This window comes from Anopheles ziemanni, chromosome 3 (assembly GCF_943734765.1).
Source record: "Anopheles ziemanni chromosome 3, idAnoZiCoDA_A2_x.2, whole genome shotgun sequence".
NCBI lineage: Eukaryota > Metazoa > Arthropoda > Insecta > Diptera > Culicidae > Anopheles > Anopheles ziemanni.
The window spans coordinates 10,900,275-11,042,780 of NC_080706.1; the positions used below are offsets into that span (position 1 = coordinate 10,900,275).

Genomic DNA, 142,506 nt, shown 5'->3' on the forward strand with positions numbered 1-142,506 from the left:
CAAACAAAATCAACAACAAACAAATAACACAATTGTGTTACAATCGCGTTTTTGACCCTTCACGACGGTGAATACTGTTATCCGTAGACTGGAAGCGGCCCGTAAAAGTGGGAAAAGTAAAACTGTGCTGTCTAAAGTCTGTGCTCATCGATAGTGTGTGGTCAGGAAAATTGGTTTCGGCCAACAAACCCAAGGGAAAAAGAAAAAAACCCGCCCGTACACACGGCGTACGACGTTGCGGTGTTAGCTGTGTGGGTGTTTGTAAGTGCGTCGGCTGTGGCCACCCTTGGCGTCATTTGCGGCCGGCTGAGGTGCCGATCACCAAGTGTCCAGCAAGCAAAAGAGGAAGGGTTGTGCTTGCGGGAAAACGGCTCTCGTTGCGTTGTTTACCTTCTTGTGAAACCATCATCCCTTAACTCAAGCTCCGGTGGCTGCGAGTGAGTGATAACGCGACGTTTCGAACGTTAACGTGTCCGGAACGGAACCGATAATTGGTGGAGAAAAAAAAATCTGAAGTGCATTTGAACGTAAATTTAAACCACCACCACAAACACACATACAAAACAAAGAAAAAAAAAAGGATCGTCCTGCAGTAGCTCTCAGGAGGCGCCACGTTTGGTGTTTGGTGTGTGCGTGTTACACGTGTGTTAGTGTTCTAGTGTGTTTGTGCGCGCAGCGTTGTTGGTGACCGGTGGAAGTGAGAGGGGGTGTTCATGAAAGAGACCGCAGCAATACAAACTTCAGCAACTATGACAACAAACATGTATCGTGTCGGAGGTAAGTGTTGCAGAATTTAGGAAAGTTATGAAAATGCTCAATGAAATTAAGGAATGGTCCCTCCATCCATTTTTGACTCATCACTTTTCCACACTAGATGTTTCTTTGGGATTCATGAATCTCTAAAACGCGAAGAATCATTCAGATTCATGAATCTGAATCTGAATTACACAACTCTTGGGTTGTGACTAAAAATCTTGGTTATATTCCCTGTTTCATGTGTCTACATAATTCACTTTATAATAAGTACATCGTAAGCGTTTCATAGTTTGAGCGAGTACTAAATCATCTGCAAATCATATTTGACATGTAACATTGATTATTTTGAGATCAAATCGCAGGAAGTTACTGGCCGTGGCGGAGGATGCTTTCGTTTATGAGCTGGGGCTTTTCTAATCCATGAATCTCCGAGCTAGTGCGGCTCCTAAACGGTTAAATTTGGAGTAAAAAGTCTTCCTGAGCTTCATTCCTTTGAACATACTCCAGAGGGACATGTCTCTCAGAATTTCGGATGACTTCTAATGAATTAATCAATGATCACCACAGGTGATTATTTCAGTGTTTGCATAAAATCGAAACCTTATAACAATGACATTCCTTTTCACGGAACAGTAATTCACTTCTCAATCCAACGGATCGACGACGCAATCTTATCATACGCCCCGAAGAAGGAACCCGTCCTCCGTCTTTCATCCGTTCTGATGCATCACTTACGCTCACTCTTTAGTTGCATCTTACGCCGAGTGGGAATTGATTGCCTTTCGCCGATCGAAGCGTTAGACGACGGGGAACTAAAAATAGATACCGTATTTCGCGAGCTCCCTCGCCAACATCATCATCATCCTCCACGCGCTCCCTTTTGAATGTTTGGTACGTGTGTCTCGCATTCACGCATCGTTATCGCTACTCCCTGCCCAACCTTCCGCCTGGTGGTATCGAAACTTCCTGGCAATAAAGTTGCCTCCTAGCGGGCCATCTCCATTTTGTTCTTCTCGCGTGAGATCGTGCAAACTGCATCGTTGTGAAGGCTCAAAACGCAAACCAGTAGTATCGCTCCAAGGCACACCACACATCACACCCCGCGCAATTGGCGCTAAGTGATTGTGTGAGAAAATATTTGCCATCGTTTAATTTTAGCTCTATAAAACCGATGGAAGGACGAAGTGCGGCATTTGAAAGAAGTGAGTGTGCCGTTTCAGAAAACGTGACGTTAACTTTCCGAAAGTCTATGTTTCTTACTTCCTTAATTGATAGCTTTTGGCAACCCTGTGAATGGTCCAGTAAACATTTGTTGGATTGTGAATTCCTTAGGCTTTAACTTGTAACGCCAAGCAGTTCAGCAATATCCTATGGTTTGTTCAACAAAACTAAGGAAGTGGTATAGAAATTAGCCATTAGAAGCAAGATCTAAGTTCTATTACCTCTTCCGTGGTTCCCGCGAGTTGGCGTAACCGTGACAGAGCAAAAGTTTCGTCGAAAGATTGGCGATTATTGATGGTTTCTCATTAGAGCGAAAAGCAAATGGCGTAAGCACCGCCTGGACAGGCTGCGATGGTAGTTAGGCACCGGTAGTCAAACCCAGATCTCATCCAGAATAGTAAGTTCTCCGTCCCTTAAGTCTCTTATCCTTCTCTGTTTTCCATATCCACCTCGACCTCCAATGGTAAAGAAGTTTTTACAACAGTCTAGGTCGACGACGGGCTCGGCAGGGGAGGCTAAGACCGGCTATTCCCGGACACACAGAGCCATTCATCTTAAATGGATCGCGGGCTAGGTTCCTTCGCCAGGCACGCACACACACACACCAATACTTTCGCGAATCGAAACGAATCGCGCGTGATACCTGCTGAAGACATTGGCGAGAAAGCAGCGCCAGCAACTCATACCACCAACCCTCTTCTCCTCTCGTTTGCGGCTTTTCACGCGGGATCTTCCGTGTCCAACATCCCAACAACTGATTCGCAATTTCAGTCCACCACCACTACCTCCCTTGGAACTCGTTCCGGCGAGATGTGTATGCCATCTTAGAATTGGTCGTGAATTCGAATTTCGAAGCATTTCGTTACTACGGTTGTTCCGTTTTGCTCCGTTTTCGACGAGGGTTGCGAAAGAACTTTTCCTCCGTCACCGAACCCGTTGCGTTGCTGCGGCATTGGCCGTCCCATTCTTGGAGGGGCTAGGATGGGTTTCTTTCTTATTTCTCTGTTCTTCCTCCCCATTCCAACCGGTGCCACCGCTTCTTGCGCACGGTGAATCCGGTATTCTTCTGCTGCGTGACTTGCTGCTGGCTGGGACCACTTCTTATTCGGTTCAGGGTCAACAACTTTCCAACGTGCGCAGACTGTGTGCTGATGATGATATGGACCAGTAGGGCCGGCCGGCGTGTACGTACTGAAGGAAGAAAGGAGGAACGGGAAAGGAGATGGAGACCAAGAAAATGAAAGAAAGGAATGATAGGTGAGTGCGGTAGAGGGAGAGAGAGAGAAAGAGGGAAGGCGAGAATGAATAAGAAATTAGGTGAAGAGGAATGTGAGGAGCTCGAAGAAGAAAATAAAAGAAATGAGAAGATTATGGTCATTGAGGGACATGGGCATGGGAGTTGTTTGTGTGTGTAAGTCCGCGTATCTTGCCGCTCTAGGCACCTCGGTGTGTCTACCGGAAGAACAGAAAAGAAGATGGTGGAGGATGGTTAACGTTGTTTCGCAACACGAACCGGCGATATTGGCATTATGTCCCAAATAATGTTTAACCAAAGTGGATGATAAGAATTGGTGGATTTTGCAACCAAGTTGTTCAAACATTCACACGTCATCTGCCGTCTTCCGGTGCGGCTCCGAGCAAACCTTTCGAAAGGCAAACTAGGTCAAATTAACGCAGAAATGATGTTAGATACCTACGAGATAAGATACCAACTCATTAGCGCTGCCCCGGATCTCCAGCCGGAGTTCATTGTCCAGCAGTCTTACGTCCAACAGCTAGTCTTATTGGCGTGCGGCCTGTTCTTCTAACATTTACCCTATGAATTGGCCAGGCCTCCCTTTGCAAGTCGCCTTTGGTCTTTGGTTTTGACGAGCCAGAAATTGGTGAGAATCGCTTTGTCTTTGGCCGGTACTCGGTTTAGCTCTCCGCGGGTCGCCGTTACAACGGTTTTTAATGTTGCAGGTTCACCATTTTACCGGCTTTCTTTCCATTTCAATGGCTCCGAACGCGCATTCCAAACGAGTGGATATGTGAAAATGGCCACCACAACAGCGGTAAGGTTAACGATGGCCGAAAAGGGAAGTCACTGCAAAGACAGATCGACCCAAGGGAATTTGCAGGCAAAACGGTGCTTATAGTTGTTCGCTCCGAAATCTTATGGGTACTGTAAAATACATTTATTCAATAGTTTGTTTATTTTTAACTGTTTGCAAACCAGCAACCAGTGGAGTATAATTTTTCTTTTCGATGTTCGGTCGGTACTCCCTAGCCATTTCCTACGCGGTAGGACAATTGATGTCGTTGGTAAGCATGAATTTCCTGTCCTGCCAAGACGCGGCTAGTTTTTCGTACCGTGGCGTTTAAAAGGCGCATGATCCATGCACGTTGGTTTTTTTTTTGTTATTGACTTTCCTCGGTTCGGTGTGTCGCGATGATGTCGGTTTTATACCCGCTCTCCAGCAGAATGGCTGCAAACGGGTCACCCAATGCTTTGGACCGATTGGAAATGGGTCGGTTTGAAAGTAACACCAAACCCCCGGGGCGGGGGAAAGTAAAGGTGGATGCGGGTTGTGTGTGTGTGTGTGTGTGGGGTGGTTACTTATTGCGCAAACGGTTTTCCTCCACCTCCTCACCCAACACTCACCCTCCGCCATTCCGTCGTCTTTTTCATGTTTTCATAAAACTTGTTTTGCTTATGTAGCAAATTTTTGCTTCGACATTTACTGCCAACACATTGGTCGTTTGGTCAGGCGTTTTAGTTTCTGTTCCCGCTTGTCTTGCATCATCAGTCAGTGCCTGTGATTTTGGTTTGGAAACCACCTTACGGTTGACCCTTGCGTAAAAATTGCTAGCCATTTTTGCGACCGTTCGTTTGTTTCATTCTCACGGGCTGGAGCCCTTTATGTGGCGCGCGGACAATAGGAAAAATCATGGTTGACCTTTTAATCGTATTTTAGTGCGCTTACTTTTCAAATCTGTTTGCTATGTTTATGAAACTAAATGTTTTCAGTTTTTGGCGTATAGTTCATTCCCTTTGACTCGTTGTTTAGTCATGAGATTAATACGTTAAATGAATATTTCAACTAGGGGAACCATACCGGGATAAAGGGGATCAATTAAAAAAACCATAGGCATTTCGTTGTGGTCGCAAAACATTTTCAAACAAAAGCTTAACACTCACGAATCCCAAAAATCTGCTTACGACGTGCCAAATCCAACAACGATTGGGAAAAACGGAAATCTTTCATCCTTTCGGAGCCGGAAGAATGCGGCTGCTTCATCCCAAAAGTCAAGCTCGTCGTTCTAGCTCGGAAAACGGCGGCGGTCGTTGCCCAGCGAACGCGCGCAGACACGAGAAAAGTTCATTGTCATATTGATTTTCTTACCGCCAAACGCACATACACACGTTGCAAAATTGGCTTTTGCTTCTTTTGATCCGGGGGAAGTGCAATAAAATTCCTTTGGATGTTGTGGAAATGAGATGGTTAATTATTTTTCAAAAGAAATTTATCAAGTTATGCATCGCAAACGAGCATAAATAAATGTTAGCAAATGTATACTATTTGGGAAAAAGTATTTCAATACGTACCTACCATTTTTCTGTGGCCCCCCTTGCTCCTGGCTCTACCATTTGGACTGAAAACACACCAAATCGGTCGTTATTCGTTGTGTGGCCGTCAGCAAAACAACGGGAAAACATGGTAATGAGCCTGCTCTTGGGGCCCTGGTGGTTTTGGCGTTATTCGTTGGATGGTTTAAATTTCCATAATTTAACAATTAGCAGAGCGTTAACCTTAAGCAGCACCAACTTGGCAAGGGAAAAAGGTTATTATTCTCATTATTATCTTCTTTCATTATATTTATGGCTTAGTTGTATCGTCAAACTCGTTCGCAAAATGTTAGATCCCCGGAACCATTAGTTTTGTCTAGCGATAAAGGAACCAATGATCGATTACAACGCTGTACAATGAAATTCCTTCTTTATAGTGTCTACTTTATGATAGGCAATTTTTCGGTATGTAAAAAAAACTCCATAATCAATTAAATTCATTCTCAAAATGCTCAAATTAGGAACTCTTTAAATTGAACCAAACGTTTATCTGGTGATGATCGAAAAATGAATATATCGTTGTTCAATTGAAATCAATTCGGTTGTCATTGGCCGTGAAAAACACCGCATTGTCATGTAAAATTATGTAATCGGTTGGTGTGTTTATCTTTTTTTTTTTTAATATATCGCGCTGTTCCCTTTAACATCGCCACAGCTTCCGTGGAATCGGCGAATATGGTTTTCCCCTGTGGTGTGTCGGAGGACAACACCGGCTGGAAATGTGGACACATATTTTATATATATTTAATTAGCCTCATTTCTGCCCCTGACGCCAAGTCCTTCGGTTCAGTCCATTGATGAATCATATGACGGTTAGTCAGTACCAGGAAAGAGCGGGTGGGTTTCCCCTCTCCTACCGCTTGTCCTGCAGATGTCCAATGCACCAGATGCATCTCATATGCCCAGCTGCAAGAAGCAGGCGTTCTCTGCCTGTTGCACGTTATCTCCGTTTTTTAACCACTGCCAAGTGAACGATGCCCATAATTCGGGAAAACTGGTTGGAGTTTTTCCGCTATCGATTCCGTGGTTTCGCTATCGGAATGGAGCGAATTGCGGAATTGCTGCTGTGCTGCGCGTTTAATCATCCTCGGCGCTTTTGTGTTGTCCCAGGGAAAACCGGTGGTTATTTTCCTACGCCACCTTTGCTTCCCGTTCGTTTTGACCGTCCATTTGCCACATTTCTTCCATCCAGTTCACTGCGTGGAACGTGCGTGCGTGGTTACTTCGCTTTTTTTCGCTTTTTTTGTTTTGCTTATCTGCAGTGCATCAGGATTTTAAAGGTGGCAAGGCTGCGGTGGAAAACTGCACTTCGCTGGTGGTGCCATAACTGCGGTTTATGTTTGTGGTTTTCATGAATCGCTTTTACAACCGGTTTTTTCTTTCTTTCAAATGTTTAATGTTGCTTAAATGCTGGTGGCTAACGAGGAGACTTCCGCGTTGAAAATGAATGGACGCGAAACGCTGCCTTTTCCAACACCGAATGGATTGTGCTTCAATCCAGCCATCTTTTTCCCGTATAGAGTGTGGAGAAATTCGGATTTTCCCGACCATGTCATTTAACTTTATTTTAACGATTTTCAAATTTCTTGCTGAACTCTCCGGACTTCTTTTAGTTTTGTTTACCCTTGCCTAATTTGCTCCAACTTACCTACGCTTTTGTGTGTGCGTGTAGAACAAAATCATTATCATTCGTTTGGGTGAAGTGTGTCGTAAAGTGTACATCATCAACGCGCGCATTGTGCTTTCCCTTCTATCGCACAGCGCGCGGAGATTTATGTTTCCTGCTTGGATCGCATTTAATATATTGGGAGCGTCAGCGTTTGGCGAGGTGTGAGGTGGTAGTGGGGGTGGAGGAGATCGTTTGTGGCACGACCTGTCAAGTGCCATTATCCCGTGCTTACATTTTATCACCTACCCATGATCTGATTTTCGTTCCCATCATCCCGGTGTCCCTGCGAAAGGGTGGAAGTAATAACAATTAGTAGTTCAATGTCAAACTCTTCTCGCCGGTAGTTTTTCGTGGGTTGGTGGTGTTTTAATTGACGTAACACTCAGACGATAAGCGACGGGATCATTAAACGCTCCTCGAAGTCTCTGACATGTAAAAAGTAAAAAAAAAACAGATACATTGAACACTGATTTCTATTGTAAGCATTTAATATATCAAACGCGTTGAAAGAACACCGCTACAAAACATGCAACATACACTTCAGACTTTTTTTGATGCTATGCGTTTAAGATTAAGTTTTTCGTGTTGACGTGATCGACAATATTGAGTAGAATCAAAAGTATTTACATAATCAGCAGAACATAAAACACGTGAAGAGTGTAGGCCTGATCAAATGTTACGTCATTGTAGGTTTTTTCTTCGTGTGGTTCTTAAAACGATACTGAAGGTAGCGCGCATGATGCTAAAGTAACACCGCCCGTTTGGATCCAGATCTATTGAACCCGAAAAAAAGTACATAAACACACACACACTCTAGCCCGGAAGCATAACTTTGCTAGGATATATTTTTCTCATTATAACATTGTGCTTCACTTGGCGGAAAGCGCCCTACAGGAAGTAGGGTGTAATGGCTGGTGCGTGCATACCTGACTTCGATGCTGCTGCACCTGACAGTTTTCGAGATTGAATTTTGGCTAGAGTGATTTTACAACCTTTCCAACGAACGCCGTATGCGCAGGAGGTTTTCCAAAAGAACACACAAGGATAGTTTTGATATTGACTGCACGAAATACTTTTCGACAACCACATTAAACGGTTGATTCAATTAATGATTAACCTATATGTTTGATTTATGCTATTTTTTGAAATACACTAGAACTTTCAGCAGTTTCTTCGATTGGCACACAATCGTGTAACTGCGACATTAACTGACTTTTAATCATTCTTTGTTTTTCGTCCCCTTTTCAGACTATGTCTACGTGGAGACATCGTCGACGACACCGTACCAAATCCGGCGCATCGACGAGCTCAACAAGACGCCGAACGGCAACGTCGAGGCCAAAGTGATGTGCTTCTACAGGCGAAGGGATCTTCCGACACCGCTCGTGCAATTAGCTGATAAGCACCAAAGTAAGTAGAGTTTGGAAGTTTTCCACTAAGTAAGTGAGAGTATTCACGAAAGTCCTGTAGGTGTCTCCGCTTGTTGTTGGCTTTTCAGTAACCTTTTAGGCTGGTTTATTACACAAACTGAACGAGAAGAAATTTGTTTTAAAATAAAATAGCAAAGAACAGCCAAACAACCAAAAACCTTTGAACAGTGATGCTTCCCAATTCGTCAAGCAGATAGACTTCTCGAGCCCACGCCGAAGCTCGGCTAATTAGTTAATTAGGAAAATTCCGCCGTTCCGTCATTGAGTCGTTCCTTCTTGGTGACCATTTTCCTCGGAACTCCTCGGAACATCGATACACACTCCTTCCTCTCGCACCGCACGAGATACACTTCGGTTGATTTGGTTGTACCGGAGCTGGGAGGAACATTTCCGAAGGAGTAAAACGAACGAAGGAAACAATCGTTCATCGTTTTCTTCAAGACTGTTGCCAACTGCTAGCATGTTTGAAGCGGTGGGTGGAAATTTGGATCCAAAATTGTTATTTGACGCATGCGATACTAGCGACGGTGTCGATAACGACGCCTCGCAACGTGCCATCGCCAGGCAACGGGGCCGATTTTGATTATTTTTCCGCAACCGTTATGTCGTTGGTATTGGAAAAACAAATTTTAGGACATCATCACACCAGTTTGGAAAGGTTGTATGTGTTGGATCCAAATGATATATTTTTGTTTCTTTTTTTATGTGGCACAACATTCCCTAGTGGAACAAGGCCTCTCTCTCCAAAGAGAATTACAGTGACCGAAATACGGTATATTATAAATTATGTTAAGAATAACATTGCCACAACCAACTATAAATCGTTTTTAACAATTTTACATACTAAAGATAATTTTCATAAAGCTTGGGGAAAAGGCAATGTTTACTTAGTATGTAGGATAATAAAATAATTACTTCAATTTCTACTTTTTAATGCAACTAGTAAAACACAGCAAGCAAAATGTAAGGGTAGAGCTTTGAAGGATAGTACTTGGTTTTGTTGGTTCTTCGAAAAACAACAATTGAGAAACAATTTTGATAAAAGCACCTCCGAAGTGCAATGGCAAGAAGTGGTGTATAATTTTGTGTGCATATTACGCCCTCGGCAGCGTAGCATCGTATCCCGACGCCATCCGTCTTGACAAACGAAGCCATGGCGGCGACGGTGGAAAATGTGAAAAGCTCAAGAGAGAGGACCCAACGTCAAGGCATCACGAGCGAAGTGAAATTGGATCGGGTGCACGCGACTGCCTGATACGGTGCAACGTTGGCAACACTGATACCGAAGAAAGGAGCAAGATCCCTACTTCCGCCCCGTTCTGTTTGCCCGTCTCAACCCCTTCCCTTCCGACCCGTTGGGACGCTTTTCTCGAAGCTCGTTGCGGTGGTGATGCTGCCCTGGGGCAAAGCTGCCGAAGTTTGGCAAACCGAGTCGCGCGGTATGTTGATTTACCAGCCGAGCCAACCAACTCGCAACTTCCCGGACTTTCCGGCTAAACGGAACCGATTGGGGCGACCGGGGAGGGTGAAAATCTGATGATAAAGGATCTGCTCGACTTTTCCTCCACTGACTTTCGTTGCCAAGGGCCGGAGAAGGATGGGCGGTTTGTGTGTTTTTCCCGACTAAGCGATGGGCGAACGGGGGAAAATTGAGATGGGAAGCAGGTGCACGAGGCAGGTTTACTCGTTTTCGTTTTCTTTGCTGATCGTTGCCGGTTCCGCCTCATCCCACACCACCGCTTTCTTTCCCATTTTGAGCTACTTCGTCCTCGAAAAGAGGGGAGTACCGCGGAAGGTGGATTGCGATCCGCCGAGTTTGAAGTTTTCTTTCGCAATATATACATATATTAAAGTACACTTTTCTTCCTTAAAAAAAAAGGATGAAATCATCGTTGTTTAAGAAAGAATTTCATGAATTTGATGGGGAATGTATATAACATTGCACATTTTTTCTTCCAGAGGTTTTCTGGTTTATTTGTCTGTTGCTCATATTTGTCGTACCGTTCATACATCAGGGCATCTACAACGTTATTTAGCGAAGAGGTTTCTGTTCATAAACAAAGTTTCCACGCAAGAATACCAATTGTACTTTAGACAACGTGTCCTTGGCAAGACCATCTAAGGCGTAGTGCGTTTAGAGGAGTACATACAGCATAGGTAAAGATTCGAAAGGCGTCGAACGCTTGACTCTTACAAGAGATGAAAGCAGTCCGGGGTTTAACTCACACCGAATCACAAAATAATAACGATGCACAATGGTACGATCATTTGTTTTTAAAGAACCCATTTCTTGTCCGCCTTTCGATGTTGTGCCGGTCAAGGAGATTATGCTATTCTGTTGCGGGAGCAATTGGGAGTTGGAACTTTGATCTTTTCCACTTGACCTTTGGGAGGGGTGTCGAAGGAAACGGAACAAAGTCATACCAAAAATATGAAAGTCACAGCTGCCCAACGGTTGGGAAAATAGACATATTGCCTCGTGCTGCTGCTGTAACAGCATATATCTGAACGACATCTGTGCGCCGCCATTTGGTGGTTTTGGGCGAAGGTCGCAAGGTCTTTGTTCGGTTGATAGTACTGTGCGGGTTTTTCCAGATTTTCGCAAGCAAATTGTTGAATTATATATTTTGGCCAGCTGGCAAAATGAACTTAATTTCGATCGTTAGTTTTCCAGAGTTTTAGTGCAGTTCTTCATTGTGGTTTTCTTTTAAACCTATTACAAAAGCTTCGAAGTGATTTTTGGGGAAAATGTTGTCTTTTGTGTCCGCATTTCAATTCCCTAAAAAAAGCTAATCTGTTTCAGGCATTGCGTTTTTCTTTTTCGCATTTTACTAAAAATATCAGATGAACCCACCGGTCGAGAACTACATCAAACTCTCGAAGGCTTTCCAGGATGACGCCTATATCCTTACGCAATAGACCCAGCCGAGATAGTTCCCTCATGTTGTTTGTGTGCGTATCTGGCCGTTGGTTTGTTTTAATTAATTATTACCCATGTAGCTTACGGCGGTCTTCCGTGTCCAGAGCGAACTTCCTGGAAACAGCTCCCGGGAGCTGACCGCATCCAACCGGACGCATTTTTCGAAGGCTTCTTAATGATGTGCTGCAGATGCACCGAAGCAGTGCTGATGCACCAGCTCAAAGAGAGTGCCGTACTGGTTCTCTCTGCTCGTTCGCTCGTTGGTGAACGTTCTTACCAAAAGCGTTCACTAGTTCGATACCTTTTTTTATTCTATTTCCTTTTTGCTTGGGCAAGTTTCACCCCGTTTCCATATCGATGGGAAGAATTGGAGTATCAGCCTTGGTGGTTGCCCGGGAAAGATACGCACATGGGGATGTTGCTCAAGTGTGTGTGTGTGTGTGTCTGTGATCTGGACGGATCCGGCACCGGGTTTTTGCGTTTAGGCTCCGGTTCTACATTATTAAACGCACCTTGCCTCCAATGTTGGTGCGCACCTGCGATTTTTCAACGGACCACGATGCGTGTGCGTAGGCCCCGGGAAAATATATAAACCTGTAAAATCACCCACCCCCCCCACCCCACGCTCTCCCAGAGATGGATCGAATTTGTTTCGAAACTTGGTCGACCGCTGAAGAGGAGCCGGTTCAGGTCCAGGCGGAACGGTTAAAAGCAACCGACACACATGCGTCGTTGTCGTCTAGTTTTCCCTGGAATTTTGGAGGTGCTTCCGCCGCCCATCGACCGGGCTCGCACAAATACATGCACGCCACGCACCTTCGGCGTGCGGCGGAACCCATTTGCATCGACGGCAAGCGACGGCCAGGACAACCGAGCTCTCGACCGAGAGTGTCTGAAGTAGAGTTGTGTAAATCGGATTCAGATTCATGAATCTGAATGAATCTCTGCCTTATAAGGGATTCATGAATCTTTCGCCGCGAGATTCATGAATCCCAAAGACACACCAAATGATGTAAAGTCACCAACCAAAAGTCGGTTGAGGGACCACCTTTTTTTTTTTTTTTTTGGTCTCATTGTCCACGCCTATGACAGAATCGGGGAGATTCATGACAGAACCATGAAAGATTCATGAAGATTCATTAAGGTTTCGAAAAATTCATTAAGCTTTGAATATTCGAATCCGCAAAGATTCATGAATCCATCTGAATGAATCTTAGGTAAAAGATTCATATGAATGAATCTCGCCAAAAGATTCATTAAGCACAACACTAGTCTGAAGCTGTTTCGTAGCAGCACCTCCCCAAGTGTAGCGCGCAACGACAACGATGGCCACCGTGTAGGGCGCTATATTATAGAGATTTAGTGCAAATATGTGTTTCAAATATTACTTCCTACCACACCCCATTCCGCCCACCAGCAATCCCCAGTGGCACAACCATTTCCGTTTCCGTCGAACCGCAAATGGTCGAAAATTCTCGTTAGCTTTCCATGCTCGTCCGCGATGCACGTCCTTAGCTTGTCTAACTGTTCTTCACCGTCCGCTTCCGGCGCTGCTCCTTACCTACCCCCGCGTCTCTCGTGTAGCTGTGTGTTTGTGTGCACCTTTGATCGATCGCACTCCGGCCACCGAGGAAATGCATTTTCGCGTTCATAGAACGTCCCCCGACGGGGGTGCACGGAATACTCGGTGAGTTGATCATTTCGTGGAAAATTTTCAGACAAAACTGTAACCATTTTTCACCTGTTGTTTTAGTTAACTGAATCGGACGGTGATTCAAATCCTGCCAGCTCGTTTCGGATATCATCTTTACAAGGGACATTTGATAAGTTTTTACATTTTGGATTTTGGTAGAAATAGGGCCGTTTCATTTCTCCATCTTTACAAACATTTAAAACTTTTCTATAAGTTCTTCCTAGTCTCTAGACATTGCATTTTTGTATTAACAGTTTTGTCGAAACTGTCGAAAATATTGCATACATCATTTTCATCATCAATGCTTACTTCATATCTCTGATTTAGAAAACACACCTGTTTTAACACGTTGACTGCCAAAGGCACTGCCGTTGACCCAAAAGTGGGTGACAGCAGTAACTAGTTCTAAAAAGTTTTTGTCCCATAAATAAATGAAAATGGAACATAAAAAAACTATAGTATTATTAAAACAAGTTCTTTGGGAAGCTGTCTTCGTTTTGCTTTCGAAAACCGTCAGTTTAATAAATCTTAAACACATTTTACAAACACAACAATTGTACACAACACACACTTAAACACACTTTTTTTTGTTGATAAAATTTGTTTATAACATTTATTAAACGAATATTTGAAGGCTAAGCAAAAACTTAGCTTCCTAAAGAATATTAAATATTACCTCAATTTTTATGTTGCATTTTCATTTATTTAATGGTCAAAAACTTTTTAGAACCGATTTTTGGTGTCACCCACTTTTGGGTGACATGGCAGTCAACGTGTTAAAGAACCTAGCTTTACAAAGGGTTGGAAATGATGCGGTATCGGCAATGAATAGTACTTTTGCGATCTTGAACAAAATATTAAGTGTTTCACCATAAAATAACTAGAATGACTTATTTAGATTAAAAATTTAGTAAGATCTATGTTCTTGTAACAGGTAAAATTCAATTTGCTCTAGTAAAGATTTCCGATTTCTTTTGAAAGCGTTAAATGGTTCGTACTCTCTTGTTGTTTGTTGGAAAACTCTCAAGTTTGAGCTCAATTCCGTTGAATAAACACGACGTTTGTGCTGGTAAACGAGGTTGTTGTGATGTAGTCATAGCACGCTGCACTTCTAATAGCCATTTTCGGCTGGCTTGCGAAACATATCAATCCATTTTGCAAGCCCCTCACCTTGGAGCGGAATGTGGAAAGGATACAGCTCGCTTTCCTCCCAACCCAAGGGTGACTGCTGTTCCGTCTGCACAATGGAATGGCTTTGGTACTCCCGACATCGACGTATCCACCACCATCCCACCCTCTTTTCGGCCCGATTTGTCATCCGCGCGTTGCAGGTCGCTTTTCCACTGCGGCTGCCGCTGCAGCTGCAATTGCATCCGTTTTCGCACCGCAGTGGGGCTCGTTTGTTGGGTGTTCTCGTATGTGTGTGTGTGCGTGTGTGCGCAGGATTTAAACGTCTGCGAGGTGATATGGAGCCTTTTGCTTCGGATATTCCCGGGGCTCACGGACGTCGACGTCGTCGTCGTTGTCGGCTGGTTTTGACGCCGATCTGCTGCCGAACCGGGGAAATGGGTTGCTGCAAACGCCGTTTTCCCGAAAGAAGCCACTTGGGAAGCCCCCTTTCCTTTCCATCCCCTGGCCGTGTGTCTGTCTGCGTTCGCGTAGGCGAAAGCGTGTTTCGCGACCGTATGTGTGTCCACTTACCCTTGCCTCCCCATCCCCACGCTCCATGTCCGTTTCACTGGGTTCGCGGGCCGGCTGCACATATAATTCGGAAGCAGGAGCAAGCCCAAACCCGTCCCAACTATATGTTTATATAAAAGCGCAATCTCCGCTCGCACACCGCCCGCCTTTGCCTCCCTTCAACCGGATGCGGGAGGTGCACATGGGACAAGGGATCGAAACTAACTAAACTTTCTCTCGCCAGAACCTCCACCACCACCAACGTCGGGGGGGTTGGGTTGTGGGTTGGTCGGGATGGAAATGGATTGAATTCTATTCATCGTTGGATGGACGCGGCACGTTCTCTCCCGGCAGCGCTTTTCTTCTCTCGGTGCACCCGGATGCACCCGGATACAATAAGCTACGCACGCGTGCTTGTGTATTTGTGTGTGTGTGTGTGTGCATACATCTGGTTGCGTCAACGTGTCCCGGAAGTGGGAGGTTAGGAGTCTGCTCGCATATAAACTATTCTCCTCCTTCGTCGGTTTCTCACCTCGGCCAACTGCTGCACGGACTGCTCCATTGTGTGCTCCGTTGGTCCGCCGCCATGTAGCCTTGGCAAAACTTCACTTTACGCACCCGGGATTGCGTTGGGCGGATCGGGTTACGGGAGGAAGGAATCGGGCAGCATGGTTCGTCTGCATAGAATATACAAAAGCCCTCCCGAAAGTCCACCACCTCTGTCCTGGTACTCTGAGGAACGGCTCGCTTCGGATTTTGGAATTGATTTCGCGGAATGATGCCTCGGGATGGGATGGGGGAGGGTTCTGCTAAACCCTGTTGGGTGGGGTGGGTCACGGTAGAGGGTGCATGTGAGATGTGATTGCGTGTGGGTTGCTTCACACAAAGGCTGCACAGGAAGATGCGTTTTTGCCCCAGAAGTGCTGGTGGACGATGCTGGAGGAATATGGAGGGTGTGAAGTCGCTTCTGCATACAACCTCACAGCAAGAACGGCCTTGAGTTGAGGGTGGAGGATGCGAATTTCATTGGGAATGCATATAATTGTACGCTTCGAACGAAAGCACACCAACAACAGACGCACATACACGCAAAAAGCCTGGCAAAAAAGGGGACCAACGCATCGTTGGAGCTGATGCAGCTCTGGCGCGTACTCCCAACTATTCCGTTTCTTCGGGCAGGTATCGGTTCATCGATGAGGATCAGAGCGAGAACGGGATCTGAACTTTGCGATAACAAGCAGCGACAGGGATGGAAGGGAATCGCATTTAGTTGCTGACAATTTGCGTCAAACCGTGAGGTAATGGCTTGTCGGATGGCGGTGGTTATACGCTGGAGAGGCTGTTGGAGCCTTGCTAATTGGAGACTGAGGTATAACGGATGAAGTTTGGGGTTTTGTAGCGCCGACCGTAGGTTCCATCAGTATTTAGGAGTCTCATTTCATTAGATGTATGCCTTAAAAGCGTATGTGCGCTCTCATTTCTGTACTTAGGTCGTTTTGGGCCTAAAAGGAGGACAATGACAAAAACCTCAGATTTGAAAGGAAAAACACACTCCTATCTAGCAAAAAATGTAGAAAAATATGCTTCGAACAGCTTAGACTCCCAAGAAGAATGTTTTTCATTGAAGTATTAAATAAATCACCTTGGAATGCTTCATTTTGTTGTTTTTCTGTCCATTTGGGTCATTTTGGCTAGACAGTAGTTCTAACTTATTAATGTTTATATTATTTTTGTCTCTATCCTAAAGAACAACAGAGAAAAGAGAAATTGTGGTTATTCTAGGTTATTAAAGCTGTCAAGCATTAAGCTTTGACGCAACATTTTGTTTATTCTCGTTTTTTTTTACAGATTTACAATGTACATTTTTATCTACGTACTTTTTTTTGCTGACAATGATAATCCGGCCGTATATTTTCAATTGTTTCTACTATGAAGAATTGGAATTTTAACGAAAAAACTGTGTGCCTTAGAAACAAAAATGGATGCGTTGGAAACAGATATGGTTGTCTTACGGACAAACATTGACATGCAGATCAAAAACAGATGTCGTGGAGATAAAAGTTAATGCGCTATTTCAATAATGTGTGCGTTAGAGAAAAATAATAGCGAAAACGGTTGATGTACGGAAACATAATAAGCAAGACCCTTTGTTTCAGGGGACGAGAGTAATACTTTTACATTTTTGGGTGAAAGCTGTCCGCCTTTCTACGTATGTTGGTTTTTATTTTCCCTCATGAACTCAGTATGTCATCCTTAGTTGTAGGAAATTTTCATAAGTATTCGGTAGCCAATAGCAATCGCAGTATCAAATAAGTGAAACACTTTTTTTTTCTATCTCCGGTTTTCCCGCGGAAGTTTCCACCCACCGAAGGACAACTTAGTTGTCTACTTTGTGCGGCTCGGTGTGCGGCGTGCCGTGTGTTATTTTCAATCAAACTTTGCTTAGACACCCGAAATGAAGTTCCAGAAACGCTGTACCCGAGCGCGAGCGCCGTCGGGCTCTTGACTTGGGCCAAACTGGAGATGGCGTCGTGCGATTCGTTATCTGCTTGACTTGGAGTTCCATAAAGAGAAGACAACAAAACTGAAAGAACGATAGAAACCTGTAGAAAGTTTCTACTGTTTGTGCGGGTTTTTTTTCTTTCTCTCTCCTGTGTTCTTACTAGTCCCCTCGGGCAAATTTGTGGAACCGGCATTCGGGTCCGTAACTCGGCGCAGCGGGCGATACACGGGATCACGTCGAGAACTGCGCCCGGCTTCAGCATTGGTCTCCCTGTTTCTTATCGCGCACCTATCGTTTCCTTTCTCTTTTCCAGTGGCAACATCCGAGGACTCCCCGGCGGCGATGAAGCTGAAGAAGATGTGGCTCAAGACACCAGTCAGCGAAGAGCAGGCCGCTCAGGCCGTCCTGGATCCTGCCCTAGGTTAGTTCCTCGCTTTGCTTGTCTTATTTTCTTTCCCACATTTTAGGGCGCACTCTCTTCCGGGCATTCGGTGGTATGCAAAATTTTAATCTCAACGTTTTAGCGCATCGGCGAAAAAGAAACGAAAAGGCGAAATAGCTATTTTTGTTTCTAGTTCCGGAATAAGTACGATATTAAAAATTGCTCGACATGGAGGAGCAATACCGGCAAGGCACCGTTGCCCGTCCTTTGCGAACGTTAAATCTTTAAAGCCGGCGACGACGGGTTTTTGAAAGTGCTCTAGAGCTTCTTATCGTGCTTTGGCCCGGGGGGCAATCATTTTGCCATCAGATGGTCTCATTATTTTCAGGTGGCTGCGACTACCGGCTCGAGTACCTTACTCTTTCGCTTTCGTTCTTTCCCAGAAACCGTGCGCGAGATCGAGATGTTGGTCCGGTTGGAAAAGTTCTTCGTTTGATTGCAGACATTAGAAGCGACCAATGTAGAGAGGGAAGGGAATGCTGCCGATCGGTCCGTTGCTTTTTACTGCACCCAAAGCGGAGCCGCACCTTCCCTTCCGACGGTCGGAACACTATAATTATAGTTTAGGAACCGCGTATAGACGGATGGCCAAATTCATCTTTTACTCCTGCCTGAACATCTACCTCCGGCATCCAGTTGGGAGTTTTCTTTATCCACCGATAATGGACGCGGGTCCCTCGGGTAGGAGATTCAAGCAGTATTTCTTGCAAACCAGTGCGGGCTCCAGCCTTTTTCGGTGGGAACTACTAGAGTTCGCCACCGCCGCCGCCGAGCCTTTGGGCGTGGTTGGAATGTTCATTCGAAGCCCGCCGTTCGCTTTGATTCTCCCTTTTCTTCCCTTTTTTCCGAATCCGATCGGTTTAATTTGCATGCGCACACACCGGGGCGAGCCAAGTGCTGGTAGCAATTAGGGTATTATCGTGTTTTACTTTGCGACCCAACTCGACGGTGGCCATCGTTGTTGTTGCCGCAGCCGCGCAGAACCCTGGAATTTTGCAAATGATTATCGTTAAGAAGGTTGGATGAAATACGATGCAACGATTAAACGATACGAGTTGGGTTGGGTGTAGATTTTTCGAACCTCAAGCAAATACTTTGTTGCATTTGTCTGATGAAGCTCATTTTACAGATAAGATAGAGCAAACATTAGCCTTAGTTCGTCTGAGTTAAGACATTTATATTAGGAATTTAGGACATATTTAGTAAAATATCTAAATAAACAATAAGCAGAATGTGTGCAGCAAAAAGAGATAGCAACTGAAGAAAAAAAGTAAATATCAGTAGCGAATTTCCACAGGTTCTAAGTTTTCGTTATGTAAAATGTGTTCACTTCAACTAAACAAAACTTATCCTACGGTGTGCCGCTTAATCAAAAGTTTAGTTCAATTCAGATGCCCACTTTCCAAGTGTTGTGGCCCGTAAAGTATTTGACTATCCGCACTTTTATTTGATCCGACGAAGACACCTCCGGAGCTAAAACAAAACGTGTTAGCGAGGGTGGAAAAAGTAAACCCCTTGAGTGGCGTGCAACAGGAATTGAATTTGAAACATTTACCAAACAAAATGGGGGTAACTTGTAAACAAAAAAAAAAATAGGAAATGTCACCGAAAAACACTTCTCTCTCGGCTCGTCTCTTCAATGGTGTCGCGCTTCATGCGGTTGGCTAGAGCTGCTGGCTAGCTGTGGAAGATGAAAAGTGTGAAAACTGTGTGGCAAAAGGGCCCAAAAAAGGGCTCACAATTGGTTTGGCTGGTGTTACGGGGACAACAGTTTTTTTTAAGCCCGAAACGATTCGAGACACACGCCAACGAGACGCGAGGGCCTGAAGGGGGAAAAGGAGTGAATATTATTAACTTTCCCATTCCTAGGGTGGGTGGGCGAAAGGAAAAAGGTAAAGGAAAAAAAAAGATGAAATTGCCACCGAATGCGTGAAACTTGTCGGGTGGGAAATTGGTGGTAGAGTCCATGGCTGCTTTACGGAGAGAACGATCGTGAGAGAAAATTCTAAAGCGTGTGCGAGAGGTATAAGGACAATTGAGGAGTTGTCTGCCTTTTTCCTCCCTTACGGCTTTAGCACGGTTCCGTTTTCCCACCGGAACCACCCTCGCCGAGGGGCGCAGCGTTTGCCACGGCGGGGCCAGAAGGGCGAAGTGTGTTTCGGTATGATTTTTCTTTTTCCCTCCCAGCATCCAGCCGGTTAGGAGGAATATACTTCTGCTCTCATTTTCCCCGTACCATCGCGCGTCTCATTTTAAAACCGATCCTTTTCCCTCGTTGTTGTGGGTAGTGTTTTTCTATCCTTCCTGCACAAATCTACCCACTCCCTCTCCGCTTGTAGAACAAACGAATTTCCCGGACGATGAAGAAGAGACAAGTTTTGGACGAGCATTTCCCATAATGCTGCTGCGCCTTGGTGTTTTCCTTTCCGTCTAGTTTTATATCCTTTTTCTTTTTTTTCTGCATCATGGTCATCATCTCGAGAAGGGTTGGAAAGCATACCCTCTCCCACCCCGTGAAGAGATGGTTTTGATTTGGAAACGGATCTGTCGGATGGGATTTCACCTTCACCTAAGGTGCGGGAAAAGTATTCATAGTAGTTGACCGGTTTTTAAATTATGCGCAGGATTCTCCCGACGAGTAAGTGAAATGAAGTCAGTAAAGTTACAGGTGAAGATGAGAACCTACTTTAACCTGTGATAGAGAATCACATGTTTTAGTTTAGTCTCAACATGTAATAAATTATTATGTACAGTAGATTTGTGATTTCCCTCATCCCTAATAAGCAACCCGATATTGTTATATTTAACTCAACTCAAAACGAGTTTGTTTAAAACTAAAATACACAGAAAAATACAATCTTTGCTAAACAGAAAGCAAACATTCTTTACTCCACAAGTTGCTTGCTATGCTTGACCCCGTTTTTTTAACGAGTTGTTCCACGGGCGAACGATGATCACTTGAGAAGCTAAAAAATATGCCTTTCATGCAGTCCTTTCGATGGGTAATTAAAGGAACCACTACCATGAAACGCTGCTGTGTAGAGGGAATCTCATGCAACAGGACGCAAGCCACTCAAAAAGTTTGCCAGCTTGGGTAAGGTTTGAACACTATTAAAAGGCACAAAGCATGGTATTTTTTGTTTAATTTAATGATGTACTTGGCAAATTGCGTATTCCAGTGTGTATCATAATCAACCAAGAGGCACGATGATGATGTGTGAGCTTTTTGTTTTGCAACTTGAGCTGTTTTGTTTGGGCTCTCAAAAGATGTTTTCCTTTTTTAGTTTGATTCATTTTTATAAATTAAAACGTATTTTTCTCAACCACTGTAGTTTTCATACCGAACCAAAAACAGTAGTGATTGGAATTGTTTTTAACGTTTGAATTTCTCGGAATCTGTTGAACAGCCGACGATAATCAGTGTGCGTTGTGTGGCGTCTAATGAAAATTCCCGCACTCTACCATCCTTTGTCCCCCCATCACATGTGCGCGAATGTTTGAGAAGAATTTAAAATTAAAGGCAACATCCACCCCTCCGCCGGGGAGGAAGAGGGGGAGACAAACGATGGCTCTAGTTTGCTTTGTTAGCATAAAAGCAAAATCCATTCTTTACCTCCCCTTCACCTTCATCTCCCCTTAGGTTTTCCGCGCTCTTTCGTGTTCATATGCAAACCTTTTCCACGAGGTGGCCCCGACCCTGGATGCGGGTGCTCGAGTGGAAGGAAAGGAAGAGTGGAGCAGGTTAGAACTCCGCACGGAGAAAGGCCACGATGTATCGTTCGCCGTAGGATTGGTGTTGGTGGAAGCGCGGCAGGGTGTGAGGGTGGTTTATGCATTGACAGAAGGATGTGGATCGTATTGGGTTTGGGTGGAAGGTGGATGGAAGGCAACTGTCGTCTGCTCAATGCGAAAACCGCCAAACTAACCGAAACGATGCCCTTTCCTCCCTTCTCGACCGAACGTGGGTCAGTTCCGGATCTCTCTCTCTCTCTCCCTTTCTCTCTCTTTCCGGCTCTCGGCGAATTCTCTCTTTAGAAAACAAATGCTCCCAGTCGTTGTCCGGTGGAACCACGCCGCTAAAGTGGAACGGCCGTTGGAGGAAAACCGGAAATCCCGGGCTTCCACCGCTGTGCGGTGAATGTACCGGTCGCGGACAATCCGGGTGGCGCACTCGCGACGCGTTTTCCGGGGGCAGTTCTTCCTTTTTAGTCCTTGTTGTCTTCTCCCATGCCTTTGTATTTCTACTACCTCCTCCTCTCGGTGGTGGCGGCATGAAGTGTGGAGAAAGGGAGAGGGGGGGGGGGGGGGGGGGGTGGGTACCATTGCAACCCGTTAGGAGGAAGTACTATCAACCACCAAACCGAAACCGAACCAACCGAACGAGCCACTCCATCGTCACCTTCACCATCTTCCATCACCAATCGTGGGGGGGTTGGGGACGAAAGAAGGGCCTAACAATTCCGGTCCTAACACCGCTTGCTCCATCCCTTTCGAGGGCGGCCTCTGGCAAGAACAGAACGCGGGCTCGGTTTTGTGCAGTTCGCACCAACACAGAGAACGCTGCCAACACACCATCATCATTATCGAAAGGACGACGACGGCGGCGTATGCGGCTCCGACGTTGCTCTCTTCTTCTGCCGTCCACGCGAAGTGGTACCGGGTGGATTGATAAGTTTCCGCAACACCGCGTGACGGGAGCATAATTTCAATTTGAACATTTTCATTTCCGACGGAAGGTCTCCACCGAATATTTATGGGTATCATCATGTGGGTTAGGGCATTCCATCTTCTGTTAGCAATTCCAACGTTTACTCCAATTAATCGATCCGCCATCAGAACAAACTAAGTCGAAAAGTACAGTAGATGCTTTCAGTGTCATCGAGCTTATTAAATATTTAAATCTATTTATTTGAAAACACTCTTTTACATTTTTCAATTTATTTTTCGTTTTGTTTTCAAAGTCCGTTTTCAATGCAATAAAACAATATTACATTTTCAAATATTTAAGCCCCACACAAAAATTATATGTAAAACAATAAAACTCATTTGTGTTTTGGGAACCGGTTGAGTGGTGTGTTGGAATGTTCTGCACGTTTCCCTTTTTTGTGTAGCTCGCGTATGTATTAACACGTTGATTGTCTCGCTTAGTTTGGTCGTGGTTACCTGCAGGCCCAGCTGTTTCTTCATACAATATCGCGAGCTATCATCAAATATATAAAAAAAAGCTTATAAAATGTTTCATACCGCAGTTTTTTTTAAACCAACCACAAATCAAGCTATACAAAAGATGAAACTTTGTAACTACCAAAGGATTTGTCGTAGGAGTTTTCATTTGAAAGATATATAGGCATGGCCCCCCAACATCACTGGCTATTAAAAATAATATGAATGAAATCAATGTTGTTACCGTTCAATTTTCCTGTGTAAAATATTTAGAAATCTGCAGTTTTATCAGGCATTTACAAAAGTCTAGAAAATTGGAAAAATCCTAAAACGATTTGAAATCCGTAAACATTATCTACATTCTTGTGGAAACTTATCAATCCTTGTGTAGCTCCAACGAAAGGATGGATACACACACAGACGACGCAACATCATCCCCGTCTCGTGCTGCATCGGAAGGACGCGCTGGGTGGCTCTCAAACATTGACCCTTCTACACTGTCTCCCATATCCTCCCCTCCATCCTCTCGCCAATCTTATCCCGGTCCACAACACACCCCCCTCCCTCTAGCGGCGTCTTCTACTCGTTCGTGTTCAGATCGGCCCTCTCGCAGCCTCGCCGATGCAATGCTGCGTGGAGCAGGTGGCGAAGCAGGAGAGACGATTGGGGGGAGCGGGAGGCAAAACTGTCCAGATGATGTTGGTGGGGTGGGTCTGGGGGAAAATAGTGGGGGTATGAAGGCGCGACGATAAATATATATATCGCCAGTGTTGGTTGGTTTTTCCTCTTCCGCGCCATCCTTCCGAATCCGTCCCCGAAAATCTCATCAACCTCCCTAACCCCCACCTAGCTTCTCCCTCATGTCCCCCTCCACCCAACGTTTGGATCCTTCGTTATCCTCCCTCCCCACCTTGCCTCACAAACCTCTCCCCTTTCTGCTTCCGACGACAGCGTTGAGCCAAACTCCCCAACGTGCCCGGTTCGGTTCTGTTGTCGCTGGCGGAATCCTTTTCCCATGACCGGTGCACACACACACATAGACACATAAACAGGTACAGTTTCAATGAAATACCGTTAACCGAACCGAGTGCGATTGCACACCGCGTCCAGCCGCGTATGTAGAGTTCTTTCGGGGGAAAAGGATTTTCCACAACGAAGCTGGGCGTTTGCTAATGTGTGTCGCTTCGACCGTTCGCTTTCATTAGGAGTTGTTGAGTTGTTGTTTTTTCATTCCTTTTTTTTTAATTCAACAGCCACCAAACTCCATCATCCCCGCAAGGAGAAAGAATCCGCGCATTTCGAGTGCCGTCTTCTTTTTAACAACAAATCCCAGCCTCCCCATTTTTCAACCAACGGCGCATACAAATTTTACCAATTTCCACCGGAGCTCCTGCGTACTGGTATATCCAAAATGCCCCCCTCCCTACCTTCTCTCGGCAGAGGGAAAGCGAGTGAAGGGATAAAAGAGGAGGCACCCTCCCCTAGCTTTCCACTTTCGTGCCCCTCCTCCCCAACCGCCAAAGGACCTTGGGATTCGATTTTCGGTCCATCCCTGGCTCCATCCGCCCCGATGTATGCAGAAAATAATATAAACTCTCAACCACCCGATGGTGGTGGTGGTGGTGTGTACCCCCGCCACTTCCTACCGCTTTCTCTCTCCACTCCCCTCCCTCACCTCAAGGCATCTACTATTTTCTTCCTTCTCGCATCCTTCGATGAGCTTCCAACAATCTCGCTTCGCTCGTTCTGAACCTTTTTCGTTTTCCTTTTTTTTTCCACCATCCCATTGCTTACTTCCCTTCCTTCCCTTTCCTGCTGCAAATGCTGAACATCGAATGAATTTTCACTACCCTCCCACACCCTTCCCGCCGTCACACTGAGCTTCCGCCAACATCTACTTAACGGCCATCCCCATTCTCTACCCATCGCTTTTCGTCGCTGACTTACATGAACCAACCCAACCCCCCTCTCCCAGACCTCGCACACACCCTCTCCATCGTGCTTCTTTTAACGAAGTTTTTCCCAACCCCCCCGAAATGGGTGGGAAAGTGGATGATGCCTAGAACGCCGCGCGCGCTCAATACTTTTTGCCAACGGTCGCCGGCCGGAGTGTCGGATCTGTTGGGACTTTACCAACGAAGGGACGTTTGAAGCGACGAGAGAGAGGGAGAGAGAGGGGCTATTTGCGGGTTAGGGTAATGCTGCTGCTGCCTACCTTTTCACCGCGCCGTATCGCTCGCCAACATAGAAAACAACCGTCGGGCGGTGGCACACGGTGGCCACCTAATAATTCTCCGCTCTGCCCCCAACCCCGGCCTTCGCCACCCATCTTCCCGTTCGTTCTCTGTCGGCTCCGGTTCTCCCCTCATCCGCGCCCCCCTTTCCACCCTGCGCCGTATGCACATCTTAGAGGCGCCTCTCCCAGTTTGCTTTTTTCCTCCCATTGTTGGGTGGTTTATGCGCTTTCTCCCGCTGCCCGGAAATGCTTCCGCATTCCCTATTTGGTGTTTGTGTATGTGTGTTTGTTGAAACTTTTTTGGAGTTTTTTTTTCCTCTTTCGGGAACGAGATTTAAGAGGAAATGGTTGTTAGTGACGGGTTGGAAGGAATGTTGGGTGGGGGATTGCGGGGTATGATTTGTGGGGCGGCGTTGTCAAAACGAAAAGCCAAAAGTAAAATATAGAAAACGGTGTACACGCATTGATAAAATGGAATAAAATTACGCACTTTAGTATGTTTTCGTTGCTCTTCGGTTTATCTATCTTTGAGTGTTTTGATTTATTATTTTTAAGTGGTAATTTTTCAAAATTTCATTTTCAAAGCTACGATTCATGCAAAAAAGATCTCTCGAACATGGTAGAATGTACCGGGCTCAGTTATTGCAATAGCACATTTAAAATCACAATGAAAATTAGTTAGCAAATTGGAGATTTATTGGATTAAGCACAACTTACTATGCTTGTTAAAAATGATTAATGAAAATCATAAAAATGTGCTCTGTTTACCACAGATACACTAATTAAGATCGACAAGGTTCGAAGGCTTTTCAAAGAAGATTTTGGTAATACACACCTGTGCATGTAACACTCGAAGTCAATTCCGATGTTTCAGAAATGTCTACAAATGTTGTGCCCAAGAATGCACATTATAATATTCACCATACAGACTATTTTAAATATTGTCGTCATATTTAAATTACTACAACCTAGTGATCGATAATTTTCAGCACTTTAATGTGTATTTCAGCACACGCCATTTTTCCATCCAAAAATCCCATTCACTCAATCGATTGTGTGTTGGTGTGTGTTGTGAGTGATCCGATTAATGGTGGAACGTCATTTGGGTGTCAGCTGGGGCAAGGCCGCCTCGGTCAGAAAACTGACCATTGTCACATACCCCGGTGCGGGGAGGAAAATAAAACCACTCGGAAAAATCCGTCCACCAAAATGGACCGATAATGAGCGGGGGATGAAAGTGCGACAATGAGTGCAGCATGCGAGCGTCATGCTGGGTTTGGTTGGGAACCAGGTGGGGACAGGTATGCTTCATCATATGGTTCTGCTTTTCAGGGGTTCGCTGGAAAATTTAACAATCAATTCATACTTCGAGCGAGGAAAAAAAAGCACACATCCGATGGTTTCGATAAATAACTCGCACAATCAAAAACCACGATGGATGACAGTGGAACAGCATGGGGAGCACAATAATTATGTTTCGGGTGACGTGTGTGTGCTTGTTTTGCTGTCGGTGTGTCATGTTTTGTGTTACGTTTTCTCTCTGGTTGGCATATTTTCACACCACCTCATCGTCACTTGTTGATAGAATGGTTGCCATCGACTGATCGGGTTCTGCGGTTGACCACTGGCAGTGTGTGGTTCCCTTTTTTTAAGTGCAATCGTCCTTGCTTTTTTTTATCCCCGAGGCTTCGCCGATTATCTTTTATCCATTCACTACTATCAACGTGCCATTTGCGGAGATTCGGGGACTTTAAATGGTTTAAAGAACAAGCACATTAAGCTTCATCAACGGTCGAAAGGAAGGTCATTGTAATTTTGAATGTTTCATTTGTTTCTTCTCAGCGCCTTTTCTTCCTGTTCATTCTATAATATAACTCCTGCCGGCCTCTCAAGTTTTCCGATCGCTTACGAAGTGGAGAGTACTGTTTCGCATCCCGGGATGAGAAACCGCGAACTGACACCGGTTGGCGACATTAGCGAAAGACGTTGCCCTCCGTGACCGTTATTATCGGGCCAATTTACGGGACCCGGGACAGGTTTATGCCGTTCCAGGCGACTCTCTCTCTCCCTCCCAGTTCCGCCATCGAGAACCTGTTTCGAGCCCCATTCAAAGGGTTTTCGTTTTATGCAGCGACTTTGGATAAAGATGTATCGGTATTTAGTTTTAAGTTAAAGAAAAAATAATTTTGGAACCCTTTCGACTAAGATATTTCGTTCGCGTGTTATCAAATGGATTGCATTTTCGTGGGCTTTTCTTCGCGTGTTTATCTCGTCGCTAATAATTGTTCATGTTTGCTTGCGAACTGATCAAGGAAAACGGCCCGAACGCAACATTTTTTCACTCGACACGCGTCACGATTCCGCCATCAGGAGACGGTATTGATCGGGAAGGATGGCTGAGCGTATAATTAATGCGCGAAAGTGCTATTTGCGGCGGCCCGGGCTTTTGTATGCGGGTCGTGAATATTTAATGGATTTTTTTTCTTCTGCGATGGAATCACAACGTTTCTTTCCACGGAATTTCTGGCTATTCGAAGGGTATAAGCAAGACCACACTTACTGAAAAGGCGTGCTTGTTAAAGTAAACAATTCATTTTACTTTATTTATACATATGAGTAAAGACGATGAAAAGTTAAAACAAAGTTATATGGCGTTGAATGGTTATATTACTGTTAAGCAATAGGATACTACTCAAAACTGTATTTTAATTTGAAACATATTCACCTAAAATGGACAAACGAAAGTAAAGCCATTAGATTGAGTTAAAAATATGTCCTTTCTGTGGATTTAATATCGCCTATAACAAGGAAGATGAATCGTTAAACGAGAGAACAATTTTCGCGTGTCTGTTATTCAGTCTATTAACATTATCGTTTATATCCATAGACATGATAATCCTTGCTTGACTTCTTTCCAATACAGATATGAATTAATCGTCTATTAAAATCCTTTTTGGATCATGCAGTATATGGTATTATCCTTCCTTCTTTAACATCTTGTCGTTCCGGTGAATCCAACATTTTACAACGTTTTACGATTTTATCTTTTTTTCTGCCAATTTGCGTGCTGTTTCTTCATGCTCTTTTCCCCATTCGTGGACGAGCGAAAAATCCCTATTTATCTAATCTAATGTGCTGATACTTATCTTATCTAATGAGCTGATTAGATTCAAGCAATTACTAAAATTTAAACTTTGCAATAAAAAACGCATGGAAACCAAAACAAACTGTGCTCGTTTACATAGAACTATAATCTCTAAAACATGATATGGTTAGTAGTCGATAAGTACGTTTTTAGCATCTCCACTGCGGAGACTCCGGACGGCAAGGTATTAATAACACTCGCGGGAGTTTAATCAAACTTTCCAAGCGCCCAATGTCCACGTAGGCGTGCGGTCGGTTAAAGGCAATCGTTGATGAAGAGCGTACCCTTTGGGTGCTTTGGATAAAATATGCATGCGTTCGGTGAAAGAAAAAACCATAGAGATGCTCCACCGTAACGCACTCGGACGGCTCTACCAGGGCGCCCTCTATCGGGCGATTGATGGCATTCACGCGCAGCAGCGGCAGGAATTTCCGCCGGACCGCTGGCTGGACGGATGGGTTCGCGCGCTCCCAAACTCCGGCGGGACCCATCGAGCTCCTTTGCATCCGTTCGTGCGGAAACCCGGCCCGAACCAGGGCGCTACCTTTCTAATGAAAGCGTGTGTGCACACAGGGTTTTGCGGTAGTGTCTGTGTGTGCTGCTGCTGCTGCTGCCCTCGTAGTGTGTATGTGCGCGCGCGAGGAGTTGGTGGGTCGGCTGGGGCTGGTATGTAAATCCTTCGCCCGTGGGCCGAAGCCGGGTTTCGGTCGGTGGACCGCGACCGGGTGGGGGGGAGTAAGGGCAAGCACAGTCGTCAGCGCAGGCTGCAGATCCGGATCCTCCGCTTGTCCGTCCTCCTGCTTTCGGTACTCGCGAAAATGGGTTTCCCGCCTTGATGCTTTCCACCCGCTACCCTCGAACCCTAGCGGTCCTAGCGTCCGCGTGGAAAATTTAACCCTGGTGAATTGTGTTTTTGATGCTTAGTTATTTTCCGAGCATGTTTTTTTTTTTCGTTTGGTTTGGTGAGAAAAGCTCCGCGCCGAAACTGCTCCCCAGCGTTGGGTGGGCCTTTAGGGGTGGTAGGGCGGTTGACTAGAGGCGGGGCCGGGTGGTAGATTATACGAAAATTTTCGATACAACCTTCTCTGCTCGGGCCTACCGAAGGGAGCGAGGGAGGGGGACGGGGGAACTGTCCGTCCCGGCGGATGGTGGAGGATGGTTTCGCTTGCGCAATTAGAAAAGTGGGAGAAATTTCATTAAATATTGAGCACCCCGGGTTCGTTCTCATTCAAACCCCCCTCGCCCACTCCTCCCCACCGCGTCGGTTTCTCGTTTCCTCATAAACACACACTGGCGCACACGCACGCACTCACGCACGCACATACCTTAGCCACGGTCACACTGGAGCTCCGGGTTTCCCGTTCCTTTTGGTGCGGGCACAACGACGCCCGGTGGACGTCGTCATCCACCTCCAGAGCTGCCAGCGAGAGAGGACCGGTACATGCAAACGCAAACGCAAACGCAACTGTAGCTAACTGAATCCCCCACAATTTCATCACTACTCCGCCTCGGCGTTCAATCTGTTGTCCCCGTTTGCCGTTTGCCAAAAAACACCACCCCACCCCACACTGGGGGTGGGCGGGAAAATCGACGGTGGTTACTGCTTTCATCATCTCACTGGCGGCGAGGGGTTGAAGGGTGGGTGGACATGGGGTGCGCGGATGGTTTGGGGCTTCGATTGCGACTCTTTTCGCCTCGCAAATGAAAGATGAAAGCGGTGAAAGCTTCTCGAGTACGGTTTTTCGGTGCGTGCAATGTTGTACGTGTGTATGGGATGTAGAAGGTTTTTTTTGTCCCTTCAGTTTTCTCATTCCGTATCCTAGCAGCAAACTCCATCAACCGCACACCAACACACATACCCAACCACCCACGCAAGCCTGAATCCATTACAAAAAAGAAAAATGGCAAAACCATTCCTTGAAGGGGTCGTTTTTCGGTTTGTGTTGCGTAAAACATATAACATAGAGGCAACGTTAATATTAGTGTAGTACCTTATGACTCTTTAGACGAAATTCATTCATCGGAATCTTTCATCGAAGATTTATTCAGATTGATTTGTGAATCTTTCGGGATTCGAATCTCAAAACGTTGATGAATCCTTCGAAACATTAATGAATCTTCATGAACACTAGAACTACCGCAGTCTTAACGCTTGAAACTCTACCGCGATTTATGTTTAATATTAAAAAAAAAATTATTTTTGAACACATCAAAATTAACATTCTATTGGATGTGTGAAAGTTATGCATTAACATTTGGTAGAATTGTTTAACCTTAAGAAAAAAAATGTGATTGAAAAAGTCCTAACCAGTGAAATTGAATGGTTCTAGTGTTAACGAATCTTCATCATTCTTTGATTGGCGTTCATGAAGCGATCAAAACTAAAAAGTGGTCTTCTTTTTGCATTTTTTCTTTGAGATTCTTTTACTGAATCTTTGAGATTCATGTATCTGAATCGGAACTGCACAGCTCTTATTAATATATAAACAAATAGAAGGTCGAAATTGATAAAAGTATGCTCCATTTGCAACACCATTCCAAACAATCGAAGCAAGATATCGTACAACCTATGGAATTCTTGGATTGAGGCATTTGGGTCAATTGCAGGGAAAGCTTTATTAGTCCAGAACAAAATTTGATTGATATGAAAGGTTTAGATTCGTGATTGCTAACTAGTAGCAAAGATGCGTAATGCGTTAAAAGCACGCTCCATATAATTTTCAATTACGATTTGTTATACTGTGTAGCTCAAGCTAAAGTTTAAAGGAAACAGTTCTCTGACACAGTTCAACACAGTTTTCTTCTCTAGCTCATGGGCAATTAGCCTTCAAGCGGGCGAACTAATGTGAAAAGTTATTTTTTTAACTAAGTCACGCCGAAATTCTAATTGGGTGAAGAAGGAGCATATCCTTAATTGGTCAAAAATTTTCTTTTAGTCAAGCGCCTCGCACAAGGGTGAGTCAGTCTCGGTTGGGATTCGAACCCACATCGCCTCATCGGTCATGGGTCAATTTTCTTACCGGCCTAATCGCTCGGCTGTCCAGGACCGCCGATGCAATACGTCAAAAGCGGGTTATGTTAGTTCATTTGTAACTTATAAAAACAAGGACGATAAGCTCTTTCGATTTTGATCGAATATGTTCTATATTTTCATCGGTTTATTGTTGAATTCCAACTGAAATGGAGAGCTTCGCTTTTGGAAACACACCGACACCTACGTGGGAACCTTTCCGTCCCCAAAATGTTTGATTTTCTAGAGCACTAGCACTTGACGCGAACGCAGCTTTGCCGGCGCATTTTCCCTGCTCGAAAGCAAAAACACACACACACACACGCACGCTAGTGCATATTTATGTATCGACCCCCGCCACCGAGAGGCGTCAGAAGTTTCGCTCTCGGCCGGATCTTCTCACTTGCTCGCGTCGGTGAAAAGTCGCCCGACCGGAAGTAGTGGTATTTCCATCTTTGCGCCAATGACCGTTGAGTGGGTGGGGGCTGGTGGTTTGGGTGAGGGCGAAGGTGGGTTCGAAGCACTGCACCGACATTGGTGGCGCATTCGTTGGAGCGTAACAACACAGCCAAGCTTGGCAGGTAGTGTGTTGCCATGGAAATCTGTCAAACGTTTCCCCACCGCCACTACTGGGGGTGATGGTGGGTGGAACAGGGGAGGAAACGGTGGGCGGTGGGTAGTGTTTAAATCGAATTTTGCTGAAACCCTACTCAAGTGCGCGTGGCCTCGCGATTCGAACCCCCCCGGAGGGGGAGGGAGGGTGGCTTTTTTCGTATTCAAATAAGGAGTGAAAAACAAAACAAAACGGAACCAACAAAAACAAAAATCAGCCTCATCAATTCTAACCTCATTCCGCGCGCCTCGGGTCCGCAGACGGAAATCGAACGCAGCGAAGCACCAGTACCGTCCGTAGCGTCATACACGCACACACACACACACCATCACACGGCGCACGTATATTAAATTTCTGATAGAAGTCCTTCGCCCAGAGACGGCTCCTCTTTTTTGCGCCGCTTGTGTGTTCCGCCCGTTAGGGTTAGGATACGTACGGGAAAAGGTTTTCCCCTGCTTCCTTCCTGCTTTACCGTGCTTCCTCTCCCTCCAGGACCGCTTCGTTCACATGTCCTGCGTGCGTGTTTGTTTGCGTACGGGAAATAGGTGGATGATGGAGTGGCGTGTGGGGTGCTGGTGTGGTACCTGATCGGAGAGGAAATTGGTGAACACACCCGGGGATGGGGTGCAGTACAGGAAGAAGGGCGGGGAGGGCCAGTACCGCACAGGATGGGACACCGTTGATTTGTGCTGTGCGGTGGAATCCGAAAGCGGGCAAACGGAAGAAGGACTGCATGCGTAATGGTGTGCGTAAACAAAGCGCAAGTACGACCGCCCCTTTCGCGCCCCATCTCCACCGGCCACTGCCTCTCCAAGGGGGCAAAGGACACGAGACCGAGATAACGCAGATCGTTTCTCCTTGTGTGCGTGTGAAAGAGAAAGAGTGAGGTAGACAGGGGATGGGAAAAGAAGGGAAAAATGGTGGAGCCTTCGGTGGTGTTGTGCCCGAACTAGGTTTTGCCTGCGTTGTCCTTTGGTGAAAATTTCACTGCCTCGTTTTCGACGATGCCGTGGCCAGGGATGGGGAAGAGGGAATAGGGTGGGAAGGATTTATAGAGCAGGGAAGATTGAAAGGACACTTTTCGCGTTGGTGTGCCGGTCCGGGTTTGCTTTAATAAAATTTCCGAATTTTCGCCGAGCGCTGTCCGTCCGCGTTTTTTTTCCCCGTTATTTTGGTGTCGGTTCTATAGCTCCCCCCTGAACAATCGTTCCCTCTTGTTTTCCATTTCCATTGTTGGGGGTGGTTGTTTTTTGTCCCTAAAAGCCAACATTTAATTTCTGGACAACCAGATTCCGTTCTGGTAATCGATATTCGACAGGAGATTTTTGTTTGTGCCGAACCCGTTCCATCCACCACAAGCACGAGAACATTCTCAAGTTAAGCATCGAACGCGTAGTTCTGTTTGCAAAATGACACACGTTGAGCCGTAAGAAAAAAACAAAATGAAACAAAAGTAAGAAAGAAAGAAAGAAAACCCTTTTCGGCAGGGGTTGAGACCATTCGAAGTCTATGATAAGGAACCATCTGCGCTGGCCCTGCCAACAGCTGCCCGATAACGTGAACCAAATGCTTTCTAAAGTGAAAGAGACGAATCAATATGCTAATAAAAAAAATAATGCTACACAGTTCTATGCTACGTTGAGGGTGCTGCTTAGAGATAACACTAATTCTAGCATACAATCACAGCTGCAAACTTTGTTCTGTTAAAAAATAGTTTTTTTTTAAGAAATCGAAGATATAAACACACGCACCCAACGGGCAACGGTGTCCAAAAGTGTGTGCATCCTAGGAGAAATGATAAAAATTCCCAGAAAAGCGTTTACTCATCGACAACCGTGGTTCACAGCTTTACAGCTCGCAAACGTGACGGCGATTGGTGCAAAGTAGCGATGACGATTAACTGATAAGCGGCTGCTAATGCAAATAAGTGCCAAACGGGACGGACCAACGTTGAGACGGGCAAGAACAGTTAAAAACGCTACAGTTTAGCGTGCTTACTCGGCTTCTGTTCTGTTACAGTATTGCTAGCAGATGATGATAAAAATATGGTGCCTACAAGTAATATGAGCGACCTTTATTGGTGTGTGAACAATGGTTATCAGCGTCTCACCGAAAGTGTTCCGCACACGCCGTCGTGTCATTTATAATTGTCTAGTTTAGTGCAAAAAGAAACAACACGGACTTTTGGGACATGCGTAGAGTAACCGCCGGAAGAGTTGACGTCAGCGAGATCAATGGCTAGCGTTAGGCGGAAAATTAATTTCCCTCGCACGAGGCTAGCTGCTGCAATCTGGGGCCTTCTATGGTGGTCCCACTAGCGGTCAACAACTAGTGGTGTATAGCATCGCCCATTCCCACCCACACTCCCATTCTCTCCGTTGTCTCCGACGTTGTAGCCATGAACGCGCTGCTGCTGCCGTCGCCTGTTTCGTGATCCGACAACAGCGACGTGGCCAAGCATGCAATTGATTGCATGCATGCCTAATTAATACGGTCTCCATCCGGTGGCGCTTGCTGTGTTTCCGCCCGCTTTCCGAGATGACACGGAACACCTTTCGGGTGTCCTCTGGGGGGTTAGGAAAGTGGTGCAGTGACAGGGTTATGTATTTTCTGCTGTGTCACCTAACAAAACACCACACAACTTTGCACGACGACCATCGTTGTGTCAGGATGGTGATTTGTTCAAAGAGCAAAAGTATCCGTATTTAGATTTATCTAAGCTAATGAGCATTCTCTTATCGCGCAAATAGGCTTGGAGACATTTTTTATTAAAAGCTCGATAATTTTTACTTAAATATATCACCCTTCAAAATGTGGCAAAGAATACAGTTTTGAACACTTCAATTAAATACATATTGCATACTATTTTATTTGTAACTTACATATGCTGAACACTGAAGAGCATGTTTTATTTTCCCAATTATCTTTAACTAATAATCCTCCCTTTACTCTTGACTTTTTTTCCCCAACAGTTGCCCTGGAGGAGGAACGAAACAGCCCTAACAGTGCCGGCGGAGGAGGAGGAGGTGGCGGGGGTGGTGGTGCCGGTGGAGGCGGTGGCAGTGAGCGGGGCGAACAGCTGAACCCAAAGCAGCGCCACCAGATGAAGCAGCGGGAACTGTTCCTGTCGCGGCAAGTCGAAACCCTGCCGGCCACCCAAATCCGGGGCCGGTGCTCGGTGACGCTGCTGAACGAGGAGGAATCGTTGCTCAGCTACTTGAACAAAGACGTGAGTAGTAGTAAAGGATCGACTTCCAACCCGGCGATTGCGATTTGCAAGGGAAGAAGGAGGGCAGGAGTTGTGCACCCACAGCTGGTGGCGGAAGGATTTGCAGAGTGCTTGTTGTTTTGATTGCGGCAGGGTGAAACCTACTAAACCGGAGGGTTGTTTTTCTTCTTTGTGGATGAACTATTCGCAGGACACGTTCTTCTACTGCCTCGTGTTCGACCCGACCCAGAAGACGCTGCTGGCGGACAAGGGGGAGATCCGGGTCGGTGCCCGCTACCAGACGGACCTGCAGCAGCTGCTGAAGACGGGCGAGAAGGACGAACGTAACCTGGAGGAGCTGGAGACGCTCGTCTGGACGCCCCAGCACTCGCTCACCGACAAGAAGATCGACCAATTCCTGGTGGTGTCCCGGTCGGTCGGGACGTTTGCACGCGCGCTCGACTGTACCAGCTCGGTGAAGCAACCGTCCCTGCACATGTCTGCCGCTGCCGCAAGCCGTGATATTACCTTAGTGAGTTCCACCTAGCTGAATCACCTGTCGTCAAAAAAACCCATGGCCTAACCTAACCTCTGGTCTCCCTGCTTTTTTTCTCATCCCTCCCCCGACAGTTTCATGCAATGGATACACTACACAAACACAACTATTCGATAGAGACTGCTATGTGTTCGCTGGTGCCGTCGAGCGGGCCAGTACTGTGCCGGGACGAGATGGAAGAGTGGAGCGCCTCGGAGGCGAACCTGTTCGAGGACGCGCTCGAAAAGTACGGCAAGGACTTCAACGATATCAGAAACGACTTTGTGAGTAAACGGCAGTAAAGTACCTTTCGAGGATTTTTCTTACTAACCGATAAGTGCTTCGACGAGAGGGAAAGAGGGACCGTGGAATCATCGTATGGTATCGTTCATTTTTCCACTAACCGAATGTTCCCCTTCTATTGCAGCTTCCGTGGAAAACGCTGAAAAGCATAGTGGAATACTACTACATGTGGAAGACGACCGACCGGTACGTGCAACAGAAGCGCGTGAAGGCGGTCGAGGCGGAATCGAAGCTGAAGCAGGTCTACATTCCGAACTACACCAAACCGAGCCCGGCCCTGATCACGAACAACAACAAGAGCATCCTGAATGGTAACTCCAATGGCGGCAGCGTGGACATGATGATGTACAGTAGCAGCAGGGCGTGTGAATCTTGTGCCACCACGGCGTCACCGCAGGTAGGGAACCGGGGTTTCCCTGTGGCTTGTGGAACCTTGTAATAATAAACCATTCGTCCCCTGCTCGATAGTGGTACTCCTGGGGTCCGGTGCACCTCAGCAATCGGCTGTGCCAGAACTGCTGGAACTATTGGAAGCGATACGGAGGCCTTAAAGTTGCGTCCAGGTTAGCGGACAACGGCGAGATCGATCCGGCGGCCACGCTGAACAGCGGCAGCACCGCGTCACCGGTTTCGCTGAAAAAGCGCAACCCCGGCAGTGATATCGATGATGATCTGACGATCGTGGCGAGTTCCGGGCCACTCGCTGTCGCCGCCTCCGTTGGCATCGGGACAACAAACGCCGGTGCACCCGGTGTGGCCGGTGCTGGACTGAACAACCATCGACCGCACAGGTATGTTTAAGTGGCACACAATAAACACCTTCGGCAGTCTTACTTACCCTCACATTGCGTTTTACAGTCCATCCTTCAAATGCTCGATCGTGAACTGTGGCAAAGAGTTCAAGCTGAAAGCTCACCTGGCGCGGCACTACACCCAAGCGCACGGCATCCAGATCCGGTCCGGCTCGCCCCGGCCAATCATGAAGACGCGGACGGCGTTCTACCTACACACGACCCTGACGACGCGTCTCTCGCGGCAGCTGTGTCGGCACATTATCCGCTCGAAAAAGGCTGCCCGTCAACCGTCGTACGCGATCAATATTGCCAGCGTCAAGCAGGAATGTAAGTGAGGCTATTTTAAGATGAAACTACAATCTATTGTCCAACGCTAACGGGAAATTCGTTCGCATTACAGTTGCTCACGCCGAAGCGGGAAAAAGTATAGCTGAGATTCGACGGTTGCTGACCTTCCGCAAGAAAGATCGCGGCAGTGTAACGCACATCGCCAACCGGCTCGGCAATCCGGGCGCCACCGTCGGTGACTGGTTGTTGCTGACGCCGAAGGAGAACATGCCAAAGCCGGACGTGGTGGCTTTCCCGAAGCCTCCGAAAGCTCCGGATGGCACGCTGCTGTACGAGCGGATACCAAATAAGTGTGATGCCGCGGCGGAGGCGGCAAGTAAGCAGCTGAACGCAAGCGTAGCGCTCGGTGGAGTAGCCTCAAACCTCGCCGGAACCGTAGGTAGTGCGCTCAGTGGAAAATTGGCCCCGTTGGTTGGCGCTGGCGGGCTAGCGGTTACACCGATCGTACTCGGTGCGAGCAATAGTAGCAACAGTTCCTCCAGCTCCAGCTGTTCGGCCGTGGCCGGCGGTGCTTCGGCTGTCAGTGGAGGTGGCGGTGCTGTCGCCGGTAGTGGTGGAATGTCGTCGATGAACCTTCACGCGACCTCACTCACAACAAACAGCTCCTCGTCCGGCATGGGCGCGATGGCAGGAGGTGGTGGTGGTGGTGTTGCCTCCTCCGGGGCGACCTCACTCAAACGACGGACGTACGAGGAAGCAAACGGTGTTGACGGTAAGTTGTAGGGTGTTACATCGGAACACGGAGAGAGTGACATGCTTGTCATAATTATTATTTTTTCCATTCGTTATTTGTTTTTCCGTGCAGCTATTGCGCCCCCTGCTAAACGGCCGAACAAGGACCCCATGCCCTCGCATCGGCCTACACCGGAGCAGTACGCGGCGATGATTGCTGCGGCACAATCTGCCGGTCAACCCCTTCCACGACATCATGTAAGATTCAAACCTTTGCTAAAAATATCATGATTTAAAGATGAGCCAATGAAACTATTCTAACAAATGTTCATCAATCGGTCTTCCAGATGAATGGCAAACCAAAAATCGCCCAAATGGCTAGAACAGGTTCTGGACGGAAGCAAGTGATCAGCTGGAACGATGCCCCGGATGATGTGTTTTACCGTTCTACCAAAGCTGGCCGGTAAGTAATCCCGTGCGCTCGGGGTCTATTAAATAAAAGACCTCATTTAACAAAAGAAACATTCATTGACCTATTTTCCGTCCATCCCCAAAAAAGGAAATTGCGGCGAGAGATTCCAATTGTTGAGCTTCGCCGTGCCGCCCGGAAACCATGGCGAAGTCTGCACCCGAAGTACTCGGCGATCGTGGCCGCGCTCTTGCCCGTGGTCACGACAACCCCCGCCAACCTTCCAGCTCAGCTGACAGCCCAGCTGGGTCACGCGGCACAACTGGCCGCCGCCAGTGTTGCCCAGCATCCCACCGCGGCCAACCTTAATCTCAATCTCAATGCAGCGGCTGCTGCGGCTGCCGCGTTGGCCAGCGTTCATCCTCTGGCCGCGGCCTCATCGCTCGCACTCAGCGGGACGCTCGGTGGGAGTGGAGGATCCATTCTTTCGCCCGTCGGTGGTGGACCATCTGCATCTTCGTCGGCGCCTGCGTCGTCCTCCGCCGCCGCCACTGCTGCAGTGCTGTCGAACAGTAGCAGTTCCGCCAACAACAACTCCAGCAACAGCAGCAGCACCGTCACCAACAACAGTAGCAGTAGTGGTGGTGCTAGTGGATCCGCCACCACCGCCACCGATAGCAATAACAGTGATCTACAGGTTGTAATCCTAGACTGACCCGAACCGCCGAAAAATTTGCACCAGCAGCAGCAGCACCACCACAAACAACCACTACACCACCAACAACAAAGCTCTTCCCACCATGCGCAGCAGCAACAACATCGTCAACAACAACAACAACAGGCCACTATCACGGGTCAGCAGCATCGCCAACAGCAGCAGCAGCAGCATCAATACCAATCCCATCTTCACCAGCAGCAAAGCTTGCGCCACTACAACAATCTGCAACAGCAGCAATTACAACAGCAACAACAATTGCACCAACATCAGCAGCAGCAACTTATGCTACAGCAACAGTATCAACAGCAGCAACAGCAGCAGCAGCAACAACAACTTCAGCATCCCACACAACAACTACTGGACCCTTTATCGCACCACAACAACTATCATCAGCACAACCACCTGCTGCATCGGCAACAGAACCAATCGCAACAACAGCCACCGCATCCTTATACCATGGAGGCACTGCTCAATTAATGAAGGAAACTTAAAGCGAAAGAGTGATTTGAGACACACACACTCATATACACACAATAGCTGTAGGTGGCGCGAAGGGGTTGACTGAGGATGGAATGGATGAACTATGGTGGTAGGAAGAACAGACCTGAAATTAGCGCGGCGGGTAACCTCTCTACGTGGTCGATCGTGGGTATCTGTCGATTTGGGCAAACATAGAGTGCAGCACTGCAAATATTGTGTTTAGTTTTCGGTTTACTGTACAAACAAATATGTACCCCTCTCCCCACACGCTCCCTAACATGTAAGAGACGTATGCATTGCACCTTAAAACAAGTAATATCCATCTTCTAATAGGTTTAGTTTTAAAACATTGCGGAGAGAATGAGGAAAAAACAGAAAATGAAAAAAATAAAAACGCATAGGGGGGGAATTGAAAGCAAACATACAAAAAAAAAAAAAGAAATTACATAAACAACCGACAACGCAATAGAAGGGATCATAGGAAGGGGAAGGGGGAAATTGAGAAAACCAGTAGAAACGAGAATCAGGATTAGAGGGGGATTCATAAGAAAAAGAGAAAAACTTGAAAGAGCTAAGAAACCAGATGGATAAATATAGGGAGCGAAATAGGAATGCGATGATATGGTGCAACCGGGAAGAGCCAATGCACCGGTTTTTAGTTAATAGATTCGATGATCGAAATAAGATGAATGCTTAGAGGTAACGGACAAAACGACTAGCGGACGAAGCTAGCGAGTGAGGGAGACAGATAGAGAGTATGGTTATTAGAGGAAATTTGGATAAAACAACTAAACTACAGGCTTAACAAACGACCGATATACTCACAGTGGACACATGGACACAAAGAGACGAAACTATTGTGTGCTCCAACATTGAAGAAAGACGAAAATTGAACTCTTGAACTACTAAATCCCTTTGATACCGGCAAGTAGTAGAAGCACCAGAGGCATCAAAGTATGCAAAACAAACAAATGCATGTTGCAAATTTGCATTCGAGTACGTCAGCTGAGAAATAAAGTAATGTACTATGGAAACAAACCTGTACGTGCGTGAGTGTGTGCTCTTACCCCGACGTGTGGGGAATTGTTGTGCAAACGTAAGCGGACGGGGGGCGAACGGAACGTGTGAGTGAGAGAAGAAAAGTAATTTGATATAGGAGGAAAGCACAGAAAACAACCATTCGCTAATGACAGAGCAAACTGGGATCCTTCAGCCAGAATCAAAGGAGCTCAGCATTCGTGTGAATAATGCTGTGTTTTCGTCTTTAATTTTCACTTTTGGGCGACGTAATTAATTGAAACACCAAGCATGGGACGGTCAAATATTGGCTAACGGGGTAACCGAGAGCATGAAACTGACCGATAGGACGTAGCGGGTTCACTGGCAAATCCGAATCAAATACTTCTATCGCTAATTTACTGTCCTCCATTCGAGTTAGTAAACATCCTCAAGGGAAACAAAAGCACCGGAGTGATAAGGAGCTGCGTGGACATAATGATTTTCGAAACATCGAGCACGAACCTATCGGAAGTCCATTTTAACGTACCACCAACCGTCTAATGCTGAGTGGATTGGAAGATTAACAATTATTAGATATGGTAACGAAATGAGGCAGGCACGGAAAGGAAACCCAACGCAACGGATCATGATACGGAATCGAAGGGGAGTAAACTAGCGGAATGGCGGGTAGGATTGTCTGGTTTGAAATTGTTTGTGTTCTGCAATCTCTGTTAGCATGCTTTCGCAAGGGTGATTGCGCGCGCGTTTTGGGTTTTCTCGCAGTGTTTTATAGCAGTTACAGCTAGAGAGAACGATAGACAGTAGAGGGAGTACCTTACATTAGTTTCTACTTCATAGGGTTATGTTTTGGTTTGCGTACGCACTGAGAGCACCGTTTGTCTGTCCCATCTTTTCTTTTCCATTAGTTGTTTGCGTATGATTTGTTCACTTGTACTACCCTGCCGAATAAAGACTGAGTAGCAAAACGAAATGATAAACCAGAAACAAGTAGCAGCCGAAGTGTGTATGGAATGGTGTGGGATGTACAAGACGTGACGAGGGGTGGAGCAGCATAAGATGTTATGTTGCGCAGTTTGAATTCTGTTTGTTTGTTTGTTTGTTTCCCTCCCATCACATAGTTTGTCCGTTATGCTTAGTTTACTTTTTGTACTGTTAATGTTTGTCCTTGTTTCGATACACGACACCATGAATGTCAATTCTTTGCTCAAACAAAGGTTTTTAAATCGCAACGTTTGTCTTAAATCCGATGGATCATTCGCGAAACGACCTTCTTTTGTACCTTCACCAGCCGCAAGAGAAACAAACCGAACCCTCCGGTGAACCAGTTATGTAAACCTAATTGAACATTGGGAAGAGAAGACAAATGTACGTTATAGAAAGGGAGGAGCATGAAGGATTGTTTGTATCCTATTTTTTACTCTTTTTACTCGGTGGGTAGCAGCATTTGCAGAACGCAGTCGTATCGGTTACACACTTCCATCGTTGAGGTGGCATGGTAAGGGAATTCAGCAAGAGATAAGTTAATAAATGATAAACGAATAATTTAGTAAATTAATCTACCAAGAAGTAAGTTAGGTTTGTTTTTCTTGTAAAAAAACATAACACGTAAAAACACTAAAAGCGCATAAGAGTAATGGGTGAGGCTGTTAGTGGTGGGCGAAGGATTATAAATAATTCAGAAATGCAGAAATGTGGAACGATAGGACAAAGAAACAGATTGTGCGCGTAGAATAAAAAGAATAACAAAAGAGAAGAAATAAATTGAACGTGAGCATGATATCTTGACGAATCGAAGATCTGTTTCTATGCAGTTGAGGGCATAAGAGAAAAACAGAAACGTATGGAAACACGTCGAGCGATCGAGGCGTGACGCGAAAGTTGATCAGTGACACTAAGAAGGAAATGTCTTACACTAGAGAAGAATGAGGAAAACTCCTAATAATTGTAAAATCGAATCGCAAAAAAATTGACCAACAGTTGTTCAACCCGTGGCACGACGCGGGCAATTGTTCAATGTCGAATGGTTGAGAGGTGCATAAGAAACTTTTTCCCTAAATGATAAAAAGAAAATATGATATAAAACTTACAAAGTGCGCTGTTGTTTAATCTCCGAATTTGGTTGATTCAAAGCGATATTTAAATGGGTAAGTAAAAGTCAAATAAAGAATGTTTTTAACTTGCTTTCGTGTGCGGTTTTTAAGAAATTCCAAAAAAGCCATATACTATATTATGGCCGCATATAAAAAGCATAAGTTTAAGTTATGCATCCCATGTTATCTAGTTTTATGTGTGAAATTGTTTGAAACAATTGCAGGAATGCACTTAACGGTAAGTTTTCGGATTACATGTCACTATTGACAAGCAAAAGTCAAACAACGACGTTGCTTTACCTGCTTATTTTAAATCATTTGCCTGTTGCTGTTGTTGTTGCACCTGCATCTATTGCTCCGTGCACAAAAAGGAAAGCTGCGTAGCGACTCACTTTGTCATGAACAAAACTGCCCTAAATAAATGTGATTCTTATAACAAAACGTGTTTATGCACTATCAGTTAAGTGCATCAGTGTTCTTTTGTTCTCTAGGAGAGTGATTATAGATTAGTTCTTTATTTTCCATGCAGTGTTTGTGCAGCGAGGAAAACAAACGGTTGTCATTTCATCAGATTGGTGACGTAGATTCCAGGTGAGCCGATCGTGCACCAAGTGCGTACTTGATTGTTCGTGGGCAGAAACGCATGACGGTGTGGTGCACAAACGATTACGTGGACTGTTGATAGATAAGGTGTCCTGCTGTCGATTCGGTTCACAGGAGAAAATGTCTTCCCCGATCAGTTCGTCGTCCGAGTACAACAGTGCCCTGGACCAGACGCTTAATTCCACGCTCGATTCGGATAAACTGAATACCTCTAGCTTGAGCAACAGCGGTAAGATCCTTCCCTAGCTGTTGCATTTTCCCTTGGCCATTGGATTTAACCTTATGTACTGTATTACAGACATAGAAAACGTTAACGTTACCGGAGACTGGAATGAGAAGTTGCGCGTGAAACAGAAGAAAAATGTAAAAGATTCTACCCAGCATCTGCTCGATAGTCTGCGAAATAACAACCTGGATCAGACGAACGACGCAACCGCCCTCAACAGTACGGCCAGCACGCTCAGTCTCGATCTAAGCGGCGGAGAACTGTCCGATACGCTCAACAATGTCGTCATATCGTTCGTCAGCTCGGATGAGGAGGAAACGAGTGGCACGACTCGAACGGCCAGTACGCCGCGTGTTCCGGACGTGAGCGTGAATATGTCCCAGTCGGACGGATCGACTGCGACGAGCAGCACGCAGGGTGAGAAGGATTCCCGCGATACCACGGCAAACGTTTCGCAGCTTCCGGCCGAAAGTGGATGCGATTCGGCGATCCCACTGTACGCAACGCTGGAAGAGTTCGACAAGAACCTTCCGGAGACGGTCACGTTGCTGACGACACCGGACGGGGCAAAGGTGTACCTGGTCGGAACGGCGCACTTTAGCGAAAGCTCCCAGCGGGACGTTTCGCTGGTGATGCGTAACGTGCGCCCGAACGTGGTCATGCTGGAGTTATGTCCGTCACGCGTGCACATCCTGAAGTACGACGAAAAGACGCTGCTCGAGGAAGCGAAAGAGATGAACCTGGCGAAAATGCGTGCCATCATCCGGACGAACGGGTCTATCAATGGGTTGTTCTACATTCTGCTGCTGAACATGAATGCCAAGTTCACCAAGAAGCTGGGCATGGCGCCCGGTGGCGAGTTCCGGTGTGCGGTGAAGGAAGCCCAGCAGATCCCGAACTGCATGATACAGCTTGGTGATCGGCAGATCAAGGTGACCCTGCAGCGTGCCCTCCGCGGCCTATCGCTTTGGCAGACGCTCAAGCTGATCCCGAAGTTGCTCTTCATGGACGACGACATTAGCATCGAGGAGGTAGAGCAGTGCAAGCGAAAGGATCTACTGGAGGAGATCATGCTCGAGATGGCCGACGAGTTTCCCGCGTTCGGGCGCGTGTTCATCGACGAGCGAGATCTCTATCTGTGTCACTCGCTGCAGCTGGCCGCGCTTCCCTTGAGACATGAGAATGGAAGGGAAGAACCCGTGCGCGTCGTCGGAGTGGTGGGTATTGGCCATGCGGCCGGCATTGCAAGGCACTGGGGTAAGGTGGATACGGAGAGTATCGCATCGATCATTACCATTCCACCGGCGAGCTTTGGACATCGCATGCTCAAGTTTGGAGTGAAGTACGGACTGCTCGGATTAGCAGCGTACGGTGTGTTCCGGTTCGCGCGTCCACGACTGGAGCGATTGATGCTTCGATAACTATTCGGAAGAAAGGACACTTCCCCCGTTGACAGGCATAACTACAGTGATGCTAACGTTTAACATATAAGATATTTTGTATCGCTTTTTCAGCCGAATCTGACACACAACGGGAGTTAAAAGATTCTCTCTAATGTTTCTATTATTTTAAAGATTCAGATTCAAGATTAAATGTCAACAGGGCGAAGCAACTGCTTTACTTTGTGTAGGATCCGGCTCAAAATGCGATGGATAATGTTTTACTCGTGATATTGTAAATGGTGAGCTAATACAACATTACTACATCACTGTATATGCTTTCTAGGGCTGGCAATATATTGTTGAGAGCACTTCACTTCCGTACTATCAATTTTCTCTCGAAAGGCTTGCCACTTCCGCTGTTCGTTTAGGGATAGAAAATGCACGGATTTATCCCTGTTTGGACTAGCAGCCAAAAAAGACGATAGACACACACACACACACAATCGAACGGCAGAAGGTGACGGTAGCGACCGAAAGTAAATCAAAATATACCACTTACCACGATGCGTTAGGAATAGAACATTTATATTTTTTTTCAATCCACCTAATGGAAAGTATGTTTTCGGGATTATAGCACAAATTTGCATTTTATCAGCATTCCAGCAAAATCACACGCGTTGGGAAGGAACATCAACAGGTACTGTTCTCCGTATGTGCTAATAAAGTAAAGCTATATCCCTCTCGTTCGGAGAGGATTAAATATAAACTACGTGCGATCATTTCAGTACAGCAAAAGAATGTCGATAACGTTTATTCGGGAAGGTTAGATATTCAGCAACCATGATATATCGTCCTCGACGTCCTCCATTTTTATGGTAGTCGGTTTCTTTACGACTTGAGTGTCTTCGGGTACGACGTCCTCCAGGGAAACCTTCTCCAGTTTTATCATTTTCTTTGGGGTAGGTACAGTCGATGTATCTGCCTTTCGTTTTTTCGCTGTTTTTGTAGGTGAAACAAACTCATCCTCTACGTCGCCCAGGGGTTCCTCCTTGATTGTAATTGCTTTCGGTTCCTGTTTGATCTGTTTCGATTTTGATTTAGACCTTTTAACCGCGCCGCCAGATGCCACCGGCACCGGTGTGGTGTAGAAAAGTTCAGCCTGTTTCCGTGCCAGCACGAGTCGCTCTTTCACCCGTTTCGGTACAACCATCGAATCTTCGAAGTCGTACCCCAACAATGGATGACGCTGGCGGATATCGGCCGGAAACGGAATCTCAACGGTGTTCGTATCTTCCGCCACTTCCACATCGGCAGGAACAGTCGACGTTTCGCGTATGCGTATGAAACCGGCCGGGACGAATGATTTTATCCGGGAACCACACATCAATCCGACTGCTTGTTCGCCAGTGTTTGGAGTAACATCCGCATTTAGCGGGATTGAACAATGTTTAATCTTTGAGCTGGGTGCCGACAGGTTGATCTTTTTATTCAGCAGCTCACTGTGTATATCCACGTTGGCCGGACACTGCAGAATCCATGTATCCTCGTTCGGGTTCGCAAGATCGATTTCCACAACCGAATCGCTCACTGGTAGTGGTTTGATGTGGGGAAACATGGAAATGTAGGATTTCAGTTTCAGCTCCATGGCTCCGTGCAAGCGGGTTTTGCTCAACATGGCGTCGAGAACTTTCAGATTTTCTTCCGCGGACATTGCGAGCGCTAATTCTTGCAAACCAGGTTCCGGCACTTCCTCCTCGATGAAATTATATGTTGGCAGTTCATCATTATCATCTTCTTCTTCCGGAACCTCAGCGGGAGCGGATTCTGCCGGCTCGGTTTTTATCTTGGTTGGAGAGATGGTTTCGGCATTTCCTGGTTCTGAGTCCGAAGCTGAGTCTGATGGAACCAAACAAAATAATTAGGATAAGCAAGCTTTTTGACACTTTTCTATCCTGTATTATTTACTTACCCAGGTCGGAAAAGCTGGGGTTTTCCTGTTTTATTTTCATTTTCTTAAGCAATAGAAATCTTACTGAAACGATCAACACGTTTTAGTTCTGCACAGGGTGACTTGTGTCAGTTTGTTTTGATGTCAAGATCCCTCATGTTTGGCAGTGTTGCCAGCAGATTTAAGAAATTTGAATTTGTTAAAAAAAAATACAAATACAAAAATGATTTAAATTTGCCAAGATGTAAGATTATGATTTCAAATTGAGATTTATTAGGATAAAATACTTGGTTGTGCACATCACAAAACCGTTCGTCTAGTTTGAATGGTTTCAGTTCACTTCTGCAGCACATCGAAAACCAAGATTTCCGGCAGAACTGTCCTCCGTGTTTTGCGAGCGAGCAGCACATCGATAGCGATAGCAATAAGATTCATGGCAGAGGTAGGATCCACCCTTTTTAACACGATTCGGTGGGTCAACACCTGGTTTCCGCTCGGCGGTGGCATCCTTCGCGTCCCACAAGTCCGAAGTCCACTCCCACACGTTTCCCACGATGTTGTACAGATCGAATGGATTCTGCCGGAAGGCCGTTACCGGGCACGTGCTCTCACATCCATCCTCCGCCAGGTTGCTGTCCGGGAATGCACCCTGCCATATGTTCATCATGTGCTGTTCCTTCGGAAGCAGTTTGTTACCCCAGGGAAACAGTTTCTGTTTGCGTCCCCCGCGACAGGCCACTTCCCATTCAGCTTCCGTTGGCAACCGTTTGCCCTTCCACTTGCAGTAAGCAACGGCATCGTTCCACGAGACATGCACAACGGGATGGTCCAGCCGGTTGCTGATGTCACGTGACGAGTCTCCTTCCGGGTGCTTCCAAGAGGCGCCCTTCACCTTATACCACCAGGGGGCGGCAGCGACGCGAAAATCTTCGTACTGTTTGCGCACCTCCTCCGACAGGAGCTGCTGAAACACAAAGCTATCGCCGAACGTTTCTGCTTCTGTAGTGTAACCCATTTGGTCAACAAACTCTTGAAACTGAGCGTTGGAAACTTCGTACTGGTCGAGGTAGAACTCGCCGATCGATACGGTTCGTGCCGGCGATTCTCGGTCCTTCACAAAGATAGGCTCGTTTGTTCCAATGCTGTATTCTCCACCAGGGATTAAGCTCATCTTTTCATACTTTTTGGAATGTTCTACCAAATCCACCAACCGCTCTGGTTTATGCTCGTGATCTTCTGATTTGCCATTAGGAAATAGAACTTGCTCCGTGGGGTTTTCCTGTCCTTCCGCCTGTCGTTTGAGTTTATTGCACCCACAATCGGGTCGAACATACTCAACCACGAGCAGACATTGTATGATCAGAACGACTAAAAGGGATTTATGTATCTCCATTTGAACGGTAACCGAAAAATAGCGCCTTAATCGAACGTCAATTGATAAGAAACTCTTATTTATACAGCTGATGTGCACTAAATCCCGACAAATTGCAATATTTTATGTTTTTGAGATGCACTGTCAAAAGTTGTTTACGTTTCAAAATGCATCTTTAGTAGGACCGTGCTGCCAACTGATATAAATGTAGACCACGTGATTTTTAAACTAAATCATGTAATTAAAATATATCGGTGGAAAACATAAAAAGTAGTCATTGTAGTAGTTAGGAGGTTTAAAATCTAATGTTAAAATTATGCAGAAATTAGTAACAGCTTATTTCTCACATCCTAAATAATAGACCAATCTTTAAAAACAAGCAAAACCGTTGTTAACAAAAACTAAATCGTGTGTGAAACAGCATTGTACAATCCAGTTGTTCGAAAACCGGGGTTTTCACAACTGATAAAACGCTCAATAAGATACGGTTTAGTTACCCTCCAACAGTTTCTGCAGAGCACTGACTAAATCCATTCTGGTAAACTTAAGTTTAAAGAAAAAAAAAGAGAAATTTCTCCTCAAGCCCCAACTGCTGACCAGGCGACAACACACTTCACTGGTTCTACAAAAACTGTTGGTGAACATAAATGTTTTTTAAATCAACATTTTGTAACATGGCAGGACCTCGGGGTCGGTAAAATTGCGCGAAACCCGCCACAATCTCCATTTTACATTACGTCATGAGAACTTTGCGGTGGTTTTGTACAATAGTAATATTTATGTACCGATCGTTGAAGGTTACTAAACATAAAACAAAAGCTGTCGCGCTGCTGCAGTCAACAAAATGTGGGCTTCCATGCGAGTTTTGTTTTTGTCAATTTCTTGCCTTATTTCACAAAATTTCTTTGCGGTTTCACTCGCGTTGTACGTGGATATTGTGGAAGGGGTAACGAGAACTTGTCCGTCAGCAAAACTCGCTGGTGGAACGCTTGCACGGCCACAACGGTGAAGCTGGAGACAGTTGTGTTCGCGTTGTGCCACTCATTAGTTGTTTGACCGACGGACGGGACGCAGGCGAGGATCAAGTTTTGTGGTCAGCTTTTGTTGCGTTTTAAAAGTGTGCGCATTTAGGATAAAAATAGAACAAAATGGACGTAGATAGAAATATTTAAAACGAGACATCTGGGTGTGTTCATATAGTTTAATGGTGTTTTGATCGAAAGTTTTCCCATTCCGCACCTACCAAGAACGAGAAAGATATCGTTTGAGGCGGGCATTAAGTGGTATCAGTTCAGCTATAAATAATTCCTAGTATTGCAAATATTCTAATCTCCACCTAAACACAAAGAAGAATAAAAGGTAAGTGAACAAGGCATAGTGTATTCCTGCTCCTTCTTCACAGTTGAAGATTAATTATTCGATAGGTGGTATGCCTGCTGAGGGCAATCGGGAAGTATTTAACCACCACGTGCCACCCCACGAGTAGTTCACAGTTCTTGAACCCCTCTAAGTGGCACTAAGGAGCAATCTATTAGCATGTGGAACCTTACCAAAGTCAAAGGGCATCCGGTGGCCGGTGGGACGTTGATTGGAGGAAAGGTGTAGCTATAATAACTATTATTTTAGTACCTTGCGATTTAAACACCCCTTCCGACAAGGTCCTGGCGGTGGTGGGGCCTATTTTTGTATGGAGGGTAGATGATTATGAGACACACAACTACTTTTTCCGTGCGTGGGATAATATTCTACCGGTCTTTGAACACCGCGAAAGGTGCAAAAGCTTGCAAAGGATAATAAATATTTGCAGCAAACAATTGATCTAACATGAGTTTCAAATGAGAGTAAAGGAAAGGATATACTTGATGATGAAGGATAAACTTGAGAAAGGAATAAACTTGATATTGACCAAATAAAACACTTCTAATGTTTTAGAGTTACACACCCTAAAATGAACTTTTTACAAAAGTCTACTATTGTTTCAAAATCGCTTTAAAATGCGAATTGTAGCGAATTGTTTATTTATATTATTAGCTCAGACAGATTTTCTAGCTAAATGTTAAAAAGAGATTGGTTTCCACATTCGTTTTCTATTTTGGTTTTCCCTTGGTTCCATTTAGAAGTATTTCAAAAGTATTTGGTGAACAGGTGGTGAAGGTTTACGTTGATGTTGATCTACTACGTATCAACATAAAATTAACTTTGTCCTTTAATTACAATCTCTATCGTATGAAACATTCTTATGAATTGGTAGGTAACGGCTCTATGTTAGCAAAATAATATAATAAAATCTTAGCAAAGATTTTATGTCAATTTTTCATTTCTACATGAAATGTATGATTAATACTATTCGTTAATTATTTGCTGAAAAAAAGTACTTTTCCTAGAAAAAACAAATATCAATCAAACAAATGTTTATTACCAGATGCATCACATCTACTCGCATGCGTGCTGCATTTTTTATGAAAGTCCTTAATCGATCGCGACGTTAGCGCGACGGACAATATGATCATACGGTTGTGATTTGTGGCCGTGGCCCTGCGTTAATTCTTGCATACTCCCGTGCCAAGCACCAGCTTAGAGTCAAGCAGTCGGCGGCGATTATTTGCAAATACCGGTTTCTAAAAACCTCCCCGGAACGCGCTTTATGTTCTAAGTCGCGTCGAGTGCAGGCAAATTGTGATTACACCAGCTCTAGCCAACAATACGCCGGTAATTCCCGCCCAACCAACGCTTTCGACCATGATGATGATGATGTGGATGCTGGATGAGGTACGGCAGGGAGAAACTTGCACTTTCCGTGCAGTTTGCGGATTGCGCAAGGTGGACCGAACGAGCCGTTGTTTGCCCTTTGCCCGCATCGATGATGCCGCCGTAGGGTAACCTTGAAATAGAGGCTGGACGAAACAGAAAAGAGACCACAAATGCCAGCCGTACTCCCGGGGTTCGTCTTCGCTCCGCGTGCAACCTGCACTTGCACTAACCGAGTTAATGGTATTCGACCGATGTGAAAACGGGAGGGAAGGGCGGTTTTGCAAAACAGTTTGCATTCGATGTGCATCTGTTGGAAGAAGAAGTGCATATGGAGAAAAGAGGGAAGAACAAGCAAGCCGACGCCGTTCAGTTCACATTGGCACGAATGCAACGGGTTTGCATCATTGGGAAACGCAATTGCCTAGGGTTAGGGAATACGGGTCCGGTGGGACCGGTGTTGGGTCTTGCCACAGATGGTCCACAGCAAGTGCACGCTGTCACGATGCAGCAGCGCTTGACCGTGAGTTAGTGATGCGTTTTTAGCGTGGCTTTTACTGCTGGTGTTGTTCTTTACCACGCTTTCCAAGGAGGAGGCCAGGAGTACTGGTGTGCAATTAAATGACTATCTTGGGCATATTTAATCCACACACAACCCTTGGACGCTGGACGGGTTCAAGTTAATGATGTTGGTGGCCAAAGGTTATCGCGTTGGCATCGTTTGTTCACGATTTATAGTTTTTCGCAATGCGACCAAAGCTTTTGTCTATCAATAAACTCAGATAAGCTTGCAAAGAAATGGAGAAAGACAAAAACCTGTTCAATTATAACCTAGAACTTATCTTCTTTTAGTGTGATTTATTGTTGTTCAAATTTCTCTACTATCATTTTTTCTAACGTGAGTTGTGTAATGTTGTTTCACCATGAAGAAATAATTTAATTAAATTGGAAAGCTGTAGTAATCTAAAAAAATATTCTTTGAGGAGCTTAGTCTTAGGTTGGTTTGGTTGGCGTAGAGTTAATAAATTTGATGAACAAATGTTATCAAAAATAATTGTACTAAAACTATTGTCTTAGTCAAAGTGTTAATCAATTTTACAGTTACAATTATGTACAAGAAAAAAATGTCAGCGTTGAAAAGTGAACGATAACGACATTGGTCATTTCGGCCGTCATTGTATCTTCATTATGATGAAGCATTTGAAAAGAATCAGTTTTTAATGAATTTTTAGAGTTTAAAACAGAATACAAAATTTATTTTCTTGCTTACATACTAACTATGATAGGATAAGTTGCTCTCATCTTTAAAGCAGTCTTCAACCGGCTTACGTAATTTCTTCTGACTAGACTTTGGTTGTTAGTTTGACGCCAACGTTCATCGCTGTACGGAGCATTGAAGTCTTTTGTTCCGAGCGGTGCAAAATCTGTTGCAATCGACTACCAACGTCCTTTCAGAGGCCGTCTTGGGCAATTGCCGGGAGGCTTTCCATTGGTGTATAGATAAATATTGCACATTGTGCACTTCAGAAGGGTTCTTATGTTGCTGTAAAAGTACATTTCAAGCGATGTCCGTGTTACATCAAGACTAGAAAAAAAGAAGCAGAGATCATTTGAAAAGAAAAGCCTGTGGTTTTGCACAATGAGGACCGTTTCAAGCGGTGATTTTTCATGTCATCGGTTGGTGGCGATTGATTGTGGTCTGAACCGCCGACGGAACACGCTTGCGTAATGTTCGGATCGGTTTTGTCGGTCGTCGTAGGAGCAAGCGACAGTCGTTGTGCCTTGTTGAGAGTACAATTTGGTTAAATCTGGCCTAGGAGAGCGTGGTTACTCTAACGCTAAACTAATCGGACTCGGGTTGATTGGCACAGTGACCTGAATTTTATGGCGAATGTCTCGAGGGTAGCATGTGCCTATACATGAGAGACAATCAGATGGTTCCCGCCCCATGTTGAGCTTAGCCTTTTTGTAGCTCATTTAGTAAAACTCGGGAAAAGCGTGTGGCAAAGGAATGCCCGAGAAGAATATTTTGAAACATAAAATATGCCTTTTTGTTAAAATTTTGCTTAGATTAGATTGACCTGCAAATAATTCCTACCATTTTCGATTGTCTCACGCGCAGCCTCTTTCGCTTTCGTTGGAATCGCAAATAAAGACAACAGGCGTTGAACTGTCTCCTATGCTTGAGTGTATCAGTGGCGCACGGGCTTCACCCGGAACCGGTTGCCGGATGACATTGAACCGAATCCGCAATTTGGACACAAACATTTTCGTGTTTCATTCAGAAGGGGAAGCTGAAGCTGTTTTCGTTCGATCAGTCGAGTGTCGCAGATCGTGCGGAATGGATCGGACCGGAATGTGCGTTTGACGAAAAGTGTGATTTAATTTTGGTGTGGGGATTTTAAGGGACTCGAGATCCAGGTGGATTTATAAAAACTCCTAGGTGTGAAGAAAGATAAATCGTTCTTATCATTCACATTAATGAAAAAAAGTTCGAAGGGAAAACGTTTAAAGTTATTTCCCTGCTGTGATGTCGCCACTTTTCGAATGACAAATATTGGACGCACCCCTCCGTTCGATCGGCAATGCGGTCGTAGCAGATAGAAAGGATACAACACACAACGATTTGGTTATAATCTAGCATTGTGGTTTCCGTTTACGGTTTACCGTGTGTGGAGTGGATAGAGGCAAGCTGTGTCACGTTGTTATACAACCGATTTAGCTAGCCATTCATTAATCAAATCGGTAAAGGGGCGCCCACGGAAAAAGTTTTAATATTATGAGATACCTTCCACGTTTTGGTTTTTGAATTAAATTACGCAAGTGTAGCGGGAATAATGTTAGAACTGTTTAAATAATTTGTTTTATACGATTTGAAAATGAACAACAAGCTTTGCAAAAATACAATTTGAATTTAAGGCACAAACCAGGGTCAAAGGTAACAGCATAGTACTGCAAGGTTTCAAAATCCACTACTTAGACAAATGTAGTTACAGAAAAGTGGTCTAACTTAAATGTAGATAGACAGATATGTGTATAAAATTAGTCGAGCAAAAGCAGTGAAATGATTGCTTACGGAAAAAACGTACCTCAGGAGTTATTTTAAGCTAAAACTATATTGGATTTATCACTCTTATGGAGTTTATCATTTACGGAACATCCTGTTGCGGTAACAATTCTTACAGAGAACAAACGATGAAGAACCCGAAAGCGATAACGAAGGCGGACGAGTACAAGTTCACGCTGTCCGACGAGCTGCGACTGATCGCCAAGGAAGAGCTGCGTGAAACGCAGGCCACCCGGGACCATGCGCTCCAGATGTTGCGCGAGTGGGCCGAAAAGAACCCGCGCATTACCAAAATACGAATGGGTACGTTGAAGAGCGGTGTCGCTACACTTGGTGTGCCGTTGAAAAAGTTGTCATTTTCCACTTTGTTATCCTTTCCAGATGCAAACTTTTTCCTCAAGTTTTTGCGTGCCAAAAAGTTTCAGATTCCGGTCGTCCAGGAGAATATCGAGCGGTACGTGCTGCTGAAGAACGCCTTCGAGGGCGCGTTCAAGAATCTCGACTGCCGGTTGCCAAAGATGGCGAAGCTGTTGGACGATGGGTAAGTGCGAGGACCCTTGCAATTCTTGCCGTTCTTCATGGTATGTGACTTTGCTATTCTCTTTCTTGGACAGATACATGTTCGCGTTGCCAGAGCGTGACCGCGAGGGTCGGCGGGTGATCTTCTACCGGCCGGGTGTGTTCGATCTGCGCGAGTACACCAACGCGGACATGTTGAAGATCCACGGCATCTGCTATGAGACGTTGACGGCGAACGAGGAGAACCAGATACGTGGGTTCATCCACGCGGGTGTCGGAAGCGGAATCGGACTGCAGTATTTGACGCTGTTCACCATCAAGGAGGCGGTTAGGATCGCAAAGAACGGAGAGAAGATCTTGCCGATGCGCCACCGGGAGATGTACGGTTGTAATATCAACCCGGCAATGAAGATGGCGGTCGACTTCGGGATGTCGCTCATCTCGCAGAAGCTGCGCGAGCGGATCCGCTTCTACACCGACATCAAGGACATCGAGCTAGAGAAGCGGCTGCTACCGAAGGAGTACGGAGGTGAGATGCCAATGGCGGAAATGATCCGGCTGTGGAAAGCCGAGGTGGAGGCGTACCGCGATCGGCTGCTGGCAGATGACGAGATGTCGGTCAACCTGGCGATGTACTCGGATGGGGCGAAGGAGGGTGCGGTGCGGGCCCTCAAGGAACCTTTGAATGGGTGCCCGGGGGCGAGCGATAACTCGACGTACGGATTGGCGGGTAGCTTCCGGAAGCTGGAAGTCGACTAGGATCGCGGGAGTTCATACGTTGGTGGAAGAAGATGGAGAAGGGTACTGTAGGGAAGAGGTTGGGGGACCACAGTCCGGTAGGCAGTGAGGCAGGTGCAAAACGATTTAGTTTTAATATAGGCTTAATCACGATTCTATCGGGATCCTAATGTGAGGATCGTGATCAGTATGTTTGTTAAGGAAAATTAAATATAATTAACTTTTGATACAAAAAAGAAACAAACAATGCTAAAGATCGTTTTCATTCAAGTATCAGGAATGTTATTTATATTCAAGAAATTATGGCCAAAGAAAGAAACTGTTTAAACAATGTTTTAACTAAATTAGTTTTTTGGAGAACAAGCATGCGGTCTAAAAACCTTTTTGCATTTTTGAAACATTAAAAAAGCTAAAAGAGTGTTTATTAGAAAGAATACGGTTTTCCTAATATGCCGTAGAAGTTTGAGAATTTTTTCTTTCTTCTAGTTTTACTGACAATTGGCCGATTCGATATTATTTTGTAACAAAAGTACGATGCACCATTATTTATTTAAGTCTTTCAAGTAGCAACCATACGATTTTGATGCTGTTTTAAATGAGAAAGATTATTTACTTAAGTTTGTAACTTACCAACTATCAGAACTTTTCAAAAGACTATTTGCACTTGAGGAACACGTGGCTGTAGGGATATCCTAAGAGTAAACTCCATCCCCTACGGAAACCACGGAAGGTGTGTGTGTGTGTATATGTGTAGAATTCTCAGTAGCCCGCTCATCCATGCTGCCGAAGGAATTAACTGATTCGCCGACGGTACGGCACCTCCACCACATTGAGCATGTTGGTTTTGCGCGGATGAAACGTGAGTATGGGATCATCGTCATCGTACGAGTTCTCCGTATCGTTGTTTTTGCTTTCCACGTCCGATAGACAATCGTCACTGTCCGAGTCGCTCGGGTAGAAGCAAACGGTCGAGTTCGGGTGGACGCGATAATTGAAGTCGCGGAACTTGACCAAATGGCGCTCCTTCACGACACCGTCCAGCGTGAGATCTTCCATGCGCAGCAGGATCCGTTCATGGGCGCCCAGATGCGGACGGATGGTTTTCGGCCGGTAGATCACGATCCCCTCGTCATGGTAGCAACCGTCCAGTTGAATGCCGATCTGCTTCTTGGGACGCTCCCGGCTCTGTTGCCCGGCTACACTCTGCACCGCCGGACCAGCCGGCTGTGGACGCTTCCGCTTGGAGGCGCTGAGCGTAATCGATTGAAACGGTTCTACGATCTCCCGCTCGGTGGGAGACGATTTGGTCGCTGGTGGAGGAGTATTGAGTGGTACCGCTTGCTGGCTGTTGGACGGTTGTGGTGTTGGTGGTGAAGACGGACTAACGGCATTCGGGATGAAGAGATTTTTCCTCGGCACGAGTATTGGTTTCACTCTCTGAGAAGGGCCCGCGCGGAACACGTCGTTGTTGTCGCTATCGTCCAGCCGATTTTCACCCTCGGATGAGGACGTTGACGCGTACATGCGACTGGTCTGCCGTCGAGTCACCCTCCGGCAGGGTGTTCGACGAGCTTTGGCTTTCTTCATGCGCGCACACTGCTCAAGTGCCTTTTCGTACACTTCGCGCTGATCGTACCGGAGCTGAGGTGATGTAACCGGATTGCCACGGGCAGCTTCGCCAGTCACTGTTGGTCGCTTTCGAGGGAGAGTTTTTTTAAACACCTTCTTCCTAGTTCGGCGTTTATAATCGGAAGCGGCCGGTTCCGGTTGTGGTAGATGGCGTTGGTGATGCTGACGATGATCGATGGGAATTGTATGCGGTGGCATCGCAGTGATTTGCCTCATCACGTCACACGAACTATCGGACTTAGAGTGCGCTCTGGTCAGCATCCGTTGCGTGGCACTATTGGAATGATCGTCGTAAATGCTACCCAGTGAGTTCAGTCGTCCGTGGCGGATGGAGCTCGTCACTGCGTACTGCTTGATCATGGTCGTTACCTTGACCTTGTTGCTGATCTGTTTGTTCGAACGGATGTACTGCGCCGTGTCGACCGAGTAGAGCGAGTCGGCGTCCGCATCCATGCACGTCTCCGTAACCGTGGTCACCTGCTGCGCCTGATAGTGCACGTTGAATTGGCCCGTGATGCTGTGCATGTGATTGCGCAGCCAGTTCTCCACCTTCTCGTGACTGAGCATTCGAAACTCGTGATCATCCAGTATCTCCTTGAGCCCGTTCACTTCCCAGGTGCGCTTACGGGACGGCACCGCAACTCGAAGCTGCTGTTTGATATCTTCCGGATTATCCACCGCGCTGCCACTTTTGGATGAGTCCTCTTCGACGTCGCTGACCGAGCTTTCATTGCTCATTTCTTGGTCGAGTATTTCGAAGGCCGCGTCGATGTCCATTTCGTGTTCGGCCTGCTTCGTGTTATCCTTTTCATATTTCTATAAATAAAGATCATTTGGGAAATCACTGGTGGGTAATGCAGTGGAAAAAAATGTGATCTTACATACCTTGACCAGTTCCCTCCAGCGGCAGTTCCTTCGTCCCAGTTCTTCATCGTTCGGAAGTACCTTCTCCACATTGGTTACCTGTGGCGCCGACATATTCAATTCGCCACATTCGCCTTTTGTGCACTCAAATCGAACTACTTTCTTTCATTGTACAAGTATCCGCAATATCTTCTTAAAACCAACAGGGACGAACAACAAACAAAACATCAGCGTCTTGTACCACACAGCCCAAGGGTGGGAATACGCAGGATCGTTCGGTGAAGTTTGACAGATCGCTTTGGACACGATCGACACCGATATGATCGTACATTTTTGTATTTGGAACCGGGATACGCAGTGCTTTTTGGTGAAAAGAGCGTTGTGTGAAAAATAATGGACAGTTTTCTAAACGATCATGAAAACAGTAAAACAGCTGGTTGTGGAAACAGCAGCGACATTCCAATCATGGTAACTGACGATTCGAACAACGAAAAACGTCAAATATTGGTGCCTTTGGGGATGTCAAAACCAAGATAAACAGACATAAACAGCTTCGTTGCAGTAACCTTACGGTTGACAATGTTTTGTTTAGGATGCCACGCGCGTGCAATTGGTTGCTTATTAAAGGCCGAGTAGAATTGTTTCCCCAGGAATGTTTTAGTGCAATCAAATTTAGTTCGAATAAGTACGCCAACAGCTGCCGCCGAAAGCAATGATGGATCACTTAAACATAAAGCTCGAGGTGCCGGATTTGCCGTTGCCCCTCGGGGAGGACGGATTGATGATGCCGACGGCCGACTTTCTCCCCAACGGCAACGATCTGTTCCTCGGCGACGTCGAGGACGACGTTATCGTGGTGCATATGGATTTGCGCGACAATTTATCCTACCTCCGCGGACTGCTCGAACACCGGATAGGCTACCCGTTGAAACACTATGAATTCTGGCTGCAGGGCACGACCATGCTCGAGTCGCACAAGACCTTGGTCGACCAGTGCGTCCAGGGGGAGGGATTGGTGCAGATCAACGTTCAGCTGGACCCGGCCGAAAGGCGCATAAACATAGCGGACGTGCTGAAACCAACCGATGAGGTGCTCGAAAAGTACCAACAGGACATGGAGAAGGTGGCCAAGGAGACAGAATCGAAGGAGGCAGCGAAACGCAAGGCACAGGAAGAAGAGGAGGTGGCGGCGGCGGCCGCAGCGGCAATGGCGGCCATCGCCGAAGTAGAAGCGTCCATCAAGGGCACGACCAGACTCTCTACCGATTCCCCGAAAGACGACTCCCTCGGCAAGGACGCGGGCACTGGTGCGGGCGCTAAGACCGGCATGACTAAGGAAGCACAGGAAACGGCAAACGCGGTGGCGGCCATTATCAACTCGGTCAGTGCGGAAGAGCGCGAAAAGGAGCGCAAGAAGGCGAAAGAAAAAGAGTTTCGGGCAAGCGAGAAATCTCAGGTCAGCGCCGCCACCGAGGAGGAAGCGATGCACTTTCCGGATAACTCCTTGGACGACTGTGACGAGTCGGATAACGAGTTAGGGAGCGAGGAAACTCGGTCCCTGCCATGGGTCTGCGATCATATGTTCAAGCGGGATCAGCAACGTTTGAACATTCCGGAAGACCCGAAAGAGTGGACGGTAGCGCAGGTGAAACATTGGATCCAGTGGGCAGTGCGGACGTTCAATCTGAGCGATATCAAGCTACAGGACTGGTGCATCAATGGGAAAGAGCTTTGCGAGCTGGATCAAGATGAGTTCAAGCTGAAAGTTCCCAACGATCAGGGTGGTCTATTTTGGATGCATCTGGAAATGCTACGCCAATATAAGATTGTCGCATCGCTGCAGAAGCCATCGGCGGATCAGGATGATTTCGATGTGATGGCCATACGCCGGAAAATACCCAAGGCAACCGCCTTTGCCGGTAATGTGCCGCTCCTTGGATGTATGTAGCTGATTTATCTAAAACGCTTTCTTTTCTTTCTTGAAACTTCACAGTAGAAGCAAGCTTTTGCGGCAATCGAACGGGAAACAATGGACAGATACAGTTGTGGCAATTCCTCTTGGAAATACTCACCGATCGCGAACATCGGAGCATTATACAGTGGATTGGTAATTTGGCAGAAGTTGTAGAATGCCTCCAGCAAATTACACCTTACGTTTGTTGCTTCGGGTTTCAGGGACGGATGGAGAGTTTAAGCTGTGCAATCCGGAGCTGGTTGCCCAATTGTGGGGCGAACGAAAGAACAAACCGACGATGAACTACGAGAAGTTGTCGCGTGCCTTGCGTTACTACTACGATGGCGATATGATCGCGAAGGTGCATGGCAAGCGGTTCGTGTACAAGTTCGTATGTGACTTGCGCGATATGATCGGCTACAATGCGTCCGAGTTGTCGGCGCTGGTGAACGATGGACCTCCCATGGCAATGGAACCGGATGAGTTGAAAAGTTTTGAAACGGATTTTTATGATTGAATTCTATTTGTATTATGTTCATTATGATATTGTATTTTTTTTATACTTGCTCTATAGAAATACACTTATATTTGGATTATAAAACGTATTACCTCATCGTTTGCGCTCGAATTTGAACTTGAAGACGGGCGCCCGGTTAGCCGTTCCCTTTTTGACGCGTTTTGGCTTGAGAGCACGCTTTTCCTTTAGGACGCGCTTTATCTCGAGCGTTTTCTGCGCGATCGTGAGCTCCTTTTCGCGTGCGATCCGTTTCTTCAGCTCAGCATACGAGCGCTCACGCTCATGATTGATGCGCGTGATCTCTTCCGGACTAACAACGTCCATTTTCAGCTTCTGAAGGTCCTCCAAGTGTGGTCGATTCGTGCGCCGCCCAATCAGATCCGGGTGTGTATCAAGCCTTTTGGCGAGATCGAACTCGTCGGGTTCCTGGTCCTCTTCGAGAAAGAAAATGTGCTTGTTGGGTGTCTCGTTAACCACGTCGGTCATGTGCAGCCGGCTCTGCAGGCGCTGAATTTTGTTCGCCTCCATCGTGCGCTTCATCCCGATGTACTTGATGTCCTGCGTCTTCATCAGTTTGATCTGGTCCTTGCTGAACGAGTGGTCCAGATCTAGCTCGTGGTGTTCGCCATCCTTCGTTTTCGAGTTGATCATATGATGGTAGAACTCGTCCGGGTTTTTGTTCATCGCCCGTTTGCGCAGCAGCTTCAGGGTGGCATCTTTTTTGTGCTGATCGTTCGCGCGAAGCTTGTAGTCTTTCTTTTTCTCGAGAATCCCAAGGTGGTTCCGGCTGGCGGGTTGGGCCCGCTCGCGGTGCACCTTTTGGTTGGATTTGGCCGCTTTATTCCAGCTCGACATTGTGGATGCACTGTTCGAGGGAACGTTTACTAGGGAAACTTTTCAATTCTCGGTCTTTTCGGACAATTACTTTTCTTGAGTAGTCGGTAGTGCGACATGCGGTTTGTTTACGATAATCCAATGACGTTTATCAGCGCTAAAGGTCAGTAGAATTAATTCAGGTACACTACCCGGTACCCGTCTGACAGTTTCATATTGACGTAGCGAGAAGTTTAAAAATTTGGTCTAAATACCGTTTACTCTATCATACGGCTTCATAATCAACAAGAAAAATATTGAAATGCACGGAAAATATTTTCTCATTTGAAGTTTTGTTAAACCTTTACTAGGCTTGAAATAGAAAAAATATGCTACGAAAAAATGCACCATATATCAGCATTAGTTTACACAATCGCTTTATTCATTTTTTTGTCTCTTTTTTTAATTCTTCGATTTGACAACTTTTACTTATAAACCTTATATAGACTGATCGTCGTTTTCCACTAGGAAAGAAGGCATCAGGGGCACAATGAAGGGACATAACGAAAATAATATCGTAACCATAATAAATAGTAAAACAGAAGCGCGAGAAGTGCGGCCTATAAGAGGAAAGTAATGAATAATATCGTTACTTGTACACATGGGGAATAAACAAATAATAAATCGCACGCAAAAAATTATAAATTACATGCACCTTGTGTTTTTTTTACCATTTTGCTGGCCTTTAAGAAACGAGCGAAATAAAACTAAAACCACGTGGTAAACAATACTTTTACGAAGCTATGTAGATTTTTTTTTTAAATAACATGGTAAAGGAACGAAGACAGGGATGGAGAAAAATAGCTTACATACAAAACGAAACAGAGAAGGGGGAAAGTAAAAGAAAAAACAACGAAACACTTTATCTTATAATGCTCAAACGGCGCGAATGCGTTTGTCTTTCTACCGATTCTTCCTAGCCGGGATGATCATGAGAGGGGGGAGATTTTAGAAGACACAACGACACGCGGGCGGAATCCTATCCTGTGGGAGATAAGAAGGGGACGATACACATTCGCCACGTGCCCGAGACGATAACGTGGTTGATAAAATTAGCTGTCATTAAAACTTAAAAAACAAAAACTAAAACGCGCACAATGGATGGTGGAAGGTCCGCGGCGGATACGAATTTAAATGATGGCTTTCGCGCTCGTTTTGTTTTCCCGGACGATCGGTTTCTCGTTCTGTTCATCCTTTAACTCTTTCTCTCCCTTCCGTTGACTCATGGGTTTGTTTCTTTTTTCTTTTTTGTTTCGCAAGGACGATTATGGCTCCATCCTTTGAGACGCCGTACGCCTTAACGGGCGTCGATGGACAAGGGTAACGAGTGCGCCTGCAGACCACGTCCGCTCCGAAGTGACCGAGCTTACACAAACAGACAAACACAGTGACAGCAGTTGGAGGCGTTACGTTGCGGCTGGCGCGGTGGAACCGAGCGCTTAAACTTCCACCTTGAACGGCGAGCCGGGAATATGGTCGTCGCCCCATTTGACCAGCAGGATGTAATCGCCACGCTCGCGTACCAGATAGTTGACGTTGTACTGGTTGCGCCCGGTGTGCTTGATGAAGACCTCGTCGCACGGGCCCTTCGGTCCGTAAATGCCCACGAACAGGATGTTGTTGCCTGCAAAGGGGGAGGAAAGAAACGAATGAGTTAAGTAAGCTGATCTGAGGCGCCTGGTGCCAATCCGCACACCCATAAACACTTACCCGCGTCACCGGCATTGATCGTGAACTGGTTCTGCTTGCCCATGTACGCCTTCTTGAGACCCATTCCCTTCGACTGGACTTTGCTGGCGTCCGACTTGAAGATCGGCAGGATGACGCCGGTCCGGTTGCCACCCTTCGACACCTTCGCCACCGTCTCGACGATGACGGACGACGTTTCCTGACCGCCCGCCTCCGCCAGGCTGTCGCCCGTGCACTTGATCTTGAACGGCGAGCCGACGATGTGCATCTGGTTGTACTTGATCGTCATGTAGTAGTGGCCGGGCAGCAGCGGCGTGTAGCGCACCTTGTAGCCCTCCTCCACCTCCGTGCAGTCCATCGCGACCTTGGCCGGGCCGTCGACGGTGACGGCGAGCGTGCCGGCGCCGGCATTGCACGTGTCGATGATCAGGTCCGTCTTTTCGCCCGTCTTCACGTCGCCGAGACCCTTGCCCGAGGCGTGCACCGCCGCCGGGTCCACGTCGTCCTTGCCGACCTTGATGCGGTACGGCGAGCCGGGTATGTGCACGCCGTTGAACTTGACGTGGATCGCGTGGATGCCGTTCTCGCGCGGGTAGAATCGCACCGAGTACTGGTCCTGGTCGATCAGCTGGATGAAGCAGTCGTCCTCGTTGTTCGACGGTGCCACAACCTAGCATAGCGAAAGTGCTCGATTAGGTCCCGATACCCTTTGGTTGCCCTCAACCCCGCTGCGGCTTACCTTCGCGTCCAGTTCACCCTTGGCGCCGTTCTTGCGCACCATAAACTGGGCCGGCTTGTCGGCCTGCAGACCGGTCGGGAACTGAGCCACCTCGAGCTTGTGCGCCTCGCCCATGGCCGGCGAGATGTACACCTTGAACGGCGAGTCCGGAATATGGCGATCGTTGAACTTCAGGCCGATGCGGTAGTCTCCTGCAAAACGGGGGCGGAAACAATACACTTTTAGTACAATGCTGTTCTAAAATGGATTTAGTGGTAAGAATTTGTGAGAAAATTTCTTTCTTTCCCCCTAACTGAGGATTAATTTAACACGCTATTTACTGCCACAATGTTTTAGTACAGTTTTAGTAGCAAAGAGAAAGAGTTTCCTTTTGAGGAACTGAGGACACATTTGCAGTTTGCCTGATGAGAGACAGATTTAAGGATTTATGTCGCCATTAAAGTGGGGGAAGCTTACCTGGTTCGCTGACAACGTACGACACGTCGCACGAGCCGTCCTTGCGATCCTTGAACTCGATTTCCGCCTTGCTGGGACCCTCGACGGAGATGGCCAGGGTGCCGCCGCCGGCTTCGCGCGTCCACACGTTGAACTCGGCCGGCACACCCTGCTCGCCGTGCTCGAGACCGGGACCGCCGGCCTTGACCAGATGCGCACCGGTATCCTTGAGCGGGCCGACGGTGAACTGGAATGGCGATCCTGCAAGATAGCGAATGAGATGGCACCGAGTTAGCGAAAGGTCACGGGATGCGCGGAACTCGGGCTGGTCGAGCACGTACCGGGAATATGGATCTGCTTGTACTTGACCGAAACCGTGTGCACGCCCAGCTCCTTGGGGACGAAGTGCACCGCGTACAGGCCGTCCTCGATCTCCTGGATCTCCGCGTCCTCGCTGACGCCGCCGGGCGACGTGACCGTGGCGGAAAGATCGAACGACGTGATGCCGGGCATCTTGAACGTCAGCTTGCACTGGCTGCCGACCTCGGTGACCGGCACGGCGTCCCGCTGGCGCTGGATCTTCTCGCGCTGCCGGTTCGTGCCCTCGCCGGACACCTTCACCGTGAACGGCGAGCCCGTCACGTGGTGGTCGGCGAACTTCAGGTTGACGATGTAGTAGCCCGGCTCGGTCGGCTTGTACGCGATGTTGAGCGTGCCGTCGTCCTTGTCCGTGCACTGGATCTCCGCCTTGCTCGGGCCCTCGATCGACAGCGACAGACCGCCGTAGCCGGCGTTGCGCGTGTCCACCGAGAACACGTTGTCCTGGTGCGTCTTGCCCTCCTTCAGCGCGCCGCCCGTCACCACCACCTTCTTGGCGTCGCCCACCTCGCGCTCGCACACGTTCACCTTGAAGGGCGAGTTGGCGATGTGCTTGCCGAGCCGCTTCACCGACACCGTGTGCTCGCCGATTTCGCGCGGCGTGAACGAGATGCCGATGTTGCCGGACGGCATGCGCTTCAGGAAGCACGGCTCCTCGAGCCCGGTCGGCGCCTGGATGGAGGCGTTCAGCGAGCGCAGATCGTTATCGCTGATCACGCCCGGCAGCGTCACCTCCGAGCACGAGCCGACCGAGATCTGGTTGCGCTTGCGGCCCTCGCCGGTGATCTTGGCGAAGTACGGCGAACCCTTGATGTGCTTGTCGCCGAACCGGACGGTGATTTTGTACTCGCCCGGCGCCGTCGGCAGGTACGACACCGACACCGTGCCGTCCTTGTTGTCGTGGTAGGTGATCTGCGGGAAGGGAGAAAAATCTGGGTGTTAGAAATTGGGAGCTCCAGTACCTTCGCGAGCTTCGCCGCCTTACGTCAGCCTTGCTTGGTCCCTCGACGGCCATCTGCAGGCCGCCGGCGCCGGCACCCTTGGTCGAGATGACGAACTGGGCCGGCTCGCCGGTAACGCCGTGCACCAGACCCGGCCCGTACGCCGTCACGTAGCCGGACGAGATCGAGTCGACGTGGAATTTGAACGGCGAACCCTGCACGTGCTCGCCGTTATACTTGACGGCCAGCTCATGGATGCCCTCCTCCTTCGGGTCGTACCGAATGGATACGGTGCCATCGTGGTTGTCGTCGATCACCGGCTTGTCTACCTCTCCGCTGGGCATCTTGACTTCAGCTACAAGAAACGAAACATGAAACTCAGCGTTACTACTTAGGGTCGGACCATCGAAAGCTTCCATGTGGTGGAACAGATGTAGGACATTTAGTAGAAATGAAAGGAATTGTAATATGGTTTAAAATTAAGTATCATTGGTTGCTTATAGTTTTTGTTTGAAACACAATGTTTCCCACATATTGTCCTCAGTCATCAGGATCAGGCTTTATTGTACTCCATTTTTTTTAGTACAGGATGTCCTTCTAAGTAATAAAATTTGTTGAAATTAGTTGTTAACACGTTGACTGCCAAGCGTTTTTAGCACACTTTTTTACAATATATTTTAGTAAAATTTGTTTATAACATTCATTAAACCGACGATTTTTGAAGGCTAATCAAAAACTTAGCTTCCACAGAATTGGTATTAAATATTACTATTAGTTTTAAGGTTATTTTCATTTATTTATGGGACAAAATCTTTTTGAAACTAATGACAGCTGGCTATAAAAAATGATAGGCATGGCAGTCAACGTGTTAAAATCATTTAGGCTATAACTCTTTACATATATTTTTGAACATAACTCTCTGCTCTGATTTGAAAATCCTTCGTGTAGGGGAAAGATCAGTCCACTTGCTATCGCGGTACCTTCGAATAGCAATTCCTTTCCTATGTTTAGTATATTCTCAATCAAACCGAATAAAAGATCGTGGAAAAGAGTGTATAATCGGATGGAATGGATTTTCCCATAGTAGCCCTTCTGTACCTCTACTTATTTACGTGAATCTGTTTTGAATTTATTTTGTAGTGCTTTGAATTAATTTGTTTCCAAACGAATATATCTTTGGATTTCTAATTATTGTTTCACAGTTTAATCTCCGATCTCAGTTCGGTGCAATCTTGCAATCGGTGCAGTTTGGTGCAATCTGTGTTCCATTTTTTGTGAAAGTTGATTAGCAAACTCCAAATGGGCGATCGTACGATTTGGTTTGGAATAAATTGGCTCAGAATTGGGGATTTTCTTAACACATCGCCTGGAGACCAGTTGAATCCAATCGCGCAGAAACAAAACTAGGTCCAGTTAACTAAATATTCATTTCATAATTCGAGAAGAAAGTCCATCTAAACAACTTTCATCTCAACCACGACACCCTCGACACGGTGATCGTTTCCTCCCCTCCCAAGGCGCGGGAAACAACACGTTACGCAACATTGTTTCCCACTTCTCTTTCGGCGTTAGGTTTTCCCACTTTTCCGTCCCTGTTTTCATTACGACCATCATCGCCACCATCATCGCATAATGAACGCGCAAAGTGTGATCCACTCCAGGGGTATTTTTATAAAAATTCCTTCGAGCTTACTCGGCCCCGATGGTCGGCCACGTTTTGCGTTTGCGTTTTGAAAGTCCCCCCCCCTCCCTCTATCTCTCTGCTTCTTCTTTCCGAGCGTTCGCTTCGGTTCGGGGTTGTTCCGGCGATATGGATTTTCCTGCGCCGTGGGGATACATATTGGCTACACCTGTTGTTTTTTTGGCACAATTTATTTGGATGGATCTTCAAAAATTTCACCCCCGCCCCGAGGGTTTGGAAGTATCATTCGATGCAGGTCATGCAAACTCACACGCTCACACAAAACCCGGGCGACCAAATTGTCGTTGGCCTTCGGGCGTGCGTCACCTTGTCCCTATCTCGCCCCAAGCGGATCCCAAAGACAAAAAATGCAAACGATCTACTACGATTTGACCCAGGGTTTTCTTTTGCGGTAATTTTAAGAGGATCAACACCATGAGACGTTTGCTTTCTTCGACTTACCCAATATTTATTTATTAAGTTTGGTTCAATGAAAATTTAAAATTATTTGAACGTTGGATGAAATTTTATATGATTTATATTCAAACTTTTATTCCACGCCAATCGGAGGAGAGCTATCAACTTCAGCGAGTTCGTGCATTTGGCGATGGATGGAGGACGGAAGTGAGTCTTGTCCCACTAAAAGACGCACATGGACTATTGTTTTTGTAGGTCTGTCTGTTTGTTTATTTGTCGTAGCAAGCGCTCTGGCCCGCCCGTTGTTGTTGAACATGACGCATATCACGGTGGGCGAGATTGTGTGTTTCTTTTCCCGGCTTCCCGTGCACCTCCTTTTACCCGGAAAAGCGGCATCCATCTTGTTGGCGTGTGTCATGAAACGGTTGAATCGTGTCCTCTGGAGCTCGATCGTCGCTAGCACATTAGTAGACACCGGCACAACGGATAACAGACAAAGTATCGAGCAAGGTCCAGTATTCCATTTTCACCAAAACACCCCCCAAAACAAGCTTCATTGCAATGTTTTTCAACCGTCCACGTCGACAACATAACGGTGCAAGGTCGCACCGAAGATGTGAAAGAAAATGGACCTAAAACCAAATCCACTCGGATGTTTATTCACTTGTGCTGGGCGCTTTTCCGAGCGCTGGAATCGGAGGAGTGAGGTTATGTACCACACTCGCCACCTAAACAGCACACGCTTTTCCCACACGCACCGCAGTTCCGCGCGCCGAAAAACGGCCAATCATAAGCCGAATGTGTAAAGATGAACACTAACGAGTAAACATTCCGCGGGCCCGTTGTTTATGCCACCGTTCGATGAGATTTTATTGGATTGTTTAGTTTCCTGATCCGATGGCGTCGGATAAGAAATACAATTTATTCGGCACGATCGCGTGTCGGATCGGGGATGGGTGGGGATGGGCTGGCGGGGTCGAATATTACGCAAAAAAACCCTAGGGAAATTAGTATCTACCATTCAGAAGAGATTTTTGACAGAAGTTATGAGGTTTTGAAAACAATAAGAGATTTTAAATAAACCACCTAAAATTAACATACATAGAAAAGGGTTATTGTATTATATTAAATAAGGTAGAACGTTTCCGTAACCGATAAAACGGGAAAAATAAATCATTGTACACATTTTTATCACACATTTCGCTTGGTTTAGCAACATTGCCTTTCCATCGCGCTACGGTTGTATATCTTTTATTAACGATCCGCAACATAATGTGGCGCATGTTTTCCACTCCTTTCTCGAGATCTACGCGGCACCAGGCGCCCGCTTTAAGTCAAATCGTGAGGACCGGGCGTTCCTCGAGAACGTGGCATTATTTTTCGGACCCGTTTTCGAAATCATTTGGATGAAATGTAGGTAATGGGCGACGAAATCGTTCGCCATGGTACGTTTGCAATGTTCGCCAGGCACATACACACACACACACATATATATACATAAGGAACACTCTTGTGGATCGATCGATCGTGGACGATGCTTCCAACATTGTGCCCCACCCCGCGGGGGGGATGAAAAATGGGCGGAAAAATGGAACCGGACTTAAGCGAGGTGTTTTCCACTCGGTTCCAAAAGAAATGATCAAGTTTTGGTGGATGAAAAAAAAAACGGAAATTTATTATTTCATCTGGCTCGGTGGCGTGGCAATGAGCTCATGGGGGTGCGCGTGTGTGTGACCATAGGGTCACACAGTGTAGCGCGATCGTGTGTGCAGCTGCGAGAGTGTAACGGTGCGTGAAAGATGCTCATAAATTATGATGCTGGGCTTGTACTTCTCAAGTGGTGGGAAAAGAACCACTAAAGGCCGGTGTGAAAAATGGAAAAATTTGTCCAATTCTTCGAAAATTTCATAGAATATCAAACCAATGGAAAATAAAACAAATTATCTTCAATAATATTCGACATTATCAGCACACACACAAGTGATAAAATTGAACTTTTATATTATTGAAATTTCTACGATCGTCTTGTAGAAAATGTAGCTAACGTTAAAATTAATCCTTTCGAAACTCGATGGAAGCGAACTAATTTCTCGAAAAACTAAACAACATATTTAAAACTACGTTCAAATACTGTGTAGAGTAATTACGATCGTTTTTGGAGAATAAAAATAAAGAAGATTGTAGTTTAAAACAAATAAAGTCCAACATATCCTACTAGTATAAGAGAAATAATAAAATAAATCTTCGTTGTTTGATGCAGATCGTAATAAACGATCTCAGACAAAACTGCTAATTTGTCAGCTAAAACCTCACAGTTTCATTGTTGTTCAATGTTCACTAAACACGTCTAATATTTTTTCATATCGGTTTCCAAAACGTCATATAGTATTTATTTTTCACGACGCACGTGTTTCACCTAAAGCAAGAGTCACCACAACTACGAAGTTCCGATCCCAAAAAGCACGTACCATTTAGGTTGTCGCAGCGTGCAATGATACAGTGTGGCAACGATTGTGGCCAGTATATAACCGTTACGGTAGTCTGTAAGCCAAGGTCAAAATATTTCCATCACAATATTTTCCACCGCCCTCGAGAGCACGCGAGTTTGTTTGCCCCAAAGTGGACCACCTGGTTTTGAGTATTATGTTGGCACGAAGCAAGTGCTGTTTATTTTAGCACTCAATGCGCCAGATTCCCCCCCCCCCGGCACCGACCCCCCCCCCCCCCATCTTTCGATCTGCGAGTATCGAATTCGTTTCCCTGCGAACGTGCCCCAAAGCGGGAAACTTGTTGAGAACGATTAAACAGCCATGATGGGTTTTCCCCACACGCGGCCGAATCCCTTGGAGATCGTTTTTCTCGCCGAGGGAAACACGCTTACCCGTCGGTGAAGCGCCGTTAATTTGAGGGATTATTTTCAAGTGTTCGGAAATCAACAAGTTTCCGCGCGCGTCGCCTGTGAAGGGTCCTACGAGCCGCCGTTTGTGCGCCGAGCGTTGATCGGAATCGGACGGCGTTGGTATTTTCCTGTGGTTCGTTTCGGTTTTCCTTCTGCTCGTGAGTGGCACGCGATCGCGCCAAGCGCACCGTCGGTTCCGAATGAAGCGTACTTTATGCCTCACAAGAGGTTTAATCGTCGATCAAGTGGCAGTCCCCGCGATCTTGCCATGAGTGCCCAAGGAACGTGCTCATTGAGGTCGTAAATTTCCTGTCGTCCATTTAGAATGAGGGCGATTATTTTGAATGGATTTTTAAACGGTGGGAAAAGAGAAATATTCCCGCCTTAATCACAATACAAGCATAAATAGCTTTCTTTTACGCGTGTTAAATTTATTGTGATGTTTGAAATGACCGATTCAAACTAGGGACTTCTCTTATACAAATATTTGTGAGAGCTGCTAATTTTAAGCTAATTTTAAATTCCAAATAAACGCTTCCTGTAAATGGAAACATGTTTGGTAAAGGCATTATTTTGCAAGGCTTTCTTCCTCGGTTAACCGTTGGCCACTGGCGCTTCCACCACCCTTCGTTTCCCTTGCTCCGTGCTCTCCTTCTCTTTGACTTCCATCCTTCCCCGACGGCGTTACCTTTGTGCGTGTGCAGAAAGATTGCGTTCAGCATGTTGGTCGGGACGAAGTCGATGGTCGGGTTTTCCACCTCCGGCACGTCCTGCTCGATGAAGAACACCCGGACCGTCTCGCGCCGATCGTGCTCCGACACCGACATGAAGCGCGGAAAGCTTCGATAGAACTGACTGTGCTCCTCCCATGACGCTTCGACCGGTTCGGAAATCGGCTCCTCCTCGTCGCACCACATGATCGCTTAAGCCCGCTGGGTGGCGCTGGGGGGGAAAATTCGATGCACGGGAACTCGTGTCGCCCGTTTCTGCTGCCCAAGACTGCTGCTGCTGCTGCTGCTGCAACTACTGCCGCTTCTGCACACCCGCGTTCCGGCGTATCCTTTTGGTCTGCACCGTTCCCGTCGAAATCGCTCGTCGAACGCGAACCGGTTGTGTCTTAAACCTAACCGTGTGCCGCTGAGTGGAGTGAAAACCGATACGCTATTACACCCTGGGCGCGGCGGGGTTGGGGAGGGGAATGTGTTCGTGCGTGTCACTTTGGGTCTCCAAGCTCGATCCTCCTCGCTCGAGAGAGAGAGAGGCAGAGAGAGAGCGAGAAACGGAGACCAAACACGTCCACCACGCCAGGATGCGGCCAGGATGCTGCTCCAAGTTAATGTCGTCGTGTGTAAGAGTGTTTGTGTGTGTATATGTGTGTGTGTGTACGGGTCATGTGGTGCGCGGAGGGGCAGCTGTCGGATTTTTCCTCGAACGACGCAACACTAAACCGACATCCGAACCGAATCGAAACCGACACTTTTGGGACAAAATGGCGGAGACAGTCCAGAAATATCGGTTACAGAAGTTCTTTCTACGCACTAGATCTTTTTTTTCCGAATGGAAGTATGAATACTAAGAGCATCGCTATCGGGAAAGATGGACAGTTGAACGAGCAATAGAGAAGGAAATAAACAAGCAAGGAAAGCTCTTTTCAAGGGAAAAATGAGGAAAAATAATTTCTTGCCACAATGTTGCACATCGATCCTAATGCTTTATACTATATTTTTGCGTGACACAGTGCTAAGAACACATGATCGTGGATTTCCCAACAGCTGCAGCAACCACAGTGGAATACAGTAATCCTGGCGGCATCACTGGCAAACGGTGTCGCGAACAGCGAGATCCATATACATCCTCGATATATTATGTTACGGAATTTAGCACCAACACTAGAGGACACCGTTTCACTTGAGTACAAAACAGATTTAGGTGTGGTTGCATTTTCCCGTCGCTATCAGGTGGAATGTGCACACAGTTTTTATTTCTCCCCCCACCGAACTGTCCAGATGGAATGTCCTTTAGAGGAAGTTCCCGTAGGACGAATTCACTTCGTTTGTTCGAAACAAAATCCACGAAAAAGATCACTCGATTGAAACTAATGAAAAACCAAATTCGTCACATGTTAAAGGATGCTTAGGACATCCCTTACCTCGAACTAGACACTGTCGCAATGACCGATTGGTCCCCGTTGCTATACCCCAAAAAAAAAAAAAAAATCACACGCTTGATTCTTTTTTCCTTCCTATTTTTTCCTGGAGCACCCTCCTCCGCGGGCTTTCCACTGGGCTTTTCCGCAGCGAGGGGGAAAAAAACCCCCGGAACACTACCGGATATTGCGGCACGAACGCACGCACATACACACCAGCATGTACACCAAAGGACACACTCACGCACGTCCGTACACACGCACGCTCACTGCCGTCGCGCTCCAAAACGGGATTCCAAACTGTAATTCGTGCTTCGATCCGTGTGTAATTGGGTGTGTGTGTGTGTGTGGGCGGGACACCAAATCAATTTCGCCAAGTACAAATGGAACAAAAAAAAGTCAAAAACAAAAAAACCCGAAGTGCGAGCCTGCCACCGAGCGCGTGTGCTGATGAGCTGAAAACCGAACGTCAACTGATAAACGCGACGACCGGGCACGAGATTCCGAGGTGTTTTCCGAGGATCGCCAGCAGCTTCCAGCTGCGCTGCGCGTCCAACGAGCGCGGCCACCCTCGCCTGCCAGCTCGTGTGCGTGTGTGTGTGTGTGTGTCTTGTCCTCTGCTCACAGGAGAAGGCGAAGACACGCTCGATCGTGCTCCTTCTCGCTTGTTCGATTTCGGGTTCGTGCTGGCCCGGTTTTTCTTTTGATTCATTTGCAAAATAAAACTTTACGACGATGATCACTCACCGGCGCGTCGAAAGGGGAGAGAATTTTTCCACATTTCCACCGACACGAACCCACACCCAAAACTTTGGAGCGGCCACGAAGCGGAGCGCTAACCCGAGATCGTCCGGGCGTTGCTTTTTTTTTCGGGGGCGAAGGATCGACATCGGTTTGAACGATCGGTGCGCGGTGCGGTTGGAGGTGCGAAGAAAATATGAAAATATATTTCCGCCTCATCTGTGCACGGCCATACGAAAACGCACACGCACATACCCACCGAGACGGGCTGGACGACGATCAGCGAAACGAGAGCGAGTAGGGTCGCGGTTAGCCTGCCTTTTTCCATTTCGGAACCGATGTCGGGTCGGAAATTTCGGATCGGACGACATTTTTGCCCACGAGAAAAAGAAAAATAAAAACATGGAAAATACTAAACTGTCGCGTCTTTCTCTCCCCATCCTACCCTCTTCTCCCCCCCTGCTGCTCGAATGTTGAGGAAAATGTTACAAATTTTCAGTTTGGAGTTTCCGAGCAGAAAGTGACACATATTTCGACACCGGAATAAGCGATCCGAGCGCCCGGTGACCCGTTTTCCACCGTAAGTTTGCAGACAGGAAGCCGAGCATGATTCCTGCGCTACAACTACTGCCTTCTGACGACCTTCTTTGACGGTTTTTCCTTTTCGCTTTTCGTTTGATTTCAAAACGCGCGACTCGAGCTCCACTGGACGCGAGAGCGTTTTTTTCCGGAACATCGGAAAATCGGAGCCATGGGTGGGTGTTTAGGATTTTTCACAGACCGGTAACAAGGTGAAAATGTGTCATTTCTCTTTGATCGATCGATCGATCGTTGTGTGTCTGTGTGTGTGTGGATTGCGTTTGAAGCAATGGGATTTTAAAATTCGAATTCAACCACGCGTTATAACAACACGTGCTTCATACGCTTAAGAAGCAAGACGTAACGGATATTTTCATATTGAGTTAAAAATAAAAATAAATGCATTTACGATGCTCTGCAAACCGATTGACGCTGTGGGAAAAATTCACATAAATTTGCATTCGGTAAAATATTTACGCTTCCGATGCGAACGGAATTTTCGTAAAATGCCTTTTTTATCTTCTTTCACCCAATATTTTATATCTTGCTTTTACCCCTGCTTTTTCCGGTCGGTTTCGGAATTTCGGCATCGCTTTGCCCGTTGCCCATCAGCCTTGGGTGGATCATAAATTTATGCATTTTTATAACGAGCCGGGTGCGCGCGACGTCCTCGAAGAGCATACGCGCGTCGCTGGGTTCGAAACGGCTACAAAGCAGAGCACCCGGCCCCAGTACATATGTTGACTTGATCTTCCACCATGCCTCCCCTCCCTCTCCTGCCTCCTTCACCTCGTTGCTCCGTTTGATTTCCCACCCTGCGTCCTTCCGTTCCATCGCGATCGTGAGATGCCATCAGCGCTCAGTGGTTGACGATATAAATATATATATTTTTGGAGCCGACGAAACCGGTGACAACTGCGCAACCCCTGGACGGATACAGCGCCACCTCTCGGCGCTTCGTTCGGCACCCTTTAACCTCCCCTCCTCCTTAGTCGTGCCCGGATCGACCGAGTGGAGGGAAAAAAAACTGGGGAGGTGCGAGATCGAACGTTACATAGTGAGACGGGAAAATATACAATACAACTAAACTCCACGGTGACTCTTACCAATTCTAACGAGATTTTTAAACTAAACGCTAGTCGTGGAGGAGCTACTTCCAAGCGTTCTACATTGCCGCAGCAGAGGTTGCTTCCAATTCGGCTTAGAAAAGAAATGCTGAAAAAGCTAATCGTTGCCGTCATCATCGCCGGATGATGGTTAGTCGCGTGACAGCCGGTTCCACAAAATGGCTGACAGAACCGCTGATTTGATGACGTGGCAGTGGCCAACAATCTGACGTGGATGTCCACATTTGGAAGGGGGACGGGGGTGGAATGTTGCAAAATAAAAGACACTAAGCAGACATCCTTAGTTAGTCATTCGTTTCGAGCCGTATCCAAAAATGGTGACACCGGGAAAACCATTCGATTGATGGGGAAGAGTGGAAAATAGAAAACTGTTGCTGTGCGTCATGGGTGCAATGGGCAATGATGGATAGGAATGCAAACTTAATTATGGTTTGATGCTTATTGATGTCATTCTAAAAATTGGTTATAATTTTGAGATGCCGCGCGCGATGATTGCCGCCTTAGCGATGATTGCCGCCTGCGATGATTAGCGATGATTGCCGCCTCGAACGTCAATTTAACGCAAATTAAACAGGTCGAAAATCAATTCAGCGCTAAAAATGAAACGATAACGATAACCCAATTTTCAAAAACAGATAAGAGCAATTTCCATGTTGATCTGCTGCTCGGGGAAAAATATTTCATTCAGAAGGCCTTTTCCCGACCTCCGGGCGGGTCTTTAACGATCGTCGCTCGGGGGTTGCATTTCCACATATTTATCTGACCGTGCACCGTAGCGGCATAAATTACACGCAACCAGCCGGGGCCGCTCCAGGCCGGCGGAAAAAGGATACTGCCGTCGGCGCTGGTCGACACAAATTGGTCGCTTTAATTAAAATACTATTTGCTGGTGATTTAATTAACATTTTCCGCCGACCGTGGGCCAGGGCCACTAAGGGCGCGGTTCCATGGACGTCACGGACGTGAGCACGCGAATGGTTTTGATACAATAAGATAAAAATAAAAACCATGACATGGCTCGGACCAGGGGAACGCCGGCGGACACGATGGTGATAGTGATCCGTGAAAAATTCGCTGCGCCCGGATTAATGCCGCCTCGGGCAGATTCCGTTTCGTGATCATTAATTCGCGCAAGTAACATCTTTATCAACGGCACATCGAGCCGCAGACGAGCGCGTCTTGCGCAATGCAAGTGGAATGGAAATCGCGGCACGCAAACGAAGGGTCACGTGGTTGCAGTTTACAAAATACTAGCTGGCTCGGTTGAATATTTTTTGAACTCCATACAACTGTTGATAAAATTTGGGTTTTGACAACGCATTTTGATTGTTAACTCTATAGGTGCCATGCTCTGTAAAAGTTAAAGAGTTCAAAAACTTCGATGTTTGCGTTCACTCATATGTCATAGATACCAAAACTAAACAAAATCAGTTATTATTACCGACAAATTACAAAGATTATTTGTTGTTATTGAAAAACAACAATTTGTTCCAAATCAACTCAGCACGCTCTGCGAAACTGCTGTGACCGTTTATACCTGCGAGTTGAAATTACACTGCATATGTCATTGCTGAATGTAAACAAACAAATCAATGTATGGCGATAGCTAATAGTAACTAATTAAAAAAGGAGGTAGCTCCAGACGTGAAATATAGTTAAATACCTATTCACATGTGTGAAAATTTGATTAAAAATGGTTCAGCCGTTTAGGAGGATTTCAAACACTAACATCGTGACACAATAATTTTATAAATATAGATTTCATCAAGAAGAGTGAGCTGAAGCAAGTAATAAATGTAACATTATAAATTGAGTAAAAACTAATGAATGAATATCTTTGTTGATCACATTTTCATCACAGATTAAATCTCTGTAACAGGAAAGATATAGAGAAATCGAACGTTCACACTAGGACCTTCGCTATCCCGATGATCCTCCTCAGTGCAAACATCATCACCGAGCTGGTTGATCATTGAACTGGTACTGCACGAAGCAAGGCCATTTGGAACATCGTGCACCGTCCATCGTGTGTAGGTGACAATTTTCGCACCCATCATTTGGAACACGACGCTTTCCATTGGCGTTCGTCGTATCGTTGCGGCAAAAGACGAGGTGTCAGGACGCGTGTTGTGGGAAACATAGTTCGCGTTTCGCCAGCCAACGCCACGAGCATCCGAACAGATGCAGTGCTTGAAGGGAACGGCCAACGGGCAAGATTTGCGGCTCGCAAAACCTGCCGAACACGGTAAGGACAACGACACGTTCCGTCCGTCCCGCCCCTCACCGGAGGTGCTAATAATAGTTTCATCGGACACGGATTCGTGCGGATGTTTCTCGGCTTTGGAACCGATCGTGCCCGGTATGCAAGACCAGGTGAGCAGGGCCCGGGGCTGAGAGGGGTGAGAAAGAGCGTACACTGCAGTGCACAGTGCACTAAGTGTAGCACAACATGATACTGCTTCCGCACGGAGAGTCCTTCCCGCGGGCGGATCGATCGGATCAGTGCTGGCTCGCGCCAGCCCGGTTCGGTCGCACGGTGACAAATTGTACAATAAATTACACGGCAAAAGGGCATGGGTGGGGGAACGAAAACGCGGGGTTGAAGGCACACCACAGGTACACACCGATGTCAGCTGCCCGGCCCGGGACGACGGATGTTGGCAAACGGCCGCCATCCGGGGCGGGAAAACCAGTTCCGGCCGTCAGCGCTCGAAGGGTCGCCTCCGAGGAGGGAGAAAATGTTTAATTGATGAGATTCAAAGGGATTACGGCCTCGGACGTGCCTTGATGTTTTTCCACAACGTTGCGCGCCCCGAGCGAGATCGATGGATACGCGTGTCGCTTGACGGAGCTGCGCATAGTAACGGAATGCAATCGTATTACAGCAGAGGAAAGCCCCTTTTAGTTGCTATTTACATTTAAAAGGCTTTATTACATTCGATTAGATTTTTCGAAACGACTTTTGGATCAAAATTCAATTAGTTTTCCGTTGCTTCAATCTGTAAACTGAGTATGATTCAATCTGTAAACCAGCTCAGACATGAACAAAACGTTCACCGGCAGCTACAACCTGTTGGTATTCATAGAAAACCGACCGGATTATGGTTTTGAAGAAGGAACCGCACATGACAGCACACACACACACACAACTCTCCGGAGCCGCTCGATCGGCCATCCGGCGGCTTGAAGCACCTGCGGTGATTTATGACCACCCTAATGACCTTCACAGCTGCCACGATGCATCACTCCCGCCGGATGGCGCTCCGGCCGTCGTTGGAAGCCGTCGGAAAAGAACGGACGGAGATAAATATCGCCAACCACCGAGACCACCAGGTACCGGGCGTCTCCATCGTGGAACGGGTTGGCCGAAAGCTCCACCAAGCGGTGAGGCTCTAACAAAAGCAAGGCGACCAGAGGTGGTGTGTAATCGAATTTCAAATGTTTGTTTTTTTTTTGCTTTCGTTTCGCACACTCCAATGAAAAATTTCGGGAACAAAACCATTCATTTCGCCGCAAGACGGATGTCGGTGAAGATGCCGTCCTGGCATAAAGACGTTGTTGCGTCATAGCGCAGACACGAAACAGCCTAGGGTCGGGAGAATTGTACGCGAAATGTGCCATAATTTTCATAAATCGTACGTGTGATGATTTTCCGCCCGGGGAAGAACAACCAGAAACACGGCCTGGTGACGGGGTTGGGGAGGGTGAGAATCCGTCCAAATCACTCTTTTTGTGTCGTATTTTATGTTCTCTCCAACGACAAGAACAACGACAACCTTAGGAAGTTGCCTCCGCTGACAAAATCCGGGAGAAAAAAGGAAGCTTCTCGGCGAAAAATAGAACCCGCATCACGGGCTCAGCATACCTTTGGGCCGATTCACTTCAACTATGCCAACGTGGCCATGGTCCGGCCATCTTCCATCATCCGACGGTCTGTGCGTGTCATGATGAGGGGTGTTTCGGTTTTTTTTTCCTCCCCTCCTGTTCGTATAAAAACTCGGCGATATTCAAACTGTCCCCGCCAGAGTGTGATACGCCCGTTGGCCAGCGCTAACTCTTTCCACCGACAGCTGTGGACGAAATTTTTATAGCCCCCGGGACGCGCGAGGGACCCATCTCTCCGCGTCCCATTCCCCGCGCCTCGGCCACCGCTGGACTGTGTCCGGAGCGGATATTTATATCGCGCCCAGCACGCCGTGTGCGAGCGATTGGCCGGCTTTGAACGATGTCCCCTTGCCGCATCCCGCATGATAAATCCCAGAGATTCGGTCGCCTTGGGGTTTCCCCCCTCGGGGGACACTTTCACCGGGCGCAACATTTGAGCGAGAGCGAACGACATTTGTGACGAGCTTTCCAGAGATGCCCCGGTCCAGATTGGTCCAGCTCGGGTCGGAAAAATCTGGGCGATTTCTCCCCGACCACCCTTTTGGGGCTTGCTATCAGATCCGCTCAAATGAGGACCGCTCTGCTCCAGTGTTTGATCGGTCTCCTTCGGAGCAGCAATAAAGTGCAACGTGTCAAGCAAGACAGCAAGAAAAACGCGCAGATAGATTCATCCGTTTCGCCCGATCGTAAGTCGCCCGGCGGAGACAAGGCGGGCGCGCACCTGTTCGGCCTGCGATCTACGAGATCTCGTCGATGGGAATGTTCGTGAAATTTTAATTGACCTCCCCAGGTGACCCGCACGGCATCTTGCACCGAGCGGACACACTCTCAACGAAGAGGAAAAACACGGTTCGGTAAACGAAGCGCAAAGGATGTGTGTTCACATAGCACGTAAAAAGAAAAACGGCCCGGCACAAAGTTGTTCAAGAAGAACTTTCAAACTCGTGGGGAAAAATATAAGACAAAGATCGGGAAAGATATTCAGCGGGAAAACAAACACCAAAAAAACAAATCGCTTTCGTCGAATCTTTCATGATCGCTCGGTGAAGTGTTGGCGTCATCCGTCAATGGAGGGAAATAGCAATGTGCACGGAAACGATGATCCAACCGGGCACGATTAAAAACTCCGCCGTTTGCAACCGGACACGGGGCGTCGCGTCGCGTTCTGTGTCTATTATCCTGTGCGGATTTTCCTACCCGATTCGCTTTTCTTCTGTCCAATTCGTCCCAATTCGAGAGTTGGAAATTAGTATTTGAACGAACCGAATCACGACCGGAACACCGCGCCAGTCGCCCGGGAAGATAAATAATCTTTTCATGTTGCGTTTCGTTTTCTTTTTTCCCGACTCTAGCGCCTAAAACAAACTCCCAGCGCTCGGTAGTAAACGGATTTTTGTTCGAAAAACGAGATCGGACAGTATCATTTCCGAAGGAAAAAAGGGAACCGACCAATTGCGCGCGGTGAGTTATTTCCATAATTAATCGGTCGCGGAGCCGAAACGAACCCCGTGTTGCGGCACGGGAATGGGAACAGATTTATTTTTCTTCCGCACGTAAGACGCTCGGCGGCGGTTGGCGACCGGCTTCCTGGATCGTTAGCCGGGTCCCTTCGCCCAATCAAACAAGCGGTTACGTAAGCGAACGCCGGCAGCTGGCATGCCTCGGAATGCGGACCGGGGGAAAGTCAAATCTACCCCCGGGAGTCGGAAAGTCGGGAAAAATAAATCGCACTCGCGCACCCGAAGAGCGGGCTGCACGAACGTTTGGCAACCGGGCTGGATCGTGCCCGTCCCGGGCATCGGGTCATAATCCACGCCACAACGTAAACCCCACCGAGAGAGCGATGGCCGTGCGACAAATGGCGACAGTTATGCGAATTGATGTTCCTCCGCCCGCCCGGGGGTTGTTTACTCACGGTATTAACAATCGCGAAAATCCGGATGGACAGGATGGGGTTGGGAATGTGGGCGAGAGCGGTTTCGACCGGAACGGCACGGCATCGAGATCGGGACCAACCACATGGACGGTTGCGTTCATGTCATTTTGCTTTTTGTCTCTTCATTTGATCCATATGTTTGTTTGCTTAATCCACTTTCAGTTCAGTTTCACTGTTCGGTCGCGCTTTTGATGAGTGTATCCATTAGTATGTTGGAATGTGCTGTTGTTTGTTTGCAACTTGTTACTACAACTTTGTTGGCTGCGTGTCATAAATACTACAAACCAGAGCATACGCTCTAAAGGAAGGCGTTTTCAGGATTTAGCTCCGGGTTTTTTTCAAATCGATGTGGCATGTGGCAGACCTTCTTCCTTTCCCGTACAATATCATTTCCCACGGTACATCAAAAGACGTTCGGTTCTATATTCAGGACAATAAAGCAAATCCCGGCCGCATGGTTAAGCGCCAATTAACGGCATACCGGCGGAGGAAGAAAAACCGGTTAATGTTCCCACATGGTCCGAAACATTCGGGTAAGCCACCCATCCCGTCAATCAAGCAGTTCATAAATCTTTCACTGAGCCATCAACGGTGACATGAAACAGTGGAAAAACAAAAAAAAAAACAGATACAGATACATCTCGCCCGGCTCGGTTGACGTGCCGACTCTGCGCGTCGTCAGCAACTTGGGCGAGGAAACGGTTTAAATTCCTTGAATTCCCTTCATAAACGCGAAGAGGGACACACGCTCGCGGATTGGTATTTAATGTGGTGGTCTTTTTTTTTTGTTTTTTTTCTCTCACCCGCACCCGCCCCGGGGGGAGATGAATGATTGGCATGTATCGGTGCCAAGTGAGCGGTCGAGCGGGCGTCATTAAACGACGACATACAATGTGACGGGCACGCGGTTGACACGCTTCCGGCACGGAGCCGGGGACGTGCGTCCTTCATCGGCCGTCAAAAGCGGGATGGCGTTAAACGGGCGAATACTGACGGAAGGCTTACAAACGAGCTGATAGGACCTACCTGTTACGAGTCCACCGGTTTGCGGAGTGTTGAGGCGGTCGAGTTTGAAGGCTCGGTAGCGGTTGGAGGCGGTCCCGTTGAGATGGTGGCTGTCGTGCTCGGAAGTGCCGTTGCTCGCGTTGCTGGTGGTGGTGGTGCTGCTCGCCGCCGACGACTGCTGGATCGAGCTGTTGACGGTGGAGACGCTGTCGTGCTTGCCGTTCACCAGCCGTTCCCGAACCTGCCGCGGGCGGGAGAACATGCAATACGTGAGTGAGCAGGATTGGGAAGGTGACCGAGGGAACACTTACGAGAAACTCTTCGCTGGCGGTCTGCTGAATGTATTGTTTGGACTTGGACACCGAGGACACCTGCTCGACGTAGGACTCCTGGTGCTGGTAGCTGTGGTTCTCGCTGACGGCGGACGCGGAGGTGGTCTTGCTGGAGGTGCTGCTGGCGCTGGTGGCACTCTTCGTCACCTGCTCCTCGACGTTTTCGACAGCCTGCGGGGCGGAGGCGGAGAGAGGAAGAGAACATTAAGACGACGCGCGCACACACAAATGGGGTCATTCCCTGGGTTTTTTGGGAGAAGCGTTTGGGAAAAGCGTGCGCGAGCGCTCGGCATCTGTCGTTCTATATTTCAGCCCCGGGACGGTGTGCGGACACGCGAACCCTCCCCGGCGGATATGGCAACGGCATGTTCTGGCAAGTCGCCCACCAGCGTCCAACCGGCCATCGCTCCGTCCTCCGGCGCAGCGGCGATGGTTCGGATGGATTAGCTTTGAAATAACGCGCTGTTGAACAGCACGATTAACAGCGAAAACCGATTTCAAAGGGAAACGGTGCTGCTCGCTGCGCGTCGTGTTGCGTTTGTGCACCTCCCCTTTCCTCTGCCCCCGTTGTCCCCTTCCAACGGCTACACGGAGGCGCATACTCAGCGCATATTAATAAGACGTATCGGAGACAGGTGTCACATGGGGTTCCCGCTACGTCGCGGCAACCTGAGCGAGGTGGTGAGTAGGGGTGCACCTCGCCATGGCCTGCACGTAATCCGATGGACGCACAGATGTGAGTCCCTCCCGTCGCCACCACTCTCGAACTCTCGCGCCAGGAAGGGGAGCGGGTGAGTCCCGGGGCCGATCCGAGGCTAATTTAAGAACCGGCCGCCGAAGAAACGATGAATAACGGGCGACGAATTTTCGTCCCGTTGGCAAAAAATAACATTTTCTCCTGCTCGCCCACGCCCTTCGGTGGCGGAGTTTATTCGCTCGTCTGGCAGGAGCACGCGAAGCGAAAAAAGGGTGGAAAACGAAAGAGGGCGAAAAGGATCACTGCGGTGACAAAAAAAACGCCTATCGGTAGGCAAAACACAGTGCAGCGTGACACTTAGCGCGCGCGCTTAGCAATGCGCAGTTAATTGTGCGTCACTAATTGTACGTACCGCGGTATGTGGCGTACGAACAATGCAATTAGCCTAATTGGTTCCATTCGGAGGTCGCAGCTCCGGCAGGGACCATTTGGGCTGATCGACACCTGTCCATCGGTCGTCCTTCATGGAATTAGGTCAAGGTCACGGAACACGACTAGCGAACAGTGTTGCCAAGAGCGAATAGTAGACACCCCTGAAAGGTATGCAAATCGCACGACACTCGCAGGACGAGCGAAATGTGTCTTTCCTGATCAAACGTAGAGATCATCGTAAAGATCAAACGTTTCAAACAAAATTAAGATCAATTTATAGTATAAATGGATGGTCTATTTAAAAAGATTACCATTACCAATGGAAGGGATCGTTTTACCAAATCATTTACAATTAGATATTTGTTTGCAAATAGTGTGATGTTTGATTAGTTTTTTTTTTGACAACTTTGCGCTACATAAACACTTCGTTTTGAGAAATACTAGCTCCACCAGCGCCATTTTTACGCAAGCAACAGTCATAATATTAAAAAGTATAATAATCGTGTTCGCAGCAACATGGCGGTTTTATAGCACTTTTGAATTTCGTCTAGCACCAGAGCGTTTCAACTGATTCTGCCATTTGCATCCATCAGCGGGCGGGAGTAAACAGCGTTTTTTTTCCACCATCTCGAACCCTCGGGCGGGGTCCACTTTCTGGTTGTGGTGAAATCGCCATTGCGTTCCTTCAGCCGCCGGCCCGATGGAAACGCATTATGTGCGGATCGGTGTGAATAAATTTAGATTCCACTTCTATTTCGCTCCGGCAAAACAAGATTGTAGTCACCGGTGGCGGCCGGCGTTCTAAATCTTTCACGCATGACCCGCCGACCGCCAGAGCGCACGGTGGACACGATTTTTGCCGTCCGATTTTCCCGGCGCGCCGTGAAATTAATGTGATTTAGTTTTCCATCGCTGGCGACCCCGTCCGCCTCCACAGCAGTCGACAACCGGGACGCTATGCTGTTGTGGGGGGAAGGGAGGGGGGGGGGGGAGAGGTCTTTGTCCGATGCCGTCGAGAAGCGGGTTATTGGTTAAGTCTTCCCATCATTAACATTGATGCAATTTCTGCGCATAAAAGTAAGGTATCTCGAGGATCATGTTACATCCAACTGACAGCTGTCAAAAAGTCGGTGACGATTTTATTAAACTAAAACAAACGACCTGATGTTGCTATTTGAACTTTGCCTTCAAAAAGATCGTGTGGTTACATCATGCTTCGCAAACTGATTTAATGAAAAACGTTTTTTCTATTTTCCATTTCGACGAAGAAAATACGGTTGCCTGCGCTGACTCACCACGAACAGCCCGGGATAAACATCTTGCCAAATCCATCACTCTATCATTAACGTGATCACAATGTTATGATCGAAATCAGACCGCGATGGGTAGCATCCCTTCTTCGTCCGGTCATAAACAACATATTTTCCATATCGCCTGCGGCCACATCCTCGCCAGCAGCAATCAACGGCACGGGCATGGGATCCGCTTGCCAGAATTCTCCTCGCTCATTGCGCGGCGGGCAGAATGCGCAAAATTTGTTGGCCACAAATGCGGCCACCTGCGCCTTGGCCACGGCGAGGTTAGAAAGCCACAGGCGCGCGAGGGGGTTCTTGTCCCCTCGGTGGTGGTGGTGTTGTTGTTGATTTTTTGCCGATGGAATCTTGATCGCCAGCGTGTTTCTATTTTCTCGCAACTCGCGAGCCTCACCCTGCGGCGTCCACTCCGGCATCATCCGGCGGTGGCAACAGAGTAAAACAAAATGGCATTCGACGGGCGATAGCTCATTTACGGCCGCGTAACGGTTGAAAGGCGAAGAATGAAAGACAATCGGGCATGCCGAGCGCCTCCTCCGTGCGAGAAAAGAAGGTAACACGAAAAACCAACCGCCAACCAACCAATTAGGCGCGCACAACATGTGGCAGCGGGAGATTAATCTTTCATCCACCCGATGCTCCCTTGGATGTGACGATTTCACGGGCGTTTCGTAAGACTGATAAATTGGGCGGATTCCTCAGAGTTGGGACAGATTAGTCGAAAGTAATGGGTGGCCCGCCGCGAACGCATTGCCTTAAATCCTAATTGCTGGCCTGAGGATTCGTTGTGACGGATTTATGTGCGCGCACAAGAAGATATCGCGAGTTATTAAACGAAAACATGTTGAAAACATGTCTTGGCAAGACCTATATCGCATAATCAAATCACCGGACTTATTTACTAAACATACAGCAAAGTCCTGGCTGTGAGGGACTAATTTAAATGTGTTTCAAATTCTTCGATGAACTAGAAAAAGCAAACAAAGGACACGTCAATGCTAGGAATGATCAGTTCATAAAACTGAGGATTATGTGCAAAATAAATTGAATTAAACAATCGTCTACATTTTTCAATTTTGTAAAACAAATTTGTTTGTTCGATTAAAAGAAGCCTGGTTTTTTTAAGTTGGAACGTGAATCAATTTTAATGATTTAAATAAAGACTCCTTTACATAAACTTCTATACAAAACCAGGAGAACCCATGCCTATGTATCCCTTAGTTATTTTTGTCTTAGGGTTAGCATTGGTAGGTGAAAAATAGATATCGTCAAATAGATATCGTTTAAAATGTATTCGTATTGTTGTAAAATAAAAACGTTCAAGGCAGTGCAATCTAGAACTTTCTATGGCAAAGATTTATCCTCTTATAGTGGCATAGTATATCTGTCTGCTAAATTGAAAAATGGGTTATAGATCTTTAACTTTTCAATTGTGTTCCGTGAATAGCCTGTTTCCCATAAGGTTTAGTAATGATAATATGGATCTTTTTCTATACGACTTGGTGTAAAAATTTACGGCAAGGTGTATAAATTTGGTGCTTTAATTCGGGCGCTATATATAATAAAGTCCAATAACTCTGTCTAGGGTACAGACATTCTACATGTTTTTAAGCCGCCATAAGAAGGTCTTTAATTGAAGCAATGAGTGAGCTTGAAAATATGCTTCATTAATTAAAACTCTAACAAGAGTTTTTGACACATCGCGAGCAAAGCTAATGTAACAAATCTCTTGCGCGTTCTGCCCGTGACAAGACGCCGCTTTCCGTCACCGGCCACCGGACGGTTACGGTATGTGTGGAAAACTTCGGTCCAATCCATTCGGTTCGTTTGAGCGGAAAAGAAATGTCCATTCGTAACGGTTCGTTTTTCATCGCCTCGAAGACGAAGCGCGCACGCTAATCCGGAGGTGGACACAAACGTGTTCCCTTCCTTCCCCACCGTCCAGCTCGAATGGGGACGAATAGATTCGCATTCCACGCGCTGGAAATACAACCGGCCACGCCACTTCCGGACGCTATGCCTCTCCCCTTTCCAACCGACACAAGCGTGCATCGACCGAGCAGCTGCCGGGCAAAATCGTCGGGGTTTCGTACCCAAATTATGTGTAAGTGTGCTTGCACACCCGTTCCCCTTTCCCGCTGACACTGTGGTGTAGAGTTTTTCTCTCGAACGAACTCGGGTGAAATATGCACGGACGAGCGAAACTCTACAGGTAATTAGGATTAAATGGAAAGGTTTTCCTTAGTAGCAGAGATGCCTGCCCGGAACAGGATATCTGTTTCGCCACTTTGTACACCTCAAAAACGCACGCACACACACACACACACACACACCCACACACAATTTAATCAGTGTCATTGCAATGGTTGAGGCAATGTAGGTGCAGGTTATTGGAGTTGGTATTTTTAAATTTAATAGAGGACGTCCTGTGGGCAAAAACATATTTGTTCACCTTTACTTAATACACTGACAAACGATTAGCTGAAGTCTAATATCCTTGTGCTTCTTCCTTGCTTTGTTGCAAGGTTCTCCTTGGCGATCGGCAAACACTGCTACACCACTGCCTTCGATAACGGATAAAAGGGCGCAACAATGAAGTGCACTCGCACGCACACTGTGTCTTTCGCACACCACAACTCAAACACCAGCGCAAGAAGTTGGAGACCGGTTGGCCCGTGTGTGACTTTTCCTGCGAAGCGTCCGAACAGAAGTGCGGGAGAAGCTGCGAGCTCCGATCAAGATACGGGCGGGTTTTTCTCAGCCGCAACACACACAAACACACACACACACGCACGCACGCGCACCAAGGATGGTAGCAAAAGGCGAGGGAGTGCGGGGAGACTAGAGGGGTGTACTATTGTTTGGTCCGGCGAGTGTTGTCCACGGAGGTTCTCTTCCGACCTTCCACTCACTAGCGAACAAGCGATCGAAATGTTTGCCCAGTGCTGCCGCGATCAACCTTTCGGGTCACCGTTCGGGTGTCGGTTTTCCCACCCACCCTTCGCGCCTTTCGTCTCCAGGGGAACCCCCACGCACCCCACGCGACAAATGCGACACGGTTAGGCCGACCCTGCGCCGCCCGGGCCGTCGATGTCGTCGTGCGCGCACACATATGGCGCAATCACACGGTCACGCGATCATCAAACGCGGGCCACAGGCAGGCATCTGCACTGCGTGCCAAACGCTCGCACTGCTCACTCGGGGCCGTCTCACTCGCTCCAGCTTTTCCCTGGCCATGCCGACTACCCGTCGGACGTGGCTGTGTTTGAGTGAACACTTACTTACGTGCGGCTCGGAGTCTCGCGTCGCATCGAAAATCAAACACATTCCAAAAAAACCCATCCTCCTTCCGGCTTCCTTAAGTAACGGCCCCCGCCCGCGATCGACTCCCCCTTGACGCGGTTGGAAAATAATAAACACTGCAGGATGCTCCTTTCGGGCACCAAACAAACGCGAGTGCGTAAGCGATCGTCTTATGCGTGCGAAGCAGTGGGGGAGGGCGAAGAGGGAGCGGAGCCCGGCGGATACGATGGTGGTAAATCAATATTCTCGATTAACGCCGTGCGTCGTCACGGGCGGTTCATTAGTGCGCGGTGCGCCGTGAGCTGAAATTTTCCAGCTGTGCTAATTGTGCGCCCTCGACTGCGGATCGATTTTCCCGGGGTGGGAAAAATCGATTCCGCCCCTTTGGCCAATACCATTGGGGCGGTAGTTTTTGCTCGCGTTTGAATACCTTCTCGTATGGAAAATAAAATGTTGCTGAACAACCGATACGATTCCGTTCGCATTGAAACGAATTTGCAGAAAGGCACATGTTGTGCTCGACGGGTTTGGGGTGGAAATAAAATAAATAATCCGTTTCGCACGTTGCAGCTGCATATTTTTATACGCCCTCGCTTACCGCACACGGTTGGAAAGCGCAATATTTGCTCAAGGGTGAATGTTTTGCCATATTTAAATCAACAAACTGCAGGCGGTGTGCTTCGACGGTGTGCGGTGGAGGCGCATGGTGTTTGAAGAATGTACCGCTTACACCACGAGGGCACCGACCAAACGAAGCATTGTTGATCACGATCATCGAACAAGTTGTTTTCAATACTATGTTTGACTTGAAATTAGGTTTAGTAAAATTTTGTATATCTATCGATCTCGCTTTGTTTCTCTGCACTGCTTGCATTTAAGTCACCCCAAGAGAAAAATAGTGATTTACTCGCCTGTGTTTGGACGGCTTCCAACGGCAATTGTTTAACAAACACGAGCTGACGAGCGCTTCATTTGTCTAGGCAGCCACAGAACAACCAATCACGTCGGTTGAACTAATTGTTCGCCTGTACTCACTTGTCTCTTGCAACATGATTAACATTATCTGGTACAGCCAACAAATTGGGGGATTAGTGCCGGAAAATTCTCGACCCAACAGAGTCAACGCACCAGGGTGAGGTAGCTGTGCACGCGACCCATGTCTTACGCACGACAGGTACGTGATCGGCGACGAAGGGCCTGCGACACTGTTGCCTTTGACAGGCCGACCGAGACATCTTAACCGAAAGCCGTCCCTAGCGGCTTTTCGATTTTCATTTCGGTAGCCCCGTTTTAAGCCGCCGGTCGCGGAAGTTCACGCCCAGCAGGCCGTCCATTAATTACGGCAGGCGAAGCATAGTTGGCGCATATTCGTTCGTTCCCGTCTGCTGCCAGCACGCACTCGCACGAAGTCGGGCACACTGCACTAATTGTCGCGCTGGCCGCGCTGTGAGATGGACACCACACCACCGCACCACTGTTAAACTGCTTAGTTTGATGAACGCTCGACATAGTCATGATAATAATGGTTCATAAAACAAAACCCTTTACCGGCCTCGGCTTGAACAGCTTAATAACGTCGTTAATTTTTCATTTTGTTTTCATCTTGTCGTGCTTCCCTTGTCATTGCCATAAAATATTGTGTATGCTGGGACAATGTATTTGTATTAAACCCGGTGTATAGGTAGTTCGTGGCTAAGAGACTTTTTAAAAATTTATCTCGACATACAACCCATACCTGTTTTTCTGAATTATAATACCGAATTATCATTGGATAGTATTTACTTCAAATAATTTGAATATTCCAATAATTTTACCATACAATATGAATAAATAATCGATGCATCTACCTACCTGCTAATGCCACCTGTGCCAAATGCTCCGTGCTTAACGTGATCAAATTACGTATCAAAACTTTCTTTCATTTGCGTTGCTCGGCAAGCTGTTGCGGGGCATATTAGAAGTGGCTTTTTTAACACTTTTAGAACTGCCTTAAACAGTGACTGTGCAATTGATCCCACAGTGGCATTAACAGTGGCACTAGCACTAGCATCGGCATTATGCGGCAGAGCAGGTAAGAACACGTCAGTCATTTATGAAACAGAAGCTTCGTTCGTGCAGGTGTATGCGTTGCGATTGTACAGCGATCCCGATAGCGATGGGAACCGATCTACGGTTTGTTGTTGGTGGAATGGGAAGGGAAGTGGGGTGGATGCAATATCGAATAAAATCAAAAGATATTTGGTCAACACTATTTAGCACCGGTCCGTGGTGAGTGTCTCAAGGATGAGTTGTGGCTGTCAGATGGAACGGGCAGGCAAACACATAAACAAACAAACAAACACATCACTCTTCCTTACCGGCGTACGGGGAGGTGGGCGGTGAGGGAGGTGGGGGGAAAGAAGCCGAAGGACTTGATGCTTCACTTCATGTGGGGAATTGTTTGCGTTTATCAAAATGCGACAAATTTGCGCTGGCATTTGCGTACGTACAGGCATGGCGACGATCATCCATTTCCCCCAAAGCGTTGCTTGCGTGCTAGAAGAAGCGAAAAAGCTGGGCTACCGAAAGGATGACAAACATCCTGTTCAATTAGCGCCAATTCACAAACAGTGTCCTGAGCAGTCCAACAGTTGCCGCTCTGATAGAAGCAGCAAGTGCTCTTCGAAGTGAAAGACAAAGTGAATAGAAAAAGAAGGTATGTATATGTACAGATGCGATGGATCGTCGTGTAGGAAATCATCCCCGCAAGACGATCGGCCAAGACCGAAAAAAAGAGCAAAACGAGAAACCCTTCGTTTGCAAGTGGCTGCAACATCAATGAAGATCGGGACACTTGCTGCTTGTCGCTCTTGTGCTGCCACGACAAGCGCAGCCGGTTCCGTTGAGCGATGGATCCTGGCGGGGCGAGGGTGGTGCTGGGCCACGCCAAAAAGAAATGCTATTTTTAACACCCCAAAGACACGCAGGAAGAACGCGACACGAAACAGACTTCTACGAGCGAAAACGGTTAATTCGAATGGCAGAAGAATGGATGAGTCGCGAAATGGGCGCATCGCGGGCGGCGCGTGGGGGTACGCCCGGAACGTGATGGCGCAGAGTGGATGTAAAAATTTATACATTTCAAGATTTATTTTCATTCAGCAGATATTTCTTCTTGACGCACGCGAATCACGATCCCGCGTATAGGGGGAAACGACACCGGGAGGAGGAGAGGATGGTTAGTGGTTGGGCGAGCGCAGGGTGAAGCATGTGAATGTTAAATTGTGAGCAGCGCGCTGTCTGTGACGGAAAAAGGATGTCACATGGGGTGTTTACTTGAAATCAACACGCCGGGATAAAGTAGGATCGAAATGGTGGGGGTGTGTGGGTGTTTTTTTTGCTTAAGGGTTAAACATTTCGCTCACAAGCAATGGACTTCTAATCTACTCTAGCGTTAGGCAACAAAACGATCATCCAAACTCCCGGACGGGTGCGGAACGGGTTTGTCGTTCAACTGATCATTTGTAGCCACTGGCTGCGCATTGGCTGCGTACGTTGGCTGCGTAAGCAAAAGCGTAGCGTTTTCTTTCCGTTGCGGTTCGATTGCCCACATGTAGAGGGCGCTACCGAAGCTGCGGTTCAAAATGATCGCTCAACGATCGTCTTTTGCGAACGGCCATCCGTTTACGGAGTGAGACGACGATAAGGAAAAGTGTTTGCGGTATGTTTGTATTTTTTGCTGTGCTCTTCATTTTGTTGTTCTATGATTTTGATTTTATTTAACCACCACCAAGTTTTCAAGAGCGTACACTTTGATAGGACACACGTTGAGAAACATTAAGCATGAGTACTTTTGATGCCATGTGAGAGAATTGTTTTTGTTTTTATCGATACACAATAACACGTTTCTTCTGTTTCATAAACGACCAACACCTCGGAAGTACGTTGGGTTAAGGTAGAATACCAGCAGTACGTTGCAATGCGACTCGCGGGGAGATATAGTGAGACATACGTCTCGGAATAACAAACAAAATGAGTCCCATTGCAACGTGCCGGTTAATGGGATGGGAAATTTTTCTGTATGTAGCCATTACCAGAACGGATGCCAATTTAAGTAGTGGGATGGGAGGAAACGTGGAGAGATAGTGAAGAGTGAACAAGAGACAAGTAAACAAGATCTAGTCTACCTTAATTGTGAACGTGCCGTTCGGGATGTTCCTTCCGCCGAACTTGATGTCCAGATCGTAATCGCCCGGATCCTTGAGAACGTAGAAAATGTCGAAGAATCCGTCCTTTTCGATGACGTCAATGTCCACATCACTGCGAATAGGAGAGGAGAAAAGAAAGGGCGCTGAGTGGAATACATCCTTCCTGGTGCTCCTACGGTTTGTTTGCCCGCTTACCTTGCCTCGGAATGGGAAACTATCTTGCAAGTTACCGCACCAGTGCCCGCCTCCCGGGCGTCGATGGCGACGTGATTCTTCTTTCCATACTCCTGGTTGGTTGGGACGGCTTGTACCATTTTGCACTTATCAGCCTGCCGGAAGGGAATGGATACGTTTGCATTAGTGGTGGCCGGGGATATGCGTTGGCAACAAGAAAGCGTGCAGTCAATTACCTCTCCAGTAGGTATGGCTTGCAGTAGGAAGGGCGACCCGAGGACGTCCTTACCGCCGCACTTAATACTGACATTGTAGGGTCCGCACTCGTCCGGTACGAACGACACCGCGTACGTGCCGTCCGGCTCCTGCTCCATCTTCGGCACGAGCGGCTTCCCGTCCGGTCCCTTGATACTGACGTTGATGTCCTCCTTGGCGTGCGTCTGCGGCGCGTCGATCTGGAACTTGGCCGGCAGCGACGCCGGCAGGGCCTTCTTGGTCGCCGCGTCCCCGAACACCTTCGCGGGTTTGCTGTGCTCGGTCGCGGGCTGCACGGTCATCACGAACGGACTGCAGCTGACCTCCTGGTCGGCGAAGCGTACGTCCGCCGTCACGACAGAGCCCGCCTTCGGTGGCACGTACGACACGCCGTACACGCCGTCGCCCTTGTCCTGCACCTGCGCCGTCAACGGCTGACCGTCGGAGGACTTCAGCTTGACGGCAATCTTGCCCGGACCGGCACTGCCGACGTCGATGTTGAACTGTGCCGGCACCTGCTCGAACACCTGCCCGTGCTCGATACCGGGCCCGTACACCTTCACCTTCTCCGGGCGGGTCGACTCCTTCACGGCCACTCGGAACGGCGAGCCGGGAATGTGCTTCTCGGCGTACCGGATCGTGATGTCGTACTCGCCCGGTTCCGTCGGCAGGTACTCGACGTCACACGAGCCGTCCCGGTTGTCCGTGCAGCTCATCTTCGCCTCGGACGGGCCCTCGATCGCGAGCGAGAGCCCCCCGGCGCCGGCACCGCGCGTCTCCACCGTGAACGTTGCCGGCTTGTCCGTCTGGCCTCCCTCCAGGCCGGGACCGTACGCTCGGCAGCGCGTCGGATCACAGCCGGACTTGACGTTCACGACGAAGGGCGAACCGGGCACGGGCACGTTGTCGTACAGCAGATCGATCGTGTGCCGGCCCGCCTCGAACGGCGTGTACATGATGCGGAACACGTCGTCCGCCGACTCGCTCGGGACGAGCTTGCTCGGAATCTCGTTGCCCCGCGGATCGAAGATGTTGCACGAAAGCTTCGAGCGGTCCACATCGTCCCCGACCTTGCTCATATCGACCTGGAAGTCGGTGGGAGCGTTCATGATGACACCTGCACGGGGAAGAAAGGTAAAGCGACAGTCAATTTTGGCAAGTAAACATAACCTATAAGTGAGAGTTAAAACTGGCTCAAACGGCGGCAAAAAAAACAGCTAGCATTAGGTTTGGCCGAAAGAATATATCGACTTCGATTAGTGGAAAACCATGCAAACGACATTGGCGCAAAACTGCAAACACGAGAGGTTTTGTTAGTCAATGCTAGAAGACAACGCAGTCGAAAGGAAAAGGTCGCAGAAGAGACTTTGGCTGATAATCTGGAAAGTCGAACTTAAGTCTTTAATTCCCTTAACATTATCGTTCAAAGAATTGATTTTCTGTTCTGCTAATTGCAGTCTACAATGGAAGTCAGATAGAGCCAAAGTCTTCCAAACAGTTGTTGGCGGTGATCGCAGGCTTCTCCTGGCAAAGACCAACATCTCGTTACACGGTTAGGCGGATGGAAAACCAAAACAGAACAAAAAAGGAAGCGAATCGTGAGGGCAGAAAAACGATGCAAAAAAACAACAGCGACACAGCGGAACATGCGCACTTTACCGTGCGGCTGAATGCCCATCCCCGAGACGCGGATCTTGCTGAGGTTCGGTTCCGGCACGATGATCGCCTGGTACGGCGATCCGGCGATGTGGTCGTCGTTGAACGTGATGTTGATCGTGTAGTCGCCGATCTCGGTCGGCAGGTAGGCCACGTTGCACGTGCCGTCCCCGTTGTCGCGACAGTTGATGGCCGCCTCGCACGGTCCCTCCACCGTCACCCCGAGCCCACCCTGGCCGGCACCGCGCGTATCGATCATGAACTCGGCCGGCCGGTTGATGATGCCCCGCACCAGCCCGGGCCCGCTCGCCTGCACCTTGCGCGAATCCGACCCGACCAGACACTGCAGCCGGAAGGGCTGCGGTGTGATCGGGGTGCCACCGAAGCTGACGCTCAGCAGGTACTCGCCGAGCTGGGTGGGCGTAAAGTTCACCAGGAACCCTTCGGCCGTCGGGATGACGTGCGCCTTCACCCGGTTGCCGGACGGGCTCGTGATGGTGACGGCCAGGTCGGCCTTCCCGATGCCGTTCGTGATGACGCGGAACTGCTGCAAACTGTTCAACGGTGCGGCTGGCGAACGGAACCCATCACCACCACATCAACACCCCGGCGGGAGAGAAGTTGCCCGATCGGGCCAAAGCTTGTTCGATTATCCTCGTTCGAGTGGGGGTGGGAGAAAACGGGGACATATATAGAGGGAGCGCATACTTACTCGGTTCCAGCCCGTCGACCTTGATCTTGGACACGTCGACCGGTGGCGTGACCGTTACCTTGGGCGCCACCGGCACCTTCAGCCCACCGTAGACCAGGTTCGTGGTGTACGTTCCCGGCAGCGGCGGAATCACCTCGACCGCGTACGTGTTATCGTCGTTGTCGATGATGCGTACCGGCACCTTCTGCTGCGTTTCCTCGTGCACCAGGTTCACCTCCAACAGCCCGTTGCCAGCGTTTCTAGTGCGGAAAAAGGGTGGAATTAATCAAACGGATCGTGGGAGAGAAGTTACCTTGGTTGTGGATTGACTTATTGCTTATGTCTTAAGCGAAGAGTCGAAAAATGAAAGTAAGGAATCGACCCTTCATTACCCACGTTAGTGGTCAATAAATTGAGTACTCCACGCAGCGGGCAATAAATCTACCAAGGGTCTTTAATTGCCACCCCACCCTGGCGTACCTTGCGTCGACGTTGAAGTGGGTGGCCGCATTGGGCTTCACGCCCGGCTCCAGCCATGGTCCGAAGAACTGCACCTTGGTCGCGTCCAGCGGAGTGGAAACGTTCACGCGGAAGGGCGACTGCGGGACGGCCACCCCGCCGTAGTTCACCTCCACCGTGACCGGGTCGGGCGAGGGCGCCGTGTAGCTGACCTTGCGCGTGCCGTTCTCGTTCTTCACGATCTTGTGCGCGATCGTGTTGGAGAACACGTCGTTGATCTTCACCTCGAGCGGCGCCGAGCCGGCCCGGGTCGCGTCGACGGTGAACTCGGTCGGCCGGCCGACCACGACGCCGCCCGTCTTCTCCACGCCCGGTCCGCTCACCTTCACCAGCTCCGGGTGGAAGTCGTCCGCCTTCGGCAGCACCTGCGCGATGTGCGGGCTCTTCGGGATGTCCTCGTTGTCGCAGAGGATGTGCACGGCGTACTCGCCCGGCGCTGTCGGGTGGTACTTGACCAACGCCGACCCGTCGCCGTTGTCGTGGCACTCGATCTCGGCCTGCGACGGTCCGGCGATGCTAAACCCGAGGTTGCCCGTCTCGCCGTTCGTCTCGACGACGAAGCAGGCCGGCTGGCCGACCATGCCCGACCGCAGCCCGGGCCCGTACGCCACGATCGACGTGTGCTTCTGCGGTCCCACCGTCACCTCGAACGGCGACTTCGGGATCTCCTGGCCGCCGTACAGCACCAGGATCTTGTAGCGGCCCTCACGGAGCGGAATGTACTGCGCCTCGTACGTGGTTGCGTCCAGCTTGCGCATGCTGTGCTCCGGCACGACACCGCCCGGCCCGAAGATCTTCACCTCGGGCACACCGCCCTCGCCCGCGCCCTCGGTGAACACGCGGAACGTCACGTCGTCGTCGTTGACGCGCACACCGACCGGCTGCAGGCCCCGCCCGCTCGCGCGCACCTTGCGCGGATCGCACACCGGCGCCACCCGCACCCCGTACGGGCTGCCCCGGATCTGCTGGCCGCAGTAGAACACGTTGACCGAGTGCAGGCCGACCTGCTTGGCCGTGTACTCGCAGCGCCACTGGTCGGCGCCGATCTGGCGCAGCTTGGCCGCGACCGCCGTCTTGTGGTTGGCCGGATCGAGCACGATCACCTCCGGCGTGCCCTTGCCGGCGTCGCGCGTCGTGATGTCGAAGTGCGTCTGCTTGCCGACGACCACGCCGTCCGGCAGCAGGCCCGGCCCGGACGCCGTCACCTTGGATGCGTCGCCCGCCTGGCTCTCTACCTGCACCTCGTACGGGCTCTTCGGGATGTCACGCCCGTTGAACTTCACGTGCACGCGGTGCGGGCCCTCCAGCTTCGGCACGTACGACACCGAGTAGGTGAGGTTCTTGTCGTTGTTAAAACGGCAGTCCACCTTCTCCGGGTTGCCGTTCGGGTTCTGCACCGCCACCTCCACGTTGCCCTTGCCGGCCGAGAACGTCTCAACGGTGAAGTTGGCCGGGGCGCCCACCGTGGGCCCGGTCGGCTCGATGCCCGGACCGTACGCGCGTACCCTGCGGAGGAGTTGGTCGGTGTGGGGACGGGGGAAGAAAGAGGATCAATGAGAAAACAACATGATTGGTGACGAATTAGGGGAAAGAGCGCGAATATATGCGGGAGGAATGCGAACGAGCGAACTTTTCCATTTTTTTCCCTTCACTAAGCACCAATGGAAGCAACTCACACACGCGCACACACACACAGACACTTCACACAACCACACACGTGCACACCAAACAGGAAACGGAGTGGGCGAAGGCGGAAGGGCACAAGTGTGATGGAATTTGGGGGCTTGTTTTTTTTTTTTTTAATTTTGAAGTGACCGTTGGAAATCGAATCGAGGTACAGCCAAAACCAGTAACCGAAAAGTTCCCTCCGGCAACACCATCATGACGCGGTTTCCCGAGCAGGAGCAGCTGGAAAAGTCGGCCATCGGGGATGGCAAAGCAAAGCGTCCACACGCCAGGACAGAACAGTCGATTGAGTTGTGTTTTTTTGTGCTACGAACTCAACAGGATCAAATTTAAAACGGGATATAATAAGCCAGAACAAGATACTAATTCAGTGATAAAGAATGGTGATTTTTTGGAAAGTGTCTAACTGGCCAAAATATTAGTGTTGTGCTGTTCCAAATCGTGTCAATGGGTTTCCTTGTGCGTCCAAAAGAGAGAACGCACAGAAGCATACAGTGAACAGTGAACAGCGGAACGCACGGAAGGAAACACGACAATGAAACAACAACAGCGTGGTAATCTAAAACAGTTCTAGCCCCCCTTTTTCAGCCCTGTACGGCCAGCTCCTTGCGGCAGCAGCGATGGCAACAAACAGCACTAGCAGCGGCAACTACAACCCGACCAAACTTACCGTGGCGGTGGAACACTGCAAGGTGTAAGTGTAAGTGCAGTACGATCGGGAATGGTAAGTTCGTGTTGCCGGCAACACGGTAATGGTAGTGTGAAGTAGAGAGGTAGAAATAAAAAGAGAAAAAGATAGAGAATAGAAAACGGATACGTGGGGGTTGGTGGAAGGCATGGAAACGAGTACGAAAAACAGGGTACGACGGAGCAATGGTTTTGGCAATCGGAATGTGGGCATGGTCACGTGTGGTATGTCGCGATGGACCCGGAAGTAGTGTCGATTTCATGGGATAGGATTAGGAAAGACAAGAACAAGAAGAACTTAGAACTACGCACTACACTACTGCACTACTCAGACACTACTGAAAGGCACACGTATCCCTTCCGAGGATGAACTAGGCATAGGACACGGCGAAGTCCAAGGGCTAGGAGTTAGTTCTAGAGACGGCGCATTCGGGAAACGATGGTATTCACCCACTAGACCTGTCTGTCGGCCAGAACTAACCTGCTGTGGTTGGTACGGGGACGCAGCGGAGCGCCGGGCTTTAGCTTCGCGTTCGGGTACTGTGAGAGGTACGTCATCATGGACTGCTCGTCAATGTTCGGGTTGACCATCTCCTCCGGGCGGATCAGCTGGCGCACGTTCAGCCAGTCGTCCGCCAGGCCCATCGCTTCGGCCGCGTTCTGGACCGCGTCCTTCGGGTCCCACATCGGCCAGTCCGGGCAGAGGCCGGGCGCGACCGCGTCGACCAGCGCCCCCACCGCCTTGCCGTTCGTCCAGTCGCTGGTGAAGTTGTTGATCGGCAGGTCCGGCACCAGCCGGTGGATCCAGTTCATCAGCCGCTGCTTCGGCGAGGCTCCGTTGCCGTTGGCCAGGTTGTCACCGTTCTCGTCGCCCTCCCACATCGGCAGCGAGATCGAGTAGTGCAGGATCAGCGTCCAGATAAGGCCCATGATCAGCTTCAGCTTGCAGTCCACGATGTCGGACGAGTCTGGAAGACGGGGAGAAGTGCACAGTGATGTCAGTCATCCGGGTCTGCTATTTCTTCTACGTCTTTCGACTGTTTAGGACGTGATAATTTTGCCACCCCACAGCTGATAAGTTCCAGTTGGGTTCTTTTTTTAGACGTTCCGGATGAAAGCAGTGATCATCAGCGAAGGCGAGAGGAAAGGCGTTGGGTTTTTAGTGTGTTTCAGACATCAAAGTAAGCGTTTATCGCCTTTGAGGTCGGATATCAACGAAATCGTCCCGTTTTGCATATTCTGAATAACACATAACAATTGACGGAGGATTGTCTTCCCAGATAGTGGCTTGACAAGTTTTTAACACAGCAAAGAATTTACGGTTGATGGGTTAAAAAAAAGCGCAAAGATTTGGCAAACACATTTGAAACATAAAACAATAAAACAGTAAACGAGTTAAGAGAATCAATTTAAAAACTTGAAAAGCGCTCAATAAAAACAGCGGTTAAAAAATGTTTACAATACCGATCACGGAGTACAAGAAAATTGGATAATGGAATATAATAATTGAAATTGAAAAATTCAATTTGAACATTTTCAGTCAAAACTCTCAGATTTACGCTCCACATATAAAATCGTATATTTTAACGTTTAAATAAGCTGAATGAAACTAGAATAAAGTGTTATCCAGATGGGAAAAGAAAACCCAAAGAGACAAACCTGAAAAAGTGAACTGAAATTTTATGTGAGAAGCTTTTTCTTCATGCCATGTCGTTCTTAGAGGTTGCTTTGAAATCCAACGTCTCAACGAAGGCTCGAGATGCCATTTTAACAACGGAAGCGACATCCGGCAAGAATTTTTTTTTTTTTTTTATGTGGCACGACATCCCCTAGTGGGACAAGGCCTCTCTCCAAAGAGAGTTTGTGTGACCGAAAGACGGTATATTATAGATCGGTGGTCAGCCGTTCGTAATACCGGAGGATGCCAGACTCGAGATTCGATCCCACACCTGTGGTGTGGTGTTTCCTCGCGCTACCGCTGCGCCATGGGCACCCCCGAATAGACCTAAGAATAAACTCTGTGGTTTTTACGGGAATTTCACATGATGAATAATTGAGTTGATACATGAAACATCAGGGTGGACTAATTTTCAACCGCGTGTTGTTCAAATTGAGACTTATTTCAGTTCACAATTAGGTCAATAAGTTCAGTTAAACTTTGGAGTGTTTCAATATCGAATTCGTTAGATCCAACAGCATGTTTGAAGGCATGCGAATTGCACTCAAGGTTCGATTAATTCTGCTGAATGTTCAGTTATAATTCAAAATCAATTGTCACGCAGCGCATTTTGCGACTTGTTTGCATTTTGCAGCCGTCCAATTTATTTGGGTCGATAATAACCGCCTTCCGCGTAACTGCACGCCTTGAACAGTGTGATTACGGCAGCATCAGCAGCAGCTATGATCGAAACCCTTCCCACTGCCGGGCGCAACTTCAGCGAAAAACCTCACGAGCCTCGATGGGCACAAGGTAAAAACTCAGCAAAAGGTTCTTCCAAAGGCGCCCGGGCTCGCGAAGGCGCCTTCCCTTGAAGCCAATGCTAACCACTCTACTGCATCTCGCGGGCTCTCCATTCAATCGTCAACCGTCGAAAATGGGGGGTCGTTAATGTACGCATACACTCTCACACAAACACACCACCGCAGAGCAACCGCGAAGTTCATCGCGGATATGGCGAGGTTGAAGCGTTACGGTGGCCTTTTTTTTGCTTGTCGTTCTTACAATCCATGAGGTTCCGCGACAGGGTTCCTCCTCATCAGAAGCTCGATCCGGCTCGCGCTGGTGCTGGGATAAGGTGCCACGCGAGGACACGGACACTCACACACTCGGCCGAACGCACAGGAAAGGCAGTCCGTTTTCCTTGGAAGCCTGTTTTGCCTATATTTAGCGTTTGAGTCATCGAGTCCGGACTCGAACCGTGTGGTCAGTCTGTCTGTTGCTCGGAAGAGCTCCGAGTCGGTGCCGGCCCGAGATGATTGTTGATGGGGGAGGCAATAAAATTTTAATGAACTAGCAAAAATAAAAATAAAAAACGCCGATGGACGCAAGCAGCGCTGACGCGTTCTCCCGCATGAAGAGCGACGTCGCTATGCACTGGTTATTATGCGTATGTGCGTCTGCATCGGGGCTCCGTTTCGATCGTACGCACTCTAGCGCGTTGCTGGAGCGAAACACAAACAGTCGTTGTGGTTGGTGAGATCGAAAGCGAAAGCGCAATCGGAGTGCGATTCCGTATCGACGTCGGGGAATGCGCGCCAGAATGTGGGACTTCACCGTAGCATCAGGGGTTTCGTGAAGACTGGAGAAGCATCCGTTTAAACCTTTGAGTGCGTGATTTGAAGGCTCAACGTAATAACGTTCTTTTTATTGGAACCACTAAAAAAAATACGCTAACAGCACCGAGGAGGACTGTGATCGCATTGGAAGTGGTGAGTCGAGTCTAGAGTCGAGTCTAGTACCCCACGATATTACGAACGACTGACCACCGATCTATAGTATTTCGTCAAGCAATAGGCTACAGTAGCTCTTTTTTGGAGAAGGGCAGAGTTCCACTAAGAATGTCGTGAAATTTTAGAATATCAGAACAGATGACATTCTGCTTAAAGTATCAGATGTTCAATGAAAACCAAAACTGGTAGTCTTCTGTCGTTGGTTGTCCAACACCTTATCGAAAATTGAGACCCTCCCTCAGCATTGAAGGGTTTTGAGGGACGTGGAGCAATCGAGAATGGGCCTCACCGAAAGCTCGCAGAATGTTAATCAGCGGCAGCAATGGTAGCCCGATCGGACGTACGTGATGCATTCACGGTCTGGTGGATCCGCGGTTTCACCCCTTGCTTCATACCAGTCTCGATCCCACATCTTCCTGCCCCTAACTAGCATGGAACAAGCAGTCTGATGATCGCGATTTCATTTTTCCGTGCCCATCTTGCTAACACTTTGTAGAACCTCCGACACCATTGCTATCAGCAGAACGAATTGGAGAAGATCGCGATGGTTTGCAGTTTTGCCTGCCGAACGGCGCCAGGCAGAACACGAGATAGAGCGAGAAGTGAACTAATCATGTCCCATTCCCCGGACGTGCTCAGAAATCGGAAACAATCCACACCGATTACGTCACCGCGGGGGGAGGGAGGGCAAGGGTATAATAAAGCGCGAGGGTGCATTCATGCCGGAGAGGACGAAGACGGGCGAATCACAAGACGCTGAGGTGAGTGTGTTTGTGTGTGTTTGTGTGCAGGGAGCTGTCCAAAACCCAAGAACCTGTTTCCTGCCACACTAGGTTGATGCGTTCTGCTGGCTCCAAATATGAACGAAATATCCGATTCCCGCGTCGGCCTGCGCACTGCGCCTAGTCCATAAGCGGCAAGGCCAGAGCGACGGACGTTGGTCGTCCGAACTCCATCGACGTTAACAGCGCCGAATATGTAGAGGAGATTTTATTCCACTTTTTCCTTTTTCCGATTAGGTTAGGTTACCTTTTCCATTCTGTTTATTTTTTTCTTCTTCAACCGGGAGCTCCCAAAGTCTCCGGCTTCGTCGTCACGCGGGCCAATTCAATGGAAATTAGTGCAGGGCAACTGTTGTTGACTGGTTGGGGTGAAGGTGGGAATCATCATTGTAACAGAGGGAAGAAAAACGGAACGGGAGAGGGAAAGGTGGTGGATCGTGCATAAATTTCATGCGTATGTGCGGCCGCAGACAACTTCAAACTCCATGGCCATCCTTTCGACGGTGGTGGCTGACATTTGTGCAGCCATTTTGGAATTCCGATATATCGGGTTTAGCCTACAACAAAGTTGGTACGGCATGCTTGGATGCAGTTCCTTTGATGCACGTTTTTTCGGCTTTATTTGACCTCGTTATGAAGTAAGTTCACTACTATGAGTTAAAGAAGGCGGGCACTATTTTCAACTGCATCGCAAAAACCCATCGATCATCATCAGGGCCGGGCTGATTGCACGAGCTCGAAAGGGATAGAAAACTGATACGCGCTCTGCTCTGATAATGATTGATTGTCACTCGTAAAACTCTTCCACACCCCAAAGGCCTTGACAATTTGTCGGTCAAGCTGCATTTCGTCTTTTTCTCTTGGAATAAAACTCAGACATGGGCAAAAATAATCACGACTAACCAGAACATCGATTGTGTCACGCAGATGAGACACAGAAGCTCGGGCTGACAAGCCACAGTGACGCCATCGGTTAAATCCGTTCCGATGAACGAACCGCTGGATCGCTCACCCCGCATTCTCCCTCCTCCTCCTCCAATGACCTCATGGCGCCCGAGCCGGACGTCGTCGTTTTGCATTAACGAATGAGTGTGAAATTAACGTTTTTTATACTTCCCCGTTTTCGGTCAATCGCGGTCAGCGTCTTGTTATCTCTCCACTCGCTCTCCAAGTGTTTTTTTCTCGTTTGTTTGTTTCTGCTTCAAAGATTTTTCCGCATGCAGGCGGGAAACATAGGAGGCGACGAGACAGTTGGCAAACTTAACCTCAAAAAATGAATACAAATTAACACACCCCGGAGGGCAGGTTGTGGTGAATAATCAAAGTGTCACAAAGCAGACAAATGCAACTTGCAGGTGGTGCATGCGCGGAATGCTCCGAATAACCACACCCGTGGATAGCAAAAATAGTGCAGAACCAACGTACACGAGTAAGAACAGTATGCAAACGAACGAGAGATTGCTCGCCGTGAGTAATCCTACGAAGGCGAAGAGTTGTCTGGTCCGTGCTTGTTGGAGGTCACGAAAACGGTGGAAGCGACGAAGTGGGAGCTGTAGGTACGTGTACATAGCGCCGATATGCCTCGTGTTGCAGATGTACAACGACCGATAAGCCAGATGCACCTTGCAAGTAAAACACATCGATGGTGATGTCATGGTAAGAGGCCGCTGCGACGCGATCTATAAGAATATGCATTTTATGAACGATGACGGAACGTGCTTAACATCAAGGAGGTTACAACCCATCGATACTTAGAAATCTATTGCAACATTGCTTTTAACTGAAGGGTTTGTATAACTTATCCATCATTCCATTATTCCATTTTTATAATTCCATTACTCCATTAATTCCATCACTTCATTAATTCCATTACTCCATTAATTCCATTACTCCAGTATAATTCCATTACTCCATTTTTGAGGGCCTCATGCCTTAAAATAACGTAAATCAAATTGGTGGTCAAAAGTTTGAAATTAAATTAATTTTGCAAAAGAGATCCGATAGGCTATGAAAAATATAACTAACAGCTCTCCCTTAGTTATAACATCCACTATTTACTTGCTCTACCATTTAAAGTCAGATTTATTTGAGATTTCTAATTGAGAGTTGAGATCATTTAGTCAACAAAAGTCCTCTTTCCGTGAGACTTTGTCCGGCTCGTCAAACTCATCTCAAGGCGTCCTCGGCGGTGAGCAGTTTATGAGCATCGGTCGCATTCCTATCAGCCGAAGACATTTGACCGACTTTTTCCCTAATAGCCGCTTGCACTTTCGTACACCAAGAACGGATCCGGCCGCAGTGGTGCATCGATGCACATCGACCGGTTGCCAAAGATGCTACTAAAAATCGCAATGTGACTACGCTTTCGCTTTCTCCCAACCGAATGCCAACTTCGGTGCACCGCGTGCGAAAACCCAAAGTTGTCCGCTGGCGTTACGCAGGGCACACACGGTGTCGGCCGTTGGTGTCGATGTCCATTCCATTACGCTTAGCTTCGCTCGGTTGACCACCTAGTGGAGCGATAAAACGCACCGAGCTAATTAACCGAGTTATTTGTAAAACAACTCACAGTCGTCACGCCATCCGGCACGAGTCCTCGTTTCTGGCGGTGCACTGGCGGAGTGCCATATTTTCGCCGCTGTCCATATAAACAAGACAACAAGACCGGACGACCGGAATCGGTATCGCACCACCACCATCTTGGCGCAACCGGCGCAAAAAGGCACGACGAGTGCACGTACCGAAATGCTGTCGGAAACATCTCTGCGCCATCGAGTACCCGTTCCAGTGCGAGATGCAGCAGCATTTGTCGCTGGTCGCCGGGTTCGTCGCTGGCGGGTCGTTGAAGTCTTTCGTTTTGCAGCGAAGACGCAAAGATAAAAGCGGATCTTCTGCTGCTTTCTTCTTTATTGCGGGTAGATGAAACAAACCCACGGCACACACAAAAACACATACACAAACACACACAGTGCTTTGCCAAAAAGCCCGGCGAACGACGCAAAAATGGCAACAAGAAGGCAACAAAAGTCACTAAAATGCAAGCCTCCCCACAAAAAAAAAAAACCACGAAAACCATTGCAAAAAAATCGTTTTGTGCCCACAAACTATGCAGGAGATCACCGTTGCCTCATTCGTTCAGTTTTCGGTGCGAACGAAGAAACAAACCGCCGACTGTTTGTGTTGCATGTCTTCGGCGTCGGTTACCTCCTCCGGAACCCTTGGCCTTGGTCGTGGAAGACCGCTTTTCCTTCTGCCATTTTTTGGTTTTTTGTTTTGGCAACGGGTCCGCGTATCGGGCTCATCTAATCTCTTCTGTCGCTTCAGTCGCAATTCGGCTCGTTTCGGTTCTTTAGCCCATCCGGAGGGAGGGCGGAAGGTTTCGAATGGTATAACCAACCATAGGAAGACGACAGTTTTTCGGCGTTCGTGCGTTTGCGGGCAGCTGCCGGCACGGGAAGGAATTTGCAAAGTGGTTTTGTGCACGCAGCCACAGTGGTTGCCTCTTCTGCTCCCGCGAGGCTTCGGCGAGGCAGATCGTCATGTTTTTTTTGTTGTTGCTGCATGTTTTTAGTTCGCTTCTTTGGTGTGTTGGTGCAAAAATGACGATCCTCACGCCAACGAGCGCTTGGCGCAGAACGCGACGTACATAACAATGCCCATGGTGCGGGTTTCGACTGTTTTTTGTTTTAACATTTTTTTCCACCCAAGGCTTCACAGTGTTTGGCTCAAGTGCCACGTGTTGTCTGTGTGCGTGTAACTGGAGATGGCGTTTGTCAAAAAACACGGTTAACGAACCAATTCCGGGATTCCCAAGTTTTGGTGGAGTGAGTGTTTCTTCGACCTCGGAAACTGACCAGTTTTCAAAAGAGTTGAATAACAAGTTCCGCAATTGCACCAATGTCCTCGTTCTACTTGCATCAAGCTTACTGTATTGCTAAACCATTACATAATACCAAAACTGCTCAACAGAATAACATGACTGATTGAAAACTAATCATTTTAGAACTATCAGTAACCGATGGTCAGACTTACCGATGTTGACAATTTTGATTCCCTCGATCTCGAGGAACTTGAGCGCGACGGAGACATTCTCCAGCTTCTGGCTGCGGAAGGTGGGCCGCTTGTTGTGTTTGCTCATGCGCTTCTGTGACAGGACCTCGATGAGCGCGATCAGCCGCAGGCCGTCGGAGAGATCGCTTTCGAGGTTGGCGATCGTCTGGTTGATGATCTTCAGGTGCTCGTTCGCCCAGCGTGTGAACGTGTTCTGCTGTATTCGCTTCCACTGCGCGTCCTCGGCCAGATCCCGCTCCGCCTCCATCTCGGCCTCCTCGTCCGCGTCCGGGTCGTCGTAGTCGCGCGGTTGCTGCTGCTGCTGCAACTCCTGGTAGTACTGCGGGGCACCCTGTGTGGCAAGTGCAAGTGGTGGTCCGGGAAGGATGGGTCGGATAAGAAGGAAAAATAAATGGAAACAAACTTATTAATGTGCGGGCTGATGGGATCGGAGTCGCAGGAGCGAATTAGTTACTTCATTTCATGCACTGCGGGAAATTAGGGACGAATATGAACCATCCCGGGTTATGTCCCTGTGCGAGACGCAAGATATCCGGAGGATCGACAAAGATCGAACCCTCGCTCCACGAGACTGTGCTGAGATCATATGCGTGAGCATGAAAGCGCCGGTGGAAGCCGCCGGCGATCGGCTTTGGTTTTGCTTATCCCTGGAGGGCGATGGCGCAGCTTTTCGCTCGGGAAGGATGCAAGGGTTTGGCAAGCAGGAGCTGGATTGGAGAAGCAGCACATGGGGACGGGGGCGGGTACGCAAGGGACTTGATAATTTATAGCTTTCTGCTCGGTTTTAATCGACTTTTCGCCGCTGCCAACAGCCAGTTCTCTCGTTTGCTTGTGGAACGTTGAACTGGTCGCGCGCAGGTTCGAAGGGTTTTGCGTTGGAAAAGAACGCGAACAGAGGCGAACACCGAAAACGAACCAGTTTCATTGGTCGAGCAGGACGAACAATGCAATCGAGCTCGAGAGTCAATTAAATGGTTTAGTTACATGTACGAGCACCAGTTAAATTTTAGTTCGCGACGAGACATCATAACAAGTAACCAACAGTTTTTTAGTTATTGATTACAGAAAGTAACAAACGACTTTAAGGGTTAAATATACATGAAATTTTAGAGAGCACAGAAAAAAGTTATTTTCCGAATTATGAAGCTCATTCACAGTCGTGCGAGTTCTGCATTTTCACACTCGATCACATGCAGTAGAAGGTAACGATAATTTAAAAAGGTAGAAACTAAAAAAGACCCTTAATGTGTTGCATCGATTTGACAGAAACTAAACCCTATATTCGTAACGGTTCTTGAATGGAAATAGAGAAACAATAACGTAAACCATTGTTGAAAATAAACGATAAAAAGATGTAAAATATGATCAGCAATATTATGACCATTCGTGACAAGTTCATCTGACTCACAGATGAATCATAAAGCCAGGTGTTTATGCTAGAGATTTTTGTCTGAATCATTAAACTTATTCAGCTGCAGCTGGCAAAGGCTCATGTATCATCACCCTATTCGCCGGAGAGTGCCATTGAGAAGCTGCTGATTCAACTGCGATTCATTTGAAATCCAACTGATTTCATTTTACAAACAACCTGCTCATATCGTGCAGATATGGTGGCTCCGGTGTCGAGTTGAAGTTCGAATTGCAGCAAAGATTTTATGGCACATGCGTCGATATAAAACCATTCTGCAGTTTACCGTTTTAATGAGTTGAAAAAATTGATTGTCCGAGGTTATAAAACAAACCGGTAGTAGAAACTTGTTTCCTCGAACAGGCGGACCAAAAAAAAAACACGACTGGGGAAGATTGGCATGGAACATTTTGTTGTTTGCAGACGATGGACTTGTTTACAAATAAAGGTACGTTCTTTTCTTTTTTGTTAATGCGTTATATGCCACCTCAAGCGCTGGATTATCATGTCAGTTTGCAACGTCGACGTGACCGATATTCGGTGTCAGGTTTGGGCTGCCTTTTTTTCTTTAAATTCCCTCCGTAGTCCTCCGCCTGCGTTAGAGCCCGGGGCAGGAAAAACCACCTCCAGAGCGGCAAATTATGAGCGGTTAAGCTGTAACGCGTATCGGCTTTGCCGTGAAAGTGACCCTACACACAAACGGTGGGTATCATTTTTCGACGCCATTTGATTCCGGACCCGTTGCGGTTCCCATGGGATTTGAAATTGAAATCACTTTGGTTCCCAAACACCTTCACGAGCCACCGGGCATAGTGGCGTTCACCTTGAGCGGTGGCATTCGGAGCCGGTGTGTGGATAATTTGGGGCGAATGAAACATTAAACAAGGCGAGTGGAGCCCACCAACGGCGCTTTTGTGGGGGTGCATTTCTTGGCTGTTTCTTGCTTTCCGGCGCCATGCCAAAACCGCTTGTTTTGGGGCTTGTCGAACACACCAATTAAGCCACTAATGAAAGAGTACGTGTCATCCCGTTCCGAAGGTGATGTTTTCGAAGCGTTTTGAACACAACGCGGACACTAAGATTTCGATCTTTTAGCTCAACACTGGGACACACGGACATCGCCACACGCAGTTCCTACGCGATTCACACATTCTAAGGGAACCGCACTCGCAGTTCCAGTTCTTCACTTCTTCGGTCGATGTGCCAACTTACTCATATCTTATTTATTCTTCATCCTAAACTTCCCCCAGCAGCTTGAGATCGAATTCTCAGGGCCCACAAAAGCACTCGGTAGAACAGGGAGAGAACGGTTAGGATGTTGGGTGCGGGTTTACCTTTTTTTTTTTTGTTATCTTTTCAAGAATAAAGCAACATAAAACTTCCCAAATGAAACTACCTCCCCTTCAAGGGGTCGTAGGCTCTCCCCCCCCTTCTCCGATGCCCATCGTTGGCCGGAATTGGTCCGGGAATCACTGGAAGCAGCGTCAGCGTCATTCGCTTTCCGCATCTTCTACTTTCTCGGGCCGTCGTCTTTCCGGCGATTCTTGGGCACTCTCTTCTTGGGCCGCGGTTGCTTCTTTCCAGTTTCTCTCCACCGGAACACTTACACGTCACTGTGGAATGCATTCACTTTTGGCCCCTCTGTTTACACTTTTTCTGTTCCCCTCAGCATGTCCTACAGTCCCGGCAAGGTTCGAGTAAAGTAGTGCAGTGGTTCATTGCAGTTCGTCACACGCGAATCCGAACGCACGGTAATCCGACAATGTGGCGCTTTTTATCTCGGTGCACCGCAACAAATGCCGTATGTAAACAACCGCTGCACTGACAGGTGACGAGAAGCAAGGTGATGAGATATGGTGAGATGGAGGTAGGGAAGATGCGGGGGAAGATGATGATGATGTGTCTCCTGCAAAGCTCCCCACGACAACCGTTCTTTGGTCGTTGCTGCGCTCCTGCCAGCCTCGCCTCGGCAGTACGTGGCCACGTTTGTTTACCTTTTGGCAGCTGCTGCCACGCAATTTGTTGTTGCCGCTTTTGCTGGCCGCACCGGGACTAACACCGATCGAAGACGCTCGCCGGCCGGGATAAAACCCACCGCCGAAACCCCGGGGTAAACTGTGCCGAACGGGAGATGGTACCGACTCGGTTCTACCAACACCGACACTCGCGGAATCAGACAGATGATGCGTTGCACAATGGTCACTACTGATAGCACCGGTTGCTGCTACTGCTGCTGCTGCTGTTGTTGTTGTTGATGATGATGGGGCTTGGAAACTGTTTCCAGCGACGAATGGCGATCGTGCGTCTCGTTGGGCACGCGGTTCGTTTTCAACTGATGACAGCCGCACCGGCCGGGGATCACGTAGCTGACTGCTGCGCCGCTGCTGAAGGCTCATCGCCGCATCGAGAGCAAACGGTGGCGGCCGCGGCGGCGGCGGCGGTGGTCTCTCAGTGGTCACATCGGTTTGCTCTCGCGCGGCCGGGCTCGACGACGCTTCCGGACCGGTTCCACCGCCGCCGGCACCGCTCCTAACAACGGAATGTATTATGTGCTCGCGGTTCTCGGAGGCTCTTTCTCTGCCGCGCATGGCTTAATTGCCGCGATGTTGCGATTTTGGGGCTTCCCCCTTCCTTGCTTCCTATCCGTCTGCTCAGCTCAATCAGGGGCTCTGCTCTGTTTCTCTCTGTTTCCGTCGCGAGGAGGCTCCACGTTCGCTCAGCAGCTCCCGATCCGGCTCATAGCCGGCACTGCGCGTTACCACTGTATCTCTCTGCGAGTCTGTCGGACCCTTTGCTCCCTTCTTCCTCGCTGTTTTCTTCTCGCACTTCTCACTGTTCTCCGCCTGTCCTTCGTGCCCTTCCGCGGGAACCACTTGTTGCGTTCGCCTGAAGAACTGACCGGCAAAGGGAAACCGGTTAGCAGCGAAATGATGATAAAGTAGCAAGTACTTCGATCACCAATTCAACGACTATCGCAAGCAGGACGTGAATGATAAAGCTCCCGATAAGACGTGTCATGGAAGCAGTAACAGACTATCACTTATCAGTATTTTCTCGCGCCATATTTTTATTCAACGGAATCAAAAGTCTAGTCGGAACACGAGCTCGGCAATGGAAACAGTAGCAAACAATCCACGTAAACAAATTGATCGTTGCCTTGACAACGGCGCGAGTCTGCCGTGCTATCGGTGGTTGGCTCCTAAATGTAGGCAACCGGAGGTACACGAGCTCTGGTCAGTGGATCAGGGATGTAATCATATTGGGTTCGTAACTCCTAAAAACTGTTTCGAAGGACAATTACCGAGTTTTTGATGGAGGTTCGAACTTCTTAAACTTCATTGACCGTAATTTAAAAATAAAACACGAAGAACTTGCTTCAGAGGAGTTTGCACATCTGCTTTTACTTCAGTTAAAAAAGGAAAAGCATAATAAACAACTCACATTTTTTCTCCATATATTTTTGAAAACGGATTTCAAAACAAACCCACGGCAAGACGATCAGTGAATGTCGTTAGTACGCCCACGCCTTGACTTGCTTTTGTCAACTTGCTGTGTGATGCTTCAACTCTCGTTGATGATGCGCATTTTCCGGCTAACCAACATCCAACCATCGCGCTTTCCTTTACCATACGTTATTCGTGATGATTCAACAAAACACAAATGATCGTTCTCAAACACCCCCATGCTTTTCTCGTTTCGACGAGCAGCTGATTCATGCTAAACGAGATCCGCCGGAAGGCCAAAGATCGCTCAAGGACGTGATTCACAGCAGGCAAATTGCCATGAAGGAGTGAATTTAATCAAGGGAATCAAACATCTGTCCACAGAACGCGACCAACCAATGCCCCCATCCGGCAAACTGTTGGTTTTTTTTAATCTGTAGAAAGAAAAGTACTTCCTACAAGCTGTGAATTTCTCGAGGCTTGGCCGCGCCGTAAACAATGTTATGTTATGAAGCTAACGAGGTTTCGTGTTTTGAGTGGTGGGCAACTATTTTTAGCAAACACGTGTAAGGATCGGCGAAGAATGGGTTAGATCGGAGGCGAAGATCTCGTTCAGGTGATTGGCGATTTTCGCTTGTTTGAACGCCAGAAATAGTAAAGGTGTGTGTTTCGAAAGGCGTGCGTAACTCTTTGTAACAAATATGTAACTCTTTGTAGGGAAAATGCGTCTCACCAAAGGTGTTCAGTTTGATAGGGCTTTGGACAAAATATGATTCTTCAAAGAATATGCTTCATTAGTCAGTAAAAAGCTAAGCCTATTAACGACTCGAAAGCATCCTTTAGACCTCCACCAAACGTTATGCGTTTGACCATGAAATGTACGTAAATACCTGCACTTGGACGTCCATTTTGCTGGAAGGGATTGTATTGCTGTGAGCTGGTGAGATGGGAAGTGTGTAAGGAGTAGTTGTCGGTGTAGGCTGTGGTTGTTGCCCTCCCGAGGGTCTCCTGCCCTGTGTTCTGCTCCGTATACTGCCGTGTAAACGCTCCTGCCGTGTGTCCTCTGTCCCTCTCGATGCAGCACTCGAATGGAGCACTTTAGTCGAAATGTACGATAGGGATCGATCCCAACAATGTTTGTGTTTTACTTTCCCTCGTGGTCAAATCCGGCTCAAACCGGCGGGGTGTGTAGGTTGCAAGGAAACATGCAACAAGTACGTATCGTTGAAGACGGGGGAGGGTATGGGCACTTCGGTATGATTCACAATCAGTCGAGATCGCCAATCAACACGTGTATGATTCAACGGTCAAAAATAAGGGGTATGTATTTGAATTTGTTTACAGGAATGGCGTTGCAGATTTGCCTTTCGTATTTCCTTTCTGCTCACAATAAATTACACTGTTGGATAAAAATAAACATAGATCAACGTACGGGCCATACAACCGAAACACATGTCACGTTTAATATACACCGTATTTAAGAGTTTTGCTGGTTTATTTTGTGTTGCCTGGGCGAAGACGAACGCAGCAGAGGACGAGAAGAATCCGCAACACTTTTGTAAACCGCGATACGCGCAGCAACACACATGCATCTGATCGTCGCTGGGAGATTACGTGGCAACACTTTGTTTTTCACGACGCAGCAAGGCCGTTTTGGCGTGAGGTTTTCCCGAACCTTCCGGTGTTCGTGTTTAATTGCCTGCAATATGGTTGCTGGTATATTTAGTCACGGAAACGAAGAAACCACGCGGATGATGCTATTAAGAAACAACCTGATCGCTCTCTATCTCGAGAATACAAAACATACTCACGCACACATACGCACACACACAAATCTAAACACTCCAAAATACACAAGAGAAAACCTGCAGCCACTGCGTGTGGGTATGGCGAGGATAATTTACAACCCTCCAACTGGGCGGTCTGAAGTGTGGATGTTTCCTGGAGTGCACTGTTCACTTCGCACTTGTCGTTTCGCCTCCACTCGAACTCGTTTAACGAGCTCTCTAACACGTCATTCGTCAACTCTTTTCGATATACATCCACATTTCGGTCAATTCAGTCTGTGGCCCATCGGAAGGACATACTTCCCGTCACACTTTTCGGGGTGAACGGAAGGCCAAGAACTTCTAGGACTACACTTCTCCGCAGGGTTGAACCACCATCAACAGCGATCGAATTGCTCACCATACACCCACTGTACGATCGCAGAGGTGAGTTCAAATTTCGCCAAAGGTAAATGCTTCCCTCCCGCACACACTCCACCGTACGGTCGGTTGTTTTTTTGCTAAGTTTTCCACCGATGGCAATCGGTTCCTCGAGAGCCGCCGTTCCGCCGTTGGTGGATGGTTTAAAAATAAATGAACTACTCAACCGGCGATCTTTGGTATCTTGTTGGACGCATCCGGGGTCCGTGTCGATCGTACAGTTTTCACCAAACCGAGATGGATCGAAAGATGGTGAACATTTTCTAAAATGGATAAGTTATTCTTGCACTCTGTAAAAACTGCATGTATGTTTTATTAATGGGAAACATTTCGATACCATTCGATCCAAACACTAGAGATACACTAAGAGGGTGGAAAATCTACTTGCTCAGCTGGCACGGAGGGTGCAATTCCTCACAAAATGTGCAAATGCACCGTTGCAGCGTAGAACAGGTGATACCAATCGTTGCAATCCGAGCGCGATGAGAAAAAGCACAAATAAAAGAGGAAAATTCGGTGCTGGTAGGAGGAAGGGGTGTGGGTAATGCCCCACGAGGGTGTGACGTGCCGAGAAAAAACAGCGTACCATGTTAGCGTAGTGTCTGTCTATTTTTGGCCATTGTTTTGAATGCAGTCAGAATGAAAACGCTTCTTGTTGGTGCATTTTCCTCGTTTTCCCCGCTTTGTTCCCCGTAGAAGAGTGTCACAAGTGTCAGTTTTGGGAGAGCATTTACGCATCTTTAACGCGAACAATGTTTTCATGCCGGCGGGAGTTTAACTCCTGCCAGCCTGAGTTTCGTGGCAAGATTTCCCATCGCGGTTTCCGTCAGCTTGAATCGCGTGCGTTACTTCATCATTTCGTCAGGCAAAGCGTTTGATGTGATGTCTTTCTATGGTTTATGGTTGCTACTAATCTTCTCCGATGTTTACAAGGCCATAAAGTATAATTTTGGATCATCGAGTAATAAAGTTTTAGCTAGGATTTTTCATAATCGATTTATTGTTTTTCAAGTATGCAATTAAATGAGTGTCGATTGTCTTTTCTTCAATACTGTTTTATGCAAAGTAAATTTTAAATTAACTTTGATACAAACATAGCTGAAGGAGTTTGAAAGGGAAATCAAACCTTGAAAAAGATTATAACTTAATCACGATCAATGAGCTAATAAGCCACTATTATTCATATTGTCCAGATTCCTTCATTTCATGGAATCGGATTAACACGGGATTAAAATATTTCCTTTTTATGCTAGCTGATAATATTAGAGTCAAGGGTGAATTGAAAAAAATCTCTAAATACAGGACCGGACCATGTGACCATCGCTCATAGCTCGGGGTGACGGTCAGGACCGTTAACTCAAATCAAACGGCACGCCAAAAGGCAGCTGCACGCCGTTCCGCCGGATGACCGCGAGCCGGGCGGAAAATATGTCAATGCTAGCCGCTTTTCTGGTGCCAAATTAGCGCAGTGCCTCCCGTCCATGCGAGCGCAGAGCAACCGAACGGCGCGGCCAACGTCTGTCAGTCTGGGATGGTTTTTGTCACTATCGAAAATGCGACCTCGCCGCGTTTTCCCTGGCGCAAATTTTTCTTCCCAGAACCCATCCCTGTGGATGCTATCGCTTGTTCGCTCACTCTCAATCGCTTGTTCGTCGTTGACACATTTAGAAACACATTCACGCGCTCCTTTTCTCGCTTCATCGCAAACAAGGGCTTTTCTCGCTTTGGAGGTGATGTTTTTCCTTTCGCTGCGAAGATCACGCCGATAGATTTTCCTTTCCGGCGCCTGCCTCGCTCGGATGGCAGAACGGGAAAACAAACAAACGGTCGGCTTTCTGCATTTGTGTGTGCGTGTATGTTGAAGATATGTTTTCGTGTGTGCGCTTCTGTCTTCGCATCCATCTTCTCCGGTTCATTCCACCCTCGTCTCGCCTCGTCCACCACCTTGGCAGGACGCGAATAGAAAATGAGATTTTCACGATTGCAAATTTCAACGAGAAGAAAATTGGCCACCGTTTTTCAGCCGCTCATCGCATGCCTTCACTATGCCCCTATTCTGTTTCTGATTCACTTAGAAAAACTATTTAAATATTGCACTGATAGTATTTCCGTGTAAATTCACTTGTTTGGCAGTGGAAAAGCCCATCTGTAGGTTATTTTCTTCTGCCTCGCAAAGGCCCTGCTTTCATAACACTTGCGTCATCCTGCACTTGGTGTTCACGCATTCACTTTCGTATCGTTAATAAGTATCTACGGGTACTGCTTCATTCTTCCGCTGGTTGGAAGATCAACTTCCTCCATCGAACACTGAGTTTGACACCGGGGGAGAAGAGTTGAGGCTGCAGAGTTTCCTGACCAGCACGTTTAGGAACCAAAACGCGTGCTTACCGATCGAGCCGAGAACGTTGACTACGATCGTGCCTTCTCGTGGCCGGATTTGGCTGGTGCGGTGAGTTGGGATGGCTAGATTGGTGCCCCACACTGGTTGCAAGTGGTTAATCAAGCTGGTTAAAAAAGTCACTCGATCTTGTGTAGGTCAAAACCACTTGTAAGATGAATTATTAGCACCTACCATGCCTTGTTTTACAATTTTTTTGAGATTTTGAAACTTTTGTTTTGTTGATTTTAGAATACGTATCAATTTACGACTACATTATTACGGTAAGAAAGTAAAAGGATAGTGATTTATATACATTGATCTGACTGTGAATAGTGCTTAACTAAAGGGTGATTCGTTAAATATTCATAAAGTAATATATTTTTCTAACTCTTATTATATGTTTCTCTCTCTTAAAAAAGGGACAAATTTTATGCTAAGAGAGATTGTTTTGCTTCTATCATTTCAGATTTCCGGAATTCAGGCTTTGACATGCGATAAACTTTGTTCGATTTTATTTTACGGTTTTCTTACTGGATTTATGGCAACATTGCTTGTACTTTTAGATAGTTCGTTCGTCGAGCTTTTCTTTGAGAGTCACTATTCTTGAGAGGTTTATTCTTGTAAATTATTAAGTAGACTCTGGTGACAATCAAGAATAAAAAATCTTGTTCGATCTCTGTTGAGTATGTTAAATTTCAGTTCAGCGACGTTGTATTTTGACCAATCGACGTATATCTTAAATTCACATGTGACTCATCTGTTTGTATTGAGCACATCGATTCGGCCTTCGGATGGACATGCGCGAAGGGAACGGGCGTCTGCGCAGAAAGGATCCCTCGCTGGCCCGACGTAGCGTCTCTCGCACACCAACACGCTTGGCCCCAGACGCTCAAGTTGACGATCTTTTCTGCCGACCGTTCGTGCGTGAGGAAATTTGTTTACCACCCGGCGTTTCGGATTCATTCCACCAACACCTTCGTCATAGGGGAAAAGCGTAAGTGAAAATTTGTTTACGATTTTCTCTGCAGCGTTGTTTCACTCCCGCCCGTTCCCACCGCCTCCCGGGGTGTGGCGGGATGCATTCTGGCCGTCTGTTTTCCCGCATTCGTTTGCACAGCTGACAGCTTCCAGAACAAGCACGATCGAGCTGTAGGTCCCTGTGGGCTCGCGTGTGGTGATCATAAAAATTTGGATACGTACGGAGTGCCACGGACAGTGCGCCTAAAATGGCCAACGCTCCAAATGGCGATGGCAATGCTACCCTAGGGTGCTATGGAAGGCGCAGTGAGAGAGTGGACGAAGGAGCCCAACATGCGACGTTTTCCTTCATTTGGTTCGTTTTAGGTCGCGATCCGGGGCGGGACAATCAAAAGGGTGGTGGCAAGCGCAGGCAGCCACCGCCGAAGAGCCCGGGCGCAGACCTACTCGCATTCGCAGCGCCTTAAAAGGTAATGAATCTTAACCGATTGTGTACGTGTAACCGGTGGCTTCGTCTCGGCAAGCGCCACAGCTGACGTGACCTCCGGGGCTGTCAGTGGGGACGTTTCGTGGACCGTCCGGGAGGAATCGCAGGGAGCGAGCGGGCGTGCGGGAAGGCAAGGGTGATCATAAAGGTCTCCAAACATGGCGCCAGCGTCACCCAAAGCAACTGAGAGAGAGAGATATATATACATGGTGGTTCGAAAATATTTATGCATTCCTTGGCCGACCTCGTCGAACCATCCAGTTCGTCAATCGGTGAAGGATAAACCTTTTTTATGTTCATCGATGTGATCTTGAGATCGCATATAGGATTGCACGTTGTATTCTTCCTGGCTACTTCTACTTGACTTTCTTTCGTTGGAGATGGAAGATTGAAATACAACTCTAGCAAACACCTTTCCTTTCCCTCACCCCTTTTGCTAACGAATATTAAAGCCTTGCAAACCTTCAAAACAGAAATATACCAACCGGAAATTGATCGAATGAATCTAACCGTTTGACATAGATGGGTTTCGATCTTGCACCTTGCCACAACATATTTGCTGATTTGCGACATGATTGGCATAAGATATCATGTTTGCGTACAGATACTGTTCGGCTTTCATTATCATTAGACCGGATGTGTTGCTTGCTTTGTTTCAAGTACAATAAGCTATAAACTATAATAAGACATTCACAGGCAGCGCAATTTACGACGTGCATCGAACATATCATCTTTAAAATTGTTTTCCATTTTTATTATTGCATCGCAAGAAGTTTCCATACCGAAACTATTTCAAATGTATGAGCAATACAAACACGTTATTGAAATCGCTAGCTTCTTATATACATGGTAAAAGTTCAAGAATCGTATGAAATTCATAACGAATATTAAGGTGTAATTTACAACAACACAACATATTTCCATAAAACTATCACATCTTCTAAAAATTTGTTTCTAAATACATATCTGAAATGGAAAAATAGTTGATGTACTAGCTATGTATATTATTTCACATTTTATCACATTCACATTTTGCTTTTTTTTTGTTTAATTTTTTTAATACACATTAAGTTTCAATTTGATTGCGACATTGAATAGTTTTTGTAAACAACAAGCTGACTGAACATCGAGTTCAAATTTAATTTTAAAACGTTAACATGCGTTATGAAACGTTACGCTGAATCGTGTTGTAGTACCCGAATGTATGCAACAGTAGATATATCATCACGATACGTTACATGGGAGGCATGTGGGGGTTGTCTACTAAAAAACATGTATATTGTGAAATTAATACTTTAAAGTCAAATTCCATTGTTTGTTCCTAGTGATTCCTTTAGTCAGGGTACCCCTTCATACAAAAATAAATAAAATAAAGCGAGTAAACATAAATTCAATAATCGCTCATCGCAGCGCGCTCCTTCGCTAGGTTGGGGATAACCACATAGAAAGGATAAAGTTTTCCTATCATCAATCAATTAAAGGCGAATTACATTCAGTATCTCTCACAGTTATTCCTTCCTCTCAATGCGCACCCTGTTAGCAAATGTAACTTTGGCAAAGTATATGTACCTTTGGCCAAGCGTTACGTGGCTTCCAATCTCCCGGGACATGTTGAGTAAATAAAGGCTAATTAAAATGAGATAATACGGAACCATCGAACAGCGTACTGGGAATCTGCTTGGATGTATGAGGATACAAGGCCAACACTAAGCTAGGAGGTTTGGGGAAAAACCTACCCGTAGAGGTAAAAAGAAAAGTATTAAGTAGAGTACGCGGAAGCAACATGAAAGGATGGAAAAAAGTTTTGATAGGAAATTTAATTATGCATGTCCGGTTAAGTCGGAGGAAAAACTAAGAACCAAGGATGAGCGTTTGTACGAAGGGTAAATACACTGTGTCAATAAGGAAACTCAATGTTGTTTATTGGCGGCTTGACGTTGATTATTGTAGTCGTTTTCTGCGAGTTTTCCCAGCAAAGAACCAAATGTTTGCCATCCTAGAATTGGTCAGGCGATTAACTGTAAGTTTAGAAAGAAAAGAGCCAATATGTAACGGAATGTGTTTAAGTAAATACATATTTTTTTGTTTAATGTTTTGATTCAACAAAAACTAAATCAAACATTGACGATAAAGCAAAACTGAAGACTCAGTGTCTGTTTCATGTAAGTATTTTGGGAATTCTAGAAATTATTCCTAGTTTAAAGTTAAATAGTGTACAGGGTATTCTTGGTAGCTTTAAGAAGTGCTCTAAAATAGTCATATATGAACGTTTTGAGAATCGATTTCTTTTCTGCAATGAGCAATTCCATCTGCTGAATTACTGAATGGCACGTAAACAAGCTTCAATCAATACGAGGTTTAGGTTACTTTTATCCCCATAACAATTTCCATTCCTTCGTAGGTTCATATTTGTTCGTCAGCATCATTTTCGTATGCAAACATCACACCGTCAGTCTACGTTGTTTTAAACCTTCCCAGAGACGAAGGACACGCTTGCCCAGGGGTAGATGGGGAGGGAAGAGAAATATGTAATATAGCGTCGGTAAACACTCCAAAAAGAAACCCCCAGGGAGGATTTCTTGAAGGGATTCTACGAAGAATCCCACACGAATATGCAATTCTTCGAGGTTGGACCCAATGAGCGTTTCGTGTTCGATTGGGACACTAATGATGTGTGTATGCGTGTGTATTTGTGTGATTTATGTAAGCCACGGGGAGTAAAAAAACGTCAACCGACAAAGCCGATCTAAGTTAAGGATGTTTGAAGCTCCATTAAAGCGGATACTTAAGTTGTGCCTAAAACAACTTAGCCGACTCGCAGTAGCTGGTAAACGTGTAAAGTATGTTTTCCGAGCAACGGTTTTCCCTGCCCTTCAGCTGGTTGGCTGGTCATGGTCGCAAAAAAACCCCCGACCCGAGCCTCAGAGCATGTTCTAATGTACGTTATTATCATAAGTGCCCGCTCTCTTAAGGAAGCGAAAGAAAAACAGGATTTTCCCAAGTGAAACAACTCACCCATCGCTCTTGCCGATGATAAATGAGCGCTTGGGGAAAAGACACACCGTCAAACTGTTGGGCAAGATTAATGACGAAGGACTGGTGGATGTTGGTTGGGAAGGAAAATCACCCACATCCTCGGCGCCGACTACGAGCCACGGAAATGATAGGAAATCTGGCGCACGATGGTTAGTCAAAGGGATTAACTAGAGCGTACTGATGCAGGTTGACGGTTTTTCTTGGTTTGCTTGCGAGGGGATTTGCAAACTGATGGGATTGTAAACGTGACAGTCAAGTGAACCGTCTTCTGTGGCTTGATGCACGAGTACGAAAAAAACTTTGAATCCAGTTGCAGCGTATTATTATTAAACAAGCTTATGGCTTGTATTTCTTTATATTTTTCGGCAAACAGGGTTTTTTAAAACTTAAAATTACATTATATGTCGCTTTTGACCAGTGGAAAAGCTGTATGCACGCTATTGATCCATTATAAGTCAAATAAAGACAATTATTTCTATAGCTTTATTGTCTCTGAAAGACATGTACAATGAAAAAACTACATAGTTTAAATTTACCCTTTATTATACGGTTTAAAAATTATGAAAACAATTTCAAATTATCTTTGGGCTTTAATTTCCTTTGTTTTGACGCCAGCTTTGAGGTAACTTTAAGTGAATGCTGACACCCCAAATTTAACGACAGTTGAGCAACATTGTATGTGAAAAACGAGAGGTTTCCCCGTTTTCCACCGGCTAGACCACGCGCTCGTCAAAATGCGTAACAGGTTGAAAGGATAAAATCAAACACACGACCCGACACGTATACGTGCGATGTCCGCTGAATGTTTGTCAATTTTCACCGATCGTTTTTCCAAAGCGGCCAAGCTGTGGCTTCGACGGTTTTACTGCTCTCGCTTGCCAGCCGTTTTCCCAGCTGTTTTCCCGAGTGAGATTGGATCGTTATTATTCTGCTACAGTACGGGCTCGTGAGCAACAGGTCCATCACCGCAGGACAACTAGGATAGTTTCACCTCATAAATGCGTCGGTGGTTTGCGGCAGAAGTCCAGCAGTGCCTCTTGTCTCGCAGAGCGGTGGGGATGCCCGGTTGGCATCGTTCCAGGTGGGAGTGGATTGTTGGGAAAGCTTCGCTCACGGTCACGCGTCATTTTTGGCACGTGGTGTGGTTTTCGCGGTAGTTTCGCATCAAATGCATGTCCCGTATCGGTCCAAACGTTATATGACATTGAAGTGTGCAAGTTTGTGCTAATGTTAGTATAAGCGAATATCTAGCGAGATGCATGTCAGTGAATTGATTAGTTGTTTAGGTTTTGATATAATTTAACTAATTTTATTTACCACACCTTCTCGGTTTATATATAAAACACATACATATAAAACAGTCGAATTTTGAGTAGATATTAACGTGAAATTAAAATTCTCAATAATTGATCAGTTAATAAATGTTATTCTTACTTAAATTTAAACTCATTTCAAATAAGCCATCTGACATGGATTCGAAAGAATAGTATAATCATAAAAACCAGGAAATTTAAAGGGTGTGTGATGCTGTTTAAAGTATAACATAAAAACACGAACCCAAAGAAAAAATATCAACAGCCAAGACAACGATTCACTGCCATTGTTGGAAGGACCCTTTTTCATCAGGCGTAGGAAAAAAGTTTTCACCTTCACCGGCAGCCTCCCAGTTGGGGCATTCTTTTGTCGTACAAGACGTTCCGGAGCAAAGCGTGAAAGGCAATATAAATAAAAAAAACCTACCGGGTGACGAAAACGTGAAAGATTAAAACATCTTATCCCCTGGTTTCATGCTAAATTGCGTATCCCACCGGGCATACGCGCACACCGTTCTTTGGATCAAATAAAATTAGCATCACGTCACAACGCCGCCTGCCTGACGACGGTTTCAGGAAAGTGGCTTTGATCCTCTCGGAATTGGTTTCTTCTTTTTTTTTCTTGTTTTTTTTTTCTTGTTTTTGATTTAATGCGCGTAATCTTATGAAAAATTTCATCGCAGTTTGCATGGAGCTCGCTATTTTCTTTCATTTTCCTCTTTGACAAATCTCTGTCCTTTTTGTCATCGTACCGAAAGATACCAAAACACCCTTAAAACTTATGTAGACAGAGGTAGATTGACTAGCAATTTATGTCAATTATCTATCGACGACAGGCTACTCGTTAGGGTTGTTTTATAATCATCAACGACGTACCATTAGGCTTGAGAAAAGCAAGAAATTTTCCTGGCACCATGATTAGTCTCCGCCATTATACATACCCTCAGGGAAATCCCTGAAATCGGTTTGAATTTAAAGTGAATGCCCGGAGCAGTTTCCGTTAACAAACAAGAGGCGAAAAGTAGGGCAATTATTGGTTCATAGAATCATTTGAATTCGTTTTTAGTATTCAAAAGAGTTTTGAATTACTCTCATGAACTTCATCAGTTTACTGTGAGGATGAATAATAATAATCGACACTTTATTCTTTATTTAAAAACTTTCTTTTTGTGTGAGGTTTAAAAACTGCCAAGAAGTGTTATTGTCTTTCACGACTCAACGGTCTCAACCAACGGATGATGGACTAAATGGCCTACTGAGCATCTTCAAATTGGGAGCACAATTGGACCATTCGAAAGTGGGCTTGAATTTATTGCTTCGGGCTTTACCAGCAGAGGGTGCTCGAGGTAGATTGGCTCCTTTGAGTTTTCCACCGAACAATTCTAGAGCAAACAAAATGCGGCCAAGCATGGCGCGCGTCCCACGCAGAGATCGGTTCTGTCGAATTGATTTGAAGTGGGCTCCGCAGACCCAAACGTGCGTCCCGGTATCGCTTATGCGAATTTCTTATCCTTACGAGCGCCCACCTGTTACCGACCGAAACGCTTTTCCCGTCGTTTGTCGGTTAATTTAGTTTGCGAGTTGTTGTGAAATGTTGCGATGCCGGAATGGGGGCTCACTGTGGCTGGCAACCAGCAGTTTCCTTCCGTCGTGAAGTCGGATCCGGGTTCAGGGCCATCGACGCCCACGATTGGGTCCTTACCGTGATGATTAATGCCGGTACCGTCCCTTTCGCCGAAGGTCTCGGAAGGAAGAAGCGGCAACATACGCCACCCGAAATGCGTACAAAGCGAACAGGTTTGATTGTATCCCGGTGCAAGAAGTTTGTGGTGGTTTTGATGTTCGTTTTCCTTTTTTCATCAAAAAGTCCTTTAGCTAAGCGCAAATTGGTCGGAGGAAGGGGTGGTGTCAGTTGTGCAAGCTTCTTCACGGGTAGAGTCGGCACAGAAAACGAAAACCCCGAGCCACGGGAGCCATTTTCTTCGAACGTTCACTTTCTTTTCCCGTTCCCAAGCGGAGATCCCGTTTTGCCTCCTTGCGTGAACCTGATGGGACGCGAGAGAAAAATAAAAGCCTGGACGCCGGATTGATGAGGACTCACTTTCGATTGCGTTTTCACCGGCATTCAAGCGATTTCAAGTTCAGCGACCTATTTATTTGCTTCTTCTTTTTCTTTACCGGTATCCCTAACGCCATCGGTAGGCTTTGGGAAGGGCTTCACCGGATCTACTGCATCGGGATGACGCGCCGGTTTTCGGTTTTCGACACGCGATACACTCGATGGACCGATAAGTTTATGGAATGGTGTAGCAAATTATGGAAATGATGTTTCGGCGGGCATGATTTCAAGACACCAAAGAATTAGATTTACCAAGAAGTTCTTAATTTAATTTTCCATCCCGAAAGTTCCATTTTCACACTTTTCAATCCACACCACGGCTGAAGCAGTGAAAGTAAACCAACCCAAAGTTTCTTCTCCCCGCCGTTCGGGCAGAAGAAATAAATAGGTTAGGGGCAGCATGGCGTCCAAACGGAACCGTGGGGTTTCTTAGCATCCCCAGCGCAGGCCGCGGGTCTCGTTTCATCTCGTTCGGGGATAACGGGAGTTTTATTTTTGAATCTTCCAGCCGGACGAGCCAAACTGCTTTCGCCGTGAGCGTCGTCATCGTTGCCTTCGTTTTCGTTGGGTAGCTTTTATTTTTCCTTCTTTCAATACAACAGAGTGGATCAAAGCGATGCGTCACGGAATTGCGCCAGCGAGCAAAACCGCGAGGGTCAAAAGGGAGGGCCGTTTTTCTAGTGATTCATGATCGCGGTGCAAGATCATCATGATTGAGGGGTGATTTAGCTAAAAACGCCGTTCTGGATCGTTCGGATGAAAGTGAAACCTTCCCATAGAGGCATTAGACGGACTGACCACTAGAGACAAATCATAAGATTTTAGCAAGGATTTTTGTTTTCGAAAAGAAATTGGGACAAACGCAACGCCATTAACGACCATTATGTTGGTTTTGAGTAGTTGAGAAAAACTAGTTAACGATAAAAAAATTAAGAACATCGAATTCATGGTTAGTTTTAATGATGAAATATCACAAATCTTCCAATACGGCTAAGTCCGTCATACCATAATAAATAAAACAATTAAATACCACAAATGGAAATATATGGAGAATACTCACAAATTAATCTCAATTCTTACTGGAGAACATGATATTTGACAGTGAATCTATTTCGTACTTTTGTCATAAATTAATCGAATCATCAAAAACGATACGTGGATGGAGGATTAGTTATTTTACTTAGACTACTTAACATTGAATCCTTTTTGGACCTTCGGTAAATTAATTTTAAACAATTTCTGCATTAAAAAAAAAGCGTTCTGCGGAAAGTTTTCCACAACATCAAACCAGTTAAAAAAGTATAAAAAATACAATAAAATAAAATTAATTGAAGGAAAATCGTTTTCAATTAAATAAAAAAGATAGATTTTAGTCCCTTGGGACCAGATGTAGTTCAACAATGAAAATTATTGAGTTCAATTATAATTCCGTGCGTTCAACAAAACCGCCAAATATAGAAAACAATTGAATGCCTCTGTGGCTCTGGTTTGTTCTTGACGTTTGCAATCAAAACGAAATCGATTTCAATTGAAAAACTCACCACAAACCTTTCCAATGGAGCTCAGATTTCCACCACCCATAGACGATTGGTTTTGGTCTGTTTAAATTACATACTAACTTGAACGGTTCGTTGCGAGGTCGATTTCATCCGGTGGATGCATCCCTGGAACAGTGGACTGGAATTTTAATCTGCAATAGATTATGAGAGGGATGCAGGGAGCGCATGGGAAAAAGGCTTCTGCTTGGTCCCTTTTTCCAGGAAGCATGGCTCCAATTACGGGCTCAATAGCTGGAGATCGAAAATTCGGGTTTTAGTTGTAATTTTATGGGTTTTGCACAAACCATCGCCGTATTCCCTGCTCATCCTTCCGGATGTGCGCCAGACTGTCGACATTATGGCAGACCCGTTTCCGATGAAGTGGAACAACTTCAAACGACTCACCGGGAATCGTTGTGTCTTTGTTGTGGCTGTTGTGTTTTGCTGGTCAGCTCAAACGCTTCCCTCTGGTTGCCACCAACCTCGAGCTGTCGTTTGCATTCGATCCCATTCTCCCAAAAGCGCACGCCAACGAACAGAACAATCCGATCCGTTACACAACGCAGGAAAAGGCCCTCGATATCGTGGGATTATGCCGTACATAAATCAACCGCCCGCTCGGCCCTTTTTGCTGCTAACCCCTGCCCCGGACAGATAACGCTCGTTACGAGAGGTAGTGAAATTTATTCGATTGGAACTAAATTCGATTCCAATTTGTTCCTCCTAACGTACGGTGCGACGTGCATGCACTGCAATTGATTTGGACTGCCGAATGTTTGCGTTGAAGCCTGCCGCATGCTGCACGCCGAGAGCTCGGAATCCTGAGGACCAGCAACTGCATGAAATAAACATCAACCGTGAATTCTGCATCGGAACAATAATCGAACCCATGAAAGCAAAATGAAAGTATAAACGGCACGTCAGATCGATTCACAATGTTATGATGCGATGTTAGAATTGCAATGGTGGTTGGTTGGTGTGAAACGAACAACATCCTTTGCCCAGCGGGGGAATAGTGTTACATTTCGCGAAAGTTGAATATTTTAGTGATTCCTTTGGGTAGGAATGTTTGCAATGTGCGATTGATTATAGCTGAGCAACAAACAAATAGTGTCAACCGGGCTGTTTACTAAACCAACTAATTTAAAATTCAATAACGACAACAGCCGTATTTTTCTGATATGAGTATGGAAAACCCAAACAAATACCTCGTATGTAAGTTCGGAAAAACGGATCAATAAATTTAAATGGATTATTAAATTTTAAAATATTCCATTATATTTTAATTAGGTTATCATGATAACAAAATGACCCTGGAAAATGTAGAGCTCATACATTTATTACAAAAACCCGCATTTTAATAGCAACTTCAAACAATACCAATTGCGTTTTAGAATACGAAAAACAAACTTAAAATAATACGATAGAACAAAATAGAACAAAGTGCAATAAAATGTGACCCCAGCTGAAAAAAATGTTGCTAAGCACAACCTTTGTTTCACAAATATGTGTTATAATTGCATTGCCAAAGCGCGTGCCCTGGAGGAGGATTTTGTTTGCGAGATAAAAAAACAAATGTAAAGTGGTAGTCGATTTTCCCCAAGAACGGTATTCCCCTTATCCTTTTCCACTGAAAGGCACTCTATTCTATTCGTGAACTGGTGGGATTTACAATAGAATCCGCTTAAGTACCGTTAAGCCTCGGTTTAGACTTGGGTGTAATGCTCTTTATTTTTTCGTTCACGTGTTTGGGTTTCGAGAAACCTGGCTGGCCCCCATCTGGCAATTCGGGTCCCGACGGCCATTGACAGGACTGTGCTAAGTGTGGCCAACCGGGGAGGACGCTAAAGCCAAAGCGAAAAAGAACCGCAAGATTAAGAGCCCTTACACTCGTGGGAGCTAACAGCAGCCACTTCCGAAGAAGTAGTCCACCGCCGTCATCGGGGGTCTGTAATTAAAAATTGTGTGCCGAAAGACAACAAATAAAAGAAAAGCCAAAGATAATCTTCCCTTGCTCCCCGGAGTCGGAAGTCAGCGGCTTGGCGAGGGGCAGAAAATAACAAACAACTTTGTAAAATAAAAATAAAAAAGCAACGCCGAAGAGAAGGAGGAGGAATTTCACAAGTGCTAGAATTTATTGTTTCCCCCGTGTCATTTTCTGTGTTAATGCGGTGGAAAAATCTGAAACATCCCGCCCAGCCAGGGCTCGGGACCGGACGCTTTTATTGTTTTGTCCTGCTTTGGCTTTATTGCCTCGAATGAAGAGAAAAACAAAAAAAAAACACATACTAACCGGCACTCGGTCACAATCCAGCCCGGTGAACCCATACCCGGTTGTACCACTGAACTGGCCTGGTTTTCCCTCCAGCAGTTCCGGGTCGAAACGGCGACGCAGACGATAAGCGGGCGCGGGTCCGTTTTGATGGCTCACTTTTCGCTCGGCAGATGAACCGTTTGTTTCTCCGGCGCTTCTGTTCTCTGCACTCCACATCTCGTCTCGGGAGGTTTGGTTTGACGCCCCAGACCGAGTGTTTTCCAGCCGGGAGCCGCTTTCCACTTTTTCTTCTTTCCAGATCGACTTCCGAAGTGTTGTTAAGTAAACAAACAAAATTAGAGTTCTGGCGAGTTTGCTAAAGAAAACAGTTCCGGAAAATTTGCCTGAAGAGAAAGCCAAACTTTCTAAACAAGTAAAGTAAAGAAAAGAGCTAAACGGTTCATAATAGCGTACGAAAATCAATCTCAATGCTACTTCGATTAAAAATAGCCCCTAATTGAACCGTTGAGTTGCACAACTTGCCCGATGGGATTTCCAAAAACCTAAACTTTATTCCTAAATTACAACCGTAACGAGCGGTTCCACGAACCGCCAAGACAGCCAGCCTACGTTCAACAAAGCGGCTGTCCATCACGCGAAACCGCAGCGACCTACAGCGTCCGGCGGAAAGTTTAAACCTTGTGCGAAACGGATCTTGCGGAAGGTCCGTGTTTCCCCAGCCCTGGAGGCGGGCGGTTCCAGGTGGCGCTCGGTCACGTGTCTAATGCAAACCATTCGTGCTCCGACGCAAGTTCACGTCAGAAATTACAAACAAACACACACTCACACCAGCAGGATATGCCGCTACTCACACGCTTTACGCATGGTAAAAACCGAAGGTTGCTTCGAAGGTGCACTTTTTTATTGTCGAATGCCGATGTAACGAGTGCACCGCGTGCCGAACGGAACCGGATCCAGTGTTCGGCCGCGTAATGGCCACCCGGTCGTCTAGGTGGATGATTTACACCTTTCGGTCGGTGGAAACAGCGCCGACCGAACCGTTTCGGTGCGTTTCCATGGACGAGATCATGATCTTCCGTTTGGCTGAACCGGACGAACTTCTGGCGAATGACGAAGATGCAGAAAGGCGCACCAAAGGCAAAAAGAACTGCTCCACCGGAAGCACGAGTAAGGCAGGCGCGAAAAGAAAAAAAAAACATTACCACTACCACGAAAAAGTATTGTCCGCGCCATAGTAACGAGCTAAATCCGCTTTTACCACGTTATACCGCGGCTTCACGCGACCGCTCCGCTTTTCCCTCTGCTGTGCGTCAGGGATGAACGAGTTGTGGATAAATAAAACAGGGTGGTAAAGAGCACGCGAAGAGAGAATAGGGGTGAGGGGATTGCTAGAGGCCGCTTCGAGGCGCCTGGGAAAGGTTTCGCAATCGCTTCGCGATGACCAACTTAACTTACAGCCTCTGCTTCGTTACCTCTTTCCGGTGAAGCATAAAGTCGCACAATCACAAGCTCGGTGTCCCCACCGTGTCTTTTACCTTCTCTATCTCTTTCTCCTCTCTTTCACTCCTCCTCTTCTCTATTACCTCCTATCTCTTTCACACCACACTTCCCCGCTGGACCGAACCGGAACCGGAGCGAAATGGGGGATTTATTATTCATGTTGTATTTTTTAACTCCAACGTTAACGGGGTATCATGCGCGAGAGGAAGTGACCGGAAGTGCGAGGAGCTATGTCGAGATTTTTTTCCTTGCCTTCATTCCTCTCCCAAGCTGGCAGTTTAGGTTTGGCACAAATGTTGGTTGAGATTTACATCTGGGTGCAGATCATTAGAAGGAGAGGTTTATGATTAATGAACGAATGCTTTCATTCACATAATGGCTAATGTGCAAAAGGAAAAGCGAGGGATGGGGAACCGGTAAGGTAAAGAGGTGCCCGTGAACAAGGGCCCGAAGTAATGACCGGAAAAAATCACACCTGGACCGGCAGGAAGGTAGCGTTTTGGCACTCACAGCAAGATACAAACACACAATGTCCCAGAATCGGTCAAATGAAGACAGTAGAAATGGCGCAAGAAAGAGTAAATCGGAAGGCTAAAGATCATAACAACGCCAAAACAAAAACCAAAAGTAAAGAGAAAGCAAGTAGGAATATCGCAATAATGGTACGGAGAAAGAAAAAATACGAACCGGCGAACACAACAAGGTTAACCGTGGTAACGGATGTTGGTAGTGCCACCAGCAACAGCAACCTGCCACCGGGTAGGATACGATCAGGCCGATTGTGAAAGGCTGATGGCCCGAAAACCCTCGAAACGTGCTACTGTGGCTTTAGAAAAAGGTTTCGTTTCGTTATCGATGGACGCTTCCGGCTCGGCGAACAAGAACAACTGAGGAAATTACATTTCCAGTGCGATGAATATGAATGAAGTGGGAACTTTAAATTATGCTTTGACCGGGGTAGTTTACATTTTTATTGAAGTGCACCCTTTTAGTCCAATGGAAATAATTCTGCTGAACTTTCATAAACACCTTCCTCGTTGATTAAGGATCCTTCAAATCGAGACTCGGTGGGGCGAAGGTGCATTGCGGTTATGATGTAAATAAAATACATTACCATAGTTAAACATTGTTGTACATGAAAGAGAAAGATTTAAATAATTTGACGAATAATAATCTACCCGGACAGCAACATCCGGAAGTAGCGGTCTCTCACGCCGAAAAAAGAAGGCTCCAGCTCGATCAGCGAACGATGATGCGAGCGGAAGGGAAATTTATTGGCCAGCCACTCGATGACATACTCTCCGCCTGTTTATATATTTACGAGCAAGTGGGAAAGTTGGTCGTACGTCGCGTCATCCAGCATCCGCCTCAAACGGAGCTTGGCGAGTGGAAAGTTGGTCCCTCGGGTTTTTTGGTCCTGATTGTCTCGATGGTTGTCTTGAGCGATCCTTTTTTTTACTTTATTGTCGTCTCGTGCCCCCTTTTTTTTACTTCCGCCTCGTAGACGCAGTCCACCAGGTTTCAGCACCGATGAAAGTTTTCGCACATCGTACCTGATTTATCCGAGTTCCCGAGACAAGGTCGGCACGGGATGGCTTCGATCCCGTCACCGAAGGATATACGGCGCGCTTGAAAGAGTATGAAAATCCCATAAATAGAAGCCGGACGTCGGTGGCGCCGGATCAGTGCCGATGAGCAGAGATTGCAAAAGGAACTTATTATGAAGATGAATAACTTTCCGCCGCACCTGTTCCTCCGTAATGTGCCACATTTTTCATCCATACCGGGTATGGTTCTCTCATGCACTCGAACGAAGATCAACAATTATGGTAATTTGGAGGAAAAATCCCTGCGGCACCACGAGAGAAAACAGTTGATTTAAAATGTTTATTATTGCTACAAACTTGATTAATTCATGTTTAATGTATCGGTAACCATATTATGTGAGATTATTTTCCATGCTGCAGAGGAAAATGTTTCCGAATAAAATTGCATAAAAATGAAACTCCAATGGAATAAATCGGTTTTTGTTACGGTTGTAAAACACATCATGCGCGAAAGGATATTGAAATGAAGCTCCAACCAAAAACCAAACCGATGATGAATACAATTTGTCTTGCTTCATTGTCATTCTCTTGGAAGGTTCTTACTAACTCCCATGGGATCTTCCGCCAGCTCATGAAACCCTCGGCAGATGGTGTATCGAAAACGCGAGCGAGAAATAATCCAGAAATGGGTAACGAAACGTTCGCGAAAAAAGGAAACACAACAAAGTAGCATGAATTGGAAACGGCTTGCTGCCACCATATTATCCCTAGCAGAGGCGTAGGATCTTGCCTGTCGTGTCGGAAAGGCGGCATGAAATCCTCCAGCCGACCTATTGCTTTCACCCCGACCCCGACCTGGACACGTTAATACGCGCCAAGGTATGCAAAGTCACGAACGCGCTCGTATTGAACGGGCCGGAAATGACGTTCCCCCCCAGAAGGTGGAGCCCTGGAAGGGTGGCCATGGGGAAATCGGACAACCGGTGCTATGACGAGGCTCGCTGTGGGGATTGTGGGGAAAAAAGCTGTGGGCGAAATGGGGGCACTGGGTATTGTGGTTCTTATTGTTTTTTTCGAATTCTTACCCTTGAGAAGGTATCGATAGAAGGGAGGTTAAAAAATTACTTCGATTTATTTTATTTCGACGGCCATCGTATCGCCACCGGTGCGTGCCCTCCGACCTTTGGTCAAAAAGAGAGTACAATTTAAATGCGAAAAAAAGTATAAATATAAAAGAAAATAAACAAAAGCAATGAAGTTGTCCCTGAACTCGTCTTTAGCAGAAATAAAAATATAGAAATTCGAGAAAAGTACCGCCGCTTACTAAATAGTGATGAGAATTGTGAGGGCAGAGAAAACAAAACAGCAAGAAATACTGTTCGGAGGAAAGGTACCGAAAAAAGGACTCATCCTCTTCCCTGTAATCTCACGCAACCCTCGCAGCAGGAATCGAAAATAAACAAAATCGACCAGAAAGGATGCTAACAAGCGAAGGCGAAATGTAATTCGAAGCAGTGATAAGCGGCAGCAGCTTCCATTTGCTTTTGGGGCGGGTTTTGCCCCCCTGTTTTGCTGAAGCAGCCTGATATCCTGATGCCTTCCCCGTAACGGTGTTTTGTTTTGGCTTCTCGCAAAAGGATCCAGCAGCGTGCACCAAACGCGTGCAAAACAACGCCGACTTGCCCGCTTCGCCGAAGTCGAAAGCTCCGAACACGAAAGCTTCCCGAGGCGGGCGCGAACGGTACAACCGAACCGGCAAAGCTGCCGGAGGATCAGTTGCTTTTGAACCGCGGACCGCGACGGACGCACGGAAAATCATCCCCTCTCAACGCGCGTTTTAGTTCAATTCGCTTCGCGTTCTGTGGAACACGATACAGACAGTGTCGAGTGAAGTAAAATATAAAACTACGTAAGTGAGTGGTTTCTTTGGGTATCTTTTTTCAAAGGACTTTTTGGGGGTGGAAAGGAACGTAGTCTCGGATTTGAACAGTTTCTAGTGCAGCGCGCAACGTTGAGCTTTGCAATATCCGTGTGACGCGCATGGATGGTTGATTGTGTGTACACGTGTCTACGGATTGAAGCTTCTTTTACATTTTTGTTGAAGGATGTATTTTTCCGGATGTTCTTGCTCTTATTTCTTCTTGGCAAGCCCATCTCGCGACGAGATCAAAAAAGATGCACTTTGCACTGGAAAGTGAGACGCCAGCACCTCAACATGGTGCGTGCGCATGCAGTTATCATGTGTGTGTGTGTGAATGTGTGTGTGTGTGTGAAAGAGTGAAAGAGAAACCGGATTGGGTGCAGTGAAAAAGAAACCAGCCAGAGCAAGAAAAACAAAACCAAGCGCCAGAGAAAAAGAAAAGATATCGAAGCAAAACAGGTTCCCAACAAGAGAGAAAGTTGCGAAAGCCAACCGCACAAATCACGCGAACGGCCCGTCGCGATCGTTGGCCTACAGCGATTTAGTTTTACGTACGGTGTGGAGCCGCTATTTCTTCTGTCTTTCCGTCTTGATGGTTTCCCTACCCCACCCCTGCGCTGAGGGTCCGCTGGGGGTTCGGCTCGAGGCAGTGGCCACCATTTTGCACAAGTTATCTGCAAGTTTCATCCTGTGGCTGCCGGCTCTGCATCCTGAGTTTGTTAGGTGGCCGATAACGGCATAAGCGCATGGATTCGATGGGAAGACGGAAAAAGTTTTACCGGTTACGTGTGTGCGTGTGTTGAGTCCGAGTGGAGTATACATCAACAGGCTAGGAAAAGTTCTGCCCTGCAAACTGCCTTTTTTCGGCCTCCGTAACATATGCCCAAAGGCACTCAACTGCAGGACGTTTCTTCGTCGGATACTTGTTGATGCCGGAAGGCTGCCGAATGTTCCAATTAATCACCGTGGGCGGTTGTTCTTCCGTGGAAAATCCCGAGGCGAGTTCCCCGGGCCAACTAGAGGGGGAATGTGCAGCAGTTGCGGTTGCACCGGACTGGCAAAGTTTTGCTGCCAGCTTTGCGTCGACTTGGCCACCGGTGTTGCGGTGAAAGTGGCCGCTTTCAGAGTGTGTGGATTCGGATGGTTCGGTCGATATGCACTTTGATTGCAGTTTTCGAGCAGCCCAACAATGGCCGCCCTGCACGAGGGGCAGACAGCGGTGGCAGACCACTCCACCCGATGGTTCGTGAAAGTATTTTTTGTTTAGTTTCTTTACACTCCGATAGGAACCTCGTCGTACGACATGGACATGGAAATGGACCATGCCAGCTGGACGTTGACGAGAAGTGCAAATGCCATCGGAGGTCAAGTTTTGCGAGTTTTCTGGTTTCGTTTGAAATACTTCAGCCAGCTGAAGGAAGGGTAGTGCCGGAATGTGGTAGGGTTCGTTATCCTACACCAATGGTTTGGGTTTTGGTATTTTGGGAATCCGATGGAGAGGTCCACGAGATATGGAACCGCATTTCTGCGAAAAACAGATTATTGTGGCCTTTGATGGGACCAAACTTGGGAATTCAAACAATTATATGTGTTTAGAATATTTTGTTAACGTTGCCATACAAATCGTTTCTAGCCTGGGATAGAAAAACAGTTCAGTTATGTTGCCAAATTCACATACAAAATAACTTCAGATAAATCTAAAAACTAATGTGTCAAATTGTATGTATTACTTAAAATCAATAGGCTTGTTTTCCTTGCCCACACCTTTTCGAATCGTTCAATTCATTTAGATTAAGATCTTCTCACTCCGACTTAAATGAAAACTCACAATGGCAGCGTTTCTTCCAACGCCACAAATACGTTCGTTCAACACAAACGAACATCTTGACGGATGCTAAACCAAACGCATTCCATCATCATTAATTTCGCATCGTAATTCAAATCGCCTATAAAGGTGTTTGAAAATCGATAAAGTTAGGCTCCGATCGTAATTCCACCGGAGGAAAGGCCGATACGGCCGATGGTACAAAACTCATCCATGCGTAATGTTTGGGCTGCTGCGTGCTGCCATTTTCCGACGGTTTTCCTCCCGGTCACCGTGGCGCCACCATTCCCGCTCATCGAACCGCTCATTACCTCTTTCACTTTCTTTCACGCTTGATTTGATGCAATTTTGTCTTATACTCCGAAGGAAAAGTCCCCCCCTCCTCCAACGTCCTCCCCACTTCTGGCGAGGCGTCCTCCGGTTCCAATCGAGCCGGCGAGAGAAAGATGACTCCCCGCCGAGGTTGATGGGTTTTCTTAATCAGCGAAGTAATCATCATTATGGCACATTGTGTTTGCTTACACACGCGTAAGTGTGTTTGTGTGCGTGTGCGGTTCGATGATTTCGTTTGCTACCCAAGTAAAAAGTGAACAGTGAGCTGCTGCTGCTGTTCCTTGTGGCCATTTGGCCTCGTTAAAGGTTGATCATCGAGTATGTCCCGCCTTCTCTCTTTCGCGCGATTTGTTTTCTTATCTCATCCCTATCACCTCTCACCATCGCACCATCATTATCAGATGCTGCATCTCCTAACCGAATCGGTTGAACAGCAAATTGGTGTGCCATCTTTATAAACATGCATTACTTTTCTTATTTCGCTTTTGTTCGTCAAATCTTTCTAAGCCATCGGCATTTCGTTACGAAAGGTAGCGGAACGGCACCCGAAGGAGGAGAAGCGGGGAGAATGAAAATTGATACACAGCGAAACAGCATCCACGGCGAGATTGGGACGGCCTCGATCAGCGTGTGGCGTTTTTAAAAATCGAAAACCGAAAACCAAACCAAAGCCAGGGAAATTCGCGTTCCCGCAAAACCAATCAGCGAAATGATGATGCGATGCCGGAAAACTCCTGTACACAAACACAATGCGAACCTGACCGGGGGTCCGAGGGAACCGAGGGAAAGGGGGTTGTTTGTTGCGGGAAGCGATGAAACTGAAAACTGATGATCAAGCCGACATTGATCGAGAGGAATCGAAAAGCGCAACCAATGAAAATAAGACGACCAGGAACCCGGCGAAAAGCGGGAAGAAAATCGCGCCGTCGCGATTTGTGATTTGCAACGAAAGAGAAAGGGCTTCGACAGCAGTCTGACTTGCTTTGACTGGAAAGCTGCGGGAAGGTCGAGCGTGGAGCTAACAAAAGAAAGAAAAACGAAAAGCTGGTGCAGCATCAAAATGTAAAACATTGGGCATCCCGAAAGAGCGTGGAAAATTCTACCATCCGACCGAGCGGAGCCAAGCAGGAAAATCGATGAATTGATTATTGATTATGATTTAAATGCAAAACTCGATGCTTTCGTTGATAGGACGGATCGTAGCTTTATTTTCTTTCGCTCGAAACTTTCCCCTCGGGAGTTTCTTTGTTTCGATTTTAATCTCATATCGAGAAGTGACGGGGGAAACCCATAAATTGTTGAATCAAGTATAGGAATAATGAGGAAGGTGGAATGAAGGTCAGTGATAACAAACTTGTAGAAAACCTGTTTCGTTTCCGACATGGAACTGGAAATCGTTTCGTGCCATTGCAACAAGGGACAAGCAGCTTCTACGTTTTCAATGTTGATTTTTGATCCGATTCCGTGCGCCGTTCAGCTAAAGTGAGAGTTTTCCACCTACTAAATGCTCGTGTTCGTGTTCTTTATACCCTTTCCCCAGTGCGTTCCCGGTTAGTGTGTGGCGTGTGAAATAGTGCTAAAGATAAGAAAGCTGTGAATTAGTCGGTGAAAGAAAAGAAAAAGGTGCAGGTGGAAAGCGCGAAGAAGCTTTCCCAGTCCAATTGGAAAGGAAGGTAAATTGTGGCGGGAAGCAAAAAAGAAAAAAATAAATAAACCAACAACGACACGCAAATCGACATCCGGCGCCGGAGAAACCCGCAGCCTCAGGTCGAAGTGTGAGACGAACCGAACGACCGGACAGGGCCGATCCCGGAATTAAGCAACGAAAAACGACCCGGAACCGTCGGCGGACCGGTGTGCAGTCACACATCGCAAACGAGCGGAATAAAACAATCAATAGGAAGCGGTAGCAGGCAGTAGGAAAACGATACCGGAAACCCTGCGACAAGCGTAAGCGGAGAAGCTGCGCGGGAAAGCAATCATCGGGAAAAGCCCACGGCGAGGAAGCGAAAGGGTAAGTCGCGCCGCTTGAACCCAGTTCGCATGGATGTGTTATTTACTTTTTATTCGCTGTCTTACATTTTCCACCAATTTACTTGGCGCTACCTCCTTTGCCTTTGCGACGACTGCAGTGACATCGTTTTGCCGCCACACGAATGAGGTTGCTTTCTCTATTTTATTTTTATTTTTTAATGTTTTTGGAGCCGCTCGTGCCAAGTGGTGTACGTCAAACGAGGCGAAGATTGCCCTCGACTTTTCTCGAAGGGAAAACAATTAAACGAGGTGGCAACGATGGCACCTGTTAAACACGGTCGACTAGAATCTACTCCACATTACAATGAAGGCAACATGGTCGTACCGTTTTTATGACTTTCTTTTTCTTGTTACAAATAAGATGCCTTGAAGTTAACAACTGCAGTAACATGGAGATAATACCATGAGGTTTAGCTTTATTACATTCGTATGCTGTTTTTATCATGTACAACATCTTGACATTTTTCAACGGTGTGATTTGCAATGGAAAATATTTGAATGATGTGCAGGACAATATTGAATAGAGATGATTGAAATGTTTTGATTGATTGCCTTTAATTTCGCAATGAAGTACTTCTTTCTCAATTATGTTTATAGTTTTTTTTCTCTTTTTCTCATTAACTCATTGTTATCACCGCTAAAATTATTTTTAAGTATAATTACAACTTGTTTGAACTGAAATTTTATTAAAATTACTCGTCACTTCGTTTGTAATATTAGAAAAAATGCAATTATATTTATTTAACATATCTTTTCCATCTCAAGCTTGCATTTGAAATTACCTAATTTGAAGCTTGGAAAGTATCGAGTAGTAAATAAAGGATTTCCTTCCCTTTACTGCATTGTTTACGCATTTTAAATTCCAGACAAATTTTCTTTGAAGTTTGATACACACATGTTTATTACATTTTGCGCATCTTTGTCTGTTTGTATTTTGTAAACTCTTTTTGTAATAGAATTTTGTAAACTCTTTTATTCATAACTTGTTTATTATTTGGTGCAACAAAAAAATATTATTAGTAGCATTTGTGTTGGAAAATATATTTTTTCCTAATCAAGTGTTAAATTGCCCGTATGGCCAATCATCATCAGTCCTTTATCAAACGAATTAGAAGACTTATTTCCAACCACTACCTTTGCAACATATGGCACAAAATCAAAGAGAACTTCAGTTATCGGATCGGTTGACAAAAAATACACGGTTTTACACTGTTAATCCCCATTCAGCGTTATCTCGGCGTCATGTGGCGCCTATGGAAAATCAGATTGAAGGGTTCGAAAATTCGATTATCTTTGCAAAAAAGTGAGAAAAAGGGCTCGAACCCTGCTGATTGGATAACCCACCATTGGGGGCCACTGTTTGTTCGTCCAATTTTCCCGAACTCGCAGCCTCCCTGTCCCTCGCCAGGTGTACGGTATCTGTTTTCATTTCAAAGCACCACAGCTAGCGCCCGCTGGGAGAAAGCGTTCTGCCGGCCGACCTCTTTATCGAGCACTCCGACCGCGAATGGGGCGCTGATTTTTCGCTGCAAGTAAAAAGGAAGCATCTATTGTTGCTTTTTATGGGACCATGGCTCCCAATGGTTTGCGAGCTCTTACACACGAGTATTTTGCACCGTTCGGGAGGAACAACAATGCCGGTTGAAAGTGGTGGCGATACGGTGGCAGGGTAGCATAGGCACTTTCGACTCGAAGCCCATCGACATTTTACTTCACTAGGCTTTTCAGTTTTTCTTCGGCTCGAAATAAGTGATAAGAGATCGCACGCGAAGAATGGGTCGCATTTCGCTTTAGAACTGCGTCTGAGGATGCTTACGATGCCTGTTGGAAGGACAAACAAATGGTTCCTTCACGACCCCCTCCCCTCCCTCGTGCAGGTCCATTTTAAGTGAATGGTTCTGTTGGGTATTTTCGTTTTTTTTTGTTCCAACTTTGTCTTTCTTCTAAGATTTTTCCTTCTTGCTGCGAAACACAGCCTCACATTCACCGATGCGCCAAGGACGAAAATGTCCCGGGACCACTTTGTTCTCTGGTTGTTCTCTTCGGGCTCTTGGCACGCGGATGCCATCGCGAACGGCAAAGGGCGGCCGCCTGCCAGTAAACGGAAGATGCGTTGCCTTTTTTTCTGTTTCGTAGTCCATGGTTTCATTTTGTTGGCAGAGCCGGGAAATGGTAACTGCGGCCAACAACCGGCGTTTTCACCACCACCACCACCGGTCACGCCTTCGTTTCGTTTCGGCGGAAGGATGCGGAAAATTCAACGTTACAACTGGTCTCCCGGGGAGGAAAGTTCGCGGACCTGGGGAGGAGACAGCGGGGTCATCGTTTGCGAATGATGAGCGCTTTTGAAGTGGCAGAGGCCGACCCATGGCTTGGCGTTCTAACTGACACGAATGGGGCCATTTAAATCAAAAGCTCCAGGGATAGCCAACGTGAAGTTCGAAGGCGTTTTTTTCTGTGCCTTTCAAGGGCCTTTAAAAATTTAAAACTTTCAAGTTTTTCTGTTTTCAATTTAATTGATTTTTACGATCCTTTTTGGGAACACATTCCAATTTTTTCACAATTTGGGTTTTTGTTTTTCTCTAGCACTTTTAAATTATATGAACTCGATCGGATTTTTATCTTTGTTTGTGTTGCTTTCTAAAAAACCATCCAATGAACCGTTCGATTTTCCCGGCCTTTTTCTCTCTCTCTCTGCGTTGACGTCGGGCAAAAAATGGAGGGGGCACCGTGGGCCGTGGGGGAATATTTTATGAAATTTATGATATTAAAAAGCCCTCCTTCCAAGCCATCTCTGTTTCATTTTTTCCTCCGCTCGATTACTCAACCTTCGCTTTTAACGTGAATGGGGTACTGCGACAACAACAAACAAAAACCCTCACTCAATCGGGACGGTTACGATCGAATTTGCGTGCCGTATCAACGAGGTCGAGCATTTTTCGTTTTTTGTTTATACGGTACCTTCTTTGTTAGTCCCCAGGGCCTGTTGGCAGTTTGTAAGTCAACGGTAATGATTATTACATTGGCCGATGCTCAACCAGGACCGATGGCGAAAGGAAGAAACAGAAAAAACGGTGTCCGTCCGGTGGAAACGCGCAAAATCGCGGGAAGGACATGAACCTTTATTGTTTTTTTTCTTGATAGGGAGGTGGTGTTTCTTTGTATCCTAATTTGGGTTGAAAATTGGGAAAACAAAGAATCGGACCATCGGGAACGGGACGGGCACGGGAACGCGTTTTGGTGAGGCTTCGTAGATGCGGCCAAAATTACAGCTGGCGTGCATATTGATGAGCCCAACGCTGCAGGAAAACCCCGATGGCGGACTTTTGGGTTCGTTCTCGTTGCTCCTTCCTGTTTTTTTTTCCTTTCTTCTTTTGTTTCTGTTTGTAGCAAAGCTAATGAAGCATTCATTCGGCCCGAAGCAAACCTCACCAAACGGAAGGGACAAAACCGAAGCGGGCCCAAACCGCGGTTGGCTCAAATGCGCGAAACTCAGCGATAACGTTGGACTAATTTAAATGGAAATTCCGCTGGACTCCAAACGAGCGGAGCAAAACAAGAACTGGGAAAAAAGGTCGATGAAAACACAGAACACGCGGATCCACGAAACGAATCGAAACGACCGGCCGGTTTGGTATGGGAAAACCTTCCATTTGTAACCGAATAGGACCATTCCATTCTGACTCAGTTTTCCACTAAACCAATTTGAAGTTTACTTCTTCAAGTTACGCATTGCTACAATTTGCTTTAATGCAGTCAACAAAATTAAACATAAATTCATACGGAAAAGCTATTCGAGGGAGAAAACAACAGCCGCCCGAAGAGGCGAGACGTCCTTTCAGCGCAAACCGGGAAAGATTACGTTGGCGCAAGACGCTAAGTAATATTTATGTGTTGGATTTTTCTTACCTCTTATTTTTTCCATTACTGAGACTTTGCTCGGGCTCTAGCGTTCTCTCTTCTGCTCCATTTTTCCCTCCTCATACGGTGATTAACGGACCGGCCATAATAAGACGGGGTCATCAATTTTGGCGGCGTCCTTCCGTTCCCCGATCGCTAGTTGGTACTCGTAGGATAAATTTCCACGACAAACGGCGGGCCACGAGAAAGCTCGCGCAAAGCTCACACTACCATTGAGGTGAAATACGGTACGGCGTCTGATGGTGTGCAAAAGGTAAGCCGGATGATGCAAACCGTGAACGCAATAAACTCTGATAAGCAGCGAGATACGATACGCGCGTAATTTTCCCTGCTCTTACTGCTTCCGAAAAGCAAACATAAAGAAATCCTTCAATAGCATGTTTTTCCAAAGCTCACGCAACGCCGCCCGTATCGCCCTTGCGTGCCATGCGTGCCATGCGTATGGGTATGCTGCTGCATGCTGGAAAAAAGGGAACTCGGGAAAGTGTAGCATTGCGTTAAAGTAATCGAATCCCGGCCCACGAATCCAGTGACGTTCGCTTTTTCGGCACACGCTGCCCAGTTTTTGTTGGGGTTTTGATGGTGAGGAGGGGTGGGCTGGGGGGGGGGGGGATTAGGGAAAGGAAACGAGCATGTAGGGAAAATAGGCTCCATGCCGATGGTGATGCTTTATCGTGCCAACCCACCGATGCCGGATATCCTGCGTACACCAAAGATGGGAGGGGAGTTGATGTAGATTTTTATGGAACCGAGCCGTGCGACCGACCGAGAAAAATGGACGCATCCTTCAGCAGAGGAAAAAACACACACACAAACACACGTACGAGTATACTCCAATGGAAGAAAATTCCGCTCGATCGTGTGTGGCAGGAAGCAGCAGTCTCGTATGTATGCGTATATGTCCCCCGGTAGTTTATCGTCCTTTTCTTCTGCCGGCTCCGTTTCGGTAATGGAATGGAAACGTGTTGGTTTCGAAGGCAACGGGGAGCGTCTTGGGGCTCGGGAAAACCATGGCAGCGTGACACTCGCAGTGCGCCCCTCAACCCACATGTGCTTTTGGCCCTTTATTGGAGTGTGAATGTCTGGTCCGCCCTTAAATTGATGATGTTCAAAATTGCATCCTCACACAACTGGTCGTTTCTCAAAGTGGGGACTCACCGTGCTCGACTGAAGCTGAATCGCATCGCCACAACCGATATCGTCCGACCTCGTCCGTTGCCCGAATCAGCGATGGTAGCAAGGACCCACTCTAATGTGCCAGTAATACCCACCATCACCATGTTTTCCATGCTCTGCAAAACCTCCGTATTCGTATCTTCGTCGATGTCCTCCGGCGTCGATGATGGAGCGGAATTCTAACGCTGTTGGTTGATTTGGAAAGTGAAAATTCATCGTGCTTTTCTTTTGCCATTCAACCAGCACCTCCAATCTAACCAACGTAAATGGTGCTTCATGTTCTATGCTTGTGACCAGGTGCTACCACTTTCGACGCCGCACGACGAGAATGTCAATTAAACCGACACGAGCTGTGTTCCTCTCACGTCAGATGCGAAATTTCCCCTTTGCAGTTCCCAGCACAAGGAGCAGAAAATGCTTTCATTTTAATGCTGGCTTAAAACTGTTTACCAGAACCCTTTTTTTCAATTTCATAAACTACACACAAAGAATCCATTGTGTGCCACGAGAAAAGGCAGAAGAAAGGGTTTGCTAGTAACAATATCGTTCGCCCAATAATGTGTTCATCAAAACCACCGATCAAATGGTGCTCATATACTCATACAAAAGGGATCCCCGGCAGACCTGCTCTCGATCCACATTTCCCCCTTTTTGGCGACAGTTTTCCGAGGGTAGCATAAAAGCGACGTCAGGCGTTGAAACCTCTCCCGGGACAAATGCGACCAGATGGCTGGCTGGTCAGTCTCTGTTTCGGAACGGGGTGGTATTTTTTTTCGTTTCTCTTTTTGTCACACATACTACATCTCATGCATACATGCATAGGGGGTTTAGCACCAGTCGGAGCTCCATCATCGAGGAAGGGGTGAACGGCAGTCTTTAAGGAAACTTGGGTGGAGGTTATGAAAGGAAATGAGCCCCATCCGCCCGTGGTAGTGGTGGTGGTGGTGGTGGTGGTGGTGAGTAGATAGGATACGGTTCCAAGATAAGAAACGTTGGTTGGAAAGCACAGCAGCTTCGCTGGAGTTACTTTTATGGCCACGACTAAGTGAAATTTTTACCCAAATAAAATATACGAACTTTTTCCTAAGCAGTTCTTATAATTCCGGTTTGTAGCATCAAGAAAA

At 47.0% G+C, this 142,506-nt stretch overlaps 9 protein-coding genes across 9 annotated transcripts; 4 read left to right on the forward strand and 5 right to left on the reverse strand.

The window, feature by feature from the left end:
- The first annotated feature begins 636 nt into the window (after positions 1–636).
- Positions 637–39,082, forward strand: LOC131289831 (metastasis-associated protein MTA1). Its single transcript, XM_058319165.1, has 13 exons — positions 637–777; positions 8,505–8,666; positions 17,796–17,903; positions 35,064–35,320; positions 35,511–35,831; positions 35,930–36,118; positions 36,262–36,534; positions 36,606–36,928; positions 36,996–37,258; positions 37,332–37,991; positions 38,085–38,209; positions 38,299–38,414; positions 38,511–39,082. The coding sequence occupies exons 1-13, from the start codon at positions 714–716 to the stop codon at positions 39,073–39,075; spliced, it is 3,426 nt and encodes a 1,141-aa protein (XP_058175148.1). The 5' UTR covers positions 637–713; the 3' UTR covers positions 39,076–39,082.
- Positions 39,083–43,217: 4,135 nt separating this feature from the next.
- On the forward strand, positions 43,218–45,018 carry LOC131286629 (traB domain-containing protein). The gene is made up of 2 exons (XM_058315611.1): positions 43,218–43,500; positions 43,570–45,018. The coding sequence occupies exons 1-2, from the start codon at positions 43,392–43,394 to the stop codon at positions 44,916–44,918; spliced, it is 1,458 nt and encodes a 485-aa protein (XP_058171594.1). The 5' UTR covers positions 43,218–43,391; the 3' UTR covers positions 44,919–45,018.
- A 684-nt stretch (positions 45,019–45,702) lies between these two features.
- On the reverse strand, positions 45,703–46,888 carry LOC131284051 (uncharacterized). Its single transcript, XM_058312906.1, has 2 exons — positions 46,849–46,888; positions 45,703–46,775 (listed from the first exon to the last, which is right to left on the reverse strand). The coding sequence occupies exons 1-2, from the start codon at positions 46,886–46,888 to the stop codon at positions 45,703–45,705; spliced, it is 1,113 nt and encodes a 370-aa protein (XP_058168889.1).
- Positions 46,889–47,158: 270 nt separating this feature from the next.
- Positions 47,159–48,221, reverse strand: LOC131287693 (formylglycine-generating enzyme). The gene has a single exon (XM_058316770.1). It carries the CDS (start codon positions 48,218–48,220, stop codon positions 47,159–47,161), a length of 1,062 nt encoding a protein of 353 aa, XP_058172753.1. The 5' UTR covers position 48,221.
- Positions 48,222–54,142: 5,921 nt separating this feature from the next.
- LOC131288596 (retinaldehyde-binding protein 1-like) lies at positions 54,143–55,292 on the forward strand. The gene is made up of 3 exons (XM_058317743.1): positions 54,143–54,317; positions 54,396–54,555; positions 54,629–55,292. Exons 1-3 carry the CDS (start codon positions 54,143–54,145, stop codon positions 55,290–55,292), a joined length of 999 nt encoding a protein of 332 aa, XP_058173726.1.
- Positions 55,293–56,044: 752 nt separating this feature from the next.
- LOC131286928 (uncharacterized) lies at positions 56,045–57,878 on the reverse strand. Its single transcript, XM_058315938.1, has 2 exons — positions 57,786–57,878; positions 56,045–57,716 (listed from the first exon to the last, which is right to left on the reverse strand). The coding sequence occupies exons 1-2, from the start codon at positions 57,876–57,878 to the stop codon at positions 56,064–56,066; spliced, it is 1,746 nt and encodes a 581-aa protein (XP_058171921.1). The 3' UTR covers positions 56,045–56,063.
- Positions 57,879–58,388: 510 nt separating this feature from the next.
- On the forward strand, positions 58,389–60,317 carry LOC131289533 (DNA-binding protein Ets97D). The gene is made up of 3 exons (XM_058318813.1): positions 58,389–59,704; positions 59,758–59,871; positions 59,940–60,317. The coding sequence occupies exons 1-3, from the start codon at positions 58,477–58,479 to the stop codon at positions 60,233–60,235; spliced, it is 1,638 nt and encodes a 545-aa protein (XP_058174796.1). The 5' UTR covers positions 58,389–58,476; the 3' UTR covers positions 60,236–60,317.
- LOC131289534 (probable U3 small nucleolar RNA-associated protein 11) lies at positions 60,025–61,112 on the reverse strand. The gene has a single exon (XM_058318814.1). The coding sequence runs from the start codon at positions 61,088–61,090 to the stop codon at positions 60,329–60,331; it is 762 nt and encodes a 253-aa protein (XP_058174797.1). The 5' UTR covers positions 61,091–61,112; the 3' UTR covers positions 60,025–60,328.
- A 721-nt stretch (positions 61,113–61,833) lies between these two features.
- On the reverse strand, positions 61,834–106,203 carry LOC131288308 (filamin-A). The gene is made up of 17 exons (XM_058317428.1): positions 105,903–106,203; positions 98,120–98,606; positions 97,622–97,636; positions 95,227–96,771; positions 94,768–95,006; positions 94,059–94,625; positions 92,381–93,516; positions 92,166–92,299; positions 91,950–92,082; positions 82,018–82,209; positions 81,728–81,947; positions 65,335–65,645; positions 64,313–65,261; positions 63,993–64,232; positions 63,537–63,727; positions 62,819–63,467; positions 61,834–62,732 (listed from the first exon to the last, which is right to left on the reverse strand). The coding sequence occupies exons 1-17, from the start codon at positions 106,186–106,188 to the stop codon at positions 62,548–62,550; spliced, it is 7,479 nt and encodes a 2,492-aa protein (XP_058173411.1). The 5' UTR covers positions 106,189–106,203; the 3' UTR covers positions 61,834–62,547.
- Between the last annotated feature and the right edge of the window lie 36,303 nt (positions 106,204–142,506).

Coding starts and splice junctions, on each gene's coding strand:
- LOC131289831 (XM_058319165.1), top strand. CDS start 714: ATGAAAGAGACCGCAGCAATACAAACTTCAGCAACTATGACAACAAAC. Junction 36,535..36,605: donor CCACCACGGCGTCACCGCAG/GTAGGGAACCGG, acceptor CCTGCTCGATAG/TGGTACTCCTGGGGTCCGGT. Junction 38,210..38,298: donor AACCCCTTCCACGACATCAT/GTAAGATTCAAA, acceptor TCGGTCTTCCAG/ATGAATGGCAAACCAAAAAT.
- LOC131286928 (XM_058315938.1), bottom strand. CDS start 57,878: ATGTCGGCGCCACAGGTAACCAATGTGGAGAAGGTACTTCCGAACGAT. Junction 57,717..57,785: donor GCTGGAGGGAACTGGTCAAG/GTATGTAAGATC, acceptor CTTTATTTATAG/AAATATGAAAAGGATAACAC.
- LOC131289534 (XM_058318814.1), bottom strand. CDS start 61,090: ATGTCGAGCTGGAATAAAGCGGCCAAATCCAACCAAAAGGTGCACCGC.
- LOC131286629 (XM_058315611.1), top strand. CDS start 43,392: ATGTCTTCCCCGATCAGTTCGTCGTCCGAGTACAACAGTGCCCTGGAC. Junction 43,501..43,569: donor CTCTAGCTTGAGCAACAGCG/GTAAGATCCTTC, acceptor ACTGTATTACAG/ACATAGAAAACGTTAACGTT.
- LOC131284051 (XM_058312906.1), bottom strand. CDS start 46,888: ATGAAAATAAAACAGGAAAACCCCAGCTTTTCCGACCTGG. Junction 46,776..46,848: donor CCCCAGCTTTTCCGACCTGG/GTAAGTAAATAA, acceptor TGGTTCCATCAG/ACTCAGCTTCGGACTCAGAA.
- LOC131289533 (XM_058318813.1), top strand. CDS start 58,477: ATGATGGATCACTTAAACATAAAGCTCGAGGTGCCGGATTTGCCGTTG. Junction 59,705..59,757: donor TAATGTGCCGCTCCTTGGAT/GTATGTAGCTGA, acceptor GAAACTTCACAG/TAGAAGCAAGCTTTTGCGGC. Junction 59,872..59,939: donor GAGCATTATACAGTGGATTG/GTAATTTGGCAG, acceptor TTCGGGTTTCAG/GGACGGATGGAGAGTTTAAG.
- LOC131288596 (XM_058317743.1), top strand. CDS start 54,143: ATGAAGAACCCGAAAGCGATAACGAAGGCGGACGAGTACAAGTTCACG. Junction 54,318..54,395: donor CATTACCAAAATACGAATGG/GTACGTTGAAGA, acceptor TATCCTTTCCAG/ATGCAAACTTTTTCCTCAAG. Junction 54,556..54,628: donor GCGAAGCTGTTGGACGATGG/GTAAGTGCGAGG, acceptor TTTCTTGGACAG/ATACATGTTCGCGTTGCCAG.
- LOC131288308 (XM_058317428.1), bottom strand. CDS start 106,188: ATGGAGGCGGAGCGGGATCTGGCCGAGGACGCGCAGTGGAAGCGAATA. Junction 98,607..105,902: donor AATCAAAATTGTCAACATCG/GTAAGTCTGACC, acceptor CCCGTCTTCCAG/ACTCGTCCGACATCGTGGAC. Junction 82,210..91,949: donor ACGGCACGTTCACAATTAAG/GTAGACTAGATC, acceptor TCCGCCCCGCAG/GCTGTCGAAAACGTCGAGGA.
- LOC131287693 (XM_058316770.1), bottom strand. CDS start 48,220: ATGGAGATACATAAATCCCTTTTAGTCGTTCTGATCATACAATGTCTG.